Source organism: Halichoerus grypus, chromosome 2 (assembly GCF_964656455.1).
Source record: "Halichoerus grypus chromosome 2, mHalGry1.hap1.1, whole genome shotgun sequence".
NCBI lineage: Eukaryota > Metazoa > Chordata > Mammalia > Carnivora > Phocidae > Halichoerus > Halichoerus grypus.
The window spans coordinates 171,979,471-172,087,728 of record NC_135713.1 but is presented as its reverse complement, the minus strand read 5'-3'; the positions used below and the strand labels follow the sequence as shown (position 1 = coordinate 172,087,728).

Below are 108,258 nucleotides of genomic sequence, written 5' to 3'. Positions count from 1 at the left end.
CAAAGAGGAGAAGTGACGGTCCCCGTGGCAAAGCAGCAACTGACACCCAGGACTCCTGATTCCTAAGCCAGACTCACTGGGTCTCCGTCTTGCCTTTAGTTTCCCATCTGCGCAGCTCTCTTCCCACCAGGTACTAACCCCAGCTCAGGGTGCCAGGGCCATCACCACGTGGCCTCGCTGCTCCAGACCACCTGTGACATCCTGCAGGACCTTGTCCCTCACAGCTTGCTTCCTCCTCGGACCTTGCTCTCAGACCAGAGCTTTCTCTCGCACTGCCTGCTGCCCCTAAACACGCCACTCGGGGCTCACTGCACTGAGCAGTCCCCCTCAAACCAGGCTGCCTCTTGTGCCCAAGCACCTCTGGCTCCCTTTGCTGATGCATCGGCCTCTGTGTCTGGTGCACACTTACCCTGACAGCCTCCCTTTTTATGCATCAAGTATGGTCTAGATAGACATCAGAACCTCTCTCTATCACTCATCTTCCTGTGCACTTGTTGCCCATGAGCTCAAGAGCCTTTTTTTTTTTAAGATTTTATTTATTCGAGAGAGAGCACGAGTGGGGGGAGGGGCAGAGGCAGAGGGAGAAGTAGACTCCCCACCAAGCAGGGAGCCCCACGTGGGGCTCGATCCCAAGACCCTAGATCATGACCTGAGCCAAAGGCAGATACTTAACCGACTGAGCCATCCAGGCATCCCGAGCTCAAGATCCATTTCAATTTTTCTTTTCCTCTCTGCATAGTCTGGGAGCTCAGTAATGGTTAACTACATGAGTGGGTGGGCTTTCGTGCATTTTAAAGGTGGCAAAGGAGGAATGCAGGAATGTTTTTCTTCTGATCTAGTCATTAAGTCCCCAAAGTATCTTTTTATGTATCTTTCTAGAGAGGACTCCTGTATGTCCCAAGTTTGAGATTAGACAAAATTAATATTGGGTCCCTACTGTGGGCTAGCACTTGATGACTTTAAGTCAGGCACCTGAACTCCCAAAGACTCAGGCAAGAGGTCCATGTATCATTGAGGCTGCTGTCCACTGCAATTAACAAAACCTGGCTTAAAGAGGCTTCAACAATAAGGACATTATCTCCGATTACGTGAAGTCCAAGGTTGGCTCATTCAGTGGCTCAGTGTGAAGGAGTGTAAGGTCCCTTTTCTCTTTCTGCTTTGCTCTCCTTTTGTGTTGGTTTTGTCTTCAAGCTCATGCTCCTTCTTAAGGCCTGGGTGTAGCCATTCTGAGTATCAATCCAGATATGACAATATCTACAGGCAGGAACATGATCCTTGTGTCCTTTTAAGTTAAAACTCAACTTCCAACCAAAGCAGACTTACCTCATATCTTATTAGTGCAGAATTGCTTCCTGAACCCACATCGAAATCATGGCAAGGGAAATTGGTCTATGATTGGCTCAGATCAACCAGAAAATAGTCCTGGAGCTGGGGCTAGGGACAGGCTTTCCTTAAACACATGCTATGGCCATCAGAAGGAAATGGGGGTGCTACTAGAAAGGAGGGAGTTGTGTGGAGGAATTGAAGTGTCTGCCATAGTCCAGAAGGCAAGTTTATCAAGGCTTTCATGTGCTTAGGCCATGTACGCATCTCATTTAGATCTTAGGACAGCCTTGTGGCATGGGGAGTCATTCCATTTTACAGACTGTAGGAGTCCAGCAAGGCTGAGGACATAAGGCTAATAAGTGGCAGCACCAGAATCTAAACTCGAATTGTCTCATTCAAAACCCTACTTCTTTCCATCCTCATGCTGCCTTCAGCTGTGAATATGTAACTGTTTTGATAAAATTCTTTTTTATATTCTACCCAGATAGTAGCCAAGGCTACACATCTTGACCTTTTTTTTAGCTTAGCTCACCATAAAAAGCTGGATCAGAGATCTACTTTATCAGCTCTTTCCGATTTCCCCCAGGGAATTTATGAGAGAATGACACACACATGGAGAAGGGAGATATCGTTGGTATTAAAGTGAACTGGAGGGGTACCTGGCTGGCTCAGTTGGAAGAGCATGTGTCTTGATCTCGGTGTCATGGGTTGGAGCCCCACGTCGGGTGTAGAGATCACTTAAATAAACAAAAAAACAAACTTAGAAAGTGAACTGGAGGTTTAGGGGAAAATAAATCTGAATAAAAAACAATGGTCACGGGGGGCCTGGGTGGCTCAGTCGTTAAGCGTCTGCCTTCGGCTCACATCATGGTCCCAGGGTCCTGGGATTGAGTCCCACATCAGGCTCCCTGCTCAGCAGAAAGCCTACTTCTCCCTCTCCCACTCCCCCTGCTTGTGTTCCCCTCTCTTGCTGTGTCTCTCTCTCTCAAATAAATAAATAAAATCTTAAAAAAACAACAACAACACATTCTTCAGGGTGCCTGGGTGGCTCAGTTGGTTAAACATCTGCCTTCGGCTCAGGTCATAATCTCAGAGTCATCAGGCTCCCTGCTGAGCAGGGAGCCTGCTTCTCTCTCTCCCTCTGCCCCTTCTCCCTACTCATGCTTTTTCTCTCTCTCAAATAAAATCTTTTTTTTTTTTAAGATTTTATTTATTCATTTGACAGAGAGATCTAGTGAGAGAGGGAACACCAGCAGGGGGAGTGGGAGAGGGAGAAGCAGGCTTCCTGCGGAGCAGGGAGCCCAATGTGGGGCTTGATCCCAGGACCCTGGGACCATGACCTGAGCCCAAGGCAGAGGCTTAACGACTGAGCCACCCAGGCGCCCCTCTTTTTTTTTTTTAATCGTAAAAACAAACAAACAACAAACACCTGAGATGTGAGCCAGGAAGAGATAAGGGATTTAGAAATGTGCATATCCCACTAGGTTTTTGCTATGTTCCCATGGAATAGTACTGGGTAGAGTTAATACTGTTCAAAGTGGTATGTTGGAGAAGGGTATTGGAGAAGCTTTGTGATGCATGGAGTTTAAATTAGAGCTAGTTATATTATTCATCACAGGTTACCCTCAGGGGTGCCTGGGTGGCTCAGTCAGTGGGGTGTCTACTTTCAGCTCAGGTCATGATCCCAGTGTCCTGGAATTGAGCCCCATGTCGGGCTCCCTGCTCAGCAGGGGAGTGTGATTCTTTCTCTGCCCCTCCCCTCTGCTCATTCTCTTTCTCTCTCTGCCCCTCCCCCCCATGCTCACTCTCTTTCTCTCTCAAATAAATAAAAATTTTAAAAAATGTTACCCTCAAAAAGGTGTTTTTCTCATTTTTTTTCTTATCTTATTGCACTGGCTAGACTAAGGTACTAAGTTGAATAGAAGCACCCATGGCCATTGTCCTGGTCTTGTTCCTGACTTTAGTGTGCTGTTTCCAGTATTTTATCATTAAGGTTCTGTAGGTTCCCTGTAGTGACCTTTTATCAAGGTAGAGACCTCATTGTGTCTCCTGTTTATCCTGCAGAGGGAGGCCAAGTACTGGCCATTACATGGGCCATGCACAGAGCTCGCTCTCCCAGTCGATGGAAGGTCCATGCGTCCTGGAGCTATACAGCTGTACTTCAGTTGCTGCACTAGATTGACTCCTTGAATAGCCTTTGAACCCTAGCCCTTCTCTGCCTCCCTGTAGTTTCTGGGTATAACAGCCTTAATTGAAGACTGGGTTTTGCCAGAAGACAATGGGTCTATGCAGAAAAGAATACAAAGTCAAGGAACAAGATTTTTTAATTTTTCAAAAAAGATTTTTTTTATTTGAGAGAAAGAGAGTGAGAGAGTACAAGGAGGGGGAGCAGGAGAGGGAGAAGCAGCCTCCCCACTGAGCAGGGAGCCTGATGCCAGATGCTAGGGCTTGATCCCAGAACCCTGGGATCATGACCTGAGCCGAAGGCAGACGCTTAACTGACTGAGCCACCCAGGCGCCCCAAGGAACAAGATTTTTTACATCTCAACTAACTCGGTCTTAGCTCTGACACTTACTTGCTGGGTGTCATTGGATGAATCACTTAGACTCTTCAAGCCTCAGTTTCATCTACTGTGAAATGGGGAAAACAATGCCTGCTGCATAGGGTTGCCCGGGTGGCTCAGTGAGTCAAGTGGCTGACTCTTGATCTCAGCTCAGGGTCATGGGATCGAGCCCTGCATCAGGCTCTGTGCTCAGCGGGGAGACTGCTTGAAGATTCTCTCTCTCCCTCTCCCCCTGCCCTTCCCCGTCTCTCTCTCTAAAATAAATAAATCTTTAAAAAATAATAATGCCTGATGGATAGAATTGCTTTGGAGTCATATAGCTTATGTAAAGCACCAAATGCTTTTCCAGGCCTATAATGGAACTAAATGTCATATCATTGTGAAGCTTCCAATGCCTGAAAGGTACTAGTGACAGCTTCGTTCTGTCCAGGCAAGGCCAGCTTCACGGTAGTGTGACCAGTGCCGTTGCACAGAGCCTTGTGCTTACTTTAATACTCTGAAGTATTTGGAAAATACCCTACCATTGATTTCTTAGGGAATAACTCCCTTAGAGAGTTACCTCTTGTAGAAAAATTGGGATTAGCATCTCGTGTCTGTTTATCTCTGTTCCATTCTGGGGTAATAGATACAGCCTCTTTTAGAAAGGAATTCTTTATATTTTCCATAATTTATTAGGTCCAGAGAAGTTAAGAGGGGGCTGGTGAATTGGAATGATGATTTGGGGATTTGGATAAGGAAAAGATCTAGGTTCAAAATGCATTCTGGCAGGGCGCCTGGGTGGCTCGGTCGTTAGGCGTCTGCCTTCGGCTCACGTCATGGTCCCAGGGTCCTGGGATCGAGCCCCGCATCGGGCTCCCTGCTCAGCAGGAAGCCTGCTTCTCCCTCTCCCACTCCCCCTGCTTGTGTTCTTGCTCTCTCTCTCTGTGTCAAATAAATAAATAAAATCTTTAAAAAAAATGCTTTCTGGCCAAATTACTTGGACAAGGTAATGTCTCTGTCTCATTGGTAAAATCTATGTTGCAGGGGAATTATACTTTCCTTATTGGTAAAATTATATGTCTCAGGGGAACTTAACAGATAATTTATGTAAAGTGCCTTTCACAGAATGTCTGGCACATAGTAGGTGCTCAATCACCATTAATTCTTTCAGCTTGTGCCAGAAGTAGCAAAAATCAGGTCACTAGCTCTTACAAGCCATGCTGCTACTAATAAAAGAAATAATATGATTTATTTTTTCACTACTGTTTGGGGAAAGGCATGTGCTTCATAAATATGTATTGGAAAGTACTTAGCAAATGAGTAGAAATAATAAAAATATGTCAAAGTAAACAGCTCCTATAAATATGTCACTTGGTAGACAAATTAGTGTTTTATTACTACTAAATACTATTGCTTGCCGAAAAGGATTTTAGATTACTTGCACAATGGGTACATTATTGAGTGCCTCTGCAGAAGGGCACGCTAAAGATGAAAAATAGTGATGGTGATAATGCTAAAGGTGGAGAAAGGAGGAGTGTGGGTAAATGCAGCTCTGAGACCTCCTTGCTTCAGTGATATGTACATTATTTAGCAACATTCCCATGATTTAACTGTAATATGGACCAGAGGACCCGGGAAAAAAAATGACCTCCAGAGGATGTCATGAATCTAAACTCCAGTCATTGGGTCCAACCAGTGGATTGAGAGCACTTCCCTTTGGAACTGAGCACTCAGCTTGTAAACTGAGCTTACAAAAACATCTCTGGTCTCACCCCATCCTTGTTCTGGACCTATTAACTTTCTATACTATAATTAACACAAAGAGAAGGAGAGATCAGGTGGAGAATGCTGTGCCTTAATCACAGGTCACAAATCCATTTCAGAAACAAGAGGATGAACAATGTCCTGACATCTCAAGAGGAAAGGAACCAGATGGGGGAAAACAGGAGACAATAAACGCCTTCATGGGGGGAATAAAGCCCTGGAGAGAAGCAGAGAAGACAGAATTCCATCAAGGAAAGTTACCAAAGTAGCCAGGTAGGAAAAAGATGAGGGGCGGGAGGCCTCTAGAAGGCCAGTATTTCCATGAGTTACTGGGGGTGGAAAGACCTGGTTTCAAATTTCAGCTTGGCCTTTTTCAAATGGTGTGGCTTTGGGCAAATTACTTAACCTTCAGATATTCGTTAATAACATGGGAATAATAGTACTCAGTTTGCTGGGTTGTGAAGATTAGAAATACTTGTGGAGTGACAGTCCACATGTATAAATGATAGTGTTTTTATGTCATTTTTTCTCATGATAGTCCTTATTTTAAAATATAAATTGCTCAGAACAACTGTGGGAGGTTTCGATAGGAACCTAAAAGCAGAAGAAAATTGTGTCATTAGACATGGTCAGAATAATGATTAGAATGTATATTATTTTCATGACTAGGTATTTTCTTCGTCCACACTGGCTAATGATCCCCCATGCAATCCAGTGCTTTACAGTTTACTAAGCACTTCTAAATGCATTAGCTCATTTAATCCTCATGCCACCCTACCTCCTAACAACCATACCAATTGTTTCAGGGATGAGGAAGCTGGAGTTCAGAGGCGTTAAGTACCTGCTAAAAGGTATAGGGCTGATGAATGTCCGGGGTGGGCTCCTGAGCACAGTCCTTTTCCTTCAACCAAGGCCTTCTCGGAGCAGTTTCCTCACCCTCCTAAGGTAAAACTAACTAACCTTGGGGGGTTAGACTGGGAAATGCTAGATGAGGGAGGTGCCAGCGACCGAGTGGGAAAAGCATGGGTTTTGATGTGTTACACATCTGGCTTCTAGTACCTTCCAGCTACGGGACCTTGAATAAGCTAGTGAACCCTGATGGGCCTGGGTTCCCTCCATTGTAATCTTGGGAACCCTCACCTGCTCATAGCATTGTTGGGAGGAACAATGAAATATTAAAGTGAGGCAACCCGCAAACTCTTACAACGAAACGAGTTCAGGGATGTTAAGGGACTCGCTCAAGGTCACCAAGCTGGACTACCACCTAGCTGAGCCTCGTACGTGGACTCCAGCTCCTCGTGCAAAGTCCGGTGACCAAGGCAACGAGGGGCAGCAGATGCCCTGACACCAGAGAACCGACTCCTCCGCGGCTGGCTGCGGGGCTCAGGTTCAGGCTCGGCCTGCCCCGCCTCCGGCCGCCTCAGCTCCGCCAGGGGGCGCCCGCGGAGGCCACACTCTAGCCCGCCGCGCGCCTCGCCCCTCTCTATGGTGGCTGGGGCACCGCGGGAGCGGAGGCGCGCTCCCGAGAGGGGCGGGGCCGCGCCGGGGGCGGGGCCGCGCAAGGGGCGGGAGCGGCCGGGCAGTGCTGCTGGCGATGGGTGGGGGGGCCAACTTCCTGGGGCCGCCCGTGAGGATGTCGCGACCGCCCCCCGGTGCCCCTCAGCCCCGGAGACGCCGCCGCGGCGGAGCCCGGAGCCCCCTTGCCTGAGGCGCCCGCGGCCCGGATCCGGCCCCTCCCCTCCCAGGTGCGGACCGCCGGGCGGGCGCGGCAGGTGAGGAGGCGGCGGCGGCGGCGGCGCTGGGATACGCGAGGTGCCTGGCCTGGGTGGGGTCCTGGGGGAGGTCGGGGTGGGAGTGCGGCTCGACCTCGGGTCCCGCCGGGCTGTGGTCTGGAGGCGCCTACTCTGTGCGGGGGGCGGCCTGGGACTCTCCCTGCCTCGCTGGAAGTCTCCGCATCCGGGGTAGCTCGCACCTGTCCCATTAAAAGTCCCTTCAAAGAAAGCATTTCACCTGTGCGGGCAGTAACCCGAGACGGGTATCTTCAAATTTCTCCAAAGCCTTACAGACCTGCAGGTTCAGTTGGCTTGTGGGGGAAAGATGCCTCTTTACGGCAGAGGAAACTGAGTCAGGTACGCGGCGGCCTGGTGCCCCCTATAAAGGACCTAGCTTGTCCCTGCTTCCTTGTGGAGGAGCCCTTGAGGCTTCTTGGAAGGAGGGGGCTGGAGTTCCGAGGCTTGGTGGAGAAGTTTGGGAATGTGGGCCCCCCCCCACCCCTCCGCCCACTCTTCCCTGTAGGGATTTGCCCTCCGTTTATTTGAGGTGATGTGTGAGGTCGCCAATGGCCAAGACGGAGAAGGGAAGTGGGGCCCCTCTGCAGCGGGCTGCCCCTGAGACATTTGACCAGGCATGGGGAAGTGTATGGCTAGACCAGGGGAGTCAGAGCATGGCAGGCATCTGTCTGCTCAGAGCTTGATTTCGAGCTGGCAGAAGATACCAACAAGAGCATATTTTCTCCTTTTTGTTGGTCTGTATTTGTTCTAATGGGAGAAAACTGCTTGTGTAATCAAGGAAGATTGTATCAAGCTCCTCCCAGTCTACCTCAGGGAAGAATTATTGTTAGCTTGGAAATAGGGCTTTACCCACAACCGTCACTTTGCACCTTGGCTAAAGGCCACAGTGACCTAATGAATAATCATCCACAGGTGCATGTGGCCTTCTAAGAATGCAGTAAGTTCCTTATTCATCCCTTTTACAGGTGGTTTGGAGGACAGGGAAGACTTCCAGTCACTCCTGTTGCTACAGCTGTCTGGGGAGCCTTGTGATTTTCCCAGTGACAGTTCAAGTTACTGAAATGTGGCCAAAGCTGTCCATTTTTATTGAGCCATTTTTCTAGGAATGGGAGTAGGCAGGGGACACGGTGCTTTGCTGAGTTCTTATACAGAATTCCAGGGTTGGGAGCTGCAGTGTTACTTCCTTTCTGTCAGGGGATTTTAGGTTTGACAACTTCTTTATCCTTTTTTCCTGATTGCGTTCTTTCACATTCAAGGACATAAATGATGGCAGTTATTTCTGAAACGTTATGGCATATTTCCTAATAATTCTGGACTTCAATTCATAAACCAGTTTATTTAGAGGTGTCATTTTCTTAAGTTTGGAAATTGTGTATAATATTTGCAGATTGATGTGGCAGGGCTCTATAATAACTTGATTGTGCTTGAAGAAAATTTCCACGTAATCTAGGACACACACACACACACACACACTTAATGTCTATATCTAGTTACAAAGTTAGCCCACTTAAAACTTACAAATTGGTCAGGTAGACAGCTGTTATTCTGACTGTACATTGGGATCAAAGGCTTTAAATCCTCCAAATTGACTTAATTTAACCAACTCCTAAAATAATATGCACAGAAAAAGAGCTGTTCTCCGATTAGAAATTAATTTGTTTTTAATCTTTCTCATGGCCAGGCTGGTTGACATAACTGCTTAGCACCATCTGATAGGAATGCATCTTTAAGGCCTCTTAAGATAGCAGTGGAAAAGCATTTTCTTTTTTCTTTTTCTTTTTTTGAAAAAGCATTTTCAATTACCAGCGTTTAAAAAGATAAAACAGCAACAATATCAAAAAAAGGCACAATTTCTTCCCTCATTACATGTTCACTGTGATGTTTAATATAGCCACACCCATCTGTAAGAGTATTGTGCCTAGGACTTCCTGGAAACACCTACAGAAACTTAAGGAGTGTTAGGGGGGTGATTCCACCTTGATTTTTTATTCTTATAATAGAACCATTAATATTGCTATTGTTTTAATGGTAGATTAGAGACTTTTATATCAGACTTGTACTGGCCATAGTGTTTATGTTTTGGGATGAAAGTTTTAGCCTCTGCACCTTGGAATCTCATCACCCCTGTAATACAGAACTAAGTCATAACTTAGAGTTTAATGAGAAACATAATTTAAATTGCTATTGGTGAAGTCTCAAGGGACTAGCTGCTTCATCGTTATTATTGTTTGGTAATGATTACTGGTTATTATTTTTGTTTGGTTACTGGTTATTGGTAGTGGTTACTTGTGTTTAGGTAAGAAAGATTTTGGCAATTAAAAGGACAATTTTTTTATTACCTTTTTTTTGGTCTTTTTTTTTTTTAATTGAAGTATAGTTGACACACAAGGACAATCTTTTTATATATAAACACGTGAACTCCCATTCCTTCAATAGGGAAATGGTTTGGTCATTTTCTTGTATTGTGACTTTATATTATTAACAGAGTTTTAAATAGGACTTTTAATAGGACATGAAAGCCATCCCAGATAGGAAGGAATTAGGGGCCTCAGCTCTCCCAGTTTCCAGGATTTATTGGTTGCCATGGTCAGGACAGTGGTTTTATCTAATCCTATAATGCCATTCTTAGTTTAAACCTATTATCTTCCTTTCTCTTAATTAAGATGGTCATGAAGTTCCTTTGCTTTCTCTTCTGCAGGTGGAGTGTTCCACATTTTTTTTTATTTTTTTTTTTAAAGATTTTATTTATTTATTCATGAGAGACAGAGAGAGAGAGAGAGAGGCAGAGGGAGAAGCAGGCTCCCAAGGAGCAGGGAGCCCGATGCGGGACTCGATCCCAGGACGCTGGGATCACGACCTGAGCCGAAGGCAGACGCTTAACCATCTGAGCCACCCAGGCGCCCGAGTGTTCCACATTTTTGATGCATTTGGGCCTGTTAACATTCTGAATTGTAGCTAAACAGTTGGTTGAGAGAATCCTGCATGATTTTAAACATTTTCCTTTTTCAAAGCAAGCATAAAATCTTATGTTTCCTCTGGGGGAAAAGCAGCTTTTTAAATCTGATAGTAAAACCGAAGCTGGTTTTTCCAGCTTTGTACCAATTCGAAATCTTAACCTTTCTTTCCTGGTTGTGCCAATACAGTGACTGGTGACCAGTAGTGAATGATGCACCAGAGCTGTTGGGAGATCCTGAAGTCTTCCTGAATCAGCAAAAGAAGGTCACATTGTATTCAGTGCAGCTTTTGGCCTTTTTAGAGTGTTTTATTGCAAGGAGTTCCCAAAAGCCAGGCGTTCCTTGAAAGCTGCAGTTCGCAGCTGAGTCACTAAGGGGTTCTTTAAAGTACAGATTTCCCAGCCCCACCTCCTGGAGATTTGATTGAGTAGAAAAGTGATGACCAAGAATTTACATTTTAAAAACCACTCTGGCCTCTATTTCCAAAAAACTCCCCAAGTAATTCTGATATACAGCCAGGTTTGGGAGCCACTGCTGCATTGCTTTGAAATTCTTAATAAATGGTTGTCCCTTTAAAAGCATCATTATGTTATCCAGGATGTTTGATTTGCTAGAATAGCCCATTTCCTAGTCATGAAAGATAACAAAGAGCTTTTACAACTTTTATGTAAATTACTTTACAGAGAGGCCCCCCTCTGCTGTATTATCTATCAGGAGTCACGAGGGAGGGTTGGTGAAAGTAGCTTCCTTTATTTCCTGAGTGGACAAATGAATGGTAATGTGGAAACAACTGGAGGTTGGACTCGGTAGTTGAATCTAGTTATGATCAGTGTTGGGTAGGAGGGGTGCCTGGGAACTCTCCGCGTGTAGGACTTAAAACCAACTTGCCAGATGTTTCACTTCTTCATAGCTGAAGCGCTTATGGAAACTAATGGAGGCTTAATAGTCGATACAGCTTAGTCACAGGTCCTTTGCTGAGTTCACGGAAGGAAGAAAAAGTGCTGAAAGTACAGAACCATCCGAGTTAAAACAGAATCGGGCACTCGATATGTTAGGGAATTAAACTTGGGAAAAGCCTAACAGTTTAGGAAATCGACAAACCGGTTATTGAATCCCAGCTCTCCCGCCTCCTGGCCATGCTACCTCAGACCCCTTCCTTAATCTCTGTGAGCTTCATTTTCTTCATCCCCAAGATGAAGATCAAACCTGGTGGGATTGTTAGGTGGATTAAAAGAGAGAAAATAGATTCTTTGTACATTGCAGGCAACTCCATGAATGTTCACTTCTCCTACTTTCTGCTAGGATTTTTATTCCGAAGGCTGAAGATGTCTTTCTAAATCTGGCTTTCTCTGTAACTCTTTCCAGGAGTATCTACTCCATCAGCTCCTTCAGAGTCTATCAGAGTGAGGACTGAAGTTAGGAACTGGATGATAGGGGATGAGAGAGTCCTAGGACACTCAAAAATGTTTTTAGAATGAGTGGAGTGTAGGCATATATCCAGAGTTACTGTCCGCAGGAATGAATTAATAATCTCTGAGTTCAGCCATGTGTATCTATCCATCTGGGTGGCAGCCCGGGCACTCCCATCAGGCCAGGAGGCTGGCCATTAGGGTGGCCCCGTGAAGTAGCAGCTGACATCCATCTCTTTCCTCATCTTCCTTTCTCCCTTTTGGTCTCTTTTGTTTCTCTTTCCCTCTCTCCTCCCTTCCCGTCTTTCAAAGGGCCCTTCCTTTCGACTTGCCAATCATGCCACAATAATCGCAGGCCGGGCCCCTGAAACTGCAGGCGAAAAGAGGTTGCTGGTTGCTAACACCTGTCTCTCAGCTAAATGAATAGGCCCTTTTGTGGGCAGGATGTTTAAAAAGCTGATTAGTACAATGCTGGCTTAAAGGACCTATTAATGATACAGCATATGTAAATCAGAGAGTGATTTAAAGCCATTTTAGAGATTTGTTTCTTATACTAGATATTTATTTTTTATATTGGATTATGATGTTGGTTGAAATTTTATATCTAAACCATGAATCTGTTTATTGCCCAAACAGACTAATTTTTGTCATTTGATTGGGGATCATTTATATTCTAAAGAAGTTCCTACCCTTAAGGGCCTTTGTATTGTTCAGCAAATGTCTAACTAGTGTGTAATACAATTAAAGTTTTGTTCACTGTGCTGCTGACATAATTAGTTTAATTTCTGCTCCTTATATATTTCTCTTGGCAGCTGGGAAATTAAAATACTAGATGTTGCATAAAACTGCTTTTTTGAGGGGGTGATTTTACTGTCAGTTGAATGGACTTAGGCCCCAGGGTACATTTTTTAAGATGTCTTATTCAACTTTCCTGTAATAGTCTTCTTTCTCTCCATAGAATTAATGTATTAAGACACATAATTGGCTATTTAAGCATTCAGAAGAGAGAATGTTTGGCCTTTACCCCGTGATTATATTTTTTTCCCTCCATCTCTTTAGAGGCAATGTGTGTAATTTTTGAAACCCCTAAGTATATTACACTTACATGAGCACGTGACCTTTTGCAAAGACTGGAGAATGGAGTGCTTTTCTCTGATAAGGTGTGTTATATAATTCCCTCCCCAAATCACTGCCCTGTTCTTTTTAGATCATAGTGTTTCAGACCTCATGTGAGCGTGGAAAAGCTGTGACGCCTAGCAAATCCTCTTCACAATTTCTCTGTGATACGTTTCACAGAAATGGCTCTAGTCTTCAGGAACAAGAAGTTGCTCTCAAGGAGACTTTACATTTAATTACTCTAATCCGCACTTCATTTCCTACAGGATTCTTGGAGAGATTCTCACCAAGCTGCTGATTTCATGGAGTCATGACTTAATGCAGGTTTTTATCTCTTGTTAAGGCTTCCAACTTTTTTTTTTTAATGGAAAGTGACCTTGGTCTGGTAATTTCTCCATTGTCCTCGCCTATAAAAAGATAAGCAAAACCGTCTTGCTCCCTCAGCAGCCTTTTTCAGCAGCCACCCCTCGTGCTGCTTTTGAACTCCTAAAAAATTTTGTTGAGCAAGTATTACTTGACTTTTTAAATTAAGCTGGCCCTCTCTGGTGCTGCAGGTCAGGCTTCTATCTCACAGTTTAACGTGCTCAGGCCTTTTCTGGAATTGCATATCAAGAAAGGATTTCATTGTTTCTGGGTTGTGGAGTGGTCAGGGCCCCCTCGGACATCCGTTTGTTTCCACCAGGCCAGTTCTAAAAGTAGGGGAAGCACACCACCCATTTGAACCACCAGAAGCCAGTCTGATTGCTGAAGACATTTTAACTGCCTTGATCCTCTTTAAAGAAATGCTGCCTAGTCATCCTGAAATTTACATACAGGAAGGTAGGCCAACTGGAGGCTCTGCTGGCCTCTGAGTGGTTAAGTATAATTGGTTAGTAATCAGCACCATTGTTTATTTGCAACTGCTGGATTATGTTAAAAGACTTGTAAAAAAAAAAAAAAAAAGGCTTTTCTGCTTTTCTTAAGTAAATGTAGCGTCATCCTCTCCCACCACCTCCTCTTCATGTTTTACTCTTCATTTGCTTTAGAAAATCTTTGCAGTCTCAGTCTAGATCACATGCATACAGAGTTATGGCACAGGAATCAATATATTTGATCCTAAAATGCATAGAAAAGTGTGTTGTCCCTCCAGGATTTTCTGTGAATCTTATCTTTTTTTTTTTTTTTTAAACTTTAATGATGATTAAGACATCTGCTGGAGAAACAACCGGCCCTCATCCTCTTTCTGCTTCCAGCCTTTCCCTAGGTCTTGAGTCAGTGGGGCCACAATGAATTAATTATACTTCCTCTTGACCATGCTAAATTATTATTTTACATGGTGTGGAAGAAGATTCACCAGAGCATAAGCCTTTATTCGAAAATGCTGGACAAAAGGAGCATTCTAGTTTGGAGAAAGAGCAGAGTGTTTTCTAGGGCTTGTTTTAGCAGGATTGGGTCAGCTGAAGTTCAGCTGGTTGGAGCAATCTGCAGTCAAGGACGGTTTTAGGAAGAGGGAGGAATTGTTTTTGCAAATGAGCAGCCATTGTTTGGGCATTTTGGATTTTACAGAGGTGCGGAGAGGGAGACTCAGGGGCTAACATTTTGTACAGTGGGCAGGAGGTGGGGAGGAATAATGCAGGTGCTAGGACTTGCCCAGTCCACAGTGGAAAATTCCTAGTCTTTCAGTTTCTCTCACATCTGTCTACCTTTGTTTCTTCCTTTTGGGCACTGCTAGATTCAGGTACCATTCTTGGTCATTTTATTTACTGATGGAAGAGTTTGCTTAGTCATTCCGAGTGAGAGTTGAAGTTTACCTTCCCTAGTGTTTGCTATGGAACAGGTGGGGAGAGGGGTGCCAGAATATTCCCAGAGAGTTGGACAGAGGCCACTCCACCTTGCTTACGACCCTCACCATGTAGTTGGACCCAGCACTCCCCGTGACTCTGAATCATCCATCCCCATGCCTGCTGGTCTAGTTCAGGACTGGATTGTTGACACAGTTGCAGACCGGCAGCTTGATGAATAGGGACAGTGAGCCAGCTAGTTACTGGGGGACATAAAAATGATAGTAATTCTGCCGCTTCACCTCCAGATGATCTTCATCAGATTCCTAAATTTTATTTATTTAATAAAATTTTTCATACAGCACATGAACATGTCTCTTGTACTACCAAAACTAATACTAAAAAGGAAAATACATTTGCAATTACATCTCAGTTGGTTTTTATTTGAGATGCAGGCTGTCCACACCTGCGCTGTTACTTGTGGAAAAGCTCGCAAACAGCAGCCTGAGATCTTTCTCCAAACATAAAAATAAGCCACTGGTTTTATTTGGAAGGGATTGGTACAGAACTCAAGAGTTCTGAATATCATTTCAAGAAAGCAGTTTTTGATGCCATAGAATGTAAATATTTACATGTATTTTAATTTACATTTGGTCTTTCCAACCAAACATCTTTTTTTTAATATTTTTTTTTAACCTCTTTGCCCAACTTGGGGCTCGAACTCACAACCCTGAGATCAGGAGCTGTGCACTCCACCGACTGAGCCAACCAGGTGCCCCCACCAAACGTCATTTTTTAAAATGGGGAAAATTTGGGGCACCTGACTGGCTTGATCTCTTGATCTTGGGGTGGTGAGTTCAATCTCTATACCTTGGGTATAGAGATTACTAAAAAAAATAAATAGGGGCCATTGGGTCGCTTAGCTGAGCAACCCACTCTTGATTTTGACTCAGGTAATGATCTCAGGGTCATGAGACCCCTGTTGGACTCTGCGCTGAGTAGGGAGTCTGAGATTCTTACTCTCCTCCTGCCCCTCCTCTTACTGGTGTGCACTCACTCTCTCTAAAATAAATAAACCTTTAAAAATAAGTAAATAGGGCGCCTGGATAGCTCAGTTGGTTAAGCCAACTGCCTTCAGGCTCAGGTCATGATCCTGGGGTCCTGGGATCGAGTCCCACATCGGGCTCCCTGCTCAGCAGGAAGTCTGCTTCTCCCTCTGACCCTCTCCCCTCTCATGCTCTCTCTCACTGTCTCTCTCTCACATAAATAAATAAAATCGTAAAAAAAAAAAAAACTTAAAAAAACAAACTTAAAAAAATGGGGAAAAGTTGAAATTTGTTGTTACATATCACAAATATTATAAAAGCATATTAAAAAATGCTTTCTGTAAGTTTTAATATCCTGATTTAAAAATATTCTTTACCTAAGATAATTTTTTTATCAGGGATTACACACAAATTACGACCTTTTTTTATTCCTAAAAACATTGGTAACATCATCTATTGCAGATCTCAAATTTTAGCGTGCACCAGAATCTCCTGAGCACTTGTAAAAAATCCAGTTTCTTGATTCCTAGCCTATACTTACAGAATCAAGAGTGTTTGGGACTGAAATTGGGGATTCTGATGGCAACAACCACGATCATAGTGGTGATGATGTTGAGAAACTCAGAAATTCGGGGCTGCCTTTATTTTGCAGAGGAGGGATTTAAGGCACAGAGGAATTTAAGGCACTTTGAACAACATTGTTCTAGGTGGTTCTGAGGACAGTGAGATCATTTTCTTCCTTATGCTACCTGTAAATGAAGCAACCAGCTGAGGACTCCATTCCTACTTGGGGGAAGAAGTTCCATCGCCTCTTGATTTACTAGATCACAACCACAATTTTTATCCTTGGAGATTAGGTGAGGGATGCTTGCTTACCTTTAATATGCTTAAGAATAAGTCAGTAGAACTTGCATTTGGTGTCTGTATCAGGAGGGATCTTGACCTCTTTTGACTAAATACTAAAAAGGAGTTTTCAACTTCTTGGCCTTTACTCACCATGAATAAAGCTGCTTAAAGGTAGAAGACAAAATTTGGGGGCATACAGTTTTTTTTTGAGGCACTAAAGTTTGTGTTTGCTTTTTAGAAGCCTTTTATAAGTAGTCTAGGAACAAGTATTATTTGTGTTCATGTAATGTCAAAATGAATGTTGATACAGAGCAGGGGGGAAAATATCTCTGCATGCTTTGCATCCTGGTTTAATTGCTTAGTTGGATAAAATGTCAAACTTGATAGATTATTGGAGCTGTTATTTTGGTGGTTAAACAAAAATGAAACTGTTGTGGATGTTGGCAAAGAACACTGCTCCCTGTGTCTTGACTTTGCATTGGAGAAAGTTTCAATTGTTTTGAAGCAATACTAGTTAGAAAATGCTGCTTCTGTCGCTCCTAGCACAGCTGTCCAAACTACCAGCTCTACTGGGGCCTTTGGACAAGCATTATTGAACAATTTTGGAAACAATTTATGTTTCTGATCCCAAAATGTCTGGTTGTCCCCTGAATAGTTGGGACGCCTAGAAGTGGAGAAAGGTATGGCATCTTGTCTAGATGATTCAAGTCCAAACTTTTTTTAAGTGTCTCTAGAACAATCTCCCATCTTTCTGACTGGGGCGGGGTGGGGGTTGGGGCTGTGAAGAGAATATTGCCTTCCCCCGTCAGTGACCATTCGGGAGGATGGCATGCTCTCGGGCTGTGTGGCAGCCTACAGAGGATTTTGGTTATTATAACCTTGATTAAGAAAGAAGGATAGGGAACATGAGTGAGGGTACAGATGTTTTTGAAAGTCTGTGCCTGCTGTGTGAAGCCTTGAATTTTCACTTTGAACATTTCATTTGGGAAAGGATGTTATAAAACTGTCTTTACAAAACAGTCCCCTTTCCTATTGAAATCATATGTTGCCCACGAGAGAGCTCGGGAAGCATTAGGCATGCTCAGCAGGGTGTATTTTACTCATTCCATTGTGTAAAATGATACATTTTTCTGAATGGGATTGTATGCATTCTTTGGTGGGAGTTAGGAGAAGGCTTACTTGTGTTTAAAAGTAGGAGAGAGCTTTGTGTAAGACTGACATTTCTTTTGCTGTGTGATACTTGTCTTTGTGCCGTATTTTACCTGTGTAAGAATTACCGACAGTCGTTGTGTACTGGCTGTGTGCAGGGACTTTACTATAGGAACTTATTTCATCCTCCCAACACTTTTATGAGGCGTAGTATCTGTGTTCCACAGATGTGAAAACACTGCACAGAGAAGTTACGTGACAGGCCTAAGGCCACACAGTGTTTGAGCCTTTCTGGCTGGAAAGGCCAGGCTCTCAATCACCAGGCTATAGTGGCCTCACTCCACTGGCTCACCTATGGTGATTAACTTTTCAGAGCAGGTCTTCAGAAGTAGGTTCCATTTCATATAGTGGTGGGCTTTGAAATTTTTTATACGTGGGCCTCCTTGTGTGGAATGTGATTTAAAAATGGTATTAATAATACTTGTTACGTATTCTAGTTTTGGTTCTGTTAGCACTGAAGGATTGCTTTATAGTTTATTCCTAATTCTAACATTATAATGATATTTGATGTGTAAGCCAGTCACCCTTAAAAGCACATTTGGCTAAGCACCTAGAGCCCTGGCTTAGAGGAGAATTTGTTGGTGGCAGTTCATTTTTCAGTTTTTTTTTCTTGTGGGGGGAGTGTGTTCCTGTTTGTCGATAGGCCTTCTCAGTAAAGTGCCTTCTACATAAGATGTATAGATGTTCTGGCCTCATGTTGTAAGTGATAGTGGCATAAATGATGACAGACCACTTTCAGGAAGAAGCCCTGACCAGCAGAGAAAGTAAAACTTTGCTATCCGGGCTTGAGACCTGTGTCTTGCTTCCCCTACTCTGAGGCCCTGTGAGGACTGGCCCGAAGAATCAGAGGAAGCGTCCCTGAAAGTTTTTCTGCTAACCTCTCCCTCGCATTTTGGAGACTGCTCCTGAGACTTTTGTAAGAAAAGCTGTGGTCAGAAGCCTGTCAAATGTGAGCTGCCCTGCCTGGTAACCACGTCTTTCACAATTTCTTTGTCTAATTGCTGCAGTGTTCCGATGCTTTTGATTTCAAGCAGGACAGTTCAGCTGAATGCTGAGCTGGAACTACCGCAGGCTTCACTCTGCGCGGGGTTACTTCTGCCTTTTGGCTCATTACTCAAGGCTCAGATGCAAATGCAGGGAGGGATGGGGGCGGGTAATGCCTGAAATGTATGTCAGGTGGTTGGGTGAGCAACTGATCCATGCTTAAAGAGTCTTCCCCCTCACCCCCCAGCATAGTAGGGACTGCAAAATAATAAGAAATGTGCTTTGTTTTACAAACTTTTCGCCTTTCTGGGTTCCCCATAGTGATTGGACAGTGGAATGAGTAATTGCACTATGAGAGCCACATCATCCCTAATCCTTGGCAACCAGCAATCTCTTCTCTCTCTAATTTTGTCATTTCTGAAGTGTTATGGAAATGGATCATAACAATATGTGACCTTCTGAGATCGGCATTTTTCATTCAGCGTGACGCCCTCCAGCCAAGTTGTGTGTAGCAATAGTCCATTCCTTTTTATTGCTAAGTGGTATTCCTTGGTGTGAATGGGCCGCAGTTTCTCAACCATTCACCTGTTGAAGGGCATTTTGTGGTTTCCAGTTTTTGGCAATATAAATAAAGCCATTGTGAACATTTGCGTACAGGTGTTTTGTGGACACAGGTTTTAATTTCTCTGGATTAAGTGCCCAGGAATGCAATTGCTGAGTCCGATGGTGAGTATCTGTTTAGTTTTTTATTTTTATTATTTATTTATTTATTTATTTTTTAAAGATTTTATTTATTTATTTGACAGAGAGAGACACAGCGAGAGAGGGAACACAAGCAGGGGGAGTGGGAGAGGGAGAAGCAGGCTTCCTGCTGAGCAGGGGGAGCCCGATGCGGGGCTTGATCCCAGGACCCTAGGATCATGACCTGAGCCGAAGGCAGACGCTTAACGACTGAGCCACCCAGGCGCCCCTCTGTTTAGTTTTTTTAAAGAAACTGCCAAACAGTTTTCCAGAGTGGCTGTACCATCTTACAGTCCCACCAGCAATGTAGAAGATTCAGTTTCTCCACATCCTTGCCAGCATTCGGAATTGTCACCATTTTTTATTTTAGCTTTTCTACTAGGTAGAAATCTGGTTTGTAAGTTCATAAGATAACTTGGTAAAACTGACCTGACTGATGAAGAGCAAAGATTTTTGAGTCGTGTGTTGTTAGCATGCTTCATGGTTCTGCCTCTGTACAGCATTCAGTGGTCTGTTGAGTTGCTCTTTAATCCCCTGGCTGTGGTTTCCTTGAGAGAGGGAAGAGCAACCAAAACTCACTGTGAGGGAAGCAAGAACTGTGAGCATGAGACTGTCTCCCTTTACCCGATAGTACCTAGCACAGTGCTGCCAGTGAAGGTGAACGAACGGTGCTATCCCCAAATTAGCATTTCTGGTAAATTCTTTAGAAGTGTGCCTCAATGAATATAGCTTTAAATACGCTGAAAATTTGGCTTAGAATGGCCTTGCCAGCTTGTTCAAAGTGTTTCATTTTGTCAAGTGATCCTATTTCTGGTAATATTAATTAGCTTATACAGCTCATTTTAAAATACTAAAATAGCACAGAAGTATACATATAAAGCAGAAGGTAAACATCACCTTTACCAGAAGTAACTACTATTAAATGGTTCTAGACTTTTTTTTAAGACTTTATTTGAGAGAGAGAGAGAGAGCAAGCTTGTGCATGCACAAGTGGGGGGGAGGGGCATAGGGAAAGAATCCTCGAGCTGACTCCACACAGAGCACAGAACCCGATGCGGGGCTTGATCTCACAACCCTGAGATCATGACTGGAGCCGAAACCAAGAGTGGGAGGCTTAACCGACTGAGCCACCTAGTGGCCCTAATGGTTCTAGACTTTTAAGCTATATGTTTTGTATCTTTTTTTTCCACTCTATGTATATATATCTCTGTGTGTGTTTGTGTAGTCCCCAACTGCTGTTCTGTTAATGCTTTTTTTGTTTTCAATGGATAATGTATTATGGGCATTTTCCCTGTGATTTTTTTTTTTCTTTTTTTAAGCGCTTCAGCCTGGGACCATGCTGCATTCCTTTCTCTAACCCTTTTTTTGTTTTCTTATAAAAGGGTTGAGGGGCGCCTGGGTGGCTCGGTTGGTTAGGCCTCTGCCTTCGGCTAAGGTCATGGTCCCAGGGTCCTGGAATAGAACCCCACATAGGGCTCCCTACTCAACGGGGAGCCTGCTTCTCCCTCGCCTGCTCCCCCTGCTTGTACTCGCTCTGTCTCTCTCTCTCTGTCAAATAAATAAATAAAATCTTAAAAAAAAAAAGGGGGGGGGTTGAGAGATACCTTTAAAAGACCGAAACAAAATATATTTTATTCCTTGTTACGTGGGTTTGGGTTGAAATAAGGTTGTAGCTTTATTTGCAAGGAAATCAGTAAAATTCTGGATGTTAGGATCTGCCTATCTGCTTTATTATAAATAATGCAGGTCTGATTTTATGAACCTTGAAGAAAGCAAGAACTGTGAGCACAGTAATCTTTGGAGAATGTACAGTCCTTTGGGTATTAGTCTACTCATCAAGTGCTTAGTCAGATGGAGTGTTTTCTTAAGTGCTACTGAAATGCACAGTTCAGTCTTTATTTTGAAATCTCTCCTGTCTTCTCTGTCTCTTTCATTATTTTGATTACCTTGATGGGACATTCAAGCTGTGCCGTCTTATCCTTTTATTTCCATAGCCTACATAAGCTAGTTTGAAGATTAACTGTAGGTGAACAGGTAACCTTATCTACTTGGCTAGAAGTCACCCGTCCACATGAAACACATGTCAACAAAGGCCCCCTAGGCTTGGGAACCTGCGAGAAGGTAACTTAATCTTGTGGCATTTTTAATGGAAACCAACGTGAAAAGTTAGTAAGTTTGACTTATTGGAGGCAGGGTGTGACTATAGGAGGTGGCAGGGAGTAGAGAGAAAGAAGAGAGTGTGTGTGGATGTATTTGAGGAGAAGAATCCAGAGGTATACAGTAAAGAAGAATTGTGAATTCAAGAAATTTTTCGAGTTGAATGACAGAATCTTTGTTCTGAGAGGGTGGTTGGTTACTGGGGAATAGGACCTGAGCTTACTAATCACTCCATTATAAAGCTATGGGAGTTGTTTTGGTGATGGGAGTTGGATGACAAGGGCCTTTCCCTGCCCTTCTGTATTAGCAGCTCAGGGGAAAAAATGAAGAAATAGCTTTGTATAGAAAGTTACACTGTCAAACGGTTCCAAGATTTCTGTTGCCAGGTTTCTTTTTCTTTTTCTTTTTTTTTTAAGATTTTATTTATTTATTTGACAGAGAGAAGGAGAGAGCACAAGCAGAGGGTAGTGGCAGAGGGAGAGGGAGAAGCGGGCTCCCCAGTGAGCAGGGCCCTGGGATCATGACCTGAAAGCTGAAGGCAGACGCTTAACCGACTGAGCCATCCAGGTGCCCCTGTTGCCAGGTTTCTAAAGTGAGCTGCCCAGGATGGCAGTTTTGTCGATTCGCTGACTTCCTCCCCCCGCCCCCCATCTTGTTATTAGGGCCTCAGCCTGTGTCCTGTCAGCTTTGGACTCCTCCTTTTCCTGCAGGCTCGCTACTTTTTCAATTCCCTGACATTTAGGGATCTAGTATTTCACTGTGCTTGAGGTAGGCAGTTGCTGTACCCTTGATATTGGATACCTTTCTGAACTATTACACCACAGTGGATAATCAAGTGCCCACAATTACGTTATAGGACAGATTCTGGTAACTGTACCAGCAAGGACAGACTTACTTCGCGTGCCCTCACACAGCTCCGGGGAGGGGGGGCGTTGTGCAGCAAAGTGCTGTGAGGCAGGTTGAGCCTCACGCAGTGCCAGTTCCTACATCTGAACATGAAAGTGGCTCGTTAAAGATTAAAGGGACTGCCTGGTCCTTCTGGCCCCAAGATGGAATGATCCCCGCCATGGCGACAGAGTTTGTCTCCCAGGAGAGGCCATTTTATACAGGAGGTTTGTGCTTCCAAATGTTACAGTGAGCCTGCGTTGGCTGATGCCGTGGTGATAAGTTGGCATTTGGGTACTCTGAAGACATATGAGCTACATAGCATCCCATGGTTTGAATTTCTGGGCAAAACTGCCTCATCAGGAAGTCAAAAGCCTCTACTTTCAACCCGCACCTTTGGGGAGGTTTTATCCTTTGTTTTATTTGACTATTCTGTTGAGTCAAGTGAACTTCAATTTTCACGGCCATAAAAATTCCATTAAGCCCCTTGTACTGCATCCCAGGTGTGAAGATGTCTCCGTATAATGACTGTGGGTGATAGCTAAAATCCTTAAGAGTAGTTAGGATAATTGTCTCTGGAGTCTTGAAGAAAATAATGGCCCAGTTGACAAAATAAATACAGTTCAGTTGTTATGTTCTTGGCGGTTCTGGTGGGTAAGGGGACTAATGTCTAAGACCTACTCAGTGAGACTACTCTTCATTTTGGTGGTCTTTGAAATAAAACTTTTCATTCTGTGAACAGTGAGTGCTCAGGGAACATAGCTGTATGACCCATCTCTCAAAATAGCCAGGGCCACCTGCATCAGAATCACGTGGGAGAGGGAGTTCCTTATTGAAAATTCTGATTCTGGGGCCTCTCCATTTGTGCTAATCCAGAATGGCTGAGGGACTGGGATGGGAAATAACCATTCTTAATAAGCACCCCTGTTGATTGTTAAGTACCCTAGAGTGGATTCTCGAGTATCCTAAAATCTACTTCATTTCTCATGTTTAATTTCTGTGATTTATTAGATGATAGATGTTTGGTTGATGCTCATTTGTCTTTTTTGAAGAGGAGGTACTCTAGTTTTTTGTTTGTTTTAAACATTATAAGATCCTAGAACTCCAAACGTTAGAATTTGGCAATGTTCCTAATTTTCAAGAAGGTGAGACAGCCAGCCACTGGTTCCTGGAAACTTGGATTTATCAGTTCAACCCCTTCTCAATAAGAAAAAGGATATAGGCATAAATAGGATTAATTTGTTGAACAGAATAAATGTGCAGTATCATTTAGGATGTTAGGGAGGGGAAAGTAGGTAAAAGGGAGATGTTAAGAGAAAAGGGAGACAAAGGGAAAAGATTAGTTCATAAAACGGTAAAAAATTTAAAATTAACCCAATTTAAATTACCAAGTGATATTTGAATATGTGTTTTTTGCAAAACCAAAAAATTTCAAACAGGGAAATGATAATCTGCGATGGTTCTCTCACCTGCTAAATGGTGTTTATTTTAGCAGAATTAGGAAATTCTGATGCTTCTGGCTGCCGTGTTGCTCTTTATATAATTCACATTTACCTCCTGGGCACAGTACTGTCTGAATTTTCTCTTCCTTATCTAAAGTTTAGTAATATATAGAACACGCCAGAAACTTCTAACAATAATGTGTTTTTTCAAAAGAGGTTTCCTATTTGTCCATTTTGTACGTGTCTTGAGGGTTGCTCCATATTAGAATGTTTGTGACTTATCATCAACTACAGAAATATTTCTTAAAGTGTGCTCCATGAGATAATGGTTGCCAACTGCTGTAAAGACGCTTTTATCATTTGAAAAGAACTAATTAACACATACTGTAGGAAAACTTTAAACACAGCCATTTCCTGAAAAAGAAAACACTGAAAGGGAAGAATAAAAGAGGGAACATTTTGTAAAACCTTATAAAAGCTCAGTGTGGCTATCCTACTGGAATAGTGTAATTAAGGGGAATTAAGCCAATTGGATAAATAACTTTTTTTTAAACTAGCCCCTTGAAAAGGAATAGAATTAAGTAGCATAGTTTTTTTTTTTTTTTTTAAAGATTTTTTATTTATTTATTTGGGAGAGAGAGAATAAGAGAGAGCAAGCACATGAGAGGGGGGAGGGTCAGAGGGAGAAGCAGACTCCCTGCCGAGCAGGGAGCCCGATGCGGGACTCGATCCAGGGACTCCAGGATCATGACCTGAGCCGAAGGCAGTCGCTTAACCAACTGAGCCACCCAGGCGCCCCAAGTAGCATAGTTTTTAAACCCAAATTCTGACGGTCTGCACATACATTTTTATTAACCTAATAGCATTTATTGAGTGACAAACTGGGTTGGCAGCTACATCTGGAGTTCACGCCACGTGGGACCTACCTTGAAGGATGGACAAGGCTAGGTGTGGTGGCCTTGAATGCCCATGCTGAGGAAGAGCTGATGGCCTTGGGAAGTTTGAGCAGGGAACAGAACGATCTGATATGAACTTTAATGTTTCTTTCTTGTCAAATGAAAAAACAACAATAGCAACACAGAAAGCAAGGGCTTAATCTTTTGTTTTCTTTATATAGCACCAAAGCCCATTCTAGCTGGTCAGGGCAAATTCAATAATAATTAATAGCTGTTGATGAGCCAGTCATTCTAGAATTGATTTTTTAATAAGCTGGCCAATAAATGAGAATCGACACAGATTTAGGGATTTTTCTTTTAAAAGCAAGTGTTAATACAGTTTTCACAGACTCCTGGATTCCTTAAGCATCCGGTAGGTGTGATGGTGGATAATGTGGCTTTAGCTGTGTGTGGCAGCTGATTAAAGCCTTCAGTTACTTCTGTGTTAATTAGAGATTCTGCGTTGTCTAAGGAAATAGAGAGGTCAGCTTTAACCAGGCTCCCAGTTCTTTTTCCCCTAGGGAAAAAGAACTGGGAGCCTGGTTAAAGCTGACAAAAATTCACTCTGATGATTTGACCAGCCTAGCGATGACGGGGCAAGTTCCCCATTTCCTCTGACCCAGAGGTTCTAATTTGTAAATGCAAAGTGACTTCTTTAGCAGCCTCTCGGGGGAAATCTTCAGGGCTGTGAACCTGCTACCTTCAGTAATCTTGCTGTCCTGAGCCCGGGCTGTTCTCAAATGAAATTTCAGAAAGTGACCACTGGAGCCTTCTAGGTAAGGGCTCCAGGGGCAGCCGAGCCACCAGCAGGAGGGCAATGAGGGACCTGCCCCCAGTAATCAGCACTGGATTTAAAAAAATCAGTGGGGCGCCTCTTCTTTTCTGAGTTGCAGTTGATTGTGGTTGGCTCCGGCTGGGTTGTTTGGGAAATAGGAGTTTTGCCTCGCATGAGTCAGCACTGCCCTGGGTAAACTGCCTGCTCTGTTGCAATCTTGCTTACCAAAGATACGTCCCCAGGCGGCACCATTCACTTTGCCTGCAAGCTGCTGCTGTTGGTTCCTGAGATGAGCTCATCTGAAATGGCTCCAAGGACCTCAGCGGCAGGAACTGGAGGCAGCTTGCTCTCTGCTGTGGTCATGTTTTGAAACAGGCAAAATCAGGTAACCCCAGACTGTTTTCTCTGTTTCATTAGCTAAACCGAGCTGCAGGAGGAACTGGGGAAATCCTTTGTCTTCAGAATTGCCTTAGAAATTGGGATATCTTAAAGTCAGTCCCTCAGCCCTTTGGAGGGGTCTTAAGGGGGAAAAGTTTCATTTCATTTGGGATCTGGATGTGGTTTTAGTCCTAAGTAGACCATTTATCATAGAAACCTTAGAGAAGACAAATATGTCAGGTTTACAGCTTTATCCATCTTTTGCTCTTGTATTTTCTGTCCTTTCTGTGTCTTGTGAGAAGTAGTTTAGTCAAATTAAACCATTATTGAAGGACAAGAGAGAAGCAAATGTATTTTATTATCTATCTAATCATTGGGAATATTGAATTGTAGGGAACACTGCCTTACAGTGAGTTTCCATATTTTTCTCTGAGGGACTATGAAGAACCTCACCTCATCCCTAATTCTGTTCAGACTACTGCTCTATCTCCCTCCTGCTCTTCACTTCCAAACTTTTTACCACTTAAGCCTCACTGCTAGGCAGTTGCCCCTCTCAAAGTTTGCTTCTGCTCCTTACGGTTTCCCCTCAAATGGCCCAGGTGTTCTTTCACCCCAGGCCCGTACACAAGCCAGCTGTCTCTGTAACACCCTGCCCCAGCTTCACCCAGCCAGCTGGCTTCAGCCCGGAAGTCACTTCTTCCATGAAGTCTCTTCCTATTCACCAAGACTGGATGAGAACTCAGGGGAACACTCTATTTACTCTGATCATAGGGTATGTCGAGAATCAGTGTCTGTTTTGTTAGAATGATATCCATTTACTTGGCACATAGTTGATTCTCAGTAAGGGTAGAGTGAGGAAGAACCTATACTGTACTTCCTCAACTCTGATCCTCTTATCAACGCTTTGTTATTTTGGCTTCTGCCCACATTACCTTACTCATGTTTCCTGAAGATCACAAGTAAACTCCAGATTACCAAACTCAATGTTGTGGTTTCAGCCTCCACCTTACTTAATCTCGGCCTGGCATGTGGCACTTTTGGGCCATTCTTCTTTCCCCCAGTGACCCTCTTCATTTGGCTTTGAGGTTACCTTGAATCTTCTGAGTTTAGAGAGTGTCCTTCTGTTATTTCTTTGCATTCTCTTTTGGCTATCCCATAAATGTTGAGAGGCTCCAAGACTTCACCTTGAGCATCTTTCCACTCCTCCCCTGCCACCCCCCCTTACTCCAGGGATCTCAAATAGGCCCATAAATTCAGCTATCCTCAGTATGTCTAGCAGCCCAACTGTCTCTCCCAAGCTTTAGATCCTTATTTCCAACTTGATAAACTTTATCCAACTTGACAGATGTACCAGACTGTTCAAAAGGCATCTTAAATGGCATACGTTATCTCCCCCACCCAGTATCCATTGGCTACTTACATTGCTGTAGGTTTGAACTCTGTTAATTATGTCCACCAGGTCTTCCTCTTCATTCTGTTTATGCCTCACGTCACCTAAGTATGCTAAATCCGTGGTTGCTAAGTGCTTTTGATGATATTATTGGAGTACTGTTTGATTGATGTGTGGCTTTTCTTCATTCCCACTGTATTGCCTTAATTTACTAGAGGTCATAAACTAGACATTTTGTTTAACCAGCCCAGTGGCTTTGAATTTTGTGTGTGAATACTTTGAGGCAGGGCCTGCACTCTTCAAAGATTACAGGTAACCATTCTCCCAGATGTTAAAGACTAAAGATATCACATTTTATCCACGTTGCCTCCAGGAATTTGAGTTTGTAACTTCTGGTTGAGAGCCTTATCAAATCTTTTTTCTTTTTTTTTAAGACTTTATTTATTTTTAAGTAACCTCTACCCCCAGTGTGGGGCTTGAACTAATGACCCTGAGAACAAGAGTTGCATGCTGTACTGACTGAGCCAGCCAGGTGCACCTTCCGTCAAATCTTGACTCGGCTTTTGCCACTCCACTGTAGGTCTCTCTCTGCTCCTGTCTCCTCCACATTGTTGCCAAAGTTATCTTCCTAAAGGCCCAAATCATTCTCAGGTTTTCAGAGTGCCATTGGCTTCCTGTTTTCTACTTAGCTTGATAGGTAAAGCCCTTCACGATGTGACCCTGTCCTACCTGTTACTCTTACCTGGCTCATCTCCTTCCTTTCCCCAGTCATTTCTCTCCTCTCCATCCTCACTGAACTGCTCCCATTTTCCCAGTCCCTGGCTATAGATGTTGTTCTAGAACTCTGTCTCTTCCTAGTGGCCTCCCTTGCTCTGACTTGCAAAGTACTTATTTGGACTCCCACAGCACTGTCTGTTTCTTCCAGTAGACTGTTCCTTCACTGAACCTGTTCCCTGGCCTAGAGACTGACACCATCAGACAGTGGCTGAAGTGGGTCCCCAGGTTCAAACCATTAGTCCAAACATGTTTATTAGTCTTGGCAGTATTAGAAAATCCATAAGCTCTCTTGTGAGGTGGCATGTTTTTAGTTCCTGTTTGATGAACTTGAGCCCATGGTGCTATTCCATATATTTCACCTGAAATCATCAGGTAACCATCCAAAGTTAATTTGAAGATTTATTGGGCTTGCTGAAACTTAAACTTAGTTCCACAATATCACCTAACATTTTTATAATACTTTACAAAATTATTTCCCTTGTATCATTTTATTTGATACCTATGGTACTCTGTGTTGGGTAGGCTTTATTATGCCTATTTTACTGGTGATTATAAAGCTACTTTTGACATTGAAGCGTCCATTCAGGTAAGACTTCAGAGAGACAACATGTTTTTACATTGCATTAAGCAACTGGTTTGTCTCTTTGTAGTTAAATATACCCTATTGGGTTCTACAGAAAAGGTGCCTTTGCTTAATAGGCAAGTGCTAAAGATCTTGCCTTTTATAAGGCCACTTTACCATCAAGGTAGAAGGAGATACCCAGAGCCTGCCTGACCTACAGAAAGGCCTTGACTGTGTTTAGGGACCTTGATTGAAATTAATGGTGTGCCCACTCCAACCTCAAGCTTTTCTGTTGTGCTTCAAATATCTAAAATTTATTAAAAACCTATTTCAATTGTGTTTATTCTATATTGTCCCATAAGATTGTTAGTCTTGCTGGGTATAGCATTCTAAGTTGTAAATAATTTTCCTTCAAAATCTTATGCTAAAATACAGAGTAAGTATAGTTTAAAAAAAAAAACAAAAACTATTTCAATAATGGAGTGTCAAACCAGGTTGATGAGTGAAGGGAGTCAGCACAAGATAGAGTAAGCTGAGTGTTAAGAGCCCAAAACATTTCATAGTATTTTCAGTAAATGATTACATTTGTAGGGTAATAAACTTTTGTGGAATTGGATTATGGAAAGATGAACCATAAGGGCTAGGAAATAGTCTCTGTTAGATACTGGCATGTGGCATCCAATTTTGTCGTTCTCCCCCCATCCCTGCTGCCCCAATACTTGAGAGGATAAAAATGATTAAAAAGTTTAAAAATAAGTCCTATCATTATAAGTTAAAAAAAAAAAAAAAGAATGATTTTAGCCTACAGAAGGAAAAGCTAAGGGATGGCTTGATTACCATCTTCAAGTATAAGAGTAGTTTTTGCAGGGGGCATTTTGATTAATTGTTCTTCCTGTACTTCAAAGATTTAAGAGGAAATGGGCTTAAATTGAAGGAGGAGTAATTGTAATGAGTATGAGGAAGAGTTTCTTGTGATCATCAAAGCTGGTAAACAGTTGAATGATTGCTAAAAGTGAGTTGAATTTCTGACTATTTCAGTTATCTACTACTGTCTAGCAAATCACCCTAAAACTTTCAGTGGCTTCAAATGACAGCCATTTTTTTTTTTTTTTAAAGATTTTATTTATTTGACAGAGAGACAGCGAGAGAAGGAGCACAAGCAGGGGGAGTGGGAGAGGGAGAAACAGGCTTCCTGCTGAGCAGGGAGCCCGATGCGGGGCTCGATCCCAGGACCCTGGGATCATGACCTGAGCCGAAGGCAGACGCTTAATGACTGAGCCACCCAGGCACCCCAAATGACAGCCATTTTATGGATCATGGATCATGATTCTGTGAGTTATAATCCAGGGAAGAAGGACCTACCGCTTTACTCCATGTGATTTCATTAAACTAGGGGCTCCAACATGGCTTCACTCACAATACGTGGGTCTCTGTGCTAGCTGTTGGCTGAGACATCTTGGTTCTCCTCCATGAGGTTTGACTCTGTCTTGGTCTCTCATCATTCATTAATTGGGCTCCTTTTATATGGTGGTTGGCTTCCAAGGCAACCATAACGAAAGCCACAGGGCCTCCTAAGGCCTAGGCCTGGGAGTCCTACATCATCACTTGCCTCATTCTTTTGGTTAAAGTAAGTCACAAATGTAGCCCACGTCCAAGGGGAGGGGACACAGTCCACTTCTGGAAGGGTAGAGTATCAACGTTGCACTGCAAAAGGCCATACAGTATGGTTGAGATTATTGTGACCAGTTTTGGAAAGAGTTTGTCACACTGACCTTAGGGATTTTTAATGAGAGACTAATTGATACATGTTTATTGAGTGGATGGTTTAGGCATTTGATTTACAAACTTGACTGCGTATCAGAGTCGTCTGGGAGCTTTTTACAAGCATGGATTCCATAGTACCAGACATGTTAATCAGTATCTCCTGGGGGGTGGTGGCACATATGGGACACTCTATATCCTTTCTCTCAGGTGACAGTAAAATGAGGATGGAGGTTGGGGAAGGGAACAGGACTGATCCTGATAGGTATAATATATAAGGCAGAATGGTAGGTGCCTTAAGATAGGCCTGCTGATCTCCTCTTGCTTCTGGGACCTGGCAGGTTCTACCCTCCAGTCTGCCTAGGTTAAGTTCTATCTCCTTCAATAAGCCCATCATTAAAGGAATGTTTTTTGATGCCTCACATTTTTTTCTTCTAGTTTCTAGCACTTTTTCCTTCCTAGCATTTTGTAGGTTATAATTTTTATAATTTATAACATTTGTGTGATTATTTGATAGAGAGTAGACAAAAATATGTCTGCTTTGCTTTCCGATATCTAACACAGTACCTGCCTCATAAAAGGCACTCAGTGTTTGTTGAATGAATAAGTGGTTGATTGAATACATGAATGAGTGAAGTGATTTTGAATTCAGTTTTAAAGGTTGGTTAGAATTGTGGACAGGTGGAGCAAATGAATGGGAAATTCATGGTTCTGAAGTGGAGGTGTGGATCAAGCTGCTCGTGTAATTTCGGAAGGTGGGAGGAACTGGTTTAGGAAGAGATGAAGGGTTTGGTCTTGATTGTACTTGCTATGCTAAATTCAAGGTATGGATACCTATCTAGCAAGCATTTAGAAACAAGGTGCTGAAACTGAAGGGTGAGACTGATTCCGGGTATTTCGATTTGGAGTTCTCTGACTAAAGGCTGTGGAATCTGTTCATTCAACAAATACTCACCGAGCTCCCACCGTGTGCCAGACAACTGCGTTATAGGGCAGGTGAGCAGAAGTCTGGCTGATAAGTAAGGAGCCAGCTTGGTGAAAAGAGCTGTGGAGAATGTTCCAGGCAGGAAAGGAACCACACGTGTGCAGACCTTGGGGGCAATAAGTAGTCTTTTTATTTTTTATTTTTTATTTTATTTTATTTTTTTAAAAGATTTTATTTATTTATCTGACAGAAAGAGAGACAGGGAGAACAGGAACACAAGCAGGGGGAGTGGGAGAGGGAGAAGCAGGCTTCCCGTTGAGCAGGGAGCCTGATGTGGGGCTCGATCCCAGGACCCTGGGATCATGACCTGAGCCGAAGGCAGACGCTTAACGACTGAGCCACCCAGGCGCCCCAGTAGTCTTTTTATTTTTGAGGAACTGAAAGGAGGACAGCCAAGGGATTAGAGTGAGGTGAATGGGGGTGGGGAGCAGCATGAGGTAAAGCAGGAGAGGAAGACAGGGCCCACATCACACGGGGCCTTTGTGGGCTATATGGGGAGTCTAAGCTTTACCAGAAAAGCATGATGGGAAGCCACTGAAGGTTTTAAAGCAGGAGAGTGACAAGCGGTGGAAGATTATTCTGAGTACTATATGAGAAAGAGTGGCAAAGAGGGGACCAGTTAGGAGGTGTTTGCTCTAGCTCTTGAGAAAGATAATGGCACACAGGGCAGGGTATGGCAATGTATGTGGTGAGAATGGGCTATTTATGGGATAGATTTAATTTAATTTAATTTAATTTTTTGAGAGAGAGAGAGCATGCACGTGTGCATGAGCGGGGAAGGAGGGTAAAGGGAGAGGGAGAGAGAGAATCCCAAGCAGGCTCCATGTCAGTGTGAAGCCCAATGAGGAGCTTAATCCCACAACTCTGAAATCATGACCTGAGCTGAAATCAAGAGTCAGACACTTAACTGACTGAGCCACCCAGGCACCCCCAGATTTTTAAAAGAGCCAGTAGACTTCATTAGAGAAGGAGAGAGTGGTAAGTACAGCCCTAGGGGATACTCAGGGAGCAAAAAGGAGGAGCCAGGGAAGGACAGGGAGAAAGGTTGGTCTTGGAAGTCAAAGGGGAGTCCAGCTACTGCACCTTCAGTGGAAACGGAAGGGGAAGAAGGAGCCTGCAGGAAGAACATGGGTAGGTCACCCATGGCTGGGGCTGCGGGGAGGTCAGAAAGGTGGAGGACTTAGGAAAAAGCCATGCATTCAGCTGTCAGAAGATCTCTGGTGACGTTGGAGAGAGGGCTTTCGGTGAAGCGGAGTGGAGTGAGCAAACACGTGTGTGACCTGCGGGTGAAACAGGGCACCACTGCTTTGTGGGGGGAAGTAGGGAACTGAAGAGAAGGGAAGATGAGGCTGAGAGCTCGCTTGCGCAGACCTGCACAGAGAAGCAGGTGTGCGGAGGCTGATGTCTGCTGAGCACTGACCCTGTGAGTGTCCCCGGGCTAGGAAGTGCCCCAAGTCTGTTCTCTGTATCTTTGTTTCTAAAAAGGGTGCCTAGTAGTGTAGTGACTCCCAGAATGAATTTCCAGAGTCAAAGAGTATGGAAGACCTTATTTTGGGGTATGGGAAGGAAATACCAGAACTAAGTTTTTCTATATTTTCATCTTACTCTCTGAAATTTCTTTTTAGTGTTAGGTTTTAGATAGAACGCAGCACATTTTTACAGTAGCCCTTGCTTAATTTGCTGTTACATATAGAGATATTGGAGATGCGCTAATTTTTTTTTTAACTGATGGTCAGAAATGGTGCTGTTCTGGTCTAAGTGAATAAAGGGGAGTGTTTGAGATGGAAAGGAAAGAAGAGGCAGAAAGGAGGAGGGAAAACCAACATGCCAAGTCGTCTGTACGTTGTTTTAAACCTGTTCAAAACCCTTTGGTGCTATTTCCCCCATTTTACACACAAGAAACTCGCCGAGGTCACACAGCTAGTTAAGTGGTGGAACTGGAATTTGAGGCCAGGTTTGTTTTACTTGAAAGCCTTATTACCTTACTTCCCCTCTCCCCTCATCTGCCACTGAATATGCTCTTTCATATTTTCCCATTTCATTCTCACATATTAAAATACTCATTTTGCAGTCGAGGAATTGGAGGCAAAGGTGAAACGGGTCGTGGTCCCATATCTCATGTAGGGCACCAGCTGGACTCCTGATCTCCATGTTCTTCCCATGGTATCACCACTGCCTCAAAATAAATAGTCGGAACCCAACTGAACTGCTTTGGTAAAGTAGATGAGGAGGTTTCTAGTTACTCAAAGGAGTGGAGGAGGAGAGGGGCTGAGCTTAGACAAAGTAGAAAACAGTCATGACTTAGATCCCAGTTTTTGAGCACTTAGTGTTGTTAAGGGCTTGCATTAATTACCTCATTTAGGTTCTCCATTTTACAGAAACAGAAGTGAAGATCAGGGAAATTAAGCACCTTGACTGAGGTCACAGAGGAAGACTGAATTCTGTCTAACTCCAGGCCCCATGTCCTCACCCCTGCACAACGCTGCTCTTTGGAAAGTTGCTGTGGAGACATCAACTAGAGATGAATAAAAGACTTCTGAGCCCAGTGGTGGCTTGGTCCCAGTTGTATGAATTTGTTGGGCACCCAGTAAATAAAGTCTTCTGACGTTTCTGTAATACTCGGTAGCTCAGGTGTGGAAAGGCTGGGGAGTTAGAGGGGAAGAAGGACATAGAATAAGAGTTCAGTAAATCAAAAGAGTTCAATAAATCCTGCCTCGGGTTGTAGGACTGGTGGATTGCAATGGATTGTGTTGTTAAAGAAAGTTGTGTTTGAAATTCATTTTTATAATAAATGTAGTTCCGTTTGATGCAAGGTACATTGGAATATGGAGGAAAGAATGCCAAGATGATAAGATGGGATCTTTGACCTCCAGAAGGTCAGAGAGGCAGGTAAAGTGCTTCGCCATAGTGCGTGATTGAAGGGTACGGAGAGGTGAAAAGTGGAGAAGAAGTATAGGGAAGTTATGTTATACAAACTGGCTTGTTGCAGATTGAGGGTGGCAGTAGGTAGGGGCTAGCCTGGTGGGTGCCATCTATTTTCTCAGGAAGACCCCTCAGGGTTTTGGTCACTGTGTTTTAGGTCTGGTTCTCAGGTCACAAAATTTGTTTTGCTTTGTATCTGGAAATGATCAGTCAGTCTTTGGGAACAGCACTATATTCAGGACTTGAGTGACTGTGCTCAGAACAGAATGACAATTTCTTACTCCAGAGTGAAGGAGGCCTTCCCTATTGACAGGATTCTGGGTTTTGCTAGGGTATTGCTTTTCTGTATCAAGAGATCTGAGAAATGAAATTTAATAATACCGAGCTTGCTTGGTGAGCATGGAATAATATGATAGAATACTTTGTGAGGGAAGTTAGAAAAAAGCTAAGGTTATTGATTGCCTACTATATGCTCGGTATTGTACTAAGTGCTTTTGCATACAGTAGGACATTTAATTCTCCCAGTGGGCCCATTATCCTCAATTTACAAATGAGGAAACCAAGGCTCTGTCCAAGCTGGTAAGAGGATGAACTTAGATTGGAACCAAGTTCCTCGGATTCTAAGAGCCCATACCCCTAACTGCTTCTATGTGCAGTTCCCATTTAAGCTTCATGAAAGAACCTTGTCCCACAGCAGAGAAGATGGTGTGTCACCTTGTTGCAGTATTTGTCTGCCTTGGGTGATTCTGGAGTCAAAATGACCCCCTCTATTTTTTCTAGATGTTTCCAAGTTTGTAGATCACACTTTGATGTGGTCACTTTTTTTTTTTTTTAAGATTTTATTTTTAAACAATCTCTACCCCCAACGTGGGGCTCCAACTCACAACCTTCAGATCAAGAGCCACATGTTCTACCGACTGAGCCAGCCAGGAGCCCATATGTGGTCATGTTCTTCGTTTAAATATGTTAATGCCATTACCCAAGCCCTTTTGTCCTCCTGTCTTCTTGCTTTTAGTTTGGAAGACATTGCATCTCTTTGGAGGGACTTTAAGTATATCTGTACACATTAATTTTGTGTTAATTTTATTATCTTAATTTTATGGGTTCTGAGATTCCTCCAAGCTCCTAACTTGTCACTCTCCTTCCTTCCTTCCTTCTCCACTGGATTTAAACTCAAATTCTGACTCTGACTTTGGAATACTTGTCTGACTCCAGTCCAGTTACCAATTTAGCCGTGGCTCTGTGGATTGCTAGCTATTGTTATTAACGTCCCTCCCTTCAGGCCCACTTCTATCTCAGATCAAATCCAGTTACTCACTGTACCTATATGTCCTTGATTTCCTGCTTGGGTGTCCTTGTTTCTGTTGTGTTTTTGGCTTGGAATGTCATTCTTCCTATGAAGCCTCCTTGTCTGATCCCTCACTGGGAGTAATCACTTCTTCCTCTGGGTCTCATAGTAGAGAATTCTCTTTTATGTCTCCTTTATGGCACAGTATACTTTTGCTATATATTTCAATAGTTTGTATACATGTCTTTATCTCTCCTACTAGACCATAACCTCATTGAGCAGATTTATCTGGTTGACCTTTTATCTCCTCTAGTGTCTAGTTCAGTTCTCTGCAGGTAACATAGTAGGCATTCGGTGTCTGTTGGATGAATAGATGAATGGATAAGCAGAATTTAAGTTTCTGCTCATTAGTTTGGATGTCCCCCCTCCCCCCTTTGCTCTTCTTTTTTTCTCATTTCTTTTTCTTTTCTGTTTAACTTGCTGGGCTTTCCCTTTCACTGACTCACCCAGCTTGTCTTCACCACTCCCTTTTCTTACCCAGGTTTTGCCTCATTCTTTTGCTATTAGCAGTCACTGTGTGGGAGGGCCACAAGCTGCTGGTCAGATTTTCTTCATCCTTTTGTGGCTTTATTCTGTCCAGGAATCATATGACCAGCATGGGCTGAGTGGTGATTACATTAAGATCTTAATAAAAAGCCCATGTGTAAAGAGAATAGTCCTTAAGGTTTGTTATTTTGCCTTCAGGGGGAAACTTTCTGATCCACATTTCAGGGGAGAGGGAAAAGAATCCTTGCGTACTTGAGAGGTATAGATCAAGGCATATATTCACACTGAATTGTGGGGTGTCAGAGGTGTCTTATTTGACCAAAGAAATAATGCTGGGAGCCACAGAAGCTTCCTCTAACTCTTAGTGTTGAATCCTGGAACTTTTTCGATAGCTGGAAGAAACATTAGAGATTTGTGTCATCTTACCTTCCTATTTTCCAGATAAGAAAACAGACCCAAGGAGGCTAACTGACAGGTCCATAAAAACTGGGATATTCATTGTCCAGCATTTACTCCCAACACTGAATGTAGCTTGTGGGGAGAACTATTAGCTCTTTGAAAGTGGTGGAAATTTCACTTCAAGTGGGGGCTTCAGGTCTCTAAAACTGGAAAACTTTTGCTGACATGTGGACTCCGGTTGGTAGCTGGTTGGATTGGGGGCGCAGTGTTCACCAGAAGGGCCCTTTATTAACTGTTGTAATCACTCCCGGTGGTTCCCTTCCGGGGATCTGCTCAGTGGGGATTCTGGCTGATAGGAATCTGTTCCTTCTACTTTTGAAAAGGGGCCCACGTTTAATAATAAAAACATTTCCAATCTTCCTTGCTCTTCCCAGCCCCCATATTCCACGTTCTGTTTCAGGCTTAATTTTCTTATCTCAGCGCATATTTGTGTTAAGTTTTTATTATGTAAGTCAGATGTCATTAGGAAGCATAGGAGAGACAAAGTGGCTTAGAGGCTCATGATGGGTTTTTGGTGCTCTTTAGGTGAATCTTTTCTACCTAACGGGTAGAATAATGTATTTTATTGTCCGTGAAACAGTGCTCAGTGAACCGGTTGTTGGCAGATATGGAAGGTTACCTATTTTGTGGCTAGGCAGCGGCAGTGTAAATAGATCAGCTGGCCCAGAACAGGAAGTCAAGTGCAAACAGGATGTGCTTGTCTTTACTGTAACTTTGTGTGTCTGTGTTTTGAAACTTGGTGTAGTTAAAAGGTCAAGACTTCTAGTATTTGAGCTTGACTGAAGATGTCTGTTTCTGCTTGAAAAGGAGCTAAGGCAACTAGTCCTTCACTGCCCTCGCCTTTATACAGGTGCGCTCTTTCCTCCAGGGATCAGGCCATTCTTCCTGGCGCATGATGGTTTTTCCTCACTTACACCATATTGCATCCATATACTTTATAAAGCGAACCCCCTGAATGCCTGCTGGTCTGTTACTTTTGGTAGATGAGGGATCCAAGCTGTGCTTGGCTATTTATTTCTTAATAACAATAGGAAATCTTAGCCTGTAATTCACCAGCCTTTTAAATTACAGATTCCTTTTGTTGGATTCCAGGATTTCTAGCACACCTTTTGAGTGTTTCCTGAGTGTGGTAGTTTACAAATTATCCTGGGGCTGTTGTAGTCTTTGAATTGAAAATTTCCTTGAGTGTTGAAGGCTGGATCTAATGCTAACTGTTGAACTGTTTTACCCCTATAGGCAAATTTCTGGAGAAGAGATTAAATAAGCAGTCTGCTTGGGGGCGGGTAGATGTCACTCAGCTGGTAAACAGTCATAGGAACCCCTCTTTTCTGAATCCCCTTCTCATTCCTCATTGCTTCCCACTGCTGAAATCTGCTTTATTATGTTCATCAGCAGGCTGGATTTGCATAATCCTGTGAGGAATAATCTTGAGATCTGTGGATTACCATAACCACTTGAGCTATTCTAGAGCAGGTCTATTCTTTTTTTTTTTTTTAATGTTTATTCATGAGAATCAGAGAGAGAGGCAGAGGCAGAGGGAGAAGCAGGCTCCCCACTGAGAGGGAGCCTGATGCGGGGCTCGATCCCAGGACCCTGGGATCATGACCTGAGCTGAAGGCAGACGCTTAACCATCTGAGCCACTTAGGCGCCCCCAGAGCAGGTCTATTCTGATGGTCTCCAACCATAGACGAATGAATATGGGACAGGTGAAAGTCTGGGTAATGTTTTTTGTGCCATCCGCATCCTTGCCACATTGCAGACTATGCTTCCACTTTGTAATTCCAGGAGCAAATAGGTAAAGTGGCACATCTTAGTAGCATCGATGAGAACAGCACTATGACATTTTGATATCACCACACGTGTTTCTTCTCTTGAATCTGTCAAGGAGCGGTGAATATGAGCCAGTCTGCGCTCTATTGTGGGATATACCGGCAAAGAATAAAACCTGAAGACCAGGTTAAACACAGGCGTTCTTCCCAAGGAGAGATTATGATGAGGATATGAAGGTTTTCTTTGCGGCATGAGGTGAACTGGAAATGGCATATCACATCCTCGCAGGAGCAGAAAACATTTCAGCAAAGTCAGCATTATTTTCAGATTGAGATCAGACATCAAACCAAGCCAAAGGTCTCTGGGAAGAAGGGAGTGGTTGGTCTGGATTCATCGGATTCATCGCAAACTCCCATTTGACTTCAGTGCAGCAGGGCAGTTACGGAACACGGTGGGGTGGTGTTCGCTTCTCTGAATCCGGAGGCCAAGAGGGTTGAGGAGCTAAGGGAGAAAGTCTAAACTGGCCGCGCTGTGGGAAAAGTGACAGACTTATTGGCAGTGTGGTAGAATTAGGAAGAAATCCAGCGGGCTGGGCTGCGCAGAGGCTAAACCACCTCTGAGAGAAGGTCTCCCGGGCTTATAAAGTTAAGAGCTGGTGGGAGGGGCCTAGAGTGCTTTAGTTCTGGGAGGATCATTAGAGAACAACATTGAGGGGCACCTGGGTGGCTCAGGTCATGATCCTAGGGTCCTGGGATCGAGCCCCGCATCGGGCTTCCTGCTCCGCAGGAAGTCTCCTCCTTTTCCCATTCCCCCCTGCTTGTGTTCCCTCTGTCGCTGTGTCTCTCTGTCAAATAAATAAATAAAATCTTAAAAAAAAAAGAAAACTACATTGAGCCTGATATAAAGGTATCAGCAGGTCTTAAAAAAAGTAGATAGGGGATAGAGCAGATAAACTCTGCCACTTTAGAGAACCTTGAAAAAGATTTTCTTTATTTGTAGCCAGCTTTTTTTGAGCACCTTTTAGGTGCTAAGCTCTGGAGTAAATGCTTGACATGCATTATTTTAATCCTTTCTATTATCCTTTAAATGTAGCAGGTTCTGTTGTTTTTGAGGAAAATAAGGTTTAAAGGGATTAAATAACACCAGGGTTTAGAGTCCTCTTTGAGTCCACACCACACCGGACATTTGGCTGCAGTAACTTGTGTGTGGTCCACTTTGGAAAGGCAAACTGCATGATTTTGGCCCTAGACAGAACTCATGTCCCCAAGCGCTGCCTTTCCCCAGGGCATTGGTTGTGCCAGAGACCCACTCACCATACGAATCCCTGGCCTCATTAATGTTTGTTTGTTTTTTCAAAGATTTTATTTTTAAGTAATCTCCACACCCAGTGTGGGGCTCTAACTCACAACCCCGAGATTAAGAGTCACACGGTCCACCAACTGAGCCCGCCAGGTGCCCCTTCCTTAACGTTTCCATCCTGGTTACCCGGTAGTCAGTCAGTGGGATAGTAGCTCGTGAAAGCAGCTTCTTCGGTCTAGAAAAAGCCTGTCTGGTAAATCCTGTTTCCTGCACAAGAGTACAGGGGGATCAGGCTCTTAATTCTTGAGGAGCTTTGTCATCAGTTTTGATGGAAGAAGGATCCTGTGGTAATTAAACTGCAGGTCCGTTTATTCTGTTTTCAGCTTGTTTGAAGACTGTACTCTGAACTGCTTTCTTTCCTGATTGACTCGCCCTTTGGGGCAAAATGCCTGGGCTGAAATTAAATGTGTAGGCTTCTCTGCTGCAGTGTTCAGTCTGTCATCTCTCCTGAAGGCCACAGTAAGAAGCAGCCATTTAATTGGTCAGACCCCGAGGGTGAGATTTTGGCACAAGTCCGTTGGTTGGAATTACTTTTCCCTGAACTTCATAGCAGATGCCGAGGTCCCTCTGCAGATATTTGTCATAGACTAGTTGAAACCAGGGAGTTTTCAAGAACATTTATAACTTGTGATTATTGTGTATGTTTTTCACTTGTTTACAACAGTTATCACTTCAGGAAAAGAGCTCATTTATTACTAGCAGAAAGTGCAACCTCTCTCCTTTCCCTTCTTCAAATTGTCATTTTAACACTTTTTGCTCCAAGACCCTCGGCTGTGGTTTCTTGTCCCGTCTTGCTTGGGCTGTGCCTGTCGGTAGCCGCCAGCAAAGCTCTGCCCAGACCTGGGTGTGTTTGGTAGAGCCTCTTCGATTTCTGGCATTTCTTGTCTCTTGTTATTTTACTTCTCCATGTGTTGTTTTCACTGTCATTTGTATTCTTTGCAGTTCTTATCACAGTGCTGTGTATTCTGAACCAAAGCCGCTGGGAGGCCACTGAAGCCTTCTGTGCCTTCTCATGCAGGGAGGGGACGGACATGCCTGTTCTTGTTCATCCTCCAGGCTGTCCCTTTTCTGGCTTTCTAATGCTGTCATAACTGATAATTTTAACATTTTTCTGCTACTTCTAGAAACTCAGTCTGTTACTGTTCCTATTTTTCAAGTCATCTTAGCAGACACTAAAAACTTATCTTCAGCAAGTGTGAGGTAGGCATGTTCCTATTAGGCCTTTCCCTCAAGGGACTGCTATGGTTATTTGGGTTTAAAACCCTTAATTTGCTCATTACCCTGGAATCATGACTGTGGCATTTTCAAGCATGAATTTGTGTCCTTTTTTTTTTTTTTTAAGCTTTATTGCTGTTATTATTAGTAAGACTTCAAATACCTGGTGATCACACTTACCTGGCACCAAGGCTCAAAATTAAGCTGTAGACTCCTGTTTCACTCCCTTACCGTGGGAGAATACTTGAATTTATACAAATTGTTAGCCCATTGATTAAATGCAGTGCTGTGAGCGTGCTCACCCCCTCAGCAAGTAATCCTGTGGGGCGGGGAACTTGCCTGGTTTTGTTCTTCTCGGAGTTGCCGGGCTTGGAAGGGGGCTTGTCCGAAAGTAGTGCTAACCAGATAGTCAGATGAATGAATTAAACTTACCAGGAGGTGTCCGAGATGCTGGGAGAGCACAGACAGGGTCAGAGGAGGTTTTCCTGAGGAAATAAGTGCTGCACGAGGAGGGCTTGCGGGAGGTTCCTGAAAATCAGAATAAGCTTGGCATTTGAGGGGCTGGGAGGACAGCAGTGGAGCTGGGGCAAATAGCTAGGAGGGTGAGGCCCTGAGCGCTAAGGATTTGCTTTCATCATTATTTCATGGGCACCAGTGAAAACACGTGTTCAAAGGAGAGTAATAGAGCGTTAGGTAGTTGAGACAATTAAGTCAAAAGCCTTTCCTCTAGCTGGAACAGAGGCGGGCATGAATAGAAACTGAAACCTCGTAAATACGGATTAATATTTCTCTTTAGAAGGTTGGGGGTCTATTCGTAGCATCAGTACCCTGTAAGTTTTAGTAGGTCGGAAATGCAGATGACTTACTGGATGTATAAATTAAAATTGTGGATTCTCAGGGATGGCTTTTTGTCTGCCGCACCTCTTACGAGGTCCTCAAGTGTTGAAGGGGTGGCTTGGTGCGCCGGTGATGTCCATGGTCTCTCCCGCAAGCAGCTCACTTACCTGCTCTCCAAGCATACAGGCTCTGAGTTACTAGTGCTAATGGGGAGGGAGTTGTGGGTGGTGAAAGCATCCCCCTCTTTCCATAGGAATCTTAATCACCCTCTAGCGTTGTGACCCCGGTCCAGTTAGCCAACCCTTAGGGCCCAGCCTCTGGGTTTACAGAAGGAACAATTTAGTTTGGATGTTTGCAGGATTATTGTATTAAAATACACAACAGATGCAGACAAAACCACTCACTTGGCACATGTTTGGTGTTTTGTAGTGTTTTTACTTTTACTTAAAAAATGATGTTTTCTAGGATCATCTGAGAAGGGACTTCTGAACCCCTGAGTCTGAATACATTCTATTTCTCCCTTGTCTACCCCTAAAATAACATGACAGGAAATTCTTTCACCTAAAGCTTTGATCCTTTATATTAAAGTCTACCTTGAGAACTGGAGGGCACAGGAGTCCTAGTATCTTTGAAGTCTGACATCTTAGTGTGAATGGAGGCTCTGGGAGCTGGTTTGGAGAGAGGCAAACATTTAATCAGTAGCCCCATGCCTTATTATAATGCCTGCCATTTGCTGAATGTCTAGTACCATCTTCTGCTCTTTATGTAATGTTAGAAAGCTCGTAAAGGTATGCTCCCTCTTTCTACTGAGCACCTACTCTGTGTCCAGCCTGTGAGATGTAGGTTAAGTTTATGTTCCGCTGAAGCTCAGGAGGCTACTTTCTCAAGCTCATTCAGTTACTCAGTATTAGAGCCAGGATTTAAGGTCATGTCTGACTGAGTTTAAAACCAAAGTAAAACATAGTTGGGAATTTTTATTTTAACTCGTCTATTTTCTAAAAATTGAGCCCCAAAATGAAATTCCTATCTAGGAAATGCACATTATCCACTACCCACATCCTAAGGACTGCTATGGAGGATTAGGATTTCAGGCCTTTGGAAATGTTTTCCTCTTCTGTGTTCCAGCCTGGTGAACGATCCCTTATGTCCAGCCCAGACACCACTTCAGCAGGGCTGCCGATCTGATTCAGGCCTGGGGTTCTAGAGTTCCACAATATATCTGTCTCCTCTGTGACTTAGGTGTTTGGAATTCTTTATTCTAAAACAACTGTCTGGGAAATGATCTCAGTATCACAGAGAACACACTTCACTGTCGCAGGCCCAGCAAGTACTGTTGTGTACTCTGCGACTCACTTCCTCGCAGATGCGACAGTTGCCCTATTTCATGCTCATTGTGTTGTCACCAGCGGTTTAAATCTTCCCTGGTCAGGGCGGGCACCGTAATAGGCAGGTTTACTGGAAAATACCAGTTGTGACTCGGAGATTCTGTTTTAAATTTAAACAGTTGTGAGGGATTTCAAATTTCCTTTCAAACTTATTTTTAAAAGTAAGCAGCCTTCCAAGTTGAGAGATGATTTTAAATTTCACGTGAGTTCTTAAGATAAGGATTGATTCTTTATTATGTGGGTGATGTGATCAGCTGTGCCAGAGCCCCACCCAACCTCATCCCTTAGCTGGTGGGAAACTCAAGCTTGGTGTGACCAGAGAGAGAAAGAGCAAGAGACATGTTGGGCTTTCCAGCCAGTAGTCACTACTGAACATCTAGGCTGTGGCCATTTTATAGTTTTAACATGTTATTTATCGATCACTTACTATAGGTTAGGCACTTTATTTTTTATTTATTTATTCTTTAAGATTTTATTTATTTATTTGACAGAGATAGCGAGAGCAGGAACACAAGCAGGGGGAGTGGGAGAGGGAGAAGCAGGCTTCCCGCCGAGCAGGGAGCCCGATGCGGGGCTCGATCCCAGGACCCTGGGATCATGACCTGAGCCGAAGGCAGACGCTTAACGACTGAGCCACCCAGGTGCCCCTAGGTTAGGCACTTTATGAATATTATTTTTTATCCCTACACTTGCCTTTCAACAGGGAGGGATTATTCTTTTATACAGGTGAGGAAACAGGCTCAAAAACCTTAAGTAACCCGTCCAAGGTTAGCTCCCCTTTGTTTTTGATAAAGGACTTTTTTCGTAGTCCCTTTATGTCACTGTAAATGTTGACAAAATGCTCTGGCCCTAAGGAGAGATAACTAGTACTTGCCTCATTGGCTGTATTGATAAAATACTTGAAGGTTCCTCTGACCTCCATTTGTTCATTGCACCAATTTGGGTGCCTGCTGCAAAGTGGCACTTGCTAGATGCGGATAAAAAAGTGAAGACAGATGGGTTCCCTGCCCTTGGAGGTTCCAGTCTGCAGGTAGACAGGCTGTAAGCAAACATTTGTAATGACAGATTATGGCAGTGCCCAGGAGGGCAGCAGAAAGGGCAAGGAGAGAGCGTGTGACTGAGGGGGACTCCTCTACATGGGTGGTGTGGGAGTTGCGACCTGAATGATGAGGAGGAGCGATCCAGGCAGGAAGGAGCTCGGAGTGCGAGACCGGCGAGAGGCCATCAGGGCTTGAAACTTAGTGAGCCGGGAGAGGAGCAGCACGGCACGAATGGGGAAGCCGACAGGGACTAGTGGCATAGGCAGGGTCTTTTAACCATGCCAGGAGTTGAGTTTTCCTTCTAAAATGCAGTGGGTGGGGGGAGGCGCCTGCGTGGCTCAGTAGGTTAAGCATTCGACTCTTGGTTTCTGCTCAGGTCATGATCTCAGGATCGTGAGATTGAGCCCGGCTTCAGGCTCCACGCTCAGCGGGGAGTCTGCTTGAGATTCTCTTCCCCTCTCTCTAAAATAAATAAATCTTAAAAAACATAAAATAAAATGCAGTGGGATTCCATTAAAGAGCTTTAAGTGTCTGTGTGTGTTGGGGAGAAAGAATTGGAGAGAGGCAAGAATGGAAGCTGGGAAACTAGTTAGGAGCAGTTCTTTCATCCAAGATGCCATTTTAGACTCTGGAATTCCAATAGAGCACAAAATCCCTGTCTCATGTGTTTTGTTAATTCTAGTTGGGGAAAAGCAGTTCACAAGTAAGCCAATCATATCAGTTAGTGCTCTTATGCATGAGATTAGAAAATGACATTTAAACTGAGGGGTGAATGGCAAGAGGGAGCCAACTATGTGGTATCCTGGCAAGAAGAGTCCAGGTGGGACTCTTCCAGGAGCAAATAGCAAATTCAAAGGGTCTAGGGAGGGAAATGGGCGTAACAGATCAGAGGTGGTGATTGAGATCACTGCGGGGGGACAGGTAGGATAGGGAGAGGAATTTATGAAATCATCGAGCTTAAAAATAGTAACCACAGCCACCTGACAGGGCTGTCCTTGGGAGACAGAGTGTGGACAGAGAGGGTGCCAAAGACAGCCTGGTAGCTCCCTACCTCACTGAAGAACAGAGGGAGGGGGGAGAACCAACAAGGAGGCTTTTGAGATAGGAGGCAAACCAACGGTGCAGAGCTGTGGAGAGTGTTTCAAGGAGGAGGGAAGGGTTGCTCGTGTCTGGCACTGCTGGGAGGTTGAATAAGAGAGAGATAGAGAAGTGTCACTTGGATCTGGCCACTTGGGATTCCATGGGGACCTTGTGAAGAAGAAATTAGGTAGAAAGGTTTAGGCGAGACTGGAGAGGGTTAAAGAGTGAATTTGAGATTGAGGAAGTGGAGTCAAGTATTTGAAGAAATTCCGATGTAGAAGAGAGCCAAGAAAAGGGCCTTTACTGAGGTCAAAATATTTTGTTACTATGTTTTGCAAATATTCTACTAGATGCTTTAAAAAACTTTTAATTGAAATATGAGTAGAGAAGTATACAAATTGTAAGTGTACGGTTTAAATTTTCACAAAGTAAACATCTGTGTATATAACCAGCACTCACGCTAAGAAACCAAATGTTACCAGAAGCCCCCTTGTGTCCCCTTCCATTTATTTTCCTACTCCTGAGGATAACCACTATCCTGTTTCTAACACCATAGATTAGTTTGCCTGTGTTTGAATTTTGTATAGATGGAACTGTTTAGTATGTGTTCATTTGTGCCTGTCTTCCTTCACTCATCGTTAATCTGTATTGTTGCGTGTATCACTGGTTTGTATATTCTCACAGCTGTATGAAAATACTGTAATTTGTTTTTCCATTCTCCTGTTGATGGACATTTGGACTGGTTTCCAGCTTGGGGCTGGGACAATCGTACTGCTGTGAACCTTCTCATGTACCCTTTTTGGTGAATGTGTTTCTGTTAGGAATATACCTGTAAGTGAAATTGCCGAGCGATGGTGTGTGTGTGTGTGTGTGTGTTACCAGTTTATACTGTGTGTTGTACCAGTTTACACTGTGTGTGTGTGTACACGTGCGTTGTACCTGTTTACACTTCTGCCAGGAATATTAGAGTTCCAGTTGCTTTAAATCCTCGCCAACAGTGGCTAGTATCCAGTTTTCCCATTTTAGCCATTCCAGTGAGCGCTTGGTGTAATATGTTGGGTTGTACTCTGTCCTTTCTTCGTGACAAGGGGAGTTTTTAAATCTGGGAGGTCTTGGAGCGTGCCTGTGTGCTGATGGGAAAGCTCCCGTCGAGATGGAAAGCAAAGGCTCTGTATACTGTGCAGCCCATTCCCCTCAGACTGATTTTGTTATTATTTGAGTGATTGTGGGATCAGGACGACTTCTTGTAGCCCTTAGAGCACCGGCTTCACAGTTTAAGTGATTTAGGGTCACATCTTGGCTTTACTACTCTCTAGCTATGTCCTTTAACAGGTATTTTACTCTCAGAACCTTGGTTTTCTTACCTGAAAATGGGGTGAAATCCCTAATGTGCCTTGCCGGATTGTGAGGATAAAGCACTAGGTAGTCCCTAGCTCAGTGCCTGGCAGATGAGAAGCATCCTTCCAGTGAAGAATGACTACTTTCTTCTTTACTTCTCAAACCATGTAATTACTTATCAGTTATTTCAGAGAGGCATAACTAAGCCATATTGATAGGCTTTCATAGCATTTCCTTTCAAAGTCATTGCAATTGTACTTTAATTGCTTTTTTAAGGATAATATACAAGATGAAGCAAAATGCATTCTGTATTAATGATCCTCAACATGGACAACTTTTCCTAGTGCTCTTATAACCCAGCTGCTTTGAACAATTCCGGGAATATATATGGTAGTGACCGCAGGCGGGCTTGTCACGGAGCTGCTTTCTGGTTTGCCACGTCAGAAGGGTACTTCTTTGAGGATTGAGGGCATCGTAATTAGGTTTTTTAAAAAGGATTTTTGTGAAGTCTTACACAGTGGGTTCACCCTAAGTCCGTTAATTCTGAGATCTTCTGTCTGTGAAAAGCCCATTGCTGCAGAAGTACCTTGGGACCCAGAGCAGTTAATTAAAATCCAAATAGATGGGAGGAGAACCTTGGGGACGTGACTTTACTGCCTTAGATTTGGGTGGTTAGCAAGATGGTTTGGAGCCGCATTGCACACTAGCACTTACTTTCCTAGGGCCCTGACATTCTTCCCCTTCTACTCCATGGGTCCATTCTGACCCTTCTCTCCTCCTTGGGAAAGCCCATGACAACCACTGATCCGCTTAAAATGATTTGCCTGGGGCAGGTGAACAAGTGGAGAAGTGACTGTCTTAAAATTACTTAGGATTCTAGGACTTAATGGGGAGAAATCACATTATCTCCCTTCTTGCCTCTAACTACGACTGTACTCAGCCTAGGTCATTTATCTTACCCTGTTATTAAAACTGTAATTTTCCTGTTCAGCAGAGCTTAGTCTCCCAAGAAATGCCAGCATCCTTGTCAGGCTGACAAACTCCCAGGTGCTGACTAGCCGTCCTGGCCCCCGCCCGCGGGGCTCCTCCAGAGGGAGGAGCAAGTGTTCTCATCCCCCTTGGCCTGACACCTCCCCTCTTTCTCCTGGGGCAGGCCCAGTGGAAGAGGTGGGCCCGGCAGGTTTCCAGCAAGCTCTGTGGGATAGCTGTGGGAGATTGTATTTGAGGCTGAAATCACCAAGTCCTCCTCTTTTCTGAGGAGGGTGAGGGGACTGCGGGTGGGGTGGGGAGAGTTTTAAGCCCTACGAGAAGATCTGGTCATTTTCTTTCAAGATTGGGAGGCTTGCAGATCGGAGAGCGGAGTTTCTCCCAGTGTGGCCATAGGTAGAGCTCATCACACGCCCCGCAGTTGGTTCTGCTTCCAGCCCTTTGGCAACATCATCATATGCCAAGTGTGCCTGTCGGTCTGGGGCCAAGGGAGGAGAAAATACGGCCAAGTTTGTGTGGCAGTGTTCAAATGACCAACTCTTTCCTTGCACTCCTTGAAGTAACCCCGAATTTAGTTGTTATTTAGGCGTAGCGTTTTCCGGTTTGGCAAGAGAGTACTTTTAACTGACCCCTTTAGGAAATGGTATTTAAATATAGGTCAAAAAGAGTAAAAGCCTAGTCTACTGACGTTGGTACCCCTGTTCGGCTGGGCTGAGCAAGTCTGTAGGTATTTTAGCCCTGGAGACTTTCCACCGTGCCAGTCCCTTCCCCGCGTATACGTGTGTCCGGGATAAGACTCAGTCCTCCACCGGCACGGGGAGGCCTAGGCAATAACCCAGAGGCACATTTCAAGTCTTCTCCCAGAGCCAAGTCCTTCTGAGCCTAGTAACCAGAGACTTGGCGTAGGCCGATGGCTTTTCTTTCTGAGCTCGTCACAGGAGGCGGTTCAGATTAGAAGCAAAGTTGGGGCGCCTGGGTGGCTCAGTTGGTTGAGCGTCTGCCTTCGGCTCAGGTCATGATCCCAGGGTCCTGGGGTCGAGCCCCGCATCGGGCTCCCTGCTCGGCGGGAAGCCTCCTTCTCCCTCTGCCTGCCGCTCCCCCTGCTGGTTCGGTCTCTCTCTCTCTGACAAATAAATAAATAAAATCTTTAAAAAAAAAAAAGATGAGAAGCAAAGTTGAGAGAAAATAGTGCTGAGGGAGATAGGTTGTCTTGGTTCTCGGCTTGAGGAAGAGCTTTCTTTGCTATCCTGCCCGGGCGGCAGAGTTGAGCGAGACGGCAGCGCCTCATTGGGCTGGAGACCGCTGGGGGCCAGGACCTGGTGGCCATGGCTTTTGCTGTTCCTGGGGCCCAGCAGGCCACCAGTGCTCCCTGCGCGCTCGGGAGAGCACAGGAATTTAAACAACAGACGGCTGGCCGGCCTGCCGTTATTTTCCCCTCGATCGCGCTTTACCAAGCGGGCCTGGCCGTCCTGCGGCAAAGTCCTCCTCGGCTCTCAGAAGAAATTGCCCCGTGCAGATTCCTTGTGCGCAGGAAAAGTTTGTTTTCTTCTTGTGGTTAACTGCATCCCCCTCCTTGCCTTTGTACTTCATTCGTTCACCTTTGTCTGAGGAGGCTGTAAGCTTCTCTTGGGTGACTTCTCTCTTCCCTCCGTTCCAGTCTCTGGTGAGAGGTGACATTTCTCCTGCCCCCAAACCTGTCGGCAGGTCTCCTTCCTTCCTTCCTTCCTTCCTTCCTCCCTCCCTTCCTCCCTCTCTTCCTTCCTTCCTTCCTTCCTCACAAGCAGGGGGAGCGGCAGGCAGAGGGAGAGGGAGAAGCAGACTCCCCATGGAGCAGGGAGCCCAATGTGGGGCTCGATCCCAGGACCCTGGGATCATGACCTGAGCCGAAGGCAGACACTTAACCGACTGAGCCACCCAGGCGTCCCAGCAGGTCACCTTTCTTTCTGCTCCTGGCCCTTACTCCCACCATTTGTTATCAGCTTCCCTTCCTCTGCAGGCTCTTCATCTTTGGGGGTCTCCTCTACAGTCGATGCATGCGTCTGCATCGCCGTCTTAGTGACCTGGATCCTCTTCAGCTCCCGCCCTTCCCTTCACGGCCAGAAGTTTCTTCAGAGAATAGTTTATCCTTAGGGTCTGTGCACATCCTCACTTCCCCGTCACTTTCCGACTTACAGCTGTCAGTCAGCTTCTCTCTTCCTTATCTGCTCCGGCCAAGAGCACGCTCACATTTTCCTAAAACTAGGTCCATCAGGCATTTTGTATTCCTGTATTCCACTCTCCGGGTCATTCAACAGCATCAGTCATTTCTTCTTGAAACTCAAAACCCTCTTCCAGATCGCCCACTCTGAGCAGTCTTCCTGCCACTGTTGTGATTGTTTCCCCCGCTAGCCCTTTAGGTTGGGCGCCCCCGGGGGTTCTCCCAGGCCGTCCTCTGTAACCCCAATGTCCAGTCAGTCTTTTGCCCTGTTCCGGCTTTTCATGTTTCTGGTGGTCTGAGGATTCCCAGACTTTCTCCTCAACCAGGACTCTTCCCTTTGTGTGCCGTGTATCCACCAGCAAGTCCCCCGGGTACAAAATGCAACCCATCATCGTAATTGCCCCGCTTCCTTCACACACAGACGCATGCCTCGTCCTGAGGGCTTTGTCCCTTACTCCTGTTAACAATTCCACTCTGTGTCCTATTGTGTAATTCAGAGACCCTGGGATTCATCCAAGACTGTTTTCTCTCCCCCTTCTTCCACCGCTTCAATCCATTGACACATCCCACGAGTTCTGTCAGAGATCTGTCTGTCCCTTTCTCCTCCTGTCTTGCCTCTGCCACACCAGCTGCCTGCTTCCAGCCTGCCTACTGTCAGAGTGCCCACTATAAAATACAAATAAGATCACAAAACGAGATTACTTGAACCGCTCATTGTGTCCCACTGCCTATAGGATAAAGTCCACGTTCCTTACCATGGTTTTTCGTGGCTGCTTGTTTGCCTGCCATGCCCTCATCCATCCCACCCCTACTCTTGGCCCAACCAAACATTTTGTAGTTTCTTTAATGCCATGTTGCATGCTGTTTGCTTTTTCTTGAAAATTCCTTTTACTCTGGGCTTCCTGATGAATCCCCAGCTACTCCAACAGGAGGATATGTGTGGCACATCATTTGAGAAGTCTTCTCCGGTCACCCCTCCGCCCCTGAAGAGCTGCTTGTGTCTCTATCTTCATAGCCCCCGGTATGCTGTACGAATCTCTGGTAAGGCACTGATTACTCTGAAATTTCTTGTTTGGGTTTTACATTTCTTGTTCCTCTCCTTGACCATGAACTCCTCAAGGGCAGGTTCTCTGCCTTACTCACCTAGCACTGGAAACAGCAAGGCACTGGCTTCACTAAAGGTTGCCTGCCTGGGAGAGTGGAGATTCTGGCAGGCCAGCAATCACCCACAGCCTTGTCCCAAGGTCGCTCTGCTTCTTGCCTTGCCCCCAGCTCCTCCAGTTACTTGACCCATTCTGCTGATTTTGTCACAGATTTCTCTGTCCTTCTTTGGGATGAGTCCGGAGAGCCAAATGGTAATTGTGGGGACACCTCTAGGTTTCCTTTTTATTTGAGCCTTGCGAGAGAAACTGTAGTTGAAGCATTGTTACAATGCTCGGAGCCACGACTGATCTTTATTTAGTGCCTCACAGCCTGGAGAATGTCCAGTGAGAAAGAGAAAGCACAGAAAGGTAGAACTTGTTATAAAGATGTATGTAGTCAAGCGGGGCTTGGGCCCGGGTCTTCTGAGTCCGGATCCTGTATTCCCTTTTATTATCATATGCAGCCTCAGATGCTTTTGTCAGCAGGTGATTTAGAGAATTGAAAAATCCCTCTTTCTGGGGGGGGGGGGGGCACACTGCTGTTATCACCCTTATCTTGCCAACAGAGAACTCATCTGTTTAACTGCTCTTTCCTTTGTTATTCCATGTGAACTATTCATTACAATTGTCTTCTGGGAAGTTAGAGGCTTTGGACAAGTAAGAGTGAGTCAGAGAGAAATGTTGATGTGTAGGAAACGGAAAGAATGAACATGATTAGTTAAAATTCAAATATCGCGTGATTCATTCAGTAGTCCTTGTTGAGCCACCTGTCTGCTGGGCACTGACCCGACTGTCATGGTCCCTGTTCACACGGGGGCCACAGGCAAGCGGGGGAGACAGGTGTGGATCAGATCTGCCTATAAAAGTGAATGAATTCTTGGGCGCCTGGGTGGCTCAGTTGTTTAAGCGACTGCCTTCAGCTCAGGTCATGATCCTGCAGTCCCGGGATCGAGTCCCGCATCAGGCTCCCTGCTCAGCGGGGCGTCTGCTTCTCCCTCTGACTCTCCCCCCTCTCATGCTCTCTATCATTATCTCTCTCAATAAATAAATAGAAATCTTAATAAAAAAAAGAAAAAAGATTCTCTCTCTCCCTTAAAAAAAAAAAAAAAGTGAATGAATTCTAGATCAGGAGTCTCGGGAAGTGCTGCAAGCTAAAAAGGCCCGAGAGTCATTGGGGGACCTGAGGTTATAGCTGTGTGAGGTTATATCTGTGTTCCCCCTGCTGGGCCTCTGGCTTCCTCTGTGAGATGACTAAGGTTGAACCAGCCAGCTTCTTGTTAGTGCTTTCCAGCTTAGCACGTCTCTGAACTGCGATTTAATAAAGGCACTTTCCATAAGTCAGGAGGCAGAGAGCTGAAGGTACCGTTCTTTTGTGTGAACTGATGATTGAGCAGTAACACTAAGTGTTTCATTTATTATCTCTGTAAGCAGAGAGGTCAGGCTCCAGATGTCCATATAGACTGCCATGGTCTGGTGAGAAAAGCACACTTTTTTTTTTTTTTTTTTTAAAGATTTTATTTATTTGAGAGAGAGAGAATGAGAGAGAGAGCATGAGAGGGGGGAGGGCCAGAGGGAGAAGTAGACTCCCTGCTGAGCAGGGAGCCTGATGCGGGGCTCGATCCCCGGTCTCCAGGATCATGACCTGAGCCGAAGGCAGTCGCTTAACCAACTGAGCCACCCAGGCGCCCAAGAAAAGCACACTCTTAATCACAGCAATGCTTGGCGTTTTGGTGGACCGTTTTGCAACTGTAGATTATTCTGACATTTGAGGGATTGGGTTTTCTTCTGTGATCTTAAAAAATCATCTGTCCCTTTGTCCCTAGTACCCATATTTGATATGTAAAATGGGAATCCTGTTCCAAAACTTCTTAATAAGTCCACCGAGGCACCTGTTCAGCAAGACAGCCCACATTAGTTGAGCATCTTCTGTGTGCACGACGCTGGTAGGCTGCAGTAGACACAAGAATAAGTCACCCTGCCCTCAAGGAATGTATGGTGTAGTGGCAGCAGACAGAACAGAGTGTCAGAGGTGCTGAGGGAGAGGTTTAGGTAGAGTTGGAAGTACAAAGGTAAGAGTAGTTCATGCTGCTGGCTGGCGGAGGGAAAATCAAGGGGGGGGTATGGTCTAGGAAAAGAACGTTAGGTTTAGGGTCAGAAGACCTGGGTTTTCAGAATCTCAGTTCTCTGTATATTAGCGGTGCGACCCGGACTTCTCTGAGCCTGGGTGGCCCCATCCATGTAAAGGAGATAATACCCCTCCTCTACACAGTCGGTGTGAATATGGGATCACATGCGTGTGCGCACGTGCACATGAATGATAAAGTTCCGTGTCTCTGAGCTCTAGGAGCAGGTTCATGTGCCTGAATAAAGGGGGTTTCAGGCCACTTGTAATTGCTAAGGCCATTTTTTATTCAAAATTAGATCTCAGATTAAACCACAGCAGGGACCAGCAACCTTTCAGAGGTAGTGCGCCAGCTTGGCATCCCGTGTTGTCCTGGCGGATCAGGTGTCTGTGCTCTCCTCCTGGGAGCAGTGGCAACTGTGGTGAAGCAGGAGGTGGCAAGGAATCTGTGGCCCCCGAAAACACGTCCTCACCTCGACTCCTGACTCTGGCAGCGGGTGTGGCCTGAGTTGCCCTGCTCACGTGCGCCCTCGGGAATGGAGTGGAACAGAGGTGTGTCTTAACTCTGACCTTTCTCCCCTTCCTCCCTTGCACCAGATTTTATCATGTGGGCAACCTGCTGCAACTGGTTCTGCTTGGATGGACAGCCTGAGGAGGCCCCACCGGCCCAGGGAGCCAGGACGCAGGCCTATTCCAACCCTGGGTACAGCTCCTTCCCTTCACCAACAGGCTCGGAACCAAGCTGCAAGGCTTGTGGGGCCCACTTTGCAAACATGGCCAGGAAGGTGAGTGTTGACTTCTTTTTTTTTTTTTTTAAGATTTTATTTATTTATTTGACAGAGAGAGACAGAGCAGGAACACAAGCAGGGGGAGTGGGTGAGGGAGAAGCAGGCTTCCTGCCGAGCAGGGAGCCTGATGCGGGGCTTGATCCCAGGACCCTGGGATCATGACCTGAGCCGAAGGCAGACGCTTAACGACTGAGCTACCCAGGCGCCCCAACTGTTGACTTCTTGGCTTTGTTGGCCGGCTCGGCAGCTACAACCTCAGCCCTCGGGCAAGCCTGCTGACCCCTCCACAATGCCTGCCACCTTGCCTTTGCCTGTGCGGTGCCGGTAACCCACACTGGATCCTTTCACAAAAGCATTACAGAAAGGCCACTCAAAAGCAAAGCATCTCAGCGTCAATTTGGACCCAGACAGGCCTGAATTCAGACCTCAGCTCTGCTGCTTACTAGCTGTATGACCTAGCCTTTCTGGAGATTCTTTTCCCCCATCTCTAAAATGGGGGTACAGCCGTCGTGCCTATCTCACAGGGTCGTGAGAATAACATGAGCTGGACTACCAAGGGCCCCAGCACCGTGCAGCATGCGGCAGACATTGGTGTCACTCCCTTCATTAGCTGTCGTTGTGAACGCCTGACTGCAGATTAGCCTGGTCTTCGTATCCCACGCGGTGCCGAGGACATCTCATGTACATCCAGACCCCAGCAGGACAAAGACTGGGGCTCCTTTCCTGTAGCGATTTCATGAGAAATGCTCGGCAACCGTGTTTTCCAGATTAGCGAGCAGCAGGGAAGTCACTGGCTGGATGATGGCGTGTGGGTGTGGGCCATCCTGTGCCAGTGCCCAGGGGCAGCCCATTCTCCAAGGTCAGGCACGACCGGGGCTGAGGGTGAACCCTGACTTGCGTTCTGCATTCTTCTGCAGAACAGAGAGGTCTGGAGCCCTGGATGTGAGGTTAAAGTGGCAGTGATGGGAAATTTGAGAGGAAAAGCTACTTTTAAAAATTGTTTTAGAGAGAGACAGCGAGAGAGGGAACACAAGCTGGGGGAGTGGGAGAGGGAGAAGCAGGCTTCCCGCAGAGCAGGGAGCCCGATGCGGGGCTTGATCCCAGGACCCTGGGATCATGACCTGAGCCGAAGCCAGACGCTTAACGACCGAGCCACCCAGGCGCCCTGAAAAGCTACTTTTTAAGCTATGTGCTGTATGCTAGGGACTGTTGTGAGCAATTTAGATCTTTTGGTTTCATTTAAGCCTCACAGTAACTCTATGGTAGAGGTTTTAGGGTCCCTAAACTCCCATTTTACATATGAGACACTGAGATTTAGAGTGTAACAGTTAAGAAAGAAAGAAACTGTATTTGTCAAGTTCCTGATAAATGGCATAAGAGAGATGGAAATACTTCTCCTTTTCCGGCTACATAGGTAGTGGCCCAAGATCACATGGTTATTAAATGGCAGAGCTAGGATTCAAACCCAGCTCTTTGAACTCTCAGGCTGTCTCCCAGAAGACATTCAGCATGTCCGGATTCCTGCAGCCTGCAGTGCTGACCACCCGCCCTTTCGTACCCGCAAGCTGAAGGAGGATTGGCATTTTGCCTGCGCCTCGCTGTAGTGCAGTGAGGCTGGGCACGTAGCAGAGCTTTGTCGTGATGCGCCTGGCTGCCCCGGTCACTGTGAGGACACCACCAGAGAGGCCGCTGTGGGTCGCAGGGGACTGTGGTACGGCAGGCTGCGGTGCCGCTCCCTTTACACTGAGACTGGAAGGCTGAGTCTATAGACGGAGGCCGAAGCAGGGACTGGAAGGAGCTTGGTGCCGCATGGCCTCAGTCTTCTCAGGGATGGAGATGGGGGTGGCTTTGGGATCTGAGGTGAAATGGAAGGAGGCCCGGGGTGACTTGTCACATGCCTGGCACTGAGCTTGGCGTTTCACATGTCTTCTCTCTTTGAATCTTTAACAAAATATATACTATTATTTGTTCCCATTTTATAGATGAAGAAATTGCTCTATTTTTTTTTTAAAGATTTATTTATTTATTTATTTGACAAGACACAGCAAGAGAGGGAACACAAGCAGGGGGAGTGGGAGAGGGAGAAGCAGGCCTCCCGCTGAGCAGGGAGCCTAATGTGGGACTTGATCCCAGGACCTTGGGATCATGACCTGAGCCGAAGGCAGACGCTTAACGACTGAGCCACCCAGGCACCCCAGAAATTGCTCTATTTAAGGTGGTTGTTTCAAGGACTCCTCAGGTGCATCTAGAGTCTGTTGGGTAGTCATAGGTCTTGCTGTTTTCATTGTTTTACACTGAGAAATGCTAGGAACAACTGCTGGCCGAAGTGGCAGAGTAATTAGCATGAAAGGACCTTTGTTTAAATGAGGCAGCGTGAATTTGCCGTAGGTTTGTTTGAACCTTTTTTTAAAAAATATCATTTATAGTCTGTGGAGTGGGGAACAGAGAAGGAGCAAAGAGGACAGTGACGGTGACCAGGCTCAGGGACCAGCATGCTAAGCATGTTGAAAAGCATGTTGGGGCGCCTGGGTGGCTCAGTCATTAAGCATCTGCCTTCGGCTCAGGTCATGATCCCGGGGTCCTGGGATCGAGCCCCACATTGGGCTCCCTGCTCCGTGGGAGGCCTGCTTCTCCCTCTCCCTCTGCCCCTGCTTGTGTTCCTGCTCTCGCTGTCTCTCTGTCAAATAAATAAATAAAATCTTAGAAAGAAAGAGAGAGAGAGAAAGGAAGAAAGAAAGAGAAAGAAAAAAAAGAGAGAGAGAAGGAGCCTAGGGGAAGGCCGGTGAGGAGGAGCCCTGTCCGGCCGAGGAGTCTGGGGAATGCGTGTGTGGCTGGGTAGGAAGAGGGAAGGGCAGAGGAGCAAGGGCGAGCAGGCCCCGGAGCATCCCTGAAGTTGGTGTGGCCGTTTGCTGCTGGAGGTTTGTGTGTCCTCTTGGTGTGTTTGCAAGCATGTTGGCTCCACTAATTCATCTTTCAGGCCCCCTGCTTCCTCAGTCGCGCGCGGTTTGCTTCAGTTGAGACGGACGAGTTTCCTTCGCTCATTCTGCCCATCTGTGTTGATAGCCAACTTCTCCTTTGCAAACTGGGCGTTCAGCCTGGAGCGCCGTCCTATTCCTAGAGGGCATGTTTCGGATGCAGGCCGACTTCAGAGTCCCTGGTGAGCCAGGGGACGCGGAGAAGCTGGGGTGCTGCCTTTGCATTCTGGTCTTGTCTCCAATAAGCCGTGCATGTTTGAAGAAAGAATAGAGAGTTGTTTAGATCTGGCTGATGGAGCATCTCAGGGCTTTTTAATTGTGTCAGGCTAGGTCTTGTCAGACTGCACGGACTTGAGTCACGTTCCATGTCCTACAGCGTCTGACACTGAAGCCTCTTCATTGCACTCCCAGTCATCCTAAACGCGTTTCATTTCCCAACAGAAAAGCCTTTGATATAAAGGAACCCCCAAGACCCCGAAACGTCCATTTTCCACCTGAGCGGCTGCAGGTCCCAGAACCGTTAGGACGCTAGTGCAGCCCTGCGTCCTTTTAAGTCGGCCTCTGAGCGTGTTATGGTCTGGCTGTAACTATAGAGAGTGAGGGAGCTTGATATGCGTCCTTTCGAAACGCCTTTCGCTATTCACAGTCACACGTGGGTGGTGAACGTTCTGCCCGCTTCCCCGTCCACACGCAGGACTCCTGGACAGAGCCGGGCTCCGCTGCCTCAGCTGTGGCGCCTTCGCCAGCCCTGCGCCGGAGTCCGATTTCGGTGATGAGAATCTCAGTCTCCCGGGCATTCTTGTTACTCTGCATTCAGTTTTCCCTACTTAGAAAAGAGGGATCAGAAATAGGTTAATGCTCAAGTTACCAGAGGATGAAAAGTTCTTCATTTCTTTAAAGGACTGGTGAGTGTGCTCCCGGGACCATCCCAGTGTGCCCAGGAACTCCCTCTGCTGTGGGAGTGCGGCTGCGCTCGGCCGGAGCAGAGCTCAGTCCGATGTCACTGTGCGGGCTCAGGAGCGAGCGCTGGTGTGGTGTGGCTTGTGCTGTTGTGTGCCGACTGCGGGCTGAGACCTGTGCGCGCACAAACCACGAGCTCCCTGATCGGCTCCAGAGGCTCCACCCCTTACCCGCCCCCGTAGCTGTCTGAGTGTTTGTCTTGGATACGCTGTTCTGTGCCACTGGATTCCCGGTGCTCTGAGTGGGCCTTCCTGGGGTGGGGGAGCCTGGGCACAGCCTCTGTGGATGGGGCACCGGGCGGGGGTTTGGCGATGGAGAGCCAGGCCCTGGACTGGGTCCTGCTGTCGGCTTGGGCGGGGCCGAGTCAGGCAGCGTGGCCTGGTGGGAAGGGCGTGACTGTGGGCATTCCACAGGGACAGGCTTTGAGCGTGAACCCCAGCTCTGCTGTTCCCTGCCCGCCCTTGAGTGCGATGCTTCATCTCTCTAGGCCTCGCTTGCTTTGTCTGTGACATAGGGAGGTACATTAGTAATTATTAGTGATGTGGGTTTTTTTTTTAAGACGTTTTATTTTTTATTTGACAGAGATAGAGTACAAGCCTTGGGGGAGGGGCAGGCAGAGGGAGAAGCAGGCTTCCTGCTCAGCAGGGAGCCCGATGCGGGGCTGGATCCCAGGAACCCAGGATCATGACGTGAGCCGAAGGCAGACACTTAACCGTCTGAGCCACCCAGGCGCCCCGATGATGTATGTTAATACGTGATACAGTGATAGAGTAATACTTTGCGGGGTTGCTTTGAAAATTAAATGACAAGCTCTAGCACCTAGTAGCCTCTCAGTAAATTTAATCAATAATATTAATAATAATCACCATCGTACTTATGCATTTGCTTTCTATTCTCAGCAATAGAGTAGAAAAAAATCATAGTTCAGGATTTGAATCCTGGCTCTCAAAATTAGCTCGCGTTTCCTAACAATAATAATTAAAATACTTACCCTGAAGAATCATGTGTCACAATACGCTAAATGCATTGTCTCTTAACTGTAGGGCAATCCTGAGATGTAGGTACTGTCATCACCCCCATTTTACAGATGAGGGAACTGAGGGCCAGAGAGGCTAAGTTACACACCCAAGGTGACACCATAAAAAAATGGAGGAGGCAGACTAAATGAAAATGTGGGCTTTTTTGATTAGAATCGAAACCCTCTGTTTCTCTATCTGCAATAAAAAAAGTAAGTCTCAACTGGAATAATGAATGTAGTGTCCTGGATGTGGGCACATAGGTGCCTACGGGGGGGTGTGCCACCTCTGAGTGGTGCTTACTGAAATCAAGGTAGCTTGCACTCTGATGTAAGGAGGTAGCTTCGTATCAGCAGGAGTGATCAGGGGAGTCCCGCTCGGCATGGCGGCCCTGAGCCCCCCTCCCGCTGTCTTGTTCTCAGTCTGACATGGTTCCCTCTGCCTCTTGGTCTAAGCAGCAGACCTGCCTGGACTGCAAGAAGAATTTCTGCATGACCTGTTCAAGCCAAGTGGGGAACGGCCCCCACCTCTGCCTCCTCTGCCAGCGGGTCCGAGCCACAGCCTTTCGGCGGGAGGAGCTCATGAAGATGAAGGTGAAGGACCTGAGGGACTATCTCAGCCTCCATGACATCTCTACCGAAGTGTGCCGAGAGAAAGAGGAGCTGGTGCTCTTGGTGCTTGACCAGCAGGAGGGCAGGACTCGCGCCCCCCCCTTGTCCCCGGACTTCCCCGAGCAGCAGGCCTTCCTGGCCCAGCCTCACGCCGGCACAGTACCTCCTACCTCGGCGAGCCTCCCCTCTTCGCCCACACAAGCCACGTCTGTGTCCCCGGCCCCGGCTCAGGAAAGCCAGCAGGTACGCGCCGGTTTACAGCCCCTGCCCGTGTCTGCCGCTTTGCGGGCTCAGTCTGCTCCCCTGCCTGCACTGCGGGGTGGGGGGGTACGGTATGATCAGGGGAGGCCCTTCTGCCTACTGCGGCAGGGATGTTTTCTGGACCTCAGACTCCTGTTTGGGTTTTTTTCAGAGGTGATCATGCATGGTACCAGGTATTTTTGATGTTTTTAATACATACCTATCCCAGCTAGTCATTTTTGAAAAACTCGTTCCAGAAACATTTTGAGAAAACTCACTGTTAACTCTCTAAATTTCGTTCTGTTCAGACTGCCCTCCTGCTTACCTTTGTTAAGGTCTTCTTAGCGGGTAGGGAACCATCACAGGGCGCAGAGGGAAAGGCACATGTCGACGGAAGGGGGCCGGTCACGGCTTCTGTGGCCAGTCACTGCTTGGGCCAGGTCATGGTTGGCATGTTCTCGAACCGGAAGTTGCCTTGTCATCGTCCCGGGGGAGGGGCGCTCAGAAATGGTCAGCGAAGAGCGGCCCGTTGGCTGGGCTGCGGACTGCGCAGGGGCCGTGCAGAATGGCGGGTGCCCTCAGAAGGCCCCCGCGGGAGCGGGGTAGACGGGCAAAGCAGCTGTTGGGCTCCAGTGAGCCCGGGAGACGTAACCAGTGCGTGAGGGCTGATGGCATCCCATAGATAAGACTTCAGTGCCTCAGTGACCTTTTGGTGTATGTGGCTTGGGCCGTAGCCGGGGCATTCGGACCAATCTGTCGCTGACTCTTTGGTCACCTCGGGCAAACTTCGAGCCTTCAGCAGTGAAATGGGGCTAGTAATCCCAGGGCACTGTGGCTCCTGGCAGGCTGTTGGGAGGACCGGCTGGCATGACAGCAGCTCTGAAGAGCTGGGAGCTCCGTCCGGCTGGCGCAGCACCAGGGTTGTGTGCGGCGTGGCTGGCCGCCGCCTCCGGTGTGCGAGCACTGGGCCCCTGATTCAGCTCTGGCGGGCACCAGGGCATAAAGGCCGGGCCGCACTCCGCTCCCCTGGCGGCCCGAGGTGAGCTCTGCCCGGCGTCCGCCTCCCGCGTGGGCTCCTCCCTCGGCTCGGTGGAGCACTCCTCTCTGTCTTGGGGGGGGGGGCCCAGGGCCTAACTGGAGGGAATTGTTTTTCCCTGAAGAACCTTCAGGTGGATTTTGCAATGAAAGCAGGGGGTTCTAAATTTCCTGTCGTTAACCAGAAATTCCAGACTTCAGCTGCGGGTCCCACGCAGGCGCCAGATCTCATCGGGTCCTTTGTGTCAGCTCGCATCCCCTGTCCCGGTGAGATCTGCGTTTGTCAAGCCGGGAGAACAGACGTGGGGAAGTCAAGTGACTTGTGCAGGCTACCCGAACCTAGGATGCAGATCTGCCCGGGGCGCCTGCCCCCCAGAGTTCTTGCCCTTTACCTCTAGTGCCCTGGCAGTGGTTGCTGGGGAAAGAAGTGGGTGGAGGAAGCAAAATGGTGGACAGATACGATTTAAGAGATTTTAATTTAGCCAGTAGGCAAACTGAAGAGACAAGAGCATGCTTTGCAGTGGGACATCCAGTTTCTCTTCCTAGGAAAAAAAAAAAAAAACATACAGAAGCCCTTCTTTAGGAACAGGTTAGGCTTGGAGAGACTTTGTAACTCCAGGGTAACACCAGGAGACTGGTGGGTGCCACGTTTCCATAAAGCTAAGGGGAGACGGTGTGGGATGCATCCCCGTACACGTATGCTGTATGCGTGCTCCTCTGACCACTTGGCATTTTGGATGATGGTGGTAATTTCTACTTTCATCTCCATTATAGTTATTTGCCTCTTAACCAACTCTGTGTTAGGCATTCTAATCTGGAATGAGTGGTTGGGGCCATGGGTGACTGGTTTCCTGGGACTGTTCCCTTTATTGGTGTTCCGAGAGTCTAGAGGAAAGGCCTGTGAGCTCAGACACGTCTTTGCTCTGGGCTCATACCAGGCCCTTTGCCTGGAGGGAGCAGTCAGTGAAGAGTGTCTGGTGAAGGGGTTTGTGGCTTAAAGGGTGATGGGACGAGGAGGCTCACAGTTTGAACTACTGTTTGGCAAAACCTTTTGAGAAGTTAGAATTCCAAACTCCTTAAGCATAGACATCTGTCTTTATAGTTTTAGGCTAATAGATGCTTAGGTGCGTTAAAATAATTTTTGACCAGGCTTCAAGATAGTTCTTAGTACTAGTGAGCGCTGCTGGTTGGAGCCCATTTCTAGAATGGTGGAGCAGTGACTGGACAGAGTGGTGAGGGACTAAGAACTGTTTCCTCTGTGTCAGAGGAGGAAGCCAGGGAGATGTAGCGTGGAGGCAGGAAGACATGGTATGAACGATCTGTAAGAAAGCGGTGCTCATTGCTGCTCGGGACAGAGCCCAGAACGGTGGGTGGGAGTGAACGGGGAGGGCGGTGTGGGCTCAGTGTCCAGGAGAGACCGGATGGCAGTTAGAGAGCAGTCCCGCAGTGGCGTGGACTTGTGCTCTTCCTCGCGTTCGGACTGTTCGAGCTGAGACCACACTGACGGTGAGTGGCCGCTCATGCCATGCTGGTGGGGAGCAGAATTAGCGACCTTCTCGTTTTGGAGTTGAAATCTGTTTGTGTCATGTCTCTGCCCGACAAAGTCGGTACTAGGGAGCAGGCTTCTGTAATGCTATTGTTCGAGACACCAGGTTCCTGGGGAGATGGGAACATGTTTCGATGTGGAATGAGCTGGGAAGAGGCCCGCATCTCTGTGCGTGTGATGGCACCTTTCTCTTCCCACAGGCCAATGGCCATGTGTCTCAGGACCAAGAGGAACCCGTCTACCTGGAGAGCACAGCCAGAGCACCTGCTGAGGATGAGACCCAGGTGGGGCCTCTGCTCCGGTCCGTGCCTTTGCGTTTGCTCTTTTCTCTGGTGGTGGTAGGCGGTGATTAGGACCCTCTCAGCAGACTCAGACGTGCAGAAGAATCCGTGTGTGATGACAGTCCTACAGTTCTGTTGTCAGGGGTGGGCTTAGTGTTAGCCTTCCAGATTAGCCTTCGAAGCTGTCAGTTGTTAGGGGCAGAGTAGTGAGCTCCCAGTGGAGACTGGGGAGCCTCATGGCCCCTTCGTTTCTAGTCTCTTGATTTCCTGTAAGCTGCCGATGGGCGGGCTCCCGGTGCTGCTGTGCAAATCTTGTTCTTTTCGTCTGCTGCTAGCACACAGTAGCCATCGTCAGGGGAAGGAGGTCGGAAAATCAGGAGGAAGGATGAGCAGGGGTCAGGCCTCAGCTGTGGTAGGCCAGCCAGCGGGTACCGCCAGCGGGGCCGCGAAGCCGTGGTCGAGGTTGCGTACAGAGGCGTGCTCGCCAGGGAAGTCTGCCCCTTCCACAAGGAAGCAGCGGGGAGAGCAGAGACTGGCACCAGGCTCGCTGGTTTCTTGTGCTAGTCTTTACAGGAACCCGGTGCGGTGGGACTGCTGGGTCTCCTGTATGGAGGGGCAGACAGGCCGAGGCCGGGGAGCAACTGGCTCCATAGTGTTTAGCATCAGTCCGTGGAGGAGTCAGAATCAGGGCCATGTGACTCACACCGGTGCCCCTTCTACTCGTCCCACTGATGGGTTGGTTGGGGGCTGTGGCCGTGCCCGAGCCCGGAACCACGGGTCAGGAAGAGACTGTGGCCTCTTTGGCCATGCAGAGCGCCATGCCGGCACTCTTCCTGCCTCCGCTCCCGCTCTTCCTGAGGTCAGTCCCCGCGGGCACGGCCTGGTGAGTGCTCCGGGGTCCTCGGAGAGAGAGCTTGGGAGGTGAGAGCTGAGCCCACCAATCCCGCCGTTGCCATTGCAGTCTGTCGACTCAGAGGACAGCTTCGTCCCGGGCCGGCGGGCCTCTCTGTCTGACCTGACCGACCTGGAGGACATTGAAGGTCTGACCGTGCGGCAGCTGAAAGAGATCCTGGCGCGCAACTTCGTCAACTACAAGGGCTGTTGCGAGAAGTGGGAGCTGATGGAGAGGGTGACGCGGCTGTACAAGGACCAGAAGGGGCTCCAGCACCTGGGTGAGGCGCTGTCTGGGGGGCGCTTGCTGTCACTCTGCAGCCTGACGGCATGGCCTGACTAGGTTTCCGTGTGCTTAGCCAAGCAAGGAGTCACCTTCCACCTTGGCACCGGCTAATAATAGCTGCCATTTGAAGTTGAGTGCCGGGACCGGGCTACGCTCCGTAAACATTTATTCCGTCCTCAGGGCTGCCTGTGAAATAGGCATTATTAGCACTACCCGCCCCCCGCTTTTTTTAAGATTTATTTGAGGGGAGAGAGAGAGCACGAGCATGAGTGTAGGGGGAGGGGCAGAGGGAGAGGATCTCAAGCGGACTCCGCTGAGTGTGGAGCCCAACTCGGGGCTTGATCCTGAGATCATGGCCTGAGCCGAAACCAAGAGTGAACGCTCAGCTGACTGAGCCACCCAGGCGCCCCTGGCATTACCGTTTTAGTGTAGAGCCTGGGTGTCACTGAAGATTTCCTGGACTGATCCCGTAGCCTTTCCCACCCCGTGTTACCCTGCCATCCCCACTAGTACCTCAGCAGTACTGCTCTCAACAGTTGGGAGACGGGGAAGTGAACCCATGGTACAAGGGAAATAGATCTGTGCTGCCTGGGCCTGGGCTTTCCCTAGGGTCCTTTCCCAAAGCATTCCACACAGTATCATTTTTAGGCGATGCCCAATAAGGTAAGTTGTCTAGGTTTGTGGTTAATTGAGTTTGGGGAAGAAAACTAGGTCTTCCTGGTAGATAGTACTAAGGCAGAGAAGTCCTGCAGAAGAGGGGTGTATTTGGCTGTTTTAAACTCATTTCCTAAAATTTTACCCAGAACCTTCCCCTCCCCGACCGATTTAGCTCCTGCAATCAGCATTTTGATTCCTTGCCTGTTAGTGGTTGAAGTCCGATTCCAGGCTCTCCTATCCCACTGGTTCATCCGAGCTGGGGATGTCTGACCAGTCCTCTAGTCAGACTCACTTCCCTTTGGGGCTGTCCCCAGAATCTCCATAGAGTTGTGAGGTCCTGGGGAACAGGACATGGCCCCACCGGGGCACTCCATCCAGACTCCTTGGCTGACTGGAACAGCCGGTTCTAACACGGGCTTCAGAAGCGATAGAAAAGGGTACCGTGCCCGTGCAGTGTCCTGCCTACTTGGCAGTGTTGTTCACGCGAGCCAGCGGAATCCCTTTCTCTAAGACCGGACCAGACACACCAGCCGGGGCTGTGCGCGAGCTCTCAGCATATGAGGGGAGGGCAGGCGTCCGGCCGGGCTCTAGGCCAGCCGGGTTCCCGGGCCAGGGGAGCAGTCCGAGTGCGGCAGTTAGACGGGCTGGTGGGAGACTTTCTTCACGCCGTCACATATGCAGACCTCTTCTTTCTCTTTCCTTTTCAGTGTGTGGTGCTGAAGACCAAAACGGTACGTAGTTGCTTCTGCTTGGGACCGTGCTTAGGCTCTGAGCTCTGCGGCCCTTCCCTTCCGCCAACCCTGCTTCTTCTTAGCAGTCTAAGAATTCTGAGCATAGTGGCGTCCAGAGAGTGAGTTGGGGGAAATGCATGGGGAAGCAGGGCTTCTCAGCATCTTTAAAAATTCTCATTCTTGCCTCACCAGGAAGCGTGAAGAGTGGCAGCAGACCCAGGGACAGCTTGATTTGCATGTCTCGGGGCTGCCAGAGCTCAGGAGTGAGCATTTGTAAAATATTTAGCAAAGTGAGTGGTGGCATGTGTCACATCCGGTTCATTTTTCATACCCCTGCTGCTACGGCACTCCTTCCCCTACGGTTTTAACTCCGTTTTGGTCCGAGTGGGGAGGGTCCCTGTGGACCTTCAGGGAGATCACTTGGGATGCTTGACAACTTCTGGTACCAACCAAAAATAAAGGGAGGTGACCTGAGCCTTGTTTGTACAGGGCTGGGCGGTGGCTAGAGCTGCTCTGGGGACAGAGCAGGAAAGGGGTCACCTGTGTGCTCTCTGGACACGAGGCGCATATACCACCTCAGCTGCCACACACCCATCAGTGCGTTCAAGACCACCACGGGGCCTTCGGGGACCCCAGGACGCACTGCGGGCATCTGGCTGGGTCTGGGCTTCATTCTAAAATACCTTCTGTCTTTTTGAAAGCTTCAAGGCTGTGTGGTTGTGAGCTCTTCCCCCAAGAGAGAATGTTCTCAGAGTAGTGTTGGGGGCCTGCAAACCATTTTAAAACTTTCAGAAGACTCCAAATTTGTTATTTGGCAAAATGGCCTTTTGCTCAGAATGGGGCAGTCTTCCGGCTGATAAATTCTGAAGAGTTGATTTCTTAGCTCCCCAAAACCCTTGTGGGTTCTAGTTCCCCCCTCCCCAGTACCAAGATTGGGCTGTTCCACTTGCTGTCTTGCCGCCTTTTTTGTTTTGTTTTAAAGATTTTATTTATTTGAGAGAGAGAATGAGAGAGCGAGAGAGCACATGAGGGGGGGAGGGTCAGAGGGAGAAGCAGACTCCCTGCTGAGCAGGGAGCCCGATGTGGGACTCGATCCCGGGACTCCAGGATCATGACCTGAGCTGAAGGCAGTCGCTCAACCAGCTGAGCCACCCAGGCGCCCTTGCCGCCATTTTTTGATTCCCTGGGGGAATACTGGTAACTGAGTCGGTTGAGTCTGTTATTCCTCAGGAAATTAATACGATATTCTATAATTCACTCCAGTTCAGTTATATGTACAGTTCAGCCCTTTTCCAAACCCCTGTTAGGGCCAACAGCTGCTCCAGAGGGGTAAATCGGTTTCACTGCCTTTCACAGCTAGCCTCCCTAAGTGTTGACTTTTTGAATAGTCCAGGAAGCAGAAGAAAGTGCCGGGCAGCAGAGTACAGAGAATTCCCCTGTGGAGTGGGACAGGTGACTGGTATGAAGCCAGCTCCCTACTTATGGCTCCCTGGTTCAGGCTACAATTTAAAGATTTTATTATTTTTAGAGAACGAGAGAGCGAGTGTACAGGGTAGGGGGATGGGCAGAGGGGAAGGGAGAGGGAAAGAATCTCAAGCCGACTCTGCACTGAGCATGGAGCCCCACCTGGGGCTTCAGGCCACCATTTAAAACCTGCTGGGGATGGCTACATTGTTGGACGTGAAGGTTTTTCTGTTTGCACTAAAATAGGATACTGGCCATGCCCTCTGCACCTCCCCGCTCACATAAGCCAGCCAGCTGTTACTGAGAACTCTGTGCACTGAGCAGTTAATACTGATTTGAGAGTCCCTGTCCTCAGGCCACTTGCCCAGAAGGCCTGCCTGCCTGGATTTGAATCCTGGCTCTGCTTAGCAGCTTTGTGCCCTTGGGCAAGCCACTTAACTCCTTGGCCTCAGTGGCCTCAAGTCTATAAAATGAGTAATGAGTACTTACTTCAAGTTTTCACGAGGATTCAAAAAGAGTTAAAATATGCAAGACTCTTAGGACCCTGCCTGGCACAGCATTCTACAAATGTGAGCTGTTCGGACTCCCTTGGGAGATGTTCATTTATCAGACATTTTGAGAACACCTACCACATGATTGGCATTTTAGGGATTCAAAGAGGAAGATCTTGACCTCAGAGCATCCAACAAATACTAAGTATATAGTTGCAGAAATTGAGCGAACTGGTTGAATTAAGGAGCTCATAGGGTCGTGGGGGAGCTAAGTAGTTAGACATTTTAATGCCATGTGAGAAGCCGGGGTGGGGGTAGCACAGAATAGGGAGCCGTGATCTCTGCTGGGCTCTTCCACCAGGAAGCCTCCTCAGAGGAAGCTCTGGGGAAGGTTGTGGGACGGCACAGGGGCCCCCCAGGATCCTTGGCTATATTCAGTTGGGGATAGGTTTACTGAGAAGCCTTGCGATCCTTCATGAGCCATTTACAGTTCCATTGGTATCACACTTTTTAGAACCAGTTTTTATCTTTTCAGCATGTTCTGCCTCAGGGGATAATGAGTCCCTAAGTGCCACTTACTCACCATATTACAGCCTCAACTGTCTGAAAATTCTTTGAAGCCTTGAGGACTCTGCCTTATTTAGCTGTCCTGTTCTGGGTTGTATTTGCTCTCCAAGTACTTTATTCTGCACCTCTACGGCCTGGCCGGTAGAGGTGTGGCTGAAACAGGCAGCGGGGGGCTGATACCTGGAGTTCTAGCTGAGGGCAGTGTGTGGATTTGGGGGTGTGTCCGCAGCATGCCCCTTCTCTCCGTCCTCCGTCCCCCCGCCGCCCCCTGCACTTATGGTGTCCTCTCCCCTCCACCCCTTCTCTGCCCTGTTTGTCCAGGCGGAGCGGTGCCGCCCAGCGTGGAGGAGAACCTGTGCAGGATCTGCATGGACTCGCCCATTGACTGTGTCCTGCTGGAGTGTGGCCACATGGTCACCTGCACCAAGTGCGGCAAGCGCATGAACGAGTGTCCCATCTGCCGGCAGTACGTGATCCGAGCCGTGCATGTCTTCCGATCCTGAGGGCTGGCGCCGGCTTCTTCAGTGCCTTACAGGGACGGAGCTGGAAGGGTCTGGGCTCCAGATTAGCCAGCTTGCAGAGGGGCAGGCTAACAAGAGAATCTGCGAGCAAAGATGCGGTCACCTCTGGGCGTGCCTGTCCTGCCTCGGCGGTGCACCTCTCGGCCGGCGGAGCCCGAGGCTGGTGGGAACTGGTACAGATCGCGTGGGCAAGTTCCTGTTCCAGTGATCTTGGGGTAATGATGGTAATTGATGAAGAGAGGACTTTTCCAGAACTTGGACCAGATCTTCCTCCCTTGCTCTGTAAACTTAACAGTTCCCCCCTTCCTCCTGCACCCCGGCCATCCCCGAGCCACCTGTCTGCGTTCCAACCGTCAGAAGTCCTGGTAGAAATGGTTCTCTTCCTCCCCAGCACATTTGGATTTATTTCTGGTCTCTCTGGCTTTCTGTGCTTTAACCAGCTTTGCTAGTCTCTTGCTGCATTGCCTAAAATTCATTTGTTTCTTCAGACCAAAAAGATGTTAGCTTACCAGACCAATAGTGATCCTCCTTAGGACTAAATTTGGACCAGTAAACTTTCTCTGGTGAGAAGTGAAACACAAATGCTATTGAAAAATTTCAAAGTCATTTACAGTTGCTTCCTTAAGTGCTGGGATTGGAAGCAGTGAGTCTCCTGACCGAACCTTGGGAAGTTTGAGTCGTGTGTGTGAGATGGCCCGGGGATCATCTCTGCTGCTCTTAGGGCCTTGTGCGCCATCAATTTTAGTTTAGGGCCTGTGCACCATCCTTAATTTTAGTTTACGAGAAAAGGGAAAGTTTTGGGTGGAAGCAGTGGCTTCCTGCTTAACTTTGACTTCTCCAACACAAAGGAATTGCAAACCACTTTCCCCTGAGAATGAAGTCCCTCTTTCCCACGGAAGTTTTAAACAGGGTCTCACTGAAGGCATAAAGACTAAGGCAAGGAACCCTGCTCTTCTCTAGCCACACTTCTCGTGAAGTTCCTGGAGACCAAAACTGAACAGCTAAGGGGTATCTGAAGGTCCTGAATGAGACTGGATTCAGCCCTGGGGTAGACAGCTGCAAGTCTTAATTCCCCAGGTTAGTGGGGACTCCCTACTCCCATTTCATTTCTCAGCCTGACTTGAGGGCTGGTCTGGAAGAAGCATTCTCCAGGCCCTTTAGGAAAGACCGTACGATGAGTTAGAGGATATTCTCGAGCCTTCTTAGGGTGGTTCTACCACTGGAAGAGCCGAAGGGCTTAAGTTTGCTGGAGCTTAGCCAGGAACAGACACGTGCTATCAGAAAGAGCTGTGTGTGCTGCCGTTACCTGTGGGTGAGCTACGCAACCCCTAAGCACCTGAGGGCCTTGGCACCCCACCCCGCCCACCATCCCCCCTGCTGTGCCGTCAAGTTCTCTCAGACTGGAACCAGTCAGGACTTTGGAAAACAGTAGGAAACCTCTAAGGGGACCTGCTTATTGGTACAGACATACTTTGGCTTTCCCCCATTATCAACCATTGTTCCCCTTCGGAGGAATGAAATTATTTCATAAAGTGGTTGTCAGTTGCACACTGGGCCACTTACCTTGACATTACACCAAGTCCTGGATGATTTGATTCTGGGACAGCCTTTGTAGGAATCGGGGGAATCAAGAGAGGTCTGCGAAGAGGACCTCTTTCACCTTTTTGCTGGACAGTACATACTACAGTTTACAATGCCTACCAGCTTAGTGGAGGATTCAGCTACTTCTCGATTCCGCTGTGAAACAGGTCTACATATATATATGCAACTCAGTTACGGTCTAGTAATAACTTCAGGGCAGAAGCTGGCTCTCTCCCTACTTAAAGCTTTTCACTGCTGAGGCCTTACCTCTCCCTACCTCCCACATTCCCTCCTAGACAGAAGTTAAAAATAATATCCTGAAGGTTGTTTAGTAACCTCAGTTAAGAATTAGAACTGGTATCATTTGCTCAGTTTGGAGAAAACTTGCCTTTAAGTCTCTCGATCTCTTTTGGTGAAGGTTTCCATTCAGGAAAAAAGGTGTCTAACAATTTGTTGTTACTCATCATTATTACACCAAATAAAGGCTGGAATCCCATTTCAGTTACTATCTAACCTAGGTAGAGAACTTTTTATCTCTGAGTGCTCTCCCTTGCCCCTCATGGATCCTTGGTCTTAATTATCATGCAACATCTTAATTCTTCCAGTTACTCTGTAGCTTTGGCTGTGATCGTTCTGAGATTTCATCTGAGACTTGTTTTAAGACTTGGGAGAGCTGACCGGTTCATAATGCCTTGGAATAGCTGGATCCAAGCTAGTAACAATTAAGCTGTACAGGAATCCGTGCACTATATTGTATAAATTTGTTGAAATCTTTGAGATGTGGCTTATATTAAGATTCTCTCAGACTTCCTTGGGTGTTAAACCCAAATGTGTATTTTTTTTGTTACAGAGCTCTGCTTTATAATTTTGTAATAAAATTTCACTACAGATGCCTGTCTCATCTGGTGGAGGACACCAGAGGTCTGACAGTTCAGACTGCCAAGAGAGTTGACAGACCACATGCTGGTCCCAGGCTCTCGAGAGACCGCATTAGTTGTGGAGGTGCTTGGGCCACGTGGCCATGTGGCCATTCGGCCATTCCTGTTCCAACAGATGAGGAAACCGAAGTTCGGTAGTGTTTTGACTTGCTCAAGATCTCACAACTAGTATGTGGGAGCTGCCATGGCATAGCCTAGAAGAGGATGGGAACTGTGTAGCAAAAGGACCAGCCTTAGGACCAAGGAAGAAACACCAAGTGAGGTCAGCCGTTGACACTTATCGTGGAGAGATGGGCCTTAGAGATGTGGGTAGAGCGGAATCGAAGGCCAGCCAGCGTGCTCAGTTAAGGCTGCAGGTGACCCCGGGAGACAGCTGGTGTGCGCACAGACCTGTGTGGGGAGAGCTTGAGGATGTGCAGATCTGCCTTGGGACTTGAAGGGAGAAGAGGAAGGAATCTTGCCCGGAGGCCGTGAAGGCTGGAGGCTGAGCTGCAGCACTCTGGCCTTCTTGTTCTGTGCGCTGACCCGCTGGGCACCCAGGACGACCTACCGTCCACTGCCAACCAGCAGCGTGAACACAAAGGCTCAAAGGAGGGCAGGCCTCGAGCGCGGTGCTGGGGAGGTGTAAGATGCTGTCGCCCGGGGCGGGGGGTGTCCGTGGAAATAGAGGATTGTACAGACAGTATAATCTTGGCAGCAAAGAAAAACATGCCTGAGAAAAGACCGGAAGGAAAGAGACCGAACACCTCGGACAGGGAACTGGAGAGAACACCCAGCAAGGCCGCGTTACTCACTCCTGAGCTGCTCCTGCCGCTGGCGGGGCTGCGAGGCTGCACCCCGAGTGTAAGCCGCCGGTCAGGGCAGGGGGCTGGGTCTAGGGCAGCCGGGTCAGAGGGCAGTGACCGTGTCCTTTGGCAGAATCCCAAAGGGAATGAATGCTTTGTTCTGCTGCCCAGTCTGGCGGCTTGGCCTGAGGAGGCTTGAGAGGGGGATGGAAATTTATGTAGGTCAGCGCTCAAAGGAGGAGCGGCTTTTGTCTCCACAAAGGGCGGAATGAAGACGGTCCTACTCCGCGTACTCACGCTAGACTGAACGGGGCCTATTCAAAAACACCAACGTGCTGGGCCAGAGTCAGGGCAGTGCCAGCCTCCCCGCCCCTTCCTCCCCACATTTTAGCCGGCAGGTAGAGAGACCCAGGTTGGGTCAGAGCTGGCCTCCGGCGGAGTACTACCTCAGCCGAGCACACTGGAGGGCCGGGGGAGGCAGTGGTCCTCAGTCTTAGAGGCCCAGACCCAAAATGTGTTCCAGAGGTTGAGTCTCATTACCTTAACTCACAGGGGATGGACAAACAAGCCTGGCAACCTGTTGACAGCAGGAAAAAAGAGAACGGACTCTCACGAGTCAGCAGAAATGAACTCCAGGGGGCCAGTCTGTAAGGAGGGGACCACCTGGGGGGCCTGCCCCAGCCTGGAGCGCGACAGCGAGGCCGGGGAGGGAGAGGCCCGGGCCCAGCTCGACACGACTGCGTGCCAGGCCCTGTGCCGGGCGCTTCACGTAGCCCGAGTCCGTCTGCTCCTGGCAGCAGCCTGCGGATCCGGGGCGGACGGAGGCCCACGTGTTGAGTAACTCAGGTGTGAAGCAGGCCCGGCCCCGCACTGGCCGTAGCCACACGTGACCGTGTCAAGGCCGAAGTAAAACCAAAACTGTAGTTCCTCAGTTGTTAGCTGCTGAGCACCTGACGTGTGGCCAAGCGTGTCTGGTTTCTTTCGGCCAGTGAAGATTTACAGGGTGTTGTCATTGCCACAGAAAGTTCTACTGAACAGCACTCCTCTCCACGAAACGGTTTCCCTTTTATTCCAATAAACCAGCCTCGGGTGGCACGGGAGCCTTTGTCCTCGAGTGGGTTTTTTAATCTTAAAGACCAGTCTCGTTTCCAGATTTGGGGGAGGCAGAGCCTCCTGGAGTCCTGTATCCCCCAGAGGAGTAGCTCCAATAACCTCCCTTTTCTTTATAAAGGACCCGTTTTCCTACCTGGTCCTGGTTCCCTCCCTTCAAACTGGGACCCACACCCTGTAAGAGAACACAAGAGAATTAAGTCATAAAATTCATTTTGTTTTCTTTCAAAGGAGGCTTCATTCCCGGCGGAAAGGGTCAAGCTGAATACAAGTCCTGCCAAATAGAAGCAGCATTTCTGAGGGCAATCTTTTAAATACAACTTTAAAAGGAGCCTGCAAGTAAAGGGGCAGGTGGCTCTGCAGACGGAGCTTCAACAGCTCAGCGTCACTCTGTGCCTTACCACTAGGGGGATGACAGGGGGAGAAGGGGTGGAGGACGGGGTAACTGCAAGATATTTTATTTATAGGAAAAAAAAGCTTCTTTTAAAAGAAAACAAAAAGATAACCAAACCAGCACCCAGATAGGAAAGATCTACGGTGAACCAGCAGGAGACACGGACTTCCCTGGCAGCACCCACAGCCCGAAGTCCCCGAAGTCCTGGCCGGGAGGAGACCAAGCATGGCTGGTGGGTTCTGGAAGACGCACTGCTTGGAGAAGAAAGGCCATCCCCTCCCCCCGTGTCCTTGCCATCGCCCGCCCGCCGCAGCCGGGGCACAGCGAGCGCGGCCCAGGCCAAGGGAGGGCCGCGGTCCTAGCAGGGGGCCAGCAGCCTTCGTTTCCGGATACATGCCCAAATCCACTCCGGGGAGACCTGCTGGGCCTCAGGGTTCTTGTCCCCGCTACCCAGCACGTGTGTGGCTGAGGCCGTGTCAAATTCCTGCACCAGGTCCCCGTCGAATGCCACGAAGTAGCGTCTGAGGCGGCTGAAGTCTGGTGTGGAGGGGGGCAGGTAGAGCCGGACCCCAGTGAAGATGTCCAGCAGCACCTGCGAACGCACAGCCGTCAGCCCGGGGCCGGCAGGGGGCCGCCACCTCCCTCAGAGCGGACTGCAGGGAACGACCGGGCATCAAAACCCCAGTCCCCCAGCCACTCCAGAGGACACCCCCCACCCCCCGGTCTAGAGGAAAAGGAGGGAGCGCTGGTGGGTCCCCACACTGGGGAGCTGGAGAAGAGGAGAGGGGGTCTATCCGGGCTCCATCGAGCGGGCAGGGCCGGTGGCTCTCGGCCTCTGGGTGCCGGCGGACGGGGCAGTGCGCCGCGCACAGGTAGCTAGACTTGGGGGTCAGCCCCGCTCTGCCGTGCACGGGGGCAGGGGCTTCAGGTAGGGGAAGGATGGGAAAGGCTGCCTGCTTCTGCTGGGGACTGGGCTGGGGGGTAGGAGGACCGTGTGGCTCCACCACACGGACAGAGCGCCAGTGTGTACCTCTCTGTACCCTTGGGCCAGCAGCCCCCCCAGGGCTGAGCCTAATTTCCGCATCCAGGAGGGGCCCAACAGCTGTTTTCAAACCAAACACTAACGGGCGGGCACCAGGGGACAGCGCGGCGGGTAGGAGGACAGTCACTCGCTCCCCGCAGGCTGGGTCTCCTTGGGCCCTGAGCACAAACTCACGCAGCCGCACCACCCAGACCGGGCTCTGTCCCCTGTCTTTAATGTAAACTGTGACTCAGGACCAGCAGCCCGGGGGCAGCCTGCGGCCTCTGTCACCTAGGCCGGGCCGCTCTAGCTCTCGCCCGCTGGCGCGGCTCTCCTTCGGCTCTGCGGGCTGGCCGGCCGCCTCTGCAAGGCAACGGGAGGGCACAGGGTGGAGCGGCCGTCCTGCAGGGCCTGCCCGGGCTGGGGGGGGCGGGGGGGGTGTGTCTGGCCGCTCATCCCCACAACACCTCACAAGGCCTCCGCTCCTCTCCGTGGCCATGGGCAGAGCCCCGGGCCGCCGGCACTCTTCCCCTTACCTTGGCTGGGCACGGGGTCTCCTCGGGGGCCTTCCGCTTCTGGCCCGCCTTCAAGGTCAGCTGCTGGCCTGCGGGGGAGAGGCCGGGATGGGAGCTCGGAAGGCGGGGGGCAGCCGACGCAAGGGCCAGGCCCTGGCTCTGCTGGGAGCCGAGGCGGCCTCTGGCTCGGAGGCGGCTTCTCCCCGGGGTCACACGGACGCTCCCCCAGGGGCCGGGCACGCAGGTGGGCTGAGCAGATGGGGGGGCCCGCGGCTGGACACGCCACAGGAATGCGGTCCGGGTCTGCCGCAGTGGGCCCAGCGAACCTCGTGCTCTGTCCTGTGAGCTCTGCCCCCGCGGCACGCGCTTCACCACCCCACCCCCTCCCTCTTCTTACCGCCTCTGCTGCTGGGGCCACTCAGCCTCCCTCCTGCCTTCCTGGCGCTGGTGGAGGGCTGCTTCGGGGAGGCCCTGGAGGCCTTGCGAGCCCCCGCAGGCCCCGAGGTACCCCCATTCTCTCCGCTGCTGCCCCCGGTGGTGGAGCTCCCCTCCTCTCGGGCCGCCACGGTGAAGTCGGCCCTCTCCTTGGACAGCTGGTACAGTTCCTGGGGGGCAACAGACAACCGCAGCGGCGCTCACCCCCTTCCCAGCCACTGGCCTCTGAGGCGGGACGGAGGCCCATGTGGCCAAGGAACAAAGAGCAGAGACAAAGCACAAGGGACAGAAGCTGGCTTTCTTGGAGCTTTTCTGAACTCCGTTTCTTGGGTCATCAGTGCAAATCACTGTTCTCGTCCCCGGGTTCTTATCAGCAACACAGACTAGAGCCTGGGGCCCAGCCTGAGCAGGAGGGCGGAGGCTGAGAGCGGCAGAGGTCCCTCCTCCGAGGCCCTGAGGCCGGCGGCTCTCCCGCTACTGCCCTCCTAGCCCCGTCTCAGCGGATGGGGCGGGGGGGGGGGGGGGGGGGGGGCGGTGCTGCGGGCACGCACACACAAAAGGAGAGAACGCGTGAGCAGGCCAGAGAGCCAGGGCTGCGAGGCTGGGACGGGGGTGGAGGACACACGTGCAAGGGAAGCTGGCACCTTGAGCTGGGGGAGGTTAGTGGCAGACTTCCAGTCCTTATCATCACGGATGCGGGTGCAACGTGGGAAGCGGATGGAGATCCCATCGGCCGTGTGCGCCTCAGACTTGGAGAACTCGGCCCCCGTGATCTCCCACACGGCAGCTTTCTGTCAGGAGTTCAGTCGCTGGTTAGGGAGGCAGGCTTGCCCGCAACCAGCGAGAAGCAATGCAGACCAGCGCCGGCCGGGAGATGGGCCCTAGTCCCACCGCGCCTGCTGCTGCTCCGTGACCCGAGGCAAGTTCCAGCCCCCCTCTGGGGCCCCAGTTCCTCCGTCAGTGCGTGGAAGGAATGGGCCCACTTGCCTCCAGAGCAAACCATTTGTGTGTGTCTAGGGGACGGTTCCTCTCCTCCTGCCCACACTAAGGGCGATTCCTCAGTGCTGACTGGCCCATCCCTTGGCGGAACAGTCCAGACCCCCATCCTGGGCTGGACACGGTCAGTGAGGCCCAGAGGGCGTGTCTGTGGCGCTAGAGAGGCGGCAAGCTCACTCTGTGGGCTGGGGGAGCCCAGGCCACTGGGCTGGTACCTTTGGGTCCGGGACTATGAAGTCAGGATAGTAGATCTTGTTGACTTTCAGCCAGCCGGGTATCTTGCTGGGATCCTGGAGGAAAAAAGATGCTGTCCTGGGCCGTTCCCAAGCCAAAATGAAACGTGAACCCCCCTTTGTCAGGGGCTTGTGTGAAGAGGTGACTTTTCACAAAAAGCTGACCCTCACCCCATGGGACCCTCCCTGCCCCGAGAGGGCGTCGCTGGGGGGCATGCGGGCCAGCTTCCACAAGGGGGGCGCGCAAAGCCTCGGAAGACCTACTGCGCTCTCACGGCCAAGCAGCGGCTCTCCTTCTGCGGACACAGACGATCCCTGTCGTCTGCCAAGCACAGCCAGGCTCGGTGACAAGGTCCAGTCCAGAGGCCTGGGCCAAGCAGCTCCCTTGCTCACCTTGCTGATCTTCACCATGTCCAGTTCCTTCTGCAAGCGGGCAAGGGTCGCATCATCGTGGCCTCCCGAACACTTGGTGACTGTGCACCACTTCTGGCTGCTTGGGTCATAGCAGCCCATGAGGAAGATGGACATCATGCCACCTGCGAGCGGAGGGGGGTGAGTTAAGTTGTGGATGGAGGCCCGGTGAGGGGCAGCCTGCTGGAGGGGAGAGGCCTGAGCCTTGGCATCAGAGCGCCGAGCTCACCTCCTAGGTCTACCTCCTACTAACTGTACAAGTTTAACCTTTACAAGCCCCATTTTCCTTTTCAGTAAACTGGGGATAATCGTATATAACTCGTTAGACTCTGGTGAGGAATAAAAAAAAAATTAAACAGCGTCTGGCACACTGTCAACTCAAGACTGCGCACCTTCTCCCCCAGTCAGATTTTTGAGGTTTTCCCTGAGGAGAAAGTGGCCAGGCCCCCAGAAACTAGCCGACAGTGGGCTTCTTTGTGCCAGAGAGCATGGGATATTCTTGCCTGACCTCTCCCTGCCCAAGTCTGTAGCTGTCAGATGTCCCCGCCTGAGGTGACATGGGCTGGGTCAGGGCCCCTGACCCCACAACCGTGGGAGGCAGGACCGGCCATGCCGGCAGACCACACCAGTAAAAAGGCCAGCTACACCTTGAGTGGTGCCTTTCACAGAAGCAGCGCCCCAGGGGCCGAGGCCATCCTTACCTTTGCTCCCTTGCCCATAGAAGGCCCCAAGGACCACCAGGTCAGCTGTGTCCGCCATGGCCCCCTCGTTCAAATAGTCTTTCTTCACCTTCAGCCAGTGCCGCTTTCCAGGCTCATATGTACCCTGAGGGAAGAGCAGAGAGAGACCTCAAACTAGAATGAGAACTCCAGGAGGCCGAGATTTACCTCCTCGACGTTTCAGCTTTACCGAAGTGCCCAGGCCACTCTGAGCAAGAGCCCTTAGCTCCCGGCCCAGGGAACACACACAAACCCATCCTCCGGATCCAGGGCGGATTCAGAACAGAGCCCATCAGGCCCTGGAAAGGTGGCCCCGCGGCCCCCCAGCCCTGGCCGCCTCAGACCACCACCGCCCTCTGCTGGCCAGGGCGGGAAAGGCTGGGGGGGCCTAGAGCCTGTGGGAGCAAGCAAGCAAAGGGTGTGGGCGGCTCACCTTCACGTCCTTCAGCACCAGCCCTTCCAGCCCCTCTCGGATGACCCGGTTTATCATGTCGGCCAAGTCCGCAGCTTTCTGAGGGTAACAGAGAGATGCTCAAGTTGGTGTGAGAACAGAGAGCACCATGGCGGGGAGGTGGAGGTGGTTCCCTTTCGCACACTAGCAGAGCGCCCGCTGCAAACACCCCGACTTGAACACACTGGGCAAAGGGCTTGCAAAGCAGGCGTTCTCCCAACCAGAAAGTGGCTGCAGCCTTGAGACACGGGGAGCCCAGCTAGGAAGGATGTTTCAGGGCCTGCCCTCGTAGGTGGGGACTCAGACAACCTACACACAGTGGCAGCCCCGTGAGAAAATGAGGACTCATTCTCCCCGTCACATCTGACCAAGGGGCTCTCTGCCCTGCTTGCAAACCACCAGGCTGCTGTCTGGGGTGGGGTCTTTGCTCACAGTGACTTGCTTCATTTCTGAGAACATGATCCGGTTGGGAATTTCAACCATGTTATCATGAAGAAACTTCCGCCGCTCACACAAAGGCCTAATGGGGGACGAGAGAGCTGAGGTCAGGTCGGGCCCCTCCCACCCCCATAAGGAGTGCTGAGGAGGGAAGCCCCCCAGCCTCACAGTTCTGCCTGTCGGGGGCAACAAGGGCTCCCTCGTGACTGAACACGGACAACCGTGAGCTGTGGTACGAAGCCACTTCATCCTCGTAGTTCCTGTTTCTGTCACGGAGCTGCGGGAGAACTGGCCTCTAGCCCAGACCGTCTGGTCCCATATGAAAAATGACTCCCACTCTCATTTCTCATCCATGCAGCTGCCCCCCTGCCCCCAGGCCCAAGGCTGGTTGGTTCTCAGGACCGAAGTCCTGACAAGTCTCTCCCTTTCCCCCTTTCTCCTCCCCCCACCCCCCTCAGTGACAGGGCCAGTGTGGGAGGGTGGGGGCAGGGACACATGTCTAGGTGTGCAAGGGGCCAATCCTGGTTTCTCAGGCCCAAGAATCTGCATGCAGTGAAGTCAAGACCGCTAGTTCTCCCTCAGACGGTCCCACCGCCAGGCCTCCTCTAGTCCCCAGCTTCCTGGCGGACACTGCCAAAAGCAAAACCTGAGCTGAAAAGCACCTGCCTCATGCCCCCATGGGTGCTGTTTGTGGAGAGAGAAACTGAAAACCTCTACTGTTCACAGTCTGTTTCTCTCAACAGTCCACTTTACTGGAGCACAGAAACTTCTGTGGGGATCTGGGTTTCCTCTCTGACTTAAGCTCTCAGGAAATCCAGTCAGCAAACTGGCTCTCCCAGTGAGTTGAGGAGTTGTGTGGCAAGTGTGCGACCTCTCGGCTCCCTCCTCCCCAGTTCCTGGGCACAAAGCAGCACAGGCTTCAGCCTCTTCCCCTCCCTCCTGTCCAGTCTGAACCCCCACCTCTCAACCCAGGAACCAAAAACAGATCTCTCACCTGTCCATCAAGCTGACATCATTGAAGTAGATACAATCAAAAACAAATAGGCAAACATTAGCATCCTGGAAGGCAGCTTTCTGTAAGGGAAAAGGAGGTCGTAGATATACGAGGCCAAAAATAAGCAAGTGTAAAACATGGACCCGTGAAGCTCTGGACAGAACAGTCCTTCCTGTATGTGCTTGGAAGCCCCTGGGCCACAAGGGCACTTGGCAGATGGTCCTAAATGGAAACCAACCCAATTCTGAGTCCCCAATACTAGCTCCTTTTATGTAAAAAACAAAAAACAAAAAACACATGTAAACTCAGGGCTAAATTCAGAAACAGTCCAGAAACAAAGAATAAGCCCCACCCCAAGTGGGTGACGGATTCCCCTCCGTCGAGAGCAAGAGCGCACACAGACACGTGTACACATGCACACACCCGCTCACTCCTGCACACCTGGCACCGAGCCAGTACCTTGTGCACTCCCAGAGTCCCAAAGGGCAGCGGTTTGCCTGTCTTCATGTCAATCAGGAGCACCTCAGAGTCCAAGATCATGCTGTGGCCCCCGGGGAAAGCCTGGGGGATGTAGTCCTTGAAGTGGGCCACCTGGGGGGCAGAAAGGGGACTCAGGTGAGGGAGGAACAGGCAGCACACCTAAAGCCACGCCAGAAAGCGAAAGCCAGGCCCGAGAAGGAACACAGAACACCAACATGCGGAAGCCAAACTCATGTGCAAAACAGACCGAGACCTTAGCAGCCACCGAGACGAGAGGAGAGGAGTGTTTGAGGCCCAGGAAGAGGTCGGCCTGGATGGAGCCACTCTGGGCCATGGAGGAGAGTTGGGAGGAAAAAGGAAGAAACAGGGAGTTGAGTATGTGGAGGAGGGGGTGGGGGCACACAAACGTGGAAGGAGGAGGAAACACGGGCAGGCAGACAACTGTGGGAGAGAACAGGTGAGCTACAAAAAGACGGATGGAAAGGAGGATATGAACCCCCTTAGGAGCAGCAAGGAAACAGGAGGGTCTCCGAGCGGGAGCTCGGAACCCACAGCCATCTTCGAACTGAGTAAGAGCGGATGTTTGCAACCCAGAGCTTTTCCTGATACAGGCAGAAGCCCAGTCTCTGAGAGTTCCAGACAGGGGGTAGTCCCACTGGAACCCAGGGCGGCCCCTGCCAAGTGATGCCAGCCGTGAGGGTCAGAGAGCATGACTGGGGCCCGAGTCCTCCCCTGGGCAGGGCACACAGGTGTGCTCAGAGCAGGGACAGGAGAGGTCTGTCCCGCCGTCCCGCTCGGCATCAATCCCTAATCCAGCTCTTTACAAACCACAAGTACAGGAGAGACCAGGGACAGCCGGTGAGGGAGAGCAGGGAAAGGGCTCTAACTCTGAAAAGCTGGGCCCAAACTTCTGTGTAACAGAGGTACCCCCTGGGCAGCTCCCCGGGAGCAGTTCCGGGGCCCCGCGGAGGCCAGTGCTTAGCTCTCCTCTGGACACCTGGAATGAAGGGCTCCAGCGGGAAGGCAAGGGTGAGGGCAGCACCGAGTCACGCAACTCATCCCCTCACCCCCAGGGCTCTGAGGAATGCAGCCGGTCCTAGCACAGAAAGTCCCATCGCTCACAAGCTACTGGGGCCAAATGTCCCCACTGCTCCGCCCTGAGGAGAGTCCAAAGACTCACAGAGGCCCTGGGGGCTGAGAAGGACTGAGGGGCAAGGTTCTTAATGCGCCTTAACAAAGGATAGGAGTCTGCACTTTCCTATGTCCCCACTAGATTGCATTTACATCAGAACGTGAGCCTTTAAGTACTTCTGTCCTTTATCCACTGCCGCACACCCACTACCGAGAACAGTGCCTGGTCCAGATTGAGCCCTCGATAAAGCTTTATCAAACAGACTCATGAATGACAAGCTCACAGCCCTCTGTCCCTGAGCAGTGATTTAGCACTGGGGAGCACACAGGACATGGAAACACAAAAGACAAGCACTGCGAGTCACTTGCCAGGTGAGCTCCCTATCCCAGCATCACTGTGGGCTCTGTGCTAACCCAAGTCTGGGCTCTTCGGCTGTCCCCACGGAGCAGCCCTTCATTTTAAGACTCCAAAAATAAATACATTCCTTCAACAACTACAGAATAAACCCGACTGCGTCCCGGAGCTGAAATCACTACAAGGAAGCCTGGCCTTGAGGTTCTTAGGGGCAGGAAGGGAAAGGCAGTCCCCGCAGAGAGGAAGGGACCCCTACCTTGTGAGGCAGGACAGGCTTGAGGCTGCGGCTGAAGTAGCTGAAGTGGTCCCCCTTCTTATGCACCTGCACTCGCTCCCCATCGTACTTGATCTCAGAGAACATGCCGTTAGGACACTTCTTCATCGCGTGCTCGATGGACTTGCAGGCCTCGGCCTTGGGGTGGGGAAAGAAAAGCCTGGAGACTTACAGGTGCTCTTCAATGGGGGCTGCTCAGCAAGGACAGCCCCAGAGTCCAGGTCCCGGGGCCTGCCGACCAGAGGATACCCTCGGGCCAGGCCGCTGAAGAGGCGAGGGGAGTGGACAAGGCTAGGCAGTGCCCTATTTGGACTACAGCGTCGCTGCAGCGGACACGGGAGCTGGCTTTTTGAGGACCACAAATGCGATCCATGTTAGAGCAAATAAAATTCCACTGAAACAGCATTTCATTTTTTTCTCAGTATTCAGGATCTTGCAGGGCCCTGGTTTGCTATTAAATGCGGTACGCAGAGGGGAGGAGAGAGTGTAGGTGACAGGGAGGCTGGCAGGGCGGCAGAGGTCGGGGATCATTAGGACAGGACCCAGGAGGGCTTCTGCACATCCCAACGCCATCCTGACTCAACCTGATGATCACCGACCATCCTGGGGGGGGTGGTTTAATTCACTGCATCCTCGATGTGCTATTTTACGGAAGAGACACTGATTTCATTTTATGGATGAGAAAACGGACACTTGAAGAGCGTAAGTCCTCACTTAACGGTATACAGCTCGTGAAGGGCAGGAAGGATGCTCGCAGCTAGGCCCAACTCCAAAGCCTGTGCGGTTCATCACGAAGCGATCTAACCCATGCCTCTTGGAATAAATGACAGGCTGTAGAAGAGACTCCAAGAAGAGTCCCTATAAAAGTCAGAAAGGCCACAACTGCAGGTGCCAGGAGCCCTGTCCCCGGGATGAAGATCCCACTATTTGGGGGCTGGCTCTCCCACATTCCGGGTGAGAGAGGACACTTCCCCAGCCCAAACATAGAAGCCTAACGGAAGGCTGTAGTATGTAACGCACGAGAAGGGCTCAGGAAAGGCATGGCACCCCACGGGAGCAGCCCCAAGGCTCTCACTAGGCAGGGCAGCACTGGTGGGGGCCCCCGTCGCACAGAAAAACCTAAGCAGAAAGGAAATCCCAGTTCTCACAAAATGAGCAGAGGCTCAAGATGATCTCGGTCACACCTGGTCTTCATTGCTTAAGGTTCTTCTTTCCAGAAGAAAGAGGCCAAGGCCCCCTGTCCTAGGAAGCTGGGCTCTGCCTCTCTCAGAGCTACTCTGGGGTAGGTCACAGAACCTTGGGAGTTACTTAACACATCCACCCATCTACAGGAAAGACGATCGGTAAACCATTCTAGGTGGATGCTTCAGAAAGTTTCATACATCATTCACGCAAGGAATGAAAAACCAAGAAAGGCTAAGCAACTCCTTCAAGACTCTACAGCTTGCTGTTGGCCGAGCTGGGCCTCGAGTGCAGACATTTCTACTAAACCACACTGTCTTCTCCTCCGCCTCTACAGACCCGCTGACACATACCCTTCCGCATCTGCTCCGTGCCCGGCCCCAACTCCTCTGCATTCCCCACCCAACCCCCCCGCCGCCGCCCCAGCCCTCAAGGAAGGCCGGAGCATCTGGACAAAGCGGGGCTGGAGCAGCAGCCTTACCAGCATGGGCTGCACTGGCGTCATCAGGGAAGCCTGGACGCTCAGAGCTCGTCTCCGGCCTGGCTCCTTCTCCACCTCCTGCTCATTGCGGAGGACCCGCTCCACCACATCCTGCAGGTTGCGCGAGGCTTTGAAGGCTTCATAGGCATTGGGGTCAAGGGCATCTAACCTGTCAAGGCAGACAGGAGCAAAGAAACAAGAACCACTGCCTTTGACTTCATTGCTTTAGATAGCGGTCAGTTCTCGCAGACAGGAGGGATCTCAATATAGGGGGAAGGCTTATGTTTCCCTGTCTCAAGCCTTCCGAAGGGGAAAATGCTCTTGGAAAACTCAGCAATTTTGAGATCATGGGTCTACGTGGAGGCTGCCTTAGCAAAGAGGGGGCAAGCAACTCATACTCGATTTACTGAACATATTCCATACTTTCAACTGCGTGAGAAGAGTATTGTGACATTTTATATGAGAAAAGGGAGGCTGAGCGAGGTCAAGTGATGGGCTGTGCAGGAAGGAGTAAGGTAGAATCAGGACTTGAATCCAGATTGGGACTCCAAAGCCCTGACACCAGTTGGCAACGAAGGAAGTGGGCAGCTTGGCTGTCAGAGAGGAGCCGGTACTTACACGTGCTTTGCACCTGAGTTCATCTTCAGATCATGTTTGATCAACCTGATGATGCACTTGAGGTCATTGGCTGTACACCTAGGGGTGAGGCACATTCAACTTGGTCTTTGAAGAGCTCTGGACCCCCAAACCTTCCTTTCCTGGTGATTCCATCTCCCCAAGCCCATCGCCCATCGGGCAACTCCCCCACCTGGAGGCGATGTCCTGCAGAGCCTGTTGCTGCTCATCCTCCTTGGTGAGCCTGGAGAGCCGAAGGAGGAATTCGTCCACCTCCTGGATAGTAAGGAGGCTCTTGGCAGCTGGGGGGAAAGACTTGCTCTGCTCAAAGAAGACTCTGATTGTCTCTGACACGTCGCCCTGTCTCCAAAAATCAAAATGGCTGCAACCCCAGAGTGGCCGAGTGTATCCCCCAAGCCCCCAGGACTAAAGGTAAACCAGAGATTTCAAACATCACTTCTGTCCCCACCTCACATATATTAATCTCATTCTTGGAGAATCTATCCCGCCCACAGTTCCTGGAAAGGGCATCTCTATCCACCATAGGATCTGGCCACCAACCTGCCTTGGCTGAGAGGTGACGCAAGGAATAATCCAGGACTGAACCAATTTGATTCCTGTTAGAATTTGAACCTAGGAGGCACCTGGGTGGCTCAGTCAATCAAGTGCCTGACTCTTGATTTGGCTCAGGTCATGATCTCAGTCAGGGTTGTGAAACTGAGCCCCCCCCCCCCCCCCGTCGGGCTCACGCGCTGGGTGTGGAGCCTTCTTAAGATTCTCTCTTTCCCTCTGCCCCTCCCCCACTGCCCCCCCCCAAATATTAAAAAAAGAATTTGAACTAAGAAACAAATATGGTCATCAGATTGGGGAGGGGAGGTGCTTGGATAGAAACTTTCCATGCTGCCCAAGCTGGAGTCATGAAAAAACAAAAATTGAATGTTATACCAAGTTGTACTGGAAAAAAGCAAGAAAAAGCTGCATCCAGAACAGCAAGCCCAGGAGAGACTGTGGGAGGTCTGAAATCCTGTCCCTCGAGATCCAGGCCTCTCGGGGCTCTGCAGGAGTATGACCGCAGTCCTCGGAGCCTTGTGCAACTGACGCCTGTCGCCTCACATTCAGCTCTCATAAAGGAAGCTTGCCCAAACGGGTTTCAGTTTCCCAAAACAGTATGTGCCCCAACCAGAAAAAAAGAGGTTGCAGGTGCCTGGCTTGGCAGAACCCCACCTGGAACGCTGCCTACCCTCCCTTTCCTCTGACCTGCTCTAGGTCTCGTGCCATATCATCTGGGTTGCAGTTGAAAATGCGGCTGAAAAGCTTCACGATCTGCTTATCATTCAAGTTGTAAACACTCTTAATAACACCCGGCAGCAGCAACTTCACTGTCAGGTACACATCGCCGTGGAAACCATCTGGAGACAGAAGAACGGAGACCTTCTTCAGAAATGGAGCTTAAACAAATACATACATAAACTCAAGGAACTGAGAGAGGGGTCTACATCGCTGTCTGGGCTGCCACAATGCCCTGCGAGTTTCATTACAGTGGCAGAGGCCACAGCATTTGGTGGCTCATGGCTCCCGTGTCTACCTCCTCCGGCTGAGCTCCCACAGGGCAGGGCCACACTTCCAGTTCAGTGTCCCCTGTGAGGAGCACACTACACATGCTCAGTGATGATTTGTCAGATGAATCAAAGAGCTGGAAGATTCTATTCCACCTGTGCACGTGGGTCACAAAAACCTGATCAAACGTGCAGGATAGGAAACTTTCCTCTTCGTCAAATGCAGTACGTTCTTCTGGCCTCCTGGGGATAAAGTAAGGGCAGAAGAAGAGCGATACCAATGTGCTCTGAGCAGAACTCGCTGCGTTCTTTGTGGGGCCCAATAAGAAGTAAAAATGCAGGGCTCTGTTCAAAATTATTAAGAATTTCAAGGGGCACCTGGCTGGCTCAGTTGATAGAGCATGCAACTCTTGATCTCAGGGTTTTAAGTCTGAGCCCCACGTCGGGTGCAGAGATTACTTAAACATAAAAAATCTTTGGGGCGCCTGGGTGGCTCAGTCGGTTGGGTGTTTGCCTTTGGCTCGGGTCGTGATCCCGGAGTCCCGGAACCAAGCCCCGAATCGGGCTCCCTGCTCAGAGGGGAGTCTGCTCTTCCCTCTCCCCTCTCCCCCTGCCCGCGCTCGTGTGTGCACTCACTCTAATAAATAAAACCTTAAAAAAAAAAAAAAACTTCAAAAAAAAAGAGAGAGAGGGAATTTCAAGATGGCATTAACAGAGGATTAAACCACACATGAAGCCCCGTGCAGCTGTACAATTCACACAGCCATGAAACCGGCCATGGCTCTGAGCTCTTCAGAGGAAAAGCCCATCCAGGATGTTCTAGGCCCCACCTCCTGCTGAACCTTTCCGAAGAAAGTCCTGGATGATCTGGGTCTTCGTGTTGTAGCTAGGATTCTCAGCCACCATGGCACACAACTTCCGAAACTCGCGAAACAGACAATCCTTGTGCTTGGGGTCACATCTGCTTGAGGACAGACTTGCCTTAGGGGGAGGGCTTGAGTGGGCTCCCCCAGAGTTGTTGGGCTTGGCTGTTGGAGAGAAAAACATCGCGATGATTCATCTGCCTTGCTGAGAAGGCAGGCAAACTAGTAAGCACTGAGCTGGCACTCTATACGGAGCTTCACTCAACTGCCCAGAACGGCCCGGCGGGGTGGAGACCTTCACCTGTCCCGCAGGCGGGGCCCCAGGCATCACAGCTGTTAGCAGCAGAGAGACAATGGCTTCGCACCTGCAGAGGCCCAGCTTCTTTATACAAGTGCTGCACAGAATAAGCGGACCTCAGAGCAGTGGTAAAGCTGCCCCCAGAAAAGTGGGGATGAGAATGGAAATAGAAGCCAAGGGACATGTTCGTTGGTGGGAAACTGTCCCTGTTGCAGACTGTCAGGCTCAAAGAAGCCTTAAAGATGACCTGGTTCAATCTCTTCTATGAGGAGCCCAAGGCCTGAAAGAAGGCATTCCCAGGCCTCTGCCACTCCCACATCCCCACCACTTCTTAGTGCCAAAATAAAGGTAGTCAGCGAGCAAGACGTTCCTCCAGACACCCCGAAATAGCTCTACAACTCTTGAGTGATCCTCTCTCCCCTCCTTCACAAAGCACGTTTCATTCTGCAAGCTTGCGGCAGAGCCATCCGCGAGCAGGCTGCTGATGTACGCTTCCTCTTGTCTGGGGTCTGTAAGTTATAAATCCATTCTCATCTCTGACCTGGTGTCTGAAGAGGATTTTTAGGGGACAAAATCTCCAAAGTGTCGATGTTCAGCAGGTTGCAAGACTTTAGAACACCCCATTTCTCTCAGCTCCTCCCAAATTTCCCTCCCTAGGATCCAGACCCTTCCAGGAACATGCTGTCCTTGTTGCCACCCGGACTCTTCTGTATTTCTGGCTTTGGCCTACCACCAAACAAAAAACAAACCGCAGAGTTTTAAAAATAACAAAACCCCCAGAAGAATCAGGCACTGTTTTTGCGATCTCTCCAGCACTCCTCGTGCAAATACTGCAGGGTAAAGGACACAGGTGTCACTGTTTCCCCTTCACAGAGGCGGCCAGAGGCTCCGAGGTAAAGCCACCTGCCCCACTGAGCAAGCTGTCACGTGACAACACTGGGACCAGAACCCAGGTCTCCCAACTTCAAGTCTGTGCTTCTTTCACGCACTTAAAGCCACCTCTCCACAACTTCTGAGTCTGTGTGTTTGGCTTTACTTTCTTTACCTGAGTCAGTCACAAGAATGTCTCCAAATAAAAGAGGCAACAGAGTGCAGGGTAAAAGAGCACAGGTGTTGGGAGTTAAACAGACCTCAGCGTCAATACTAACTCCATAATGAACCAGACATCAGCTTTCTCATTTGTAAGATGGGCTTTATAAAAGTACTTCCCAAGGTTAACTGAAGAACAGACGAAACTACATAGATAAAAGCCCCTAGCCCAATGCTACCTGTTACGTAAAAGCCATGCAGGACATCTTCCATACTTTCATCTCTGGTTTGGGCAAGTTTAGGGATGCAATTTCTTAAAATCCTTTCATTACCAAAATATAAGGAAGTTATAGGGCAGGTTATAATCATCTCCATCTGACCCAGGTGACTACTTCAAGCGGAAAAAAGTCTTGAAAACACAAACATCTTTTGCTGCAATAGAGATTAACGTATACAAAAAAACGCTATACCAGTGGAATGTTGAAAATAAGCCATTACCTGCCTCTGCTCAGAGGGAAGCGAATTATGAATGAGGCTAGATAGCACGGAATTTTCACTCTTAGCCAGAATCCCAAATAGGATTCCAAATTAAAAGGACCATAGAGCTAAAGTATCTCTAATCTCTCACCTGAAAAACCAGAAAATTTCCGGGGATTGCTACTGGTGACAAGTGAGGCACCTTTCACTGGAGAGGTCACCTGGCCAGTGGCTGTCAGCTTAGCCTGCACGACGGCTTTCTTCTTTGGTGTGCCTGTTGCCTTAGAAGACAGATCTGTAGGACCCCCCAAAAAGGGAAAGTATGTTTCAGTGAAAGATCCCTGAGAAAAGCTTCCAAAGCATTTAACAACTGCTCTTACAGCCTTGCTGATAAGTTACTACCACTGCATTACTCCAAGGCTGCCTGTGGACTGGCTGATCTTTTTGAGTGGAGGCAGTGGGTAAGACAGTCCTGGGGGGGAGGGGGTTGTTCGTGGGACAAAAGACCCCATTACTCTTTACTTCTATTAGTAACTTATATTTTCATCAGCACTTTCCACCTCTTATCCCATATATAATGATCTCCAGATTTGGGAAAAATCAGAACACACATCTCCAAAGATAAAACCTGGGGACCTCAGCTCCATGGAATTAACCCTAATTTATAGATGAACAAGAAAGTAAAATGAAGATGGAGAATAGAGCATATCAGGTTGGCACAGGCAGGGAAAGTCCCAGCCACTGTGTTTTTTGAGCTGTGTGAGTTTGACTCTACCTTGTTTTTCTCTTCCTCTGAAGGAGATTAGTCAAGAAGTGGCAAAGGCTGGGGCCTATGGCCAAGTCAGGGCAGGGCAGAACAGGGAGCTTGAGAAAGAAGTATATGCAAAGTAGCTTTCTCTCCTGGAAGTCTCTCCTCTCAAAGAACAATGATAGATAGGTGCCCATTTTTATTTTTTTGCCCATTTTTAAGCCACTGCCAGAGTTCTCCCACAGTGACCAGAACTACACTTAATTGAAGATATGAACATTACTTTAAAGATGAGCACATGGAAGATCATAAAGGACTAACTGGATTTGGAAGTTTCGGTGTAAGATTTCTAAAATATACACATGTGAATGTGTATGTATGCGTGCATATATATGTATCTGTGCGTGTATATGCATGTGTTTTGTGTGTAAACATGTATTTTCTAGTTCTGTCTGCTGAAAGGGCTTAAAAACAAAGACCCCTCATGGCAACAAAGCATCTAGATTTTGGTCTCGAAAGCCATTCCCCCAGTAATAGGAACCAGGATTCTTCAGAGAAATGGCTGGTTCCAGAGTTGTGGTAGAATACATATAAGGTAAGCCTAAGAGGGGCACCCGGCTGGCTCAGTCGGGGGAGCACATGACTCTTGATCTTGGGACTGTGAGTCGAGCTGAACATTGGGTGTAGAGAGTACTCAAAAATAAAATCTTAAAAAAAAAAAAAAAAAGTAAGGTAAGCCTAAGAGCATACTTTTATGCTTAGAAAGTAAAGAAGTACTTTAAAACATTAAAAAAAAAAAAAAAAAGAGGCAGCATCCAGGACACAGAAACCAGCTCAAAGGGTTTCCCAAGTGGCCCAACATGGGACAATTAAGTATGGAATTAATACAGTAAAATTAGGGGCGCGTGGGTGGCTCAGTCGTTAAGCGTCTGCCTTCGGCTCAGGTTGTGATCCCAAGGTCCTGGGATCGAGCCCCACATCAGGCTCCCTGCTCAGCGGGGAGTCTGCTTCTCCCTCTCCCACTCCCCCTGCTTGTGTTCCCTCTCTCACTGTGTCTCTGTCAAATAAATAAATAAAATCTTAAAAAAAAATACAGTAAAATTATAAGCCACCAGGAAAAAGTAATCTGTGAGCCCGTATGATAAACACTGAAAGATAAGAGGGGGTGATGGTAGGTACTCTACTCTTCAAAAATATCAATGTCATAAAAGAAAGACTAGAAATGTTCCGGATTAAAGGAGGCCAAAGAGACAACAAAATGCAATACCCGATCCCAGATTGGGATTCTACAGTGGAGGGGAAAAAAGCTACAAAAGATATTGTTTGACCAATGGACAAAACTGGAATACAAATGGTGCATTAAAGTATTACATGAAGGATCAATTTACCAGAGTTGATTGCTGTGTTATGGTCAGGTGAGAGAATATTCCTATTCTTAAGATATACACACTTAAGTATTTAAAGGCAAAGGCCATAATATGTGCAACTTACCCTAAAATGGTTCAGGAAAAAAACAAGCTGTGCGTGTGTGGAAAGAGGAACAGTGCACGTAGGAACACAAATGATAATGCAAAGAGAACAAAATGTTAACAGGTATGACTAGGTAAAAGGAATGTGAGCTTTCTTGGGCGCCTGAATGGTTAAGGGACTGCCTTTGGCTCAGGTCATGAACCCAGGGTCCTAGGATTGAGTCCCACATTGGGCTCCCCGCTCAGCGGGGAGCCTGCTTCTCCCTCTCCCTCTACCTCTCCTCCCTGCTCATGCTCTCTCTAATAAATAAAATCTTAAAAAAAAAAAAAATGAGCTTTCTTTTTTCTTTTTTTATTCTCACAACTCTTCTGTGAGTTTGAAATTCTTTCCAAAAAATTAAACAAAAAAACTAAACAAAAAAGAAGGAAGGAAGAAAAAAATGGGACTCTACTCTCCTTCTCGTTTTTTCTCTCAGCACCATTATGATGAAAAAGCAGTAGTCCCTACCCACCTGCAATGTGCTGGCTTATCTGTTCCTTCTCATTGTCTTCCAGCTCTTCCCAGCCTTCCAGCTCTGTGAGGTCCTCGATTTTTTTTGTGGTAGCCCGGGCCCGCTCCAGTTTCTCAAACATGCATTTAATGTGATACCACTCTTTCATATCACCCCCGGACTCTGAAAAGGGGTTGGGCACCACTTTGCCGATCCGGCACACCCCCTTCACAATCTTTTCCTTGCACTTTTTGCAGCCCGCCGTGCCGCGCTTGGCATAGTCCACACAGAATCGTTGCTCGGCCATCTCACAGGGGCCACTGCAGAGTCCCACATGCGCCCCTGGCAAGAAAACAAGGCAGGTGGCACGTGGTCTTAGATGGCCTTCCTGGAATGACAGAGCAGGCTTTCTTCTCTGGAGGCAGGGCCCATGAAGCAGATCTGTTTCTGACCAATGGCTGAACTGTCTTCTGTCAGGCCAGTGATGTTGCTGTCGGAATAGGCACAGTTCTTTTCGCCCGAGTGCGCGGAGGGTTGGTGGGAAGAGGATCTTGAAAGTCAAAGTCATACAGCTGCGTGAAAGAGTGAGATGCAAGAAAAGTGAGATATAAATGAGGAGCTAGGCTGCCACCTTCCCCAAAGCCCACAGTCCTAATACAGTCCATGCTGACTAACCAAACATTTCCCAAAGTATTAAAGATTTATTGCCTTACAGGATGAAGAAGAGTTCCAGAACAGGAAAATTCAGTTTGCAGAAGGGTGTTCAAATATCTAACGTACACATGTACATCTAGTAAATCACAATTGAGAGAATCAAATCCAAATAACATAAAAGCTTTTCTCAGGCCATCAGCAATACCTGATACTTAGAATGGATGATGACTCCTAAGTATTACAAGATCCTTAAGTTTCTTTTTAGTCACCAAGAAAAATTACATGACATTCGTGAAGTTTTTAACGTGAAGTAGAACATATATGCCATCCTCAGAAAATAATTCACTATATAGATCTGTGATATAATCAGATGACCTATTTTGAGAGGCAATTAAATAGAACTTAGAACCAGACTGCCTGGGTTCATATCCTAGCTCATTAGCTGTGTGACCTTGGTAGGTTACTTAACCTCTCCCTTCCTCAATTTCCTCAACTGTCAAAATGTGGATAACAAAACTACCTAACTTGTCATTCTAAGAGTAAAGCCCTTAGAACAGAGCTGGGCATAGAGCACAGGTTCAGGACACATTAGTTCTTATTACCATCAGTAAAGCAGTTATTTGTTAAGCAGAGGCTCCCTATGTGCAATTAGCCTGTTCATAATGTATCGCCTACAGGGAATTGGGGAATGCTGAATCAACTGGATGGCAAGAAATCAAAGGAACTGATAAATCACCCCAAATGGAAGCAGGGATTATGTCCACACGGTATCCTCCAACCTTTTTATATTCATATTTTCCTCAAGTATCTTCATTGTTCTAATTTTAAATATACTGGAAATTATTTCTAGCCTGCATATGCTTTGCAGTGAAATTGTTATTGGTTTATAACGACAAGCAGGCTTTACTTCCTGTAGAGGAAAGCAGGTGGATCGGAATCCGGGATGGGAGTGCGACTGTGACTGTTCAGTTTAGGGACTGTTATTTTTGAGAACTCCCTTAACTCATCTGCGTCTCAGTTTTCTCATTTCTAAATATGGAGAATACTACCTACCTCACGGGATGACTGGGAAAATTAAAATGAGTCCATGGAAGGGCTGGGGGGGGTGGACTCGGAACTCCCTGAAAATGTATACAAAATGCACATAATTCATAAATGTACACTTTGTCGGAGAGACGGTCTATAACCCCGAGAAGTTCAAGAACTACAGAGGTGAGGGATGTGAGTCCGGCAGGTCCATCAGAGGAGCTCAGAACGAATTCAGTTTCCACCCTGTCCTCAGGAGAGCGTTTGGGCAGCGCCCCCCCTTCCCCAAAGAGCCGACTTGAGAGCGCCTCGCAGCGCCCCACCCTCCGCGGGGCCCGAGGCCCAGACCGCGCTGGGCCACGAGGAGGCAGCGTGCTGTTCGGAGCAAGCCCGTCTGCCCCGCAGCCCCCAACGGCCGCGGCTCAGCGTTTCCTCCAAGGTGGTCCAGAAGGAAACCGCTGGGGCCCCAACGCAGCCCGGGCGGGAAGCGAGCGCCCTGCGGCCGCAGTTCCCGGGGGGGGGGGGGGGGAGATCTTCCCCGACGCCTTCCAGGAGTGGGCAGGGGCTACTGGCCGGCGCGGACGCCCGGGGACGCCCGTGGAGGAGGCGGGGAAGCGAGTCCCTCGGTTCGGGCAGGCCGGGGGCGCAAGGACACTGCCCGGGGCTGGGGAAGGGGACGCGGCGGGCAGAGAAAGGCTCCCGAGCTCGCACCAACGAGCACCGGCTTCGGCGCGGCCAGCGTGCAGACCCGGGCCGGCCAGAGCGGACCCACAGGGGCCCCGTGGGACCCTCCCACTCGCGGAGCCGCGGGGGTCCCGGGGAGCTACGGACCAACCCCCGTGGGCTCCCGGGGGGCAGCCACGTCACGGAGGGTGTGCCTCGGGGCTCGGCGGGCGGGCGCGCGGGGGAGGAGCCGAGGGGGCCAGCTCCCAGGCCGCGCCGAGCCCCGAGTCCCCGGAGCCCCAGGCCTCCTCCCTCCCCGCTGCCCGGCCCTGCCGTGCCTGCTCCTCACCTGCCTTCCCAACTCCGGCGCACACCGCAGGCCTCGCAGCGGGCGCCCACAGGCAGCGCGCCGCCACGACGGTTGTGGCGCCTGTCTCTTTAAATCCGGGTCCTTGAGCCCGCCGCAGCGCGCAAGCGCAGAGGTCCGGGCCCAAGCTGCTCCACGCGTCCCCGCCCCCCGCCTGCCACGTGGGCGGTGGTCAGGTTAGGCGGAGTGAGGCTTTGAGAACCTGGATGGGGCTTAGGGTGGTTCCCGGCTCCGTGTGGCGGCGGAAGAAAGCGGAGATGCGGTCACGTGGTGTCAGCTGGGGTCTCAGTCCGGCCTGAACTTCCGGAGGACCCCCAGATTTGTTCATGATGTTAGAGATGATCCAGTTCTTAAAGATAATGGTTGAGAAAGTGTATTGTAATGAGCTTGGGGAAGGCAAAGAATGCGCCCTTCAACCTATTTTTCTGTATTCCCTCTGTCCTGTGTCCCGCACAGTGCCTAGCACGTAGTGTATTCAACAAATAGTATTGAGTTGAAAAGAGGCACTGGATACATAGATACAGATTTAAAGTGTAAAGGAGTCATGGGGAGAGTATTGTATTGTTCAAAGTGTAGTGTCATTTTAAACCTCAGGTCAACTTTTTGAGGGATTAGGATGGCTATTTTTACAAAAGAGTAGCAGGCTCAGAGAACGTAAGAGAGTTTGAGTTCGGGGGTTTAGGAACAGCACACAATCGGAAATTGTTAGGTAAGCCAAAATCAGATTCTGGAGGGAATTCTGTGCTATGTGAAAAAGAGCTTGGCTTTTATTATGTAGGGGATGGAGAACCATGAAGGGCTTTATGGAATAGTAACTACTTTTGAGGCTGGGTAGGGGAGAGACTGAGGCAAGGGAAGAAATTAAAAGGTTCTTGGTACTTGCTGGGGCAGCACATATACTAAAATTGGAACATACAGAGGTTAGCGTGGCCCCGTGCAAGCATGACCTACAAATTCCTGAAGAGTTCCATATTATTAAGGAAGATTTTTTTCTTTATTGTATCTATATGGGGTGGTGTATGCTAAGTAAACTTACTGTGGCATTCATTTCATAATGTATGTAAGTCAAACCTTTATGCTATGTAGGCCTTAAATTTATGTAGTGATATATGTCTATTACATCTCAATAAAGCTGGAAAAAAAAAGTTTCTTGTGGTGATCCATGTGAGAGATGAAAGTGGCCTGAACATGCTCAGTTAGTTGGGATGGAGAGGAAGAGGCATTTTTAAAAAATACTAAATATTTGGATTTTAAATTATCTTCTAGACAAAGTACTACTCATTTACCTGAAGATGAAATGAGAATGACTTGAGTGAGCAGGTAGATAATGATGCCATCAACTGAAATACAAAATGAGAAGTAGGTATTTGAGATAAAAGGATGAGTTTTGTTTGGATATATTAAGGTTGGTTGGTTAGCTGAGGACAACCACAATCCCACTGTTTGGAGTGGAGCAAAGTCTCTAATGTGCTGCAGAATGAACAAGGTCTTTGGGGTTGGAAGATCCCTGGAGGCTCAAGTCCTACCTGGCAGTTGAGTAATCCTGAGTCATTCTCCTATCATTGCATTGACTACATTGTTTTGAGAATCCCCTTGACTTTACCTTTTTCCCTAACCCTGTGTTGTCAAATGCTGTTGTTGCTAGCCACATGTGGCTATCGAGCTCTTTTTTTTGGGCTATCGAGCTCTTGAAACGTGGCTAGTCCAAATGGAGATGTGCTGTATGTGCAAAATGTACACTGATTTCAGAGATGTGCTGCCAAACAAAAAAAAAAAGACTGTAAGATATCAATAGTATGTTTATGTTGATTTACCTATTAAAGTTATATCTTGGATATGTTGGGCTGTATAAAAATATATTATTAAAATTAATTTCAACTGTTTTACTTTTTTGAAAATGTAGTGCCTAGAAGCTGTAAAACTGCATACTCAGCTCACATGATCTTCTATTGGACAGCACTACGCTGAACTTCAAATGTTTGTGGAGGGTAACATCTGGGCCTTATGCATCTCTTTATCCTCAATGCCCAGTGTAGTACTGGGCACTTAGTAGGCGCTCAGCAAGTATTTATAAATAAACTCATGAGTGAATGGAATGAATGAAACTCTGAAAGTGATCAGCTCCCTCAGAAGGATGTTTATTACATTGTAACTTTGACAGTGTTTGATGTTAATGAGCAAAAAGACTCAGGCTCTTTTTTATTTTAATTTTTTTTATTAACATAATGTATTATTTGTTTCAGGGGTACAGGTCTGTAAGTCATCAGTTTTACACAATTCACAGCGCTCACCATAGTACATACCCTTCCCAGTGTCCATCACCCAGCCACCCCATCCCTTCCACCCCCCATCACTCCAGCAACCCTCAGTTTGTGTCCTGAGATTAAGAGTCTTTTATGGTTTGTCTCCCTCTCTGGTTTCATCTTGTTTCATTTTTCTCTCCCTTCCCCTATGATCCTCTGTCTTGTTTCTCAAATTCCTCATATCTTTGAGATCTTATGATACTTGTCTTTCTCTGATTGACTTATTTCGCTTAGCATAATACCCTCTAGTTCCATCCACATCATTGTAAATGGCAAGATTTCATTTTTTTAAAGGCTGCATAATATTCCATTGTATATATATACCACATCTTCCTTATCCATTCATCTGTTGATGGACATCTAGGCTCTTTCCACAGTTTGGCTATTGTGGACATTGCTGCTAAAACATTGAGGTGCACGTGCCCCTTCAGATCACTACATTTGTATCTTTGGGGTAAATACCCAGTAGTGCAATTGCTGGGTCGTAAGGTAGCTCTATTCAACTTTTTGAGGAACCTCCATACTGTTTTCCAGAGTGGCTGCACCAGCTTGCATTCCTACCAAGACTCAGGCTCTTAATGTTTGTTTTGCTTGATTACAGCTCCAAGGAACCCCGAATCTTTTTGATTCACCCCCACCTCTCCCATCTCCCCACTGTAAAATGGAACTAGGTGTGAAAGCTGGCAGTTGCATTTCATTAGAGAAGTGGGAACTGCAACCAAGGAGAATGAAGTAATGTGCACTAGGCATAGCAGGACTTTAGAACCACAGAGTTAGGTTTGAATGATGTTCCACCACTGGCTGTGTAATCTTTGTCTATTTTCTTAACTTCTCTGGGCTTCAGTTTTCATGGGGAAATGGGGATAAAAATACCTTCTAGGATTGGGTGTGACAGTTAAATGATATGATTGGTATTAACTTGGGAACTGCTTGGCACTTGGCAGTATTTCAGTAAATGTACATTCCCCTCTACTCCCCAGCCTGGATACATTCATACCACTGCAGGGTTGAATCCATCAGGCAAGTACTGAATGCCTCCTCTGTATGAGGCACTATTCCAGGAAGTGGAATAGCAGTGAAACAAAAGACAAAAAAAAAAAAAAAAATCTCTCCTCAAGGAGTTCAGAGGTTAGTGTGGGAGATAGATAATAAACAGTAAATAAAATGCATAGTATGTACTCTGATGATGAGTGCTATGGAGAAAAAGAAAGCAGAGGAGGATAGGAGGTGCCAGGCAGGGTGGGGGTGGGGGAGTTGCCATTTTAAACACAGAGGTCAGGAAGGCACCCCCCCCCCCCGAGGTGACACTGGAGTAAAGACTGAACAGGATGACTGAGAGCCTGCATGGTGTTCTAGGGTACAGGGAACATCAAGTAAAGGCCCAGAGGCCAGGATGTGTCAGTCATGTTAGGAGATCAGCAAGGATATGGGTGTGATTACAGCCGCCGGAGAAGAGCTAGAGATGAGGTCAGCAGGGTATCTGGAGACAGACCCTAGAGGGCCTTGTAAACAGAGATGTTGCCGTTTATCGCAGGTAAAATGGGAAGCTAGTGGATTGTATTGAGCAGAGACTTGGGTTTTAATGGGACTGCTATGTCTGGCTGCTGTGTAGAGTCTGGGGGGTCAGTCAGTTGAATACTAAGTTGACTTAACACAAGGGGGAAATGAGGGCAGCTTGGGTGGTAACAGTGAAAGAGTAACCAAGTATTCATGTAAATATTTGTGTTTTTTTTTTTTAAAGATTTTATTTATTTGACAGAGAGAGGCACAGCGAGAGAGGAAACATAAGCAGGGGGAGTGGGAGAGGGAGAAGCAGGCTTCCCGAGGAGCAGAGAGCCTGATGCGGGGCTCAATCCCAGGACCCTGGGATCATGACCTGAGCCGAAGGCAGATGCTTAACCAACTGAGCCACCCAGGCGCCCCTCATGTAAATATTTGTAAGTGCATTTTTCCAGTGAGCACTTTTATTGAAGTCTTTTTTTTTTTTTTTTAAGATTTTATTTAGAGATCGGGCTCCCCGCTCGGCGGGAAGCCTGCTTCTCCCTCTCCCACTCCCCCTGCTTGTGTTCCTGCTCTCGCTGTCTCTCTCTTTCTGTCAAATAAATAAATAAAATCTTTAAAAAAAAAAAAAAGATTTTATTTAGAGAGATAGAGAGGGGGAGCAGGGGGAGGGGCAGAGGGAGAGAGAGAATCCCAAGCTGACTCCGTGCTGTGCGCAGAGCCCAATATGGGGCGTGGACATCCCTGGGCTCGATCCCAGAACCCTGAGATCATGACCAGAGCCGAAATCAATAGTCAGACACTCAACTGACTGAGCCACCCAGGCGCCCCTTGCTTTTATTGAAGTTTTAAAGCAATTCTATGATCCAAACCAAGGATAACCTTGGTGGCAAATAAGCAGGATATCTCCTACTTACTCCTAGTTATTCAAAGTCCCACGATTAAATCCTTCCCTCAGACCTTGGTGCCAAATCCTCCAGGGCGCTGATTCTGTCTGTGAGCCTCTCAGAGCTTCGGCCACCCCTGTAAGACTGTAGCATCCCTGACCCAGTGTAAGCTCATTAGGATTGTTAACAAGAACAAAAGAATGAGGGAAATGGGTAGATTCTGCTTTTTTTTTTTTTTTTTTAAAGATTTTAATTTATTTGACAGAGACAGCGAGAGAGGGAACACAAGCAGGGGGAGTGGGAGAGGGAGAAGCAGGCTTCCCGCTGGGCAGGGAGCCCGATGCGGGGCTCGATCCCAGGACCCTGAGGTCATGACCTGAGCCGAAGGCAGACGCCCAATGACTGAGCCACCCAGGCGCCCCTCTGTTCATTTTTTTATGCTACTCACTATGGAAGCTTGGCAGCCACAGGCAGGAATAGGGGAAATACTTCACACCTTCCTAGAGACAGTGTGGGGCACTCGTGAGGCTAGTTTGCAGTCAGTGGATTCCCTTTTTAATAAGCTCTGGTCTATGAATCACATAAATCTCAGCACTGAGAGCCAATTTTACGCTTTGGTTTGCTTAATAGTCACACAATTAAAATAAGTTGTAAAAAACGGTGATGGTGTTTGCCAGGATAAATATTTAAAAGGGAACAGCTGTAGGAAGATGTAATAATTCAAATCAGCTCATGGCTCTTTATTTTCAATAAAGGCTGTGGAGGTTGGTTCTTAACCAGTGGGGTTTCTTGGCCTCTCCTTGGAATATCTTTGTGCTGTAGCTGCCAGGGTGAGGTAGGACAGAGAGGTCAAGTGTGCCTCTGGGAATAGCTGATCCATGACACAGAGACAGGGACAGGGTTTAGGACCCTCAACCCAAGGGTTGAGGTCACAGACAGAGAGTGAGGGAGACTCCAAGTTGTTACCATCTTCCCTAAACCTCTAGATTGGGTTTTCTTGTATGAAGTCCTGGTGGTCATATTTTTTTAGGTGGCAGATTAATAAATTTCAAAGGGGAAATTTATTTTACAAAGAGATGAGCCTATTTGGGAAGCAAACTTAAGTTCTGTCCCCTCCACTGGACTCCGGGCTGGCTGAGAGGTAGCAGTGATGCCAGTTGGTTTTCCAGCTTTGATATGGTGGTGATGAGGGAGCAGAAGGCTAGCTGAGGACAAAGCACAAGCTGACACCCTGCAACCTCCCCTCCCCGCTCCTGGGTGGGATATGTGTGACATTCTTCCAGGAAACTTCCAACTATCTTCATGTTAATAAAGCTTTGCTAGAGGAAAAAACAACCTTAGCTTGATAATAGCAAGGCCTCCAGTATCCTGAGAGTCTTCTTTACCATATGAAAGTCCTTTTGGACCTCCCTTTTTCCTTGCCTCCCCCAACTCCCAAGTATAGAATGAGCTACTCCTCACACCCCCGGTGCAGCAGCTCTTTCTGCCCTACAGGTCCTGTCCCTGTGCTTTAATAAAACCACCATTTTGTACCAAAGACGTCTCAAGAATTCTTTCTTGGTCGTCCGCTCTGGACCTCACCCCACCAAACTTCACCTACATTCCAAAACTACATCAGTGGCAGAGGTTGAAGATCAGGTTGAATGCTTCTTTCCTTTCTTGTACCTCATATGCCATTTCCTTTATCCCAGGAGAGCTCCTACCCCTCTCCTCTCCTCTGGGAGCTTCTGCCTGCGCCGTCTTACCGAACCTTCCTGACCATGCAGCGCACTGTGCTCTCCCTCTCCAGCCTTCAGCTTCTGTCTTGGTCTTGGTGATAGTAAAGGAAAAAACTCAATTGTTTCCATTTATATGATAGACTGCGCTCCCTGAAAACTAAACTTCTAGCACCAGACCTGTGGGTTTTCTACATTGGGCAATGGAAGGGTTTCGGTTAAGGGCGCAGCCCCACCAGACTGCCCCCTTGCCCCACTTCAGATGCCAATCCCAAGTCCAGGGTGTCACCTGTGCTTCCGCCTGACCACCTCTAAACCAGAGCTTCCCAGGGCCCCCTCCGCGGGTTTGAGAAATGTGGTAGAGCAGCTCACAGAAGTCAGGAAAACAGTTTAGTGACTGGATTACCTGTTTGTGAGAAAAGGATGGAACTCAGGAACAGCCAGATGGAAGAGATGCGTAGGGCAAGGTATGTGGGAAGGGGTGCTGAGCTTCCATGCCCTCTCTGGACACGCCACCCTCCCAGCACCTCTGCGTGTTCACCAGCCTGGAAGCTCGCAAACCCCATCCTTTTGGGTTTTTATGGAGATTTCCTTACATAGGCATAATTGATTAAATCATTGGCCATTGGTGATTGAACTGAATCTGTAGCCCTCTCCCTTCCCAGAGGTGGGAGAGGGGTGCGGAACGTTCTAACCTAATCACTGGGTTGGTTCCCCTGGGAACCAGCCACACCCTTAGGGGGGGCTTCCCAGAAGTCACCTTATTAACATAAACTCTGATGTGGTTGACAGGGGATTGTTTTGAGTAACAGATGACACCTTTATCTCTCTCACCTCTCTAATCCCTTAGGAAATTCCAAGGGTTTTGTTTTTTTATTTTTATTTATTTTTAAAAAGAGTTTATCCATTTATTTGAGAGAGCCAGAGAATGCGTGCAAGCACAGGGGCAGGGGTGGGGGTAGGGGTGGAGGGAGAGGAACAAGCGGACTCCAGGCTGATGCGGGGCTTGATCCCACAACCCTGAGATCATGACCTGAGCGGAAACCAAGAGCCAGATGCTTAACCGACTGTGCCACCCTGGCACTCCTAGGAAATTCCGAGGGTTTTTAGATCAATGCCAGAAATGGGGACAAAGGCCAAAATATATATTTCGTATTATAAATCACAATATCACAGTGATAGACGGAGGTGGGAGGGCCTTAGGGAGTGCTCAGATAGCGTAGTACCCACAGATGGTAAAACTAAGGCTTGGGGAGCAAACTGACTCGATAGATAACACACAGCTGGTGAGTGGGAAAAGTCAGACCGTAGACTTGATTAGCCCTCTTTCTGCTGCCTATACCAGTAGTTTAGTGAATAATTGGGTCCTGCTCAATTTCTTATACCACTTACAATACAACCAGCTTATAGTTTTCTTGAACATAAGGGTCTTGTCTTCAGTCATTTATTTAGTAGTATTATTGGCCTGTACTAAAAGCATTACATGCACTGAATTCATTTAACCCTCTCAGTAATTCTAGAAGGTAGAAACTCTTAACTCTCCTTGTAGTGGAGGGAAAGAAGGGTGAGGTAGCTTACCCAATGTCGTGTAAAGAGTGGTGGGCCACATGGCCCGGTCTAACTTGTTTCCCAGTTGCAATGTCGGGAACTGAAGTCGTTCTTCTTGATCCCATCAGAGACCACTAGAGAGTAAAACTGATTGCTGGTGAAATGGAGGAAGGGTGGGGCAGCGTGGACAGAGTCTGTTAACAAACTACAGAAAACACAGCTTCCAGCCCAGCCAAGGTCTCTGAACAGCACCAGGTTTCCTTAACGTTGATCATAAACTTCCCTAATCTTAATTCTTGTTATCTTGGGGGATCCTCTCCCATTTTCCACATTTCACTATTAAATAATGGAATAGTGGACCAGGAATCAAGTTCTACCTCGTCTTAACATTAGCCATTGCTGAGTGACCTTGGAGAAGTCATTAGATGGTGGCAATGACAGTCGTTTTACCTCTGGGGTGTGTTGAGACTTGAAAACTGATGTGAAGGTTGTGCATAAATGATACTCTCACCATGTGAGTATAAGGTGGTGTTAAATAATAATGATGCAGGGTAACACTGGGGACTCTGGGATTGTTGCCTTGAGCAAGCTCCTTCACTTCTTTGCATCAGTCTCCTCGTTGGTAAAATGAAGGTATTATGTAACTTACACGGTTGTTTTGAGGATTAGAGACAGTGTATGTCAAACCCTCACACAGTGCACATGGTAGGAATCCAGTAAATGGTAGCTGTTATTAATAATAACCTGACAACCTGGCTTGGTCGACACTCTCTTACAACCACATTTGGCAGAATGGTAAGCAAACAAACAACACAGGCACACGACGAAAACATCAATAACCACCACCATCAACCACCTGATCAGTGTGGTCCTCTGAACTCCCCTAAAGGTGACCGCTGGCTTCCAAGGGCACACGAAGCTGGCCAAATGCTGGTAGCAAAATGGAGGTACAACCAGATGGAATGCCTTTCCTCCTCTGAGAGACTGGGAGTGATTTCAATGAAGGATGGCCGAGTGCAGACTCACTCTGAAATAGCTTTGACTGCCAAGTGACAGGAAGAGGAAGTCAAATGAAATGGTGGGTGGCAGAGAAAGAGGACTGAGGGCTGAGAGCAGCCCAGAAGCAATGTGTCCTCGTGGACTCTTTGATCTTACTCCGCTACCGATTCACTTTCTTCCTCCTTCCCTCCACTTCGGAGGCCTCTAGGCAGTCAGGGCTGCCCACACACTCCTGCTGACATCTGGACATCCCTTTTGCTTGTTTGGTGCCATGAGGACAACTGAGTGGCTAAATGCCGAGGTGGCCCATTACACTCCAGAGGCTGTGGTGGATACTCCTCTTGGAGCAGGTGAGAGCCTTATGTGCCAGAGAAGGGAGACACTAGGGAGGAAAAGATTTCTTGGCCCTCTAAGCCGCTGAGTTGACTTTTGTTCTGGTTCCAACTTCCACGAGTTAGCTTGGTCTTTTTACCAGTTTTCCAAGCCACTTCCTGCCATGTGGGTATTATTCATTCCGTAGATATTTATTGAGCTCTGTTAGTGCTGGGCATTATTTTAGCTTGTGGGCAAGACAGACGAGCCCCCTGCCCTCGTGGAGTTTATATTCTGGTGGGATAGAGACATAATTCATGTGCAAATAAACAAGCTAATTCAAGATAGAGGTAAGTTTAATGAATTCCCAGAATGATGTGACAGAGGGACAAGAGGTGGGGGGGGCATGGCTGTTTATGCCATCTGAGCAAGAAACACTAGAGCTGAGAACGGAATGTAAGATTGCCATGCTGTTTGAAGTCAGGTTCTGGGCAGAGGGAACCGCAAGGTGCAGGTCCTAACACGGCATGTCTGAGGAACAGAAAGCTCACCAGCGAGTACTGGGACATGGAGAATAAAGGGAGGAGTGTAGCAGATGAAGTTAGAAGACAGGTCGCCGCCTCAGGCCTATGGATCACATTCAGCCCACATGGTGTTTTTGAGATTTCACTAAAAACAAAAACAATCTTGTCATGCCTCTTGATAATTAAGAAGACTTGGCCATGCCAGGCCGCTACTGAATGATGAAAATTGATTTCAACATAGAGCAGTTATGCTCTCCTGCCCTATCCACCCCCCTTTAGCAGGGTTTGGGGTCGGTCATTAGCTCACAAGTAGTAGACATTTGAATCAGCAAATGCTGAGCACCATGTGAGCTTAATAAGGGCCTGGATTTTTTTTTCCCCAAGTGTGATGGAAGCATATGATGAAGGGTTTTCAGTGACAGTGACAGTGACATGACCTACATTTTTAAAACATCATTCTACTTGTTAACTGACTGTGGCTAGGGTGTGCACACGAGAACAGGTGCTCTTGCACACTAACACAAGAGATGGTGGCTAGGACCGGTGGAGACAGAAAGTAGGAGAGAGATTCTGGACATATTTTAGAGGGAGAGCTGCCAGGACTTGGCTAATGCATTAGATTTGGGGGAATAAAGGGGAATGAAGGATGACTCTCAGGAGAAGGGTCAAGGCTAGGGATATAAATTGGGAGTCACCAGTATAAAGGTGATATTTAAACCCACAGGAATGGATGAGATCACTGAGGGAGAAACTGTAGATAGGAAATAGAATGCAGAAAAAAAAAAAAAGAAAAAGAACATAGAATGCAGAGTTTTGGGATTTTTTTCCCTGTTCAAATTTAAAGCTTTTTTTTTTTTTTTAAGATTTTATTTATTTATTTGACAGAGACAGACAGCGAGAGAGGGAACACAAGCAGGGCGAGTGGGAGAGGGAGAAGCAGGCTTCCCGCTGAGCAGGGAGCCCGATGGGCTGGATCCCAGGACCCTGGGATCATGACCTGAGCCGAAGGCAGATGCTTAACGACTGAGCCACCCAGGTGCCCCAAATTTAAAGCTTCTCAAGTAATTCCTGATATTATACAGGCTACTAGATTCTTAGTATTAAAAAGCAATCTAAAATGATCTATCTAGCCACCATTCCTACCCATATACTTACTCAAATCCCCCTACACAAATATCCAGCCAAGTAGCCAGCCAATTAGTGCATCATTAACAGGAAACATACTATTTCCATTAAGACCTTGACTCCCTGTTCATTAGAAAGTGGTTTTTCTTCCTATCAAAATTTTAGGTAAGTGAGTATCTATACCTCCAGAAAAGGAGTGTTGAGAGTGAAGGGGCAGGGCACTATTCATAATTACACCAAGACAAATGGGACTTAAGCTGGGCAAATCTTGTAAGTAAAAGCAACAATACTTTAGCCATCTGTCTCCAGATGGTCAATTGAACGACTTTAAAAATGTTTAAAAGGTGAGATGCCACTTGTCTCGGCGAAATTAAAAATTTGGAGTTAAAAGAAATCTCAAGAAAATCACCTGCTCTAATTACCTTAGTTTCAAAGAGGGAATTAAGGGGCATTAAATAATTAGACTAAAATCAAGTTAGCATGCGGCAGGGGAAGACTAAGCTATCTTCCTCAATTTACGATGGGTTTATTGGGATGTAATCCCATGGTAAGTCCCGATAAACCAATCATAAGTTGAAAATGCATCTAACATAGCCAACCCACCAAACAGCACAGCTTAGCCTAGCCTACCTTAAACGTGCTCTGAACACTTATATCAGCCTACACTCGGGCAAAATCGAACACAAAGCCTACTTTATAATAAGAGTGTTGAATGTCCCATGTGATTTACTGACTACTTCACTCAAAGTGCAGAACAGAATAGTTGTGTGGTTTCACAGGGGCTGTCGGTGTATCTTGTGATCACTTGGCTGCCTGGGAGCCGTGGCCCACTACCGCTGCCCAGCATCATGGGACACTGTCGTACCGCCCCCTGCTAGCCCAGGAAAAGATTCAAATTCAGAATCCAAAATTTGAAGTACGGTTTCTACCGAATGTGTATCACTTTCCCACCATTGTAAAGTCGAAAAATCATGAAGTAGAACCATTTTAAGTGGGGGACCATCTGTAATAGACGTACTTGTATTGCCTTTCAGTTTATAAACCCCTTTCACACATGTCATGTGACCTGAGGTATCATCTTTTTTTTTTTTTTAAAGATTTTATTTATTTGAGAGAGAGAGAGAGGGAGAGCATAGAGTGAGAGGGAGAAGCAGACTGCCCACAGAACAGGGAGCCCAATGCGGGACTTGATCCTAGGACCCTGAGATCATGACCTGAGCCGAAGGCAGACACCTAACCAACTGAGCCACCCAGGTGCCCCCCCATTATCAACTTGGTAGTAGGGTGCACTAAGGTTTGGAGATGTGACTTGCCCAAGATCACTAACCCTTAAAATGTAGAGTGGGAACTTGAACCTGTGTCTTGTTTTCTCTTGCCAATTCCCCTGTTCTTCCTATTGCTCCATACTAATCTAGTGATCGTTACTACTAAATTTTTCTCCTGGAATTTTAATTCCACAGCCTCGTTTCCTGGTGTATAAAAAGTAGTCATTACTTTCATCATTAAAGGAAATACAAATGTGAGAGCATTTTCCAAGTTGTAAGCCACTGGGCAAATTTACATTTCAAAGCTAGTTAGTTCAGGTTTTTTTCCCCTCCAGTTAGGGGAACTACATTAAATTGGTAAGTGAATTGGTGAGAGGATTACCTTTGTAGCATTTACGTACGTAACTCTAATAAATTGTTGGCTAAATGAAGGGGTTCTCTAAAAAGAGAAGAGTGACTCGAAGAAATCCATGGGACTAAGTCTTACAATTTGGGAACGTTGGTGGGTTTGAAGTCTAATGCCAAAACCTATTTGACCCAGCTCAAAGACGTATAAAGGAGCTCTCCAATGTGTGGAGGATCAGGAAGGATCCACTAATCCCTGTAGCTTTTTACATTGATCGAAGATCCAACCAGGATTTCCTTGATTTTGCTCAGGGCCCCACCATTCATTCTCCGGAATACAGAGCATGGGGAACAGAGCTTTCTGTCCCTCCTAAAAACCCACTGCTGTTTGTATGTATAGTAATGGCATTCCTTAAACTCTTTAACTGTTATAATTCAGGACTCAACAACCTCAAGGATATTCAATTGTTAATTTAAAGTTCCAACTCCTTCGAGCATGGCGTTCAAGATCTTCCATAACGGTTCATAATCTACCTTTCTAATCATAACTTCCACTGTTGTCAGGAATGAACATTCCACTCTTATTTGGTCTGCTATCTCCTGTGCATGTTTTGTTTTTACTCCTGCACAACTTTCTCTTTAAGTCTGCGCTGTCCTTTATTGTTAGCCACATATGGCTAGTACTTGAACTGTAGCCAGTCCAAATTGAGATGTGCTAAGTCAGATACACCCAGATTTCAGAAATCTAGAACCCCCTAAGTGTAAAATACTTCATTAATGATATTTAAATATTGATTATGTATTGAAAAGTGAGTATTTTGGATATATTGGATAAAATAAATTACACTAAAACTAATTTCGTATCTTTTTACTTTTTCATGTGGCTTCTAGGAAATTGAAAATACGTATGTGGCTTGCATTGTATTTTTAAATGGACAGTGCTCTGCAAGATCATCAGCCTAGCCTCTTAAACCAAGGTATGACAGGGCCTACTACTCAAGCCCACCTTTGTATTCTCTCATTTTAAAATAATAAAGTGATGGATGATAGAAAACTCTGAGTACATGTGGGTTTATACATTTAAGGCAGGCATGCCCTCTGTTATCATATTGACAGCTCAAGAAAACAGACTTTCTGCCAAAGACAGCAAGATAGTTAATATGCTCAATAAGTGTTAGATAACTTTTTCAGGGACCTACACTAAAAACCCCCAAGCCCTTCAATTTCATCTTTATCCCTCCTGTTTTTCTTCTACCTCTAGTCACTAAAATATTAGCCCTTCCTGTTAAAATGTTTCAACTTTATTCCTTTACTCTCAGTCCATAACTAATCAAAGTCTTGCTCACCTAGCTTTTAAAATCTAGTTTCCAAGTAGTCTCCCAGCTTCTTTCTCCCCATCCACATTCATTCCATTTTATATACTGCAACTAAAATCATCTTCCATAATTTTTTTGCAAATATAATTTCTTGCTCAAAAACTTCCACTTTTCCTACATTGCCGACAGAGAGAATTCTTTCATCTAGCATCCAAGTGAGGCTTTTTCATACCTTATCTCTTGGTACTATTCTCCATAAAACCTGGGCTTTAGAGCAACTAGACTTGGTTTATGTAAAGCAGTTAGAACCACATCTGTCATATATTGTAAAAGCTTTATGTTTTAACTATTATTATTACCACTCACTTTCATTTGAGGATGCTGTATGCATTTTTGCCCCTGGAACACTGCTAATTCCATTTTCATTTGAATACCTCTATCGCTAAAGGGAAAAGGAGTGATTTAAACAATCAATGACTGGAACAAGCTAATTGTTACTCCTTGAGAAAACAACTTATCCTCCCAACAATGGACAGAAACTCTGAACCCTAATTTACTATGAAATGTAATAAAATTTAAGACTGGATGAAATCTAAATATAAAGTAGTATTTCTTTTATACAATAGACAGTAAACTTATGGAACATGGTATTTGAAAAAAACAAAGCCTGAAAAAACATAAATGGGTTCTGGATTTAGGGCCACATAGCTCTCCAACTTTGGCGTGTATCAGAATAACCTGGGAAGCTTTCAAAACTAAACAGACGCCTGGGCCCCGCTCCCGATTTATTTAATCTCTAATGGTAGGCCTTGGGCACACGAGTTTTTGGAAATGCTTCAAGGTGATTCATATGCACCTTTTCAAAAGCTTGGTGCTTTCCATGTGCACCTACATCCAAGAATCACTGGTTTAATCAAGAGAAATATTTGGGATACATCACCATGTGCTCCTAGTGC

At 47.7% G+C, this 108,258-nt stretch overlaps 2 protein-coding genes and 1 non-coding gene across 15 annotated transcripts; 2 read left to right on the top strand and 1 right to left on the bottom strand.

The window, feature by feature from the left end:
• The first annotated feature begins 7,209 nt into the window (after positions 1–7,209).
• On the top strand, positions 7,210–70,754 carry RFFL (ring finger and FYVE like domain containing E3 ubiquitin protein ligase). 9 transcript variants are annotated; one of them, XM_078063588.1, is made up of 8 exons: positions 25,915–26,067; positions 50,889–51,000; positions 53,821–54,008; positions 59,421–59,816; positions 62,595–62,678; positions 63,637–63,847; positions 65,217–65,240; positions 68,084–70,754. In XM_078063588.1, exons 2-8 carry the CDS (start codon positions 50,895–50,897, stop codon positions 68,263–68,265), a joined length of 1,191 nt encoding a protein of 396 aa, XP_077919714.1. In that variant the 5' UTR covers positions 25,915–26,067; positions 50,889–50,894; the 3' UTR covers positions 68,266–70,754. The 9 variants fall into 9 exon arrangements, with proteins under 9 accessions (XP_077919743.1, XP_035934611.1, XP_077919736.1 ...); XM_036078716.2 differs by having other exon boundaries at positions 50,877–51,000; XM_078063617.1 differs by lacking the exons at positions 25,915–26,067; positions 50,889–51,000 and adding an exon at positions 7,210–7,378.
• A 2,139-nt stretch (positions 70,755–72,893) lies between these two features.
• Positions 72,894–93,576, bottom strand: LIG3 (DNA ligase 3). Of its 5 annotated transcripts, none has more exons than XR_004912955.2 (21): positions 93,446–93,576; positions 90,775–91,325; positions 88,197–88,340; positions 86,209–86,406; positions 85,080–85,231; positions 84,016–84,182; positions 83,826–83,903; positions 83,208–83,376; positions 81,527–81,682; positions 79,764–79,895; positions 79,305–79,384; positions 78,305–78,392; positions 77,855–77,932; positions 77,404–77,527; positions 76,685–76,827; positions 76,274–76,348; positions 75,707–75,853; positions 75,025–75,232; positions 74,649–74,716; positions 74,308–74,475; positions 73,551–73,683 (listed from the first exon to the last, which is right to left on the bottom strand). XR_004912955.2 is itself a non-coding variant. In XM_036078712.2 (21 exons), exons 2-20 carry the CDS (start codon positions 91,319–91,321, stop codon positions 74,419–74,421), a joined length of 2,811 nt encoding a protein of 936 aa, XP_035934605.2. In that variant the 5' UTR covers positions 91,322–91,325; positions 93,446–93,576; the 3' UTR covers positions 73,553–73,683; positions 74,404–74,418. The 5 variants fall into 5 exon arrangements, 4 of the variants coding, with proteins under 4 accessions (XP_035934602.2, XP_077919702.1, XP_077919710.1 ...); XM_036078712.2 differs by having other exon boundaries at positions 73,553–73,683; positions 74,404–74,475; XM_036078709.2 differs by lacking the exon at positions 74,308–74,475 and having other exon boundaries at positions 72,894–73,683.
• A 762-nt stretch (positions 93,577–94,338) lies between these two features.
• Positions 94,339–94,440, top strand: LOC118527095 (U6 spliceosomal RNA). Its single transcript, XR_004912956.1, has one exon. It is a non-coding gene; the product is annotated as a U6 spliceosomal RNA (small nuclear RNA).
• The last annotated feature ends 13,818 nt before the right edge of the window (positions 94,441–108,258 follow it).

Excerpts from the sequence above, each read along its gene's own strand:
- RFFL (XM_078063588.1), top strand. The coding sequence starts at position 50,895 with ATGTGTGGCACATCATTTGAGAAGTCTTCTCCGGTCACCCCTCCGCCC. Across the intron at positions 51,001-53,820 it reads GTATGCTGTACGAATCTCTG|ATTTTATCATGTGGGCAACC; the intron begins GTAAGGCACTGA and ends CCCTTGCACCAG. Across the intron at positions 63,848-65,216 it reads GAAGGGGCTCCAGCACCTGG|TGTGTGGTGCTGAAGACCAA; the intron begins GTGAGGCGCTGT and ends TTTCCTTTTCAG.
- LIG3 (XM_036078709.2), bottom strand. The coding sequence starts at position 91,321 with ATGACTTTGACTTTCAAGATCCTCTTCCCACCAACCCTCCGCGCACTC. Across the intron at positions 77,933-78,304 it reads CAGAAATGAAGCAAGTCACT|AAAGCTGCGGACTTGGCCGA; the intron begins GTGAGCAAAGAC and ends TGTTACCCTCAG. Across the intron at positions 75,854-76,273 it reads TCATAGTCCCGGACCCAAAG|AAAGCTGCCGTGTGGGAGAT; the intron begins GTACCAGCCCAG and ends AACTCCTGACAG.